The 125,049-nt window shown below is 47.4% G+C and overlaps 4 protein-coding genes and 1 long non-coding RNA gene across 5 annotated transcripts; 4 read left to right on the plus strand and 1 right to left on the minus strand.

The window, feature by feature from the left end:
- Positions 1–7,051: 7,051 nt before the first annotated feature.
- On the plus strand, positions 7,052–33,136 carry LOC131210810 (uncharacterized). Its single transcript, XM_058204102.1, has 7 exons — positions 7,052–7,191; positions 23,573–23,746; positions 31,268–31,377; positions 31,459–31,605; positions 31,688–32,236; positions 32,312–32,409; positions 32,533–33,136. Exons 2-7 carry the CDS (start codon positions 23,573–23,575, stop codon positions 32,961–32,963), a joined length of 1,509 nt encoding a protein of 502 aa, XP_058060085.1. The 5' UTR covers positions 7,052–7,191; the 3' UTR covers positions 32,964–33,136.
- Positions 33,137–36,006: 2,870 nt separating this feature from the next.
- Positions 36,007–39,431, plus strand: LOC131207675 (uncharacterized). Its single transcript, XM_058200299.1, has 3 exons — positions 36,007–36,183; positions 38,058–38,897; positions 38,965–39,431. The coding sequence occupies exons 1-3, from the start codon at positions 36,007–36,009 to the stop codon at positions 39,220–39,222; spliced, it is 1,275 nt and encodes a 424-aa protein (XP_058056282.1). The 3' UTR covers positions 39,223–39,431.
- A 22,579-nt stretch (positions 39,432–62,010) lies between these two features.
- On the plus strand, positions 62,011–76,689 carry LOC131207676 (trissin receptor). The gene is made up of 8 exons (XM_058200300.1): positions 62,011–62,455; positions 66,250–66,394; positions 69,283–69,442; positions 72,339–72,536; positions 72,662–72,823; positions 73,062–73,273; positions 76,137–76,338; positions 76,546–76,689. Exons 1-8 carry the CDS (start codon positions 62,011–62,013, stop codon positions 76,687–76,689), a joined length of 1,668 nt encoding a protein of 555 aa, XP_058056283.1.
- Positions 76,690–81,720: 5,031 nt separating this feature from the next.
- Positions 81,721–86,690, minus strand: LOC131208623 (uncharacterized). Its single transcript, XM_058201423.1, has 5 exons — positions 86,394–86,690; positions 85,845–86,331; positions 84,465–85,775; positions 83,581–83,753; positions 81,721–82,821 (listed from the first exon to the last, which is right to left on the minus strand). Exons 1-5 carry the CDS (start codon positions 86,688–86,690, stop codon positions 82,288–82,290), a joined length of 2,802 nt encoding a protein of 933 aa, XP_058057406.1. The 3' UTR covers positions 81,721–82,287.
- Positions 86,691–104,614: 17,924 nt separating this feature from the next.
- LOC131211465 (uncharacterized) lies at positions 104,615–105,011 on the plus strand. Its single transcript, XR_009156897.1, has 3 exons — positions 104,615–104,706; positions 104,767–104,791; positions 104,866–105,011. It is a non-coding gene; the product is annotated as an uncharacterized LOC131211465 (long non-coding RNA).
- Positions 105,012–125,049: the final 20,038 nt, after the last annotated feature.

Here is a 125,049-nt window from a genome sequence, read left to right on the forward strand (position 1 = left end):
AGGATGTTTGTCTTCTTCAAACCGGGTCCTTTTTCCACGAATTATCTCTTCCAGCTGGTCTAAAATGTTGCAACAATAATCAAAATGTATTATTTTATCAATTTGCAAGTAATCCGCTAAAAACTCCATTCGCATCCCAAAAACTGAAGCTAACATCTTTCACCAGTCTTTAGCCACTTGCTTCATCCAAGTCTCATCCACAGTGATGATTCAATGCACATAATCCACTTTATCCTTTCGAAAAAGCTCAAAATGTTAAATCCCTCTTCGTGATTCGACGATTTCCCAATACAATATTGTGTATTTTTTTCTACGATTTCAGGTGCTGTATCTGTTTTTTGGTGTTTTTGACGTGGATCGTGTTGAAGGCTACGCACGACCACGTTTAAACTCAAAAACTCCCCTTTAAACCCCCCAAATTAAAGGTAAAGAGTCCTTATATACTTTCCACATTCGTTCATAAATCTCCTTTGCTTTTAAACCTTCCAAAAATAAAAATTAACTCACTGCACGATGCTTGCACATCGATACGAAATGGCTTGGAAAAAACATTAAGTGACCGATTGAACCAATTGGACCAAAGTGACCAATATAACAAAAAAAATGGACTCGTAGCAGCTATCTCTCTGCTATCGAACCGCACAGCTTTATGAACAACCCAATCTACGAAGAAAATTCGACCGTCTTCGTCTCCAAATCGCCTCGGCCGATCGAAACTCCAAAATTGATGACCAACCGAAAGGCGTATAAATTTGAAAATTGGCGACAACGAACCGCCGCCACTGAAGACAACATAATTACATCCATCATGGTGCAATGCTCCGGCGGAGGGGGGCCGCCTGCCAAGACGCCGACGCGTCGCCCTCAAAACCCGCCTTCGCAAACCGTGACATTGCACCCGGCATGTGGCGTCACGGAAAAAAGTGCCGCAAATGCACAGTCGCCGCCGAAAATGGTTTCCCACATCAGCACATCATGCCCCACACACACACGCCCACACACACCCACGAATAAGCCCCGTTGCGACGGATTCGATTTAATGTCAACAAAACTTTTTGCCAGAAAAGCATAGAACACTAAGCCTGGGACGAACGAAGTTGGGGACGGCCGGCTGACAAGCGCAGCATATTTGACACATATCGAATCCGGCTCCAAATCCGACCCGGTCCCGGCGGAGGTGGTTGCACCGATCGCCACTGCGAGTGGGTGTGTGCTGCGCTTCCCCCGTTCGCCCCGATTAGCATAACAGATGGGCTTCATAAGAAGTCCATTAGTCGCTAGTCTCCTGACGCTGGTGGCGTTCATCTCCCATTTTTTTTCACCGCGGCCAGCCTTACAACTTTATGGTGGGCTCTCCTGTCACACGTTCGACTTCGGGTGGTTCGAGATGAGCTTTTGGTGTCTGCCTGACACCTACGAGCACCCCCCAAGGAAGCACGGGCCGAATAATAAATCGCCTCCCATCCTTGGCCTTGGGATGGGATGGTTCCGTGATGAACTAAACGCTGACGATTATGAGATATTCGAAGTAGATTAAATTCGAATCGAGGTACCCCGACGAAAGGGGTGGACTTTGGGGACATTTTTTGGGCCACCTTCGGGGATATTTATCACCTGGCTGGTCGTGGGAGGAGCTCATCGGAAGCGACTCCATAACGTAGGTGATTTACCGGCTTCAATATATTATCACTAATACCGTTTCCAATAGACCGGAGGAATGTTCTGTCTGCCCGTTTTGGTTTCTTTTATCTTCCAGCTCTAATGGTTTAGTTTTCGAATGAAATCATCAAGAAATTTATCTACCCACTTTTATTACATCGTGGAATTGCGTGCTCCATTCTGGAGTTTTGGCCAATCGGTACCGGAGACAACCGAATACTTGAAATTACACGATCATCTCTTTAGTGTTAAATGGAACTGAACACAAATTTATGGAACAATTTCGTCGTCAGAAGACTGCTTCAAAACTAAAGTATTCATTGCCTACAAGAAGAAATTAGGGTTAAATTATACTGGCATTCAATCCATTAAATAGTGGACTAAGTTAAGACAAGGATTTGTTTTCACCGGGTTTATGTTAATAGTTTATTCTAATCTAAAAATTATTCCCCGACGAGCATATTTGAAGGAGTATATTCCTTTCGTAAACTACAGGATGTTCCATCACGACCCATACTATGTAAATGGTTAACAACTCCGCTATTTGTCAGTCGATTTTAGCAATTGAATAAGATTTATTTGTGGTATAGAATGCCGTTTATTAACACTTCACCCAAAATACAATATCGATCAAATAACGATTTTCATTAGACACACTAAAGCGGCCTGTTTTGGGCCGTTTTCATCGTATTTGACAACATTTCGGTAATAGACGAAGTAATAGCAGCAATTTTCAATGTGATTTTCTCTTTCAGTTCTTCAATGGTCTTCGGTTGGATGGCATAAACCTTACTCTCCGAAAAGTCCCACAGAAAGAAGTCAGAAAAAATTCGGCTTTAATAAGCACGCACAATTTTCAATTGCTACAATTTCTACCCGTTCTTTTGGTGCATATTGATCCATGACTAAAACGGAATAGATTAGCGTTTCGAAGTATGGCTGACTTGTTGAACAGAAAAATGACAGAGTTATTTAACATTTCAATAGTATGGGTTGTGATGGAACATCTTGTACATTTCGTGTATTCAAACAGTCATTGTTTGGCGGATAATTGTTGCGATCAACACGAAAAATGATTTGCGATTCTGAACCTGTCTAGGAAAAGGAGGAACTAGGAAGCATTCCATGATAGAAATTTCCTTTTCAGGATGCGACGAAACTATGAGCGACGAGGGAGAATCATCAAATGTTTGTACTTTAAACTAACGATTACTTGACTTATAAAATTCCGGAAGCGACAGGCAAAATCAATATTTTGAGCCCATCTCCCCAGACGGAATGCTAAATGGACAACCACAAGAAACACGACAACCTTTGGCATGTTTTGGAAGCAACATGAACATGGTATACCCTAAACGTCCCAAAAGTATCGTAATTATTACTCAACGGCGAACCCGGCCCGGAGAAACTTATACCCGTAGCGACCACGTGTCTTGCTCCGCCGTCATCAGTGTATCCTTCCGAACCCGCGAAGACGTAAACGGTGTTTAAAGATCCTGCGCGTTGAACCTCCAGCCGGAACAACGCCGGAACGCAATGCTTTCGCCAGTGGAGAACCCTCGTTCGTCCTTTAAGAGCTTACTCCCTTGGAGCACACGACGCACACATTTTGGGGCCGATCGACGAGTTTCTCAATCCTAGCACGAATGGACAAACAGACAGAGAAGCTTGTCCGCTGGGAGAAGAGTTGAGATCGGCTAGAACCGGTGGACACGAGATTTGGATAGGCGAACTTTTGCGTGGGCTTAATTACTTCATCCGCCAAACAGAAGGAGAGACTTTGGTGGTCGGTGCTTAAGAGACCGTTACGATGTTTGCGTTTTGTTGCTCCTAACCGCAGCTCCTGATTCAAACCCCGCACTCTAATGCATATTTCTGTTTGCAACGAAAAAAAAACCAACGTCATCCAACGGCGCTGGTGGAAGAAACAATAACATCGGCCTAATCGACGCCGGGACCTAACCGCAAGGTGCCCCCGATGGCACGTGAAGCGTGAAATTCGACGTGGGGCCGCGCCTCGTGTTTTGAATTTCGATCCCGAATCTCGAATTCCCGAAAATGGCCTACCGATTTCGGGACCGGCTGTGAAAGGGCCCCATCACCACAACGCGCCTTGCGGCCGGTATCGCTCCACCGAGCAGAGTCAACAAAATTAACAAAAGAACAACAACCGAGCGGGATGCCTGGGCCGGGGGCCGGTTATGTAAACAGTCCGCTCCCGGGTGGATCAGGAGCGTTTAAGGGCGGGATGAAATGTACTTAATTTTATTAATTGCATCACTAGACCAGGGCGAGGCCACCACGAAACCAACCCCGCCACAAACATGTCGTCTTCGCGACGAACGGTGTGGTGTTTTTGGTCGAAAGCAGATTAGAAAGAGTTTTCGGTAGATAAATCCCAATTTATTGTGCGTCCGCCCGCCATTGTGGGTGGTTTCGGAATAATTTTGTAACCGCGTTGTCGTGCAGATAATCCGACTTTGATTGTTATTGGACACCTTCGGGTGAGAAGGTTCCCAGTTTTTTGGTGGTTTTTGTTTTGAATGGTCCGGCACCGCCGATGGTTTTGATAAATAAACTCAAAACAAAACAAACTCGTTTCTAGAAGCACATTCGATCGTGGGGCCGTCTTCAGTCCATCCTCCGTTCGCATCTGTACGACATTCCCGTAACATTGACATAATATTTAAGCAATGGGTTTACACAGATAAGATTCTGTCCGTAGGTTTCATAACCGCCAACATTCACGCTCGACTTCAACTATCAAAACTCAGACAAATTTGTCCATGTCCAAGCCCAGCATAAAGTGGGACGCTCCTCATTCGTCAGTCCGTCTCGTCAAGCGCATCCGGGCGTCAAAGGCGAAGCTGCAAAACAAAAATTGGGCTACGATCTGGCGGAGAGTGGAATTATTTGCGGTTGTCGTGCACCATTAATCCCGCGGCAATCCAAAATTGGAGCATTATGTCAAGAGCGAGGAACATGATTTGTTGTTGTTTCTCGTCACCACCACCGGAAGCTGCGACTCGGCTGGCCATCCCGACTAGCGCCCGGTCTGCCTTTTTTAGACCAAAAGCGTGGAACAATGTGGAGTATCGGGCAAAACAATGGCTGGAACTATTTCGTATGATTTCTTAGCTGGTTTTGCGCAGTTCTATTTTAGATTCCGATGATCAAGAAATTTGGCTAAGAGATAAAGAAAGGCAAATTTTAATGAATCTTAATTCAATTTTAATGGCTTACACTTTTGCTAATATCAAATTTATTTCAAAGTTAGTCAGTACCCCGTTTTCACTCCGTTGTTTTGAAGCATTTTTGAAGAACCAAAGAAAATTATATAGATTCAGTCGCTCCATAAAATATTATGCCAATTATTCGTAACTTTCAGTACCTTCCCAGGACTGATATTGAGCAGCAAACTGTTTCTTTATTCGCAATTTTTTTTATTAATAGTTACAGTTTTGTAGCAATGGTCAGATTCTTCAACACCTTTCTTTCCTCAGGGTTGCAAAGAGTTTCTGCCCATCCTGGTTGTTCCACTAGGAAACAACGATTTTTTTAGATTCACATTTGAACATTAATTGCAGCAAGATCAAATGAACCAATTCCTTTCAAGAAGCCGGGTGAAATTGAAGCGTATACAACGAATTGCCTATTATTTTGGCCATGCCAAATCAAACTGCTGTCAAAATAGACGGTAACCCACCGATCACTTTTATGTAAAATATCACCAACATAGCTAAAAAATTACGTAAACTAGTGTATCTAAGTACAGTATAAGTATGGTGATCACTGGCTAATTAGTGGCTTAAGCACAGTTCAAATTGTACCAGTTTTACACAATTACAGTGTAGTTAAGCTTAATCCAGAAAATGAAAAGAATTAAAACGGAGGAGAAAATGGATCAAAAGCTGTTAAGTTATAAAAAAAGGAATATTATGCACACAAATATCAAAGTTAGTTGGAACCCTGGACATTATTTGGACACTTTCACACTGTTTTCTTCATCTTATTTAAGCTTTTAAGGCCTTTTCCTAATAATTTGTGATAACCTTACCTTAGTTCAGCTTCTGAAGAATAATAATTTAATGTTAATAATAATAATTATTATAATTTCAATAATAGGGTTTTCGACTAAAAAAGAAGCGTGCTCCGGTAGCTGGAATCGACGAACGAAACGGAAGAGCGCAGAGAAAATCGATCAAGAGAGCCAGAGGCTCAAAGAGCGCGAGCAAAAGAGCGCGACTCAACCCGCTAAGCCGCTGCTATCTCGCTCTAGCGTTGCATGCTCCTCATACGAGTGAAAGAGAGTGGAAACGCAGAAAAACAGAGAGAGTGCAGCAAAACAGAGAGAAGTGAGAAACTTGTCTCTCTCTCTGCGTTCCCAGTCTCTGTTGGCAAAACTGGTAGAAACGTGAAAAGAAATTTCCTGCCAAACCAACCAAACCAAGCGTGCGGACGGATGTGTAGATCGTGATCGCGTGATCGTGTTTGCGAAAGGATGTTTAGGAGGTGATCACTGCCATAAGATCGAAGTAATTTCGAAGTACGTACCGTCGAAGTTAATTTTGAAGTTCCCGAAAAGTGTTAAGTGGAAGTGCTTTAAGCCGTAGCCGCGCAACTTCGAAAGACCCAACAATGCAGGTCTCTGGCTGCCATTTCTTATCAGTGGCGCCGGTTTAGGTGTGTTGGCAAAGTGCACTCGCTGGAGCGGAAACTGCTGCATCGGCGCATTTGTGTTCTATAATTGGAAAAGCAACCTTCTGGTTAGTGCGACGATGCTCGCCTGTTATGCTGTGTAACAAAGTGCTTCGATCGCGTTATCAGTTGGCCGGGGTGCTGGGGTCTGCGCATAACTCTGAGTGTCCCTCGGTGCGTAAGTGATCGAATTCCGGTGATAACCTCCGCTGCCGCTCGTTGTTAAATTCCACTCCACCGTGAAGAAGAACGAAAGAGTACGGAAATCAGTGCAGGAAATCGGTACAGCGAATATTATCAAAACCAAAAAGCAAAAGAAAAGTCGAAGAGGTCAAACGAAGTGGATGCAAAACTAAAACCCACAACGCATCGATACCGGTGAAAAGCCTCCCAAATCTTGTGTATGTGAGTGTGTGCATTTTCGGTTCAGTTTGTGAAGAAAAACCCGGGAAACGAAAGGTTTGTGTTGCTGCAAAAACGTAAACAAGTGAGCAAAACGAAGTGAGAAGTGAGCTCGAAAAAAAGCATAATCCAAATTGCACACTTTCAATCGAGCATAGCAAACAACAAATAATCACCGTTTCGGGTGAAAAGTTGCGAAAGTGACCAAAACAACCGTGACGAGTGGAAGTGCCCAAAAAAAAAACGTACGGAAAATGAAGTGGATGGAAGCCAGCATCTAGCTTAAGCGGCGATCGACAGAGAGAGTGTCCAAATATTGTGACTTCTGATAAGAGCGTAATCATTGCGGACGGCTGAAGGTCTCACTCAGAAGTTTTCGCAGCGAGCAGAGATTTGAGGCATTACGAGTCACCACGAGTCACCAAGCAAAAGGTGAGTCACAGTCCCTGGCGAACGGAAGCTGCTAGCTCTGAATCATGCGGTGCTAGTTGCCTTCGGCGCCGATCACTACAATGGAACGTGCCAGGGGCACCTGATCATCGTCCGAGGCGGGTTATGACATCGCGCGCCGTTGCGGAATGTTAATGTTCCTGGTTAATGGGCTGCCGCGGTTTTTTTTTTACAACCCTCTTCCGATGGGTTGGAGTGGCGAACCCCGATTTTGGGGAACACGCGCGCTCTGGTTGGCTGGTCGGGCGTCCGGTGAAACAATGGCGCACCACCGGATCTTGAAAGAAGCCCCGTGGATCTAAGGAAAAAACTGCCCCCAAGACTCCGGAATGCAGGCACTGGGTAATTTATGGGTAATTTATGCGGGTCTCCATCGCTCACGGCCCGGTCCGGAGGGAATTCCGTCGCTCCGTGTAGAATGTGTTGCCACGGACACGGTCCACCTGACAGGGCGCGCGTCGGTGTCGGGGAAATCTGACGTAAAGGGGTTCTGTAACTCCGTGCCCCACCATATCCCACCGGATGTAACGCTCTCTCTAGCTCATCAACGACGAAACAACGACGTCGGCGGTTCCGATGTTTCTAGTCGGGCATATCGCACTCGGCGCTGTGTTATTTTTATGTCTTGTGGAGTCCGATAAAAGCCTGAATAAATTATCATTCTTTTTTTGCTACCTTCGTCGCTCGTAACGCTAGAACTTTTGAGGAATTTCCCATTTGGAAAATCGAACCATAGAGAATGATCCAGAATCTATTTTCGCGCCCCATTCATGCTCTGGGATCATCATGTGTGTGTTCTTCATGCCCTCAATCAGCCACAGTCGTTGATCTTTCACGGTTGAGCATCATTGCCGGGCCCATCAACTGGGCCCATCCATCACGCCAGCCCAGAAGATCTGTAGCGTGGAAGATGGCCGTCTCTCGGGCTCGTCTGGGAGCGCAACAAGAAGGAGTCTTGTGGCTGTCGCGCCACCGGGTCTTTAATCACATGCTACGCACGGTTTCGGGGGTAAATAAAGCCATGGTCCGCTCTAATTGATACACCCGGCCTGGCTGGGTGCTGAGTGGCGTGTAGCTTCTGGGATTCTCGGGAAAGTGCGTTCCCAAGACGGTCGGCGACGCACGCTTTGAAGAGCCCCTTTGATCGGCTCCACCAGGTGTTCCACATCTGGGGCTCTGCCAAAGAGCATCCACATCGTCCCTGGGAAAGACGCAATTTTGGGTACTTCGCCCGCTTACGCAACCTGCACGCGGTCCGACCTTCGACCTTCGGTCTCGAGCAGCTCCTCCGTCGAGTGCTTCACTTCAGTGGTGCAGCAAGCAGCCCAATCAAAACCGACCACCGCCGGAGATGCGCGCACAACACCCTTAGATGCAAATTGACCTCCGCCGAATCGGCCCCCAGAAGGTCGAGAGAGATTCGACGCAATTTGGAGCCCCCCTCAAATGGTGCTGCTGCTGCGGAATGTCGAAATTACTGCACACCCATCTCGCGAACACTACCGTAATTACGGCGCAGATGCCCACTCCGCGGCTCTTCCGCGTCTGCTAGCGAGTGATTTCTAATTTACATCCCTCAGCCTCACGTTTCGGGGGTCTCTGATCGCAAATGATCGTCCGAAGCCGAGTGGCGCCTCTGTGGCCGCACCAGCACCCCATTTGGGACTCTGCTTTCCGGTCATTTGTTTCAACTGCTGCTTTTGACCCCTGAGCCTTCGGACGACGGCGAAGCGGAGGCTGATGGGTCGAGAAGCTGCCAGAAGAAACGGCCGCCGCCATATTGGTTTCCTAGCCGCACACGCAGCTTCTCCGAATGCGCCCAGCATTTCGGGCGTTCTTTCCGGGGCCGCCACTCTTGGTGTTCAATTATCCATTCCGCATTCCGGGCCTTCGCGCCGGGGCCGCTTTTGGGAGAAAATCGAAGGTAATTATTAACAAATTCCTTTCCCTCCCGCTGAGCTGAGTGTGCCCCGTGACTTTTCTTCCGCCTGGGATGCGGAGCGATCCGACCAGAGGAGGATCGATTCGGCTCCGGCGGTGTTCTTGGTTTCTAGACATTTTCACTGGGCGCGCTCTTGGGCTGTCAAATCATCGTAAACGGAGCCTCGATTAGCCTCTAATGACAGACATATCTCGGCAAATCTCTCCAACGAAAGTTCTTGAATGAAATGGCCCTCCGTAATGGCTCTATTTTGGTGGCGTCGGTTCTCTCCGGCGTTTGCGCCGTCCGACGCCGATGTGTGTGATCTATGGGAACCGCCCAGGATTAGAAGACTCGACGCCAAGAATCTCCAGGAACTTGCACTGTAGTTCACCCGTTCTCCATTGGAGAGTTTAATCTGCACGTCCACGTCTAATCTGTCAACAAAAGTAAGAACTGGTTCCTGGAGACTTTCGCCCGATAATCGAGCCCCCTGGGTCACGGTAGTCTCGTCCGGTGTCCACTTCACCGGATGGTTCAATCACGGGACCACCGGCGAAGACACGAGTTTGGGAATTCCAAAAGAAAAAGTGCCACCGAGGGAACCCGTGGTGAGCCCGCGAGAAGAGTGTAGAAATGTAAATTATAAATTGGAACTTCCGCTCCCGGACCTTATTGTGATCGGCCCCCGGGACATGTCGTCCCAGCAGTGGTGCCAGAATTTCCATACGGGGTCTGGGACACTGGGTCTAGGGAGGAATTTCTCCCAATCGCATCCCTGCGAGTGGTGTGTCCGCGGACCGGAATCGAACCGTAAATTTATTGATTCCTGCGCGCCTCGCCTCGCATCGCTTTCGTTTCCAATTCGGATTGTGGAAGTCGGAGCATATTCCCGGTTCGGAATCCCTTCAACAACAGCGGTGGCCTCCTTGGGGGTGGACTGAGGTCCAATTTGATCCCAAGAACGGGCGGCACCAGCACCAGAGAGGTGGAAGGAAGAATTTTTATATTAAACATTTTTATGATGATACTTTTCTTTTCGGTTTCGTCGGTTGGTGTGTTCCTCTTTCGCTCTTCGGTGCGTTGGCCGGAAATCACCAACACACGCGGACACACCGCACACATGTAGGCGCTTCAAAGTAAACACGCGCCCGGAATGTCGAAGAGAGGTCGGAGACCGGAGGGACTGCGATGTTGGTCCAGCTGCGTGGCCTCGCTGCGAAGAGAGGAAGCGGACAATTCGGGTTGATTACGAAGATCGCGCCGGCGAGAGAAGCTGGTGGAAACAGATGTAGATGACGATAATAATGATTGCCCTCGATTGCCGTGGCCAACAATGAGCCGTCTTGCTCTGCGCGATCCTAGCTCTCGTCTCGGTCGGCCACTGGATGGATTTCACCGAGAATTATTGGAGCACCAGCGTTTTCGGGAGTGGCCTCAGCCTCAGCAGCAGTAGAAGGGCCCAACTATTCTAATGAACCCCACCACAGGGAGTTCGTACGTCGTCGCAGGTGAAGTCCCGTTTTTGGCAGCCGCCACATAACGCCAAATCCAGGTCCGATGGTCCAGTGGTCCACAATAATGGTCCAACTTGACCACGCTGCGAACTGCCGAGATTTACGCTTTGAATCCTTCACTTCCGTTCCGGCGAGTTCCGGTTTTGGGATTTCGCACTGGGGGACATTGGAAACCCAGCAAAAACGGTGTCTCATTAATGATTGCCATTTATCACGAGGTGGCCACTGGCTGGCCGCGATCTCCTTTCACTGACGCCACTGATGACTCCAGGTCCGACGTCCGACCACGTCGCCAATTCTTGTGCTGCGCGGGTGGTGCACTATTGTGAGGGTTGAGGTAGGCAGGCTTTTGTATGCTCTCCTGCTACCAATGCTGTATTATGCTGCTGCGGATAGAGTGAATGTGGCCAGAGCGCTCATTCCCTTTTTTCGGAGCACCGACACCGATTCTTCACATGCATTGTGGTGCCGGTGAAAAATAATAAACGATAATCAGCCACCATAAAAAGAATGGGAACATGGGACACATACACGCGGGCACACGCGGATGATGAGATTGGAAGAAGCCGAGCATAAAAACGAGACTCGGGAAAAGAAAAACGGAACCAGCTTCACATATTTGTGCCCGGGGAAGGGGAGTAATGCGCGCCGGAAATGGAGGAAAACTTGGGACTTGGAACAGACAGAAGGTATTTGAGCGAAACCTTGGAAAAAAAAGAAACAAATGGATGCCCGGGCCGAGCCGGAAGCTTAATGGTCTAAAGCCCGGACACATTTGTTTGCGACGCGACCGTGTGGCCTAGTCTCTCGGAGCTCCCGGAGCTCCTGGAACTCACATCCTGTCGGTGGTGTACCCCACCACACCGGGCAGGTGTTGGTAATGATCTTCAACCAACCATCATCCTCTGTCACGTGAGCTGCGAGCAAAAGGATATTCGGACGCGGGCGAAGAATTGGTAAGGAAGCGACCCGCAGCGTAGCGTAGGCCGATGGAGTATTACTTTCCGAACTACACTCCCTCTCTATCTCGATCTCTTCCCCAATTCTTCCCGTCGGTGTTGGAAAGGTTTTCCAGAACTCTCTAAACCCCCTTCGCGCGCCCGTATCATCGCCGCCCCGGATGTTGGTTTCTCGGAGGTGGTCTCCGGAAGTACGCCAATTTTTTTTTTGGGTGCAAGTGTTTGGTTTCACCTCAGCAGGCGGGAAGTGCGCTGCTCTCCTCGCTGGGAAGTAATCCTTGCCTTACCGTCCCCCCGGTGATTGACAGCTGACGACGATAAGAGGTGGAGTCGTCTCCAATGGAGCGTCTCCCCGGGTGACCACCGGGTGTCCTGGGATCGGCCCCGATAAGAGGCGCTAAACGGTGGTGGGTTTGCTGCCTGTCAGCCCAGGGACCAGATATTCCCGGGAGGTGCGAAACGTAATCCCAGCACCATTAACGGCCGCACTGGACCGGAAATGGAACGGTTTTCGGAAGTCGGCCTGTGGTCGGCCTTGAACTCTGTCTCTCTCTCTCCGATGACAGATCTTCGACAGACGCTAAAAGAAACTCGAAAAAACAAATGCTTTTGTTGGCGAGTCAACCGCGCACAATAGACACAATGATGTGCACGCAACGCAGAAGAAAGGCAGAGAAGCGAGCGGGACAGCAAGAGAGAGAGAGAGAGAGAGAGAGAGAGAGAGAGAGAGACCCCGGGGGGGTACGATGTTCGAGCTTTAACGAGCTGTTGATGTTGATCGATGTCATTTTCCGCACATTTTCCGCCCGAAATGGGAACGGAAAAAGGCATCACAGACAAAGCTCATTGGAAGGGAATTTGTAACGGTGAACTTTCGACAACATATTCGTCCAGAGGGGGGCTCTCGCGGGATGTTGCTGTTTGGTTGCCGGTCGAAAGTGAAAATGCGAAAATGTGGAACCAGACTGGGCTGCTGTTCCGTGTGTTTGATTAGAGAAACGGGTGGCCATCGTTCGTTCGTTTTTTTCTTCCATTTTTTGTCGCGTGCTAGAGCTTTATGTTAATCGAACTCACACGGGGCCGAGGAGAGCAGCGACTACTTTCACTACCGTCCGCTGGGTGCATTATGGGACCGTTTTCCATCGCGGCGAGCTATTGTTTCCGGACGAACCCAAGTTCTCACGGAACGCCACAAATCAGGCGCTTTCTACCAATCATTATCGTCCGCAACGACGGCCGGAAACGAGTTGGTAGTTGACGCACCGCACATGTCAAAACTCGCACTCTTCATTCGCCGCTTGGGAGTGGACCGGAGAGCAACCTGAGATGCCTCCCAACCAAGTGCTTTGATTGTATCTTGAACCAGTTTTGCGTTCTGCCCAGGTGATTTTCTGTCAAAGCATGGTTTAAATTGATCATTTGCTGTCGGTTAACCAGGCTTTTTGAGCTTTTGATAGACCACACCTTTCTGGTCCCATCAAACAAACAGCTTTGTGTTTTTGCCGAATCGATGTGAATTTTGCTGTTGAAGTTGATAGTTTTCACGGACCGACCCTTAATTTGTTTTTTTGATTCTCAAAATGAATCCACTTTCCAGAATTTCGAATCCACTGGCAAAATGAATCCAATGGCGAGCAGAATTTCACATTTGGTTTTTCGGTTTTCGAACTCTCTTTTTCCAATCTCCAAAAGTCGGCGTCCTCGAACTTGTTTTGAGTTCTCCAACACTCTTTGCTTGTCAAGTCAAAATCATCATATTTATAATTTTCAAACCAGTTAAAGTACTGCGATCTTCCAAAAGCATGATAACCGTGAGCTTCGACAATCATTTGATGGGATTCTCTAAAGGTAGCAGAAGAGCAATGATCACCGCAAAACGTTACTTTCAAGCACAAAAGTCGACATGATCTAATCTGTTCTAAGATAAGTAGCAACTCAAATTTCTTTTATTTTCGACCTAGAATCATTTTCACTTTCATAGGGTTTGACCAGAAATTTTAACGAACCTGTGCCAAGCTTGCCGGGTCTTGGTTTAACCTCTATTAGAATCATCTTTAAACAATTCGTACACCACCGCGATCGGCTCACTCGGAGGACTTACTCCATACTCCAACTTTGTGTTCGGCGTTTCGCGTTCTATTCCTGATCCATCTCTGTGTTCGTGCATCGAATGTTCAAGCATGCGTTATGCTAAGCCGGCCTAAGGGGGTGCGTATGTGTGCAAGTCGCATGTTGCACCAGCATGACCCCCCATCCATCCCCTGCCCAGGCCGACGAAGAACCGACGAACGCAACGAAGCGTTGAAATTACTTAAGCAACAATTCAATCGCGTATGAAGTCGAAGCGGAACACGCTACGAATGGCCACGGGAGAGAGAGAGAGAGACAAACGTCTGCGAGACGTGTGCATATGTTTAGCATGAATTTGCATAGACTCCACACGACATAACCCCACCAACGGGCGGCTGTGACATGCTGGAGAGGTCGTCGGTAGCAAAGTAAAACGTTTCTACCGCCACGCCGCGGCAGAAACTCCTGGAGGAGTCAGGTCCACAACAACTTCCGTGGAGCAGCATACCACACCGGCGGGCCGACCATAAATCAAATCAATCGCAACCGGAGCCCCACCGTGCATATGTTGCCGGCCATCGGTATGAGGCCAATAAAAAGGTATATTTGCACAATAGATCCACAACATCTGACCGCCAGTAGACAGAGAGAGAGCGAGAGAGAGCCACCGGGAGCGAAGGAGTAACTGTCTGGAGTTGGCCCGGAGGCGACGGTTTCTGCGGGCTCTTGAAGATTGCGTTGCGGTTTTACGATGTTTGCATTCGGAAATAGCCGCACGTTCTTGGCGCTGGTCCGCCGTTCTGGTCAGCAGCGCCCCGGGGTCTATGTTTGGGTTGGTCTTGTGCGACTTTGTGCTTGTTTATGCTCGGCGCTCGGCTTCTGGGGTTGCACCCGATTCTGGGAAGAAGGCAACACTTGGCCACAGCAAAAAAGGGTCCCCGCTTCGTTTCATTTTTTTTCTTCCGCTGGGCGGCATTCGCTTCCTGTCGCGCTTCAAAAACTGCCGACCGATTGAAGTTGATGGTAAAATATCAGTTTTCATCGTTGCGTCAAACTGTAACACCCGAAGCCTGTGCTCTGGACCTCTGGAACCCGGCCATTCGTGGTGTGTAAGTTGACTCCGAGGCGGGCCGCTACTGGGAAATCGAAGGCTGCGAGACCTAAGAAGTTGCGGAATCGGTGAGAACCGACCGAAATCGATGAATATTGGTTTCGTTCGCCCTACCAGGAACTACTAGCCCGTCTTTCGATTCGTTCGCCCAAACAACTCGAATCGAATTCTGGAGCGTATCGTGGGACGGTTCAAACCATTTACTCTAGTCTATTGAACTGTCGGACACTCACTTGGAGTACCTTTCGAGAGCTTGGTCCGGGTCCACCGGAATCCCAACTCTGGGGATCGTTGCCAGCAGAGAACAACTGGTGCACTTCTTGTGCAGGGCTCCGAGTGTTCCAAAACTGACTGCTGTCCAGACCCAGCGGGAGGGACGCTTCACTTTTCATTACTCCCGTTGACCACACCTGGAGGGCGCGAGCAAGGCAACACTTGCAATTGATGCAATTTGCACCTTCTGTTGCACCGACCGGAAAGCCGGTAAAACAGGGAACCGAATAAAAGCCTCCCCAAAAAGTGGGGTCCACCGACAGAACAACTGAAATAACAACCTTTTCGCACACATGTTTCCACCACATCCGGGTCCACGGCCGATGGGAATTGGCGAACATTCATTTTCGTCGTGTTCGTCTCCACCTTGCACTCCGCGGCCGGGCGTCGTATGCAGCTGGTGCAAGGACGACCAACGGCGGCGGCTGCTGACCCCATTCGCTTCGTGTGCATTTTCCCCTTCTTCGGTTTCGGTCCGGTCCGAATCCTGAATATTCAATATCTTTCCCCAGCGGTGAAGGGCCCGAAGACCAAGAGGCCTAGTTCGCCCCACAAAAAACCAAAACAATGATTCGTTGGGCTGCGCTCACCGAGGCCAGAGTTGGAATGTAATTTGAAATAGCTTTTCGGTTTGCCATCCACACGGCCCCCGGCTGGGGAGCTCTCGAGTCACTGACAGGACGGACAAATCCTTCCTGCAAACCAGACGACGACGTCGTGAACCCCGGCTCTCGTAGTGGAGTTTACGCGATTGGATATCGATTGCATTTTAATGTCATCATCCCCAATCCCACGTCCGTTCCGGAACTAGGAGTTGGCCCGGAATACCGAGACTTATTGGTTGGTGAGATGAGCGAGCGAGCCTCGGGTGGTCCGCGCCCGCTGTTCCCTCAAGCGTAAATCCTACGAATCCGTCCAACCGGAACACCCGAACCGCCCGAATCGTGCCCGTTACTTGCTTTCGGGCGACTTCCGCACTGCGCAACGCGTAATGCTCTCGGCCGCATATCGGATTCTCCGGCCGGGGCGGACGTAGAACATTATGGTTACGAGAGGGTGTGTACCTGAAACGGGCGTGTAAACATAAACAATGGGGGCCTCATCAAACGTGGCGTAGTGAGCGCCATTTTCGGACATCGGCTTCCGGGAGACTCCGGGCCGATACCGACTTCCCCCGGTCGAGTCGCCATGCGTTCCATTCTTGGGTGTGTTTGTTATTTTTGGGGTTTTGTTTTGTCCCGTAAATTTCATACAGGAATCTGTGGGGCCCCCGGAACACTGGGTCTGGGTGTTGCAGTATGCACGATGCGCGAGTGCACGGGAGCCCTGATGCTTCCGGTAGCGGAACATTACATTTTTATGTTAATTTAATTGTAAACAATCACGTTCCGTCGGTTGCGGCGTAAAAAGGGGTCCCAGAACTCCGGAAGTTCTGAAGCGCGAGCTCCTCCGACAGACACACCCTCGGCGGCATCGGAATTATGGTAGGGAAATTCATAATTTTCAGTACCGCATCCAGCAGCGGCGACAAGAAGAAGCGGGGTTCGCTGAACCGCTCAGTTCCGGTGTTTTATTCTCGGCGAACTGATGAGAAGGGGTCCGCCGCCGTTCCCCGGCCCTCGGAAGCGGAAACGCGTGAGCCGCACGCACTCAGCACTCACTCAGCTGTCACACGAGCCCCGCAGCCGGATGCGGCTCATTTCAATCGACGCCCATTCCCGGCTCTCGGCCGATCTCCCGAGAGCCATAAACTTCCCATCATAATCCGAATCATGTGAAGAGTGGGACCAGAATCTCGGCTGTGGTTTAATTGGGAAAGGAGCAGCAACTCGCCGGCCCAAAATCGGTGCACACATTCCTTTGTCGGGCTTCGTGGTGGAGAACCTCCAGAACCCGGGACACTGGGGACCTGTCAGACAACACTCCCCGGGAGCGGTTCTTGTGGTTGTCATTTTTATTGACGGCATGCTTCCGGTGGTGCGGTCGGTTGTGGTCAACGTTCCTGCGGGGCAGGATGTGCTGATTGCGAATGGGACCCAGCCCAGCGACCCAGTGGAATGTCTCCGCTTTTGGGGCTTTTTCTGACGATTTCGACGACTTGCGACACTCTGCGGTCGCCGCCGCAAGGTGTAGAGGAACGGCAGAGGCAGAGCGGATGCGGCAGATCGTTTGCATCCGTTCGCAATCTTCACGGCCCGGCGGCAGCGACGACCCTCTGGCTGGTCAGGTGCTTCTGGGAAGACGCTGCAGAGGGCGCTCGTTAGCGCAGGAATTCTATCGCCGATCAATCTCTCCGCCGCGGTGCGTCGGGGAACAGGTTTGCGTGGCAGTGACTCCCGCCACACCCGTGTTAGGTCGTCTGACATCTCGGTGGGTTCTGCGGCGGGACCCAAGAACGCATAATCGCAACCGAGTCGAGGGCGAAGCTCGGCGCAAGGGCCAAAGCCCCCCCGGGGGGGGCGAAAAGTGGGTTAAACTGCTTCCTGAGCACACGCACCAGAAGGGGCCCGCCGGCCGAGATTAGGCCTTCCGATGAGTTATGTATCCTCCTGGAGGCGTGCGCGACACTGCGCGAGGTGACGTTCATTAGAGGCGATCGCCGAGATTCATCCGACGCGGGTTCAAACTGTTTCTTGTTCCCATTTCTGAACCGGCACCACAAAACGTGAAGGTGCCAATGCATCTGCCAATTGTTCCCGGCGGGTCACATTTCCGGCGGGTTCCAAAGCCCAAAGGTTCCCGGTTGTCCCGAAAGAAAAGCGATCCGATCCAATTTGTCTCCGGACCAACCCGTAGCCTTTGGTAATTATTTTCGAACGACAAATTCTGTCAAATTCAATGACAATTATTCTTCCCAGCCTGGGGTGCTGCTGGTGGTGTCCTCTTTGTCCTCGGGGCTCGGAAGGAATGGAAAAAAACGGGACGAAAAAAAAGGTGGTTCCTTTCAATTGTCCCGCGCTTTGAGAGCGGGCTTTCGGCCGCCAGCGTTCACGCTTCCAATTACGGAACGGTAAACGGTCTGCGGACTGTCTGCCAGCAGCTGCTGGGCAGGAAGTAGAAGGTTATGAATCCTGCACCGGATGTGTTCTATGGGGTTCGATTGCTCGCTGACCTGACGCTGAACTTACGATTGGCCAAGCTGTGCAAACAACCGCTCGGACGAGAGCTGGACCGAGATTGGACTCGAGGAAGCTAATTTTTATTCTGGGCCATGGTCTCCGTCGCTGGTCTATATTTCGCCAATCTTTGTTGACCGCCCCGAAATTGATAGCAAATATTAAACCGTGGATGAAGTAAGGTGAAGAGAAACGCCTGGGCCGTGTGCAATCCGCATTGCACCGAAAGTGCTGCTCGCTCCATTCCATTTTTACGGTGATGGTTCCCTGTGAGATTTTACGAACGGGAAGGGGAAGGTGATGGGACGAAGGCCGAAGGGCGGCTACTGCATTATACAGCGCCACCGTGCAATGTCTTGCTTAATGGGCCCCCGGCTGCATTCGGAGCTGAGGAAGATGATGCACCATCATTAGCATCGAATGGATTCGAGAATCCGGGATCCACACACAATGGACAATGGTGGCCCCGACGGTCTGTATTTCGGGAGGGTGCTGCACATACTTTTGTTTTCTTCAGCGAGGTTGGCCCATCGATCGGGCCCCCAAGGTGCATTGTTTAATTAGCCGTTCATGAGTGATGTTGCCCCGCGGCGGCCGATCGACACAAAAGCTTGGCTCCCGTCTCTCGTCCATTTTTCTCACGAGAAAGCACACGCACAGGTCTCTGCTGCGGCGGTTTTCGTAACCCTCCGAAGGCAAAACCGTTGTCTGTGCAATTGCGCGGCAACCCAACTCCGGAGGCGCACTGCTTTAGCACATGGGCTGAAAAGTCCCAAGTCCCTAAGAAAGGAAACGAGATTTGTTTGATGAATTGAATAAAGCCAGCCATCAGCTTCAGCTAACATTTCAACACCACTTTTGTAGAACGATTTATTTTTTGCCACAAAATTGGTATCAGTTTCAGTGATAACCTCTTCATTCGAGTGAAATTTGTTATCGATGAGCCAGTGGGTCGCTTGTCTTGATGAAACACATTTGTTTCTTTGTCATTAAAATTGTCATTGTTTCTTTGGCGTTAAAAAATACTCATTTTTGATAATAGTACCCTTTTCAAGGCAGTTGAAGAATGTTACACAACGTACATCCCAAAATACTCAGGCCATATCCTTTCCTGCCGACTGTTGAGCTATCCGGCGCTTTGGACGAGGTTCACCAGTTGCGCCCTCCAATCAGATGACGATCGTTTGGAGTCCGAATTGAAGTGATGGATCCATGTTTGATCAATTGAAAAAATCAACAATTCGTTCTTTTTTTTTATTGACAGTGAGCAATCCCGTGGCAGCCACTTTGAACAGAATTTTCTCTTAGTCAAATCGTTCTTTGGATAGAATTCAATCATTCAAAACGATTTTGTGGATTTTTTAAATGTCTTCCGGTGATACCAACTCCTTGAAGTCAGCAAACCAACGTTTTATGATTGGAAGTAATGTTACATAAAAACACGAAATTGTATCTGATCCATTGTTTTGAAGATAACAATAGTAGTGTCACTCTTAGCAGTAGCCCTATTTTGACAGCTTTCTTTTGAAGGCTAGTCCTAACGGAAAAAGCGATGATTGCAATAAAGACCAGCGCTATTTCTGTGCTAGGCTCGAAACTTTAAAGCCCATGTGTTACGAAAACCAGCACTGGCTCTACCCACAATCGGTTCGATTGCCGTTTTCTAGGCGCCAACGCCAGGCGAGACAGCGTTCGGCGTTCGGATAAGGCGATGCATCTTCGGTGTTGCGTAAAGAAACTCATTCCCAGCCGGGAGAAACCGTCACCGAAAAGTGCGCGTTTTTTTTGCTAGCGATGATGATTCCGTTTTCACTTTCCCCTTTGGCCACCGGAAGTAGCAGCAGAGAGAGCGAGGGTGGGTGATAGAGCACGGAAATTGGACACTAATTCCACTTCATCATCGCAACGAGCCGAGGATGAAGTTATCCGAATGGGGAATGTTGTGCGCGGGCCACGCGAAGGGAAAAGATTGCTCACCTCAGAACCTCACCTCGAAACCTTACCTCTAGGGTGGTCAGGGGGGTGTGGGGGGTCAGGGTGGTTGACAGCGCGGGTGGAAACAATTGTGACCGTCCCGGGCCGCCCCCCGCCCTCGTGGAAAGAATAAAGCACACGAGGCAGCTCCGGGGTGCCGACGCCATTTTGCTGCCATCCGGCACGAGCTCTGCGAGTTCTCACGGAGGCAGCAATCAGACGGTAGTGCAGAGAGGCAACCGTCTCTCGGTCGTGAAACAATAGCGAACGTCGTCCGTTCGCTGACCTCGCGTCACTTGTGCTCCCGTGCGACTTCCCGGTGACGTTTGATGTGGTGGGACCATTGGCCAATGGACTGGAGGGGACCTCGAGTGACACTTCGGTATCTTCGCGTGGGGCCAACAACATCGAAGCTTACGATTGTTCGCCCACGGGGCAAGGTTAGGTTAGCTACCTTCGCGTCGGTACATTATCCGGCCATTGGTTGGATTTACCTCATCCATTTCTGGCCGTTCCCAGGGTGTTCGCTATTGTGTGTGCGCGCTTGGGAGCCAGCACGACGGACAACTCCATACTCCACGCGACCGCTGGGAACCGCCTTCGGCGCCCAACAAAGAGCTACCCCACGGAATGTGTGTGAGGCCACCCCGAGAACAACCCCTAGTCAAGAGTCCGTCATGGCTTTTATTAATAAACGAAAATAAATATGGCGCTTAAAGCGAAACCGTAATTCCCAGCGCGCAAGTTGCCCAAATAATGGTGGTCCACACACGGAGCGCAGTTTAACAAATAAACGCAATAATCACAATAAACACACACGGGTCGTTTCGAGTGAAGGTTTGTCGTTCTGGAGCCGGAGCTCCCAGAACACATCCAGAGCGCGATTTCCCTCTATATGGCGACAGTGTCACAAGCCAGTGTTCCATTGACCAACCATTTCGATGTGGATTCGCCAGAAAGAGCGAGAAAAAAAAGGAAGTTACAATTTAATGTACACGCGAAGTGCTAAGCTTCCAATGTCGTAGCCTCCAAAACACGCGCTGGCGCTTCCTTCTCCGTCATTCCGATTCCGGTGGGCTCCTTGGGCTCCGAGAGAGAGGGTTCGATGGGAACACGACAAGTGCGCTTCTCGGCGTGGCTCTCCAGCACCAGCGAACGAGAAGAAGAATGCCGGACCCGTGGCGCGGCGGGGACTTCACGTTCCCAAGAGGCCGCTCCACTCTAGCCGTGGAGTGGAGCCTCTAGAATGAATAATTATTACCTCTTTAACAAGTTCTCTTGAACACGGGCCAAAACTTGAAACTAAATGGCCGCCGCCCCCCGTTCTAAGTCCGTGCCGCCACACGAAACGGAATGCGTCAACAGAACACACAAAGAGAGAGAGAGAGATGGTGGATGGTGGCAAAGGTCCGGCAATGACCGTAAATTAATTTAATTAAGAGAGATGAGATGCGCGTCGAGCTCTGGTGCCGGGAGATCCGCCGGTCGGACCGTTTCTCTAGGTCCCGGTCCCGACGAGAATTGTTTTTTTCAACGCGACCCCAGCTCTCTTCTGCTGGAATTTCTACGAAAATCGATTCCTTTCCGCCGGGGGACCACGGGCCGTTTTCCCATGAACCGCCGACGACGACGACGTCTTCGTTCCGGATTCCATCTCCAGGCGCTGTTAATCAAGCGATAACGCATCCGGTGTTCTGTTGGAAAGGTTCACTCGTTTCCGCTCTCCTGGTTCCGGAACCAATCCCGAAAAACCGCACGGTGTTGTGGTCTCCGGATATCGAGGGTACATCGAGGTCGCATATTTACATATCCTGCAGCGGATGATTTGGGAAGGAAGTGGTGGTGGTGGTCAGCCTGATAAACGGGGCGACAGCAACTTGGGCAGGAACAGGAACACACACCCAGAGGTCAGGGAGGGACCACCACATTAAAGTAATTGAAACTTGTAACTTCCCCCGGGGATTCGATACTATACACACCTGCCACACGGGAATCTGGGCCAAACCCGTCGGTAGCAGCACGAATCGAATGATAAACAAATTGCTTCGATTCATGGGCACAAGATGGCGGCCATCCGTTCGCAAACTTTGTTGGGAAACTTTTCCTGCCCTGACGAGCGATACCCGATCGCCGGATGCGGCTCCTGCCCCACCAACAACACACCGGTCTGGTCCGGTCTCCTAATGTCCGGGCACGGTGGAAACCGAAAATCAAGCCACAAAACAGAAACACGAAGCAGCGGGGAATGCGTAGAAAACTGAAGCCGAATCAGATCGGGCAGATCGGGGTCGGCAAGAATGTCGTAATCGTGTGTAGCGTCAGAGACCTGAACGGACTTATTTTCCCGTGTCTCTCTCGCTAGGCTTTCCGAGATCTCTCGCGGGGAGCTGTGTTCTCCGTAGCGTTCTGGGCTTAATGGCGCATTCCAGGGACCGGGCGGCGGCATTCCTGCTAAGGTCGTTTGGGAACGTCGCATCCGGGGCGCTAAGGGGGGACGGCGGAAGTGTAGATCTCTCGAGGATCGAGATCTCGTCCGCCGTCGTGAATCTTCAAAGTTCATGTTATGCCCCGTCTTTTTTTTTCTCTGTCCCATCCCATCCGGTGGGCCAAATGGCGTCTTGTCGACACACTGGCGCTGGTGTCTCCCTTTTTGTGGCCTCTCGAGCCTTGTCTAATGTGGATGCCGATTTTCGGCCATCAACTACTGGCGACAATGCCCGAGAGAAGCATTTTAATTAACGTCAATCGTGGCGTAACAGGGCCGATAAAGAGTTGCGCAACAGAGAGAGAGAGAGAGCTCATAAAACGTAGACAGGAAGCGCCGACGAAGATCTGCGCATTTCGGCAATCTTGATCTTCTCGGCATCAGCATCGCTGGTGGAAGACCTACCACGTCGAGGCGAGGTGGTCGAGGAGGTGCCGCTTGGAGTGAGATTCCCGATCAACAAGATCTTCGGGTTCCAAGAGTTCGGATCAAGCGCTTCTTCGTCTGGCGTAACCCTCGATGTATTTGTTGAAGATACGTTCTCTCTAACGGCCCGGAATGCGGTACGCAACGGGATACCCGGCGTGGTATCGCCGTGTCTTGATCGCGGTTCTTGTGCACTCGCCGATCGCTTCATTCTTCGTTCGAATCTGGGCCACGCGGTTGCGTGCGTGAGGTGCTCACCACCACCAGGTCTACCAGTGACGTCCCATAATTGATCAATTAGCTCTCTGACCGCCGCGCTGTCAAACGGTGGTTGTGGTCGCGGCAGCCGGCAGCTGTGTCCGGTTTCATTCCACCGGTCCCCAGACCACCAAATGTCAGAAGCACCACGTCATCCGTCAGAAATTACCCATCATTACCCTGGCCGGTGGCCGCTTCTCGGTTGATGCTGTCTAGGTCTAATACACCTATCCACTCTCTCTCTCTCTCTCAGATGCTGAAACACGTGCAGATATCGCCGATGCGCAGCCGGTCGGATTCGCTGTCGATGCGCTCGTCCACATCGTGTGCCTCGTCGCTGTGCGGAAGCCCGGAACCACCGAGCGACCAGCTGCGGAGCCACTCGAGAGCCTCCAGCTACTCCAGCCTCAACGAAACCATTCCCCAGGTAAGTGTCGCCGACCAACCGTTCATGCAAATGAGCAGCGAAATTTTGCAATTACATTAATCACCTCCCCGGGCACGTGGTTAACGAATTTTGGGGTTCGCTTTCGGTAATCTGGTCCAATTTCCAACCGTTGCACAATTCGCCGACAACAATAGGCGCACTTGATTTGTCTGGCCACACCTGGGGAAGATCACGCGCGGCGGTCCGATCACTTCACAGTAGCGTTTGGTCCGCGGGTTGGCTAACTTTGGGTCTTTAATTTAATTTGTTGCGTGTTTTTCCTTCTTCGTTTGCCGAGCTGCTCATTAAATCCCCGAGTGGTTCGGAGGTTCAATTTTTGCCCGGCACTCGCGACAAGCGGCACACTAATTATTGTCATTACGCGCCTAGCAATTTAGGGGGAACGGACCTGCGCCAGCAAAAAGTTTGGGATTTTTCACGCCAATTCAATTTGGCGAAGCAAACGGTGACGGGACGGGGTTGGGAAATGTGGCCTGGCGCCTGGGGGGTGGTTAGCAAATCATCTTCATTTTAATGAAGTATTGTTTAGAGAGCGAGGGACCCACAGCTTTCGCCTGCCGCGTGAGCCTCCTCGAAGAGGGAGCGAGAGATAATGTGGGAAATTCCTCGACTCGGAACGTGTTTTGGAGCAAAGTTTCCACGGACAAAAAGGTTGCCACAGAGCTAGGGTTGAAGTGATGGCACTTTCGGCGAGAATCATAACCATAACTGCGGCCAAGTTTCAACACCCAACAGGACGAAGATATGAGTTCAGGGAGGTCCTCCGACTCACAGCCCAATTAAACGCTTAGGTCCACATGGGGGAAGACTATCCACCGAAACCACCGAAGAATTCGTCGAAAGTCACTCAACAAATCCGCTGACACATTGCGGCGCAGTTCCAGAGCGCTCCACTGGCAACTGTCAGAAAAGACCTCTGAGGTGGACCGTTCATGTGTGAGCGATTTTATCAACAAAACGCACGCTTCGGCAACGGGGCGGCCACTCGCTCTCGGCGGCTCTCTCTGTTCCAGATTCCCAGGGGTCCGGTGGAATTTTTCGCCGGAAAATGAAAGTCCGAGGTGGTATCCACCATTCCGCGCGCACCGACCGAAGATGGCCCCCAGATGCACGGGGTGCCGAGACAGCGGAAACCGCCCGAAGATTAGTTTTCGTTTAGAGAGAGAGAGAGTTTTTCCACAGGAAATTGGTTTCAGTGTATGCCGCCTCGCGGACCACAAATCTGTTTCAGCCGACTCAGCACTGGAATCTGGAGCACGCCGTCCGTTCGATCGCCCATCAACTGGATGATGCGAATCCCTGGCCTAGCGGTAAAAAATCGATCAATTGCTGGCAAAAAACCTACCGACCCAATCAAAAGGACCTCTCGCTCGGCGATCGGCGAATTCCGGAGGGCTGTTTTTGATGCTGGTCCCGCTGGTCGCGGTGATGAAAATCACCCTAATTCCCATTTATGGGAGTCCACGTTGGGTTTGCGCAGAACTTTGCCTTGCGCCGTCGTGTGTCCGTAATTGTTTGAAACGATTCCGTCGATGGTTTCGTGGTTTGCAAAAGTTGTCCCCTACTTTTGTGATGGTAATCTTGCCAAATGTGACTTTCCAACTACAACAAGTTGCATCCTAAATCAGCCTTTGCCTTTGGTCCGGTCCGGAAAGAGTATCGCAATGTTCTGGCGAACACGAAACTTTGTCCTTTCGCTGAGGATGCTTCACCACCGGAATGCTGTGCCAGGCTACGGTCGGTCGGGAGGTGCTTCTAGAGGGTCCTATATTTAGGTTAACCCTCGCTAGATACACGGGGCATGGCAGAGAAGAAAGAGAATACATTATTTGTGGTTCATCAATGTTTGGTCAGGCGTGCCGTGTGCTCCTCGCACGTGAAGGGTCTCCTAGTCTCGTACTTGCCAGTGTACATTGCGGCGAAACCGTGGAGCCCACGTCAGGGGCCGGGACCTAAGCAAATTAGGACCTCGGTTTGGGTCCTTGGTAGGATGTCGGACAGTGAGGGCTCTTTAATTGGTAGCCTCGATCCACACCTCACAAAACCGCATCCAGTCGAATGTCTGAAGATAAAAGTCCACGATTCGGCGGGAAGCTAGTTTTTAAAGCTCACGCCTTGGGCCATTGGCAACCAAACCGAGCAGAGGGTATCATCGCGAAGAGCTCTCGCACCTAATGAGCCCGCGTGGCCCGAGGCGGCACACACCGACCAGATGTGTTTAAATTTGGTCCCAAAAGGCACGCTTTTCCCAGCCCCGGCCGGAAGTGATCGTTCGGCTGGCTACGCACAGGGCGCGCGCTGCGTAAAATATGCCACCATCGCGCGCCCCGTCACCGGAAATCAAACTATTTTCTCTTCGCATTCGACCAAACGCAACACACTCTCACTATCATCCGGCACCGATGTGGTGGCCTTTCCCGAGATGTGGTGGCCTTTCACGTCGCTCGCGATGGGCGAAACAAAAAGCTGCTGCTTAAATTATTTTCATTTCCCGTTGCCGTGGTCGTTTGCGCGGACGCGCCATTTCCCCAGAGCCCCGTGTGCCTTGGCAAATAAATGTGTCAAAGTTTTGGGGGCCCAAACGTGCCCATTGTCGCGTTCGATTCCCCACCCAGCCAGCCAGCCAGCCAGACCCCCAGCGGTGGAAGAAAATTTGACAAAAGATTATGATTTCAGCTCATTGCGTTGCGCGCGAAGACGCGACACCGCGAACGAAACGAAAACATGTGAAAACCGAAAAAAATAAAATTGCAAACCTTAGCACTTTCGTGTCCGGGCTCGAAAGCATAAACTGCTGGCGGTGGACTGTTTTATAACCGCCGCCACCCGATGCCGTAACGCGTGGCTCGGCACTTTCGGCGCCACCACCAAAAGCTGTGAGAAAATGTACGCAACAAGAAACACTACGCAACGCGCCGGATGGGAGCGCCGGACTCGGATCGTTAAGGTTCGCTCGGGGTTCTGATTAGAAGAAAAATCCCAAGTCGGTGTTGGGTAAAATCAATAACAAGTAATAATGGCACACGCGAGAGAGGCAGTCCCGGTCGTCAGGTCTGGTTCGGATTTTTAAACGCCACCGAAATGGCTGTGATTGAATTGGGCTGATGCGGATGCGATTACGATAGGTTTGTGTTGTTGGTATTATTGCATTTTATGGTTCACCGCGTGTCGCAACCACCACCGAAGTTAGGATTTACGGGGTCTCCCCGGGAGGGAATAAAAATGCTAGGTTTTAAAGGATACGGCCGGTGAACGGGTCACCACCATCGGCAAACCCCGTAATATCGATTCTGCCTTCGAAGTTTAACGATTCATCGCGATTCATACACTGCTGGTCAATAAAATAGGTAACAGTATTTCAGCTGTATTATTTGCACATTTTTCAAAACTTGTTGCATTCACTGGTATTACGGTGATAGCACTAGATAGTAGGACTAAAAATAAGATAAAGATAATCTAAGAGAGGTGTAAACTTCTAGAAATTTGCTTACTACAATAGAAAGTAGTGAGAAGTACCTGGCTAGTGAAATAGGTAAATCTGCGTATACACGGTTTACACTTTTGCTAATATCAAAAGTCAATATTATATTTCAAAATTGGTCAGTATCCCGTGTATCCGCCATCGTTTTTAAGCACTTTTTAAGAACCAAATAAATTTATTGTGGTTTCGTCGCTCCATAAAATATTATGCCATTTTTTCGTAACCTTCAGTAGCTTCCCAGGACCGATGTTGAGCTCCGATAATCGGATCTGCTTTGTCCAAAAGTGATATGCGATGGCCTGTCGTTTGCTAGGTTTTTCTTGACTTACCTCGCGTTTCCTTTCTTGTTTCCCACAACAAAGCATTTCTCACAAAATTTGCTAATCTTCCTAGTACTCGTGTATCTAAGTACAGTATCAGTATGGTGATCACCAAATTTACCAGCTTTAAAACATTACCTACTTTATTGGCCACCAGTGTATTTCACTGTCTGGCCACAGCCTCCATTGGCGCACTCTAGGCGTAGGCGCTTCATGAGGGCACATCCTGTACGTGGGTTCGCATTTGTTGACGAAGCAGTCAAATGTAACAACATAAAAATGGATACCAAATTTGGCGCCTAAAATTGGTCCAAAAAGGCTAACAAAAAGTTTCACGGACCGGCAAAGGACATATTGGACTCGATTTGACGACGACCACCAGAGCAACTGGACTTCAATTTTGAAGCGTTACCCACAGATGGGCGTCTGGTACGCGGACACTCTCGGGGTGGTACACACGAGTTTCCCATTACGACTTTCAATCTCGACCCCAGACCCGGTGCACTGCGGCATCTCCGGAAGGGTGAAACATATTGGACCCTCCGTCTTGGTCCTCTAGAGCAAAGAAGCGGGCCACTCGATGGCCAGCAAGTGGCACACTGGCGCGCGCACTGGCCCGGAAAATGGAAATCATATCGAAAAGGATAAGACAGCCAGCTCTGCTTCGGCCGGCCGGTGGGGCCAATGTTTCCCGTTGATTTACACAAGTAACTGCACGCACGCCGAACGCCGTTGCGTGCGTGTTAACCACACCATCGTTCGCGTGTGTTGGCGCGCTTTGTTGTGGTTCGGGGCCTATCTTGGGCTGTGGTAAACAAACGGCGCCTTAAGCTAGCGAAAGACCCCCGTGGCAACGGCCGCCGTCAGGCGGATAATATGTTATCTCCACGACGACCGCGCGACGATGAGACTCTTGTTGTTGTGTTGTGGTTGGTGCAGACTCTGGCGGCGCCAGGTACGATTGGTGGTCGTCCTCCAAATGGGATTTCCAGCGTCTATCGCGCCGTCGACATCAAACAGCCATGTCGTCGACTTTATGGGATTGTAAATTGCAGCGCTCCGTGGGGGGGCGAAGGAACATATTCGGGGAGGATGCGATTTTTTCGATCACCTCCTTGCGCGTGACGTAGACCGGAAGTCTACGCGAACTTATCGGCGGACTACGTGTGTTTATTGATCCCAGTAAAATGGGCTGTTCAATAAGTTCTTTGCCTCGATATGAAAAACACATTTTTATGGTTTGAAATACATTTTACTATTCAGTGTAGGACTTCCTGAACATCAATGCACTTGTTCCAAGGAGAATCCAATTTAGGAATTCCGTCCCCGAAGTGAAAAACAGGAAAGGCTACAAAATACGTTTCCGCAGATCTCGTGACGTCATCATTTGATAAAAAAAACGCTTTTCACGAAAACAGATGGAAGTCGTTAGGGGCCAAATCTGCTAAATACGGTGGATGTTCCAATAATTCGATGGATTTTTGCCCTTTTCAAAATGCTTTTGTGACGTCTTGCATTGTCCTCAGGAAAAAGAATTTTCTTCTTCTGCAAACGGCGTGTTTTTTTCATGAATTTTCTTCTTAAGTTGGTCTAAAAGGTTACAAGAATATTCAGAATTGATTGTTTTATCAGTTTGTAAGCAGTCAACAAGCAGCATTCCTTTTCCAGTCCAAAAAACTGAACACTTGGACTATTTCTGAACTCCTTTCGGAGCCGAAGAATCAGGTTCACACCACTCTTTAGCCACTTGTTTTGATTGAAGATCATGGTGATAAAACCAAATCTCACCCACAGTGATGATTCATTGCACAACATCCATTTTATCCTTCTCAAAATGTTAAATCTCTCTTCGTGTTTCGACAGTTTCTCAATACGAAATTCTGTATTTTTTCTACGATTGGTGTTGTGTCTGTTTTTTGACTTTTTAGACGTGGATCGTCTTGAGGGCTAGTACGACCGAATTTAAACTCAGAAAACCCGAAGAGTCCTTATACACTTTCAACATTCGTTCACACTATTCCTTTGCTTTTAAACATTGTAAAAAAATTAAATCACTGCACGATGCTTGCACGTCGATACTAAATGGTTTGTAAAAAAGAATTGAAATGAATGAAACTTCACACCAATTGAAATGAAACTTCACATACGTTCATTTGAAGAGTTTATCAATATCACAAAAAATATTATACTCGCAGCAGCGCCCTCTGGTATCGAACCGCAAAACTCAGTATAGACCGTAGTATTTTGGGCCATTAAAGTGAGGCGCGTGCTGGAATGCTTGGCCTGTGGAAGAATATCTGCCCTCCACCTCCCCTTTCCTGGCCGGCCGCGTCCGGATTCTTGGAGTCCGGGGTTCTCATGACTTTCACATAACCCCCCCATTTGAGTGTTTTTGTTTATTGTTTACTATCTGGTGGCGTGGCGAAATTGAATGGAGGGACTCGCTGAGTGAGGCATTCAACACGCTGTGGCTTCTCACACGCCCGGCTGCGATTTCCCCGCAACCTGCCAAAGGGTGAAAGTTGTGGAGGTCGTTATCAGCACGGGGTCGATGTCGCCAAAGGGCGGGCACCCGCCGCCACCCCACAGAGTCAGTCAATCAACCACGCAACGCGCGCGCGCACAGCAACTGCGCGATTGACGCGCGATTATCTTCACGCTCGGCTCCCACCACCACCACCGGGCTGATGGCCGATTTTCCCGGCCCCGGTGAAATTTGTCTAATTAAAATAGTTTTCCCTCGGCGCGCGCGCGCGGGCTGCAGTAGCGCACCCTCCATTGTTTCGCCGGTCGGTCCCGGCCTAATCGCGGAATCTGGTTCCCAAAGGCGCTGTTGTTGCGACAATAAATTTCCGAATCGCCCGTCGAGTTACGCCTTCAAGCGAATTCTTAGTGCCCACGGCAGAGTAGTGGGAAACTTCGAGAGGTCCCGAGAAGAAGTCTCGCGCGAAGAGCGCACAATGCGCGCGCGGCGCACACGGAAACCGAACTCAAAACAAAACAACAATGCGCGGCGGCGGCGGCGGACGGGTGTGTTTGGCGCATTAAAATCACATTTGGAGTCACGCACCACACACCCCGGAGTTGGCCGTCGGCCGATTTTCCCATCGCTTTCTCTCGCGCAAAGGGGCGCACACCGCGTAAAGTGTTGAGATTTATGGTAACAACCATCTCGGCTCTAATCATTGAACCTTTTTTGCCGACCGCCGAGCCCATGGCCATTTTTTGCTTCTGCAAATCCTTTGGCTACCCCTGACAACACGACGGAGGCTTAACGTGCTTAACGGAGGTGTTCCGAACCCGAGTTATCCCCGGCCCCGGCCAGTTTGGGCTTTGATCTCGACGGTCGAAAACCCGTCCGATTGACCACACAGAGGCCCTGAACCCTGGGCCTCCGGTTGGCCCAGTTTCCTGAGCCGGCAGGTATTAAATTTGGCTTCCCCACAAATCCAGCGCTTAAATCCTCTCCTTAAAGACCTTTCGCTCCTTTGAAGGAAGAAGGGACCCATTCAAGCGTTCCAATATTGCTCCGGCCGGCTCCATCGGGGGGTTTGCTTGTTTTGTGGAATTATCGATCCGATGGGAGGCCACTACCACCCCGGTCGGGTTGGGATTATTTGCTCGGATTCCCTTAACCATGTCCGCTGTCATGAATTTATTGCTAACCGCGCTCTGTCCGCTTGTTCTCTCGTCCTACAGACCACAATTAAAATCTACACCGCGTGCCTGCGCCAGGACATCGAGTACAAGACGCTGGGCATCTCGTACGACGCGACGAGCAAGAGTGTGGTGCAGCAGGTTCTGCGAAGGTAAGCTCTCCGCGGTTTCGAGGCCTGTAAATGCCTTTTAACGTCTAACACTTTCCGTTCCCGGCTTCTCGCGATTTTTAGATGTAAAATGCGCCATCGGGATCCCCGGCTGTTCTACCTGACGATGGAGGTCACCGTTCGGCGGCCGGGCGTGAAATCGCTGCTCGAACTGGACGACGAAGCCCGCCCCGCCCTGCTCCAGGCCTGCCACCCGAAGGGGGACTCCAGGTAAGCGGCCCGGTTCAATCGAACTTAAATCGAAGCCCCCAAAGAGCCCTACTAATGAAGGCCGTCCTCTATCTGCCGACAGATTTTGCCTCCAACAAAAACCGGGCGGGTTGATCCGGGTCCACACGTCCGCCCTGCAGCCCAACTCGCAGTACAAGTCGCTGCTCATTTCCGAGGACACCACCTCAGACGAGCTGCTGTCGCTGCTGCTGTCCTGCTACAACTCGCTCGAGCCGGTCGAGCAGTTCTCGCTGTACGAGGTCTGCCCCGGCCAGGAGTACCAGCGGAAGCTGCACCCGGACGATCTGCCCCTCAAGACGCAGCTGCAGCGTCAGCAAAAGGGCGAAATCATGCACTTCCTGGTGCGCCGCAATCCCAACTATCCGCGGCGCCGTCAGCTGCTGGCCACCATCACCGAGTCGAAGCACTTCATCCTGAACGCCGCCGGACTCGTCGAGCCAACGCCGGCAGTGACCCACCACCACCACCGACTCTCGCTGCACGGCGGGAGCTTCTCGCTAGGGCCCACCACCACCGGAACCACCTCCTTCATCTCGGACATCGTGGACGGCCTGTCGTCGCTGAACGATCTGCCGGCGGAGACGAAAAGTTTGCGTCTCAAGGAAGCCTTCTATCGGCCGTCGCTGGACGACTCGATCGCATCAACCGGTTCGACCGATTCGGGCGATTCGGTCGATTCCACCGAATCGTCCTCCTCGTCCTCGTCATCGTCCTGTTCCTCGTTTTCGTCCCTCTCGTCCGATTCGTCCACCTCCTCGACGGCGTCCTCCTCGGCGTCCGACGATGGCAGAACTAATGAGCACCCGCCAGACGAGACTTGCGCTACGCTTCGCCGGCACCACCCGAACGGCGGAACCCTTACCCGGAGCACTGGCACCTTCAAACGCGACCAGCTGAACAACAACAACAACAACAACGAGGACTCCAGCCCCTGCCACCAGTGCCCGGCGTCGGTGTCGACTTCCGGCGTAGCGTGGCGCCATTCGGAACCGCCAGCAGCCAGTGCGGAACCGCCCGAAATCAAGTGTAAAAACAGCGCCCAAAGCCTGCTGCCACCACCGCGCCCGGCCAAGTCGTCCAGCATGCTGGCGGCCCTCAGCAAACCCTCGCTGCCCCTCTCGGTGCTGGCCGCCCCGTCGTACAGTCCGGTGTACAACATTCGCGAAATCCGAACCGTGAGCCAATCGTTCTCCTCGCTCGGCATCGACAAGAAGCTGGCGGACATCCGAGGTGCGCGTGGCGAGCAGCCCGCTGCCCCTCCGCTTCGCAGCCCGCTCGTGAAGGAAATGGTCAACACCGATCCGGCGAAAGGCGTTGGTAACTTCGTGTACATCTAAGCATGCGTGTTTTTTGGAGTACATTTTTATCGTCCTAGTCTTGGTAGAGTAATGAGGCGCAGGGGGGATGCCTTGAAGAAACGGCTATCTAAACCTATCGTAAAAACCTAAGAGACCTGAAAAGCCAGCTAAAGCTTTTCGAAGGACAACACGGCGTCTTTGGGCCGATAAGAGGCGGCCAGCAACACGCCGCCGCCGGGGACAGGGCTGGCTTTGGAAAGAGTTAGTCGACCAAGACCAAGGGGGATTGTACAGATTACCAGTTAGCGGAAAGCGTGGCGTTGTAAACAACCGCCACGGTGGACCGCCACGCGGTCCACCAATGCAAACAAACGGAGGCTTAGCGGACACAGAATGTTTGGTCGCAAAGAAGGATGAAAAATTGGATCCCAATGGCGGAGTGGCGGAGAGTTTTCAACGTGGGAACCAATCTGAGCGCGCGCCCGCGCGCTGTATGCCAAAGAGACATTTTTTTTATATTAAATAGCCGCTAGAGATTATCGTAAGAGCTGCCAGATCGGGGAGAGGAAGCGAGATAGGAGACCATTACGCCAAAGCCCACACAACAGCCCAGCCCCCCCGTTAGCCCAAAATATCCGGGACCATCCCGTGTCCCGTAAAGGAGCCGGACAGAGGGCGGTCCGGTGTACGCAGCAGAAATACCAAATGAACATTGAATTTTAACCAGAACCCCCAGAATGCGCTTCACGACTTTTTCCATACGCGTCTTTATGTTATTCTCACTATTGCTGCAATATTGTTCTTTTCCAAATATTCAATTTATCTTTGTTGTGTCAGTCACTCTCAGCGTAAATAATTATTCTCTCTTTCTAGATGTTTATGACACTTTTATTACATTTTAAGTAAGTTATGAAACAAATATAACGTCAAACTATGGAACATTTTTAACCCCTCGGTGTGTTTATTACATGATGTTACCCTCGATGACCCTGTCCGTCACTGCGAAACATCGAATTTTCTTCGAGAAAAATCACAAACCACTTGTCGAATGCCAACGCACGGGGCATCTCAAGAGTGTGGAGTGGACGAAAAACAGTTACAACACGCGTCCCGCGGTCCCAATTAGCCTCTAAACTGACAGCTTTGCGTTGCGTTTTATCATGCGATAAAATCCAGACGTAGGGCAAAAGGGTTCGCTCATTGATGAACCTTCAACAGATGAAGCGCATCCGTTTCCACTTGAACCAGGGTCGAAGCTCGAAGACGACGAATTTACACCATCGCGCTAAGATGGAACAAACATTATCCGGAGTGCAGTGTTTGAAGAGGATCGTGCGGTGCAGTTTATCGTTTGGTGATTAACAAACGCTGCACTGGCTCCGGACGAGGACACGCAAGAAAAGTCCTGGCTGCGGCGCGATTCTAGCTTGCCGTTCGTTCATTGTCTCGTGGTTACGTGTTGTGGTTACGGCTGCTGGGTGAATGTTTGGTGTGACTTCGGTCAGTCCGCCAGCATCCTTCCAGATGCTTATCCTTTTACGGGGCGAAGGATTTGGGGCACTGAGCAACTTTCTCCGGCTTACGACGCTGGCGGGGATGCCATTGCATTTGCATTAGCACCAAGCAGATGCTAAGAAATTCATCAAAGTTTCGAAGAATGCTCAACCAAGGAACTTCGCCTCCGCCAAACATAATTTACCCGTGCTCCGGGGCGGCACCGCGAGTTTCTCGACGCATTAAGCAAGATAGTGTGCACCGAAACTATGCTTCAAACTTTTCCTATTTTCCCAGATTTCGGAGGCCTCGAACGCTGCCAGTCGTTCGTGGTCGATTGCGCACGAATAGAGCCGTAATTTCAGTCCCCCAGCGCTGCGACAGAGAATCCCAAAGTTTGCGCCGTGTTTTGGTATTTTCTTCTTCGTCACTTCCAAATGTGTTTGTTCGTCCCGGCCCAAGATTTCTAATGCAGCGCGTCTGTTGCATTTCCATCCTGAAGGATGACTTTACGCCCACACAGGAGAAGGATCTTGAAATGAGGTTCTTGTTCCCTCGACGGGGTTTCCGGTGTTTGCGGGAGTTCGTAATGAAGGTAAATATTTATGAAAACATTCTACGAACGCACACAGCAACAGTTTTAAATAAACGGCGGTGTTTGAGTTTGGAGAAGGACAGCAAGAGCGATTAAGGGACCAAAATTATCTTTCGGATATCCCTTCACTTGGTGTCAAATGTGTCCAGTTTCTTACAGAACTTTGAGAAAGGGTATTTGAATGTCAGGATTTCGAAAGATTTTGAAATGAAGTTGAATTCCAACAAGCAGATGGTACTGACACAATACTCAGTCTTTTTTTACTCATAATTTTCATAACATTGTGAAATTTATTCATCCAGATGAGAGTTTATCATATGCTCAATATTGGGCGATATCGTCCAACGCATATGCGAAAGGAGCGGATATGCACGGAGAGGGAGCAGGCCAAGGAGGCATTTGTCGGACCCTGGTCGAGACGGAAACCTGAGCCGATCACTACTTCGTTCGATCTTGAAACCAGTACCGAAAAAATGAGCAATTTCTTAAAACATCTGAAACCCAAAAACTCTAAAACATATAAAAATATCAAAATCACCAGCTAGTAATGAATAAATTAAGACAGGATGTGTTTGTTGAGATTAATGTCTCGTCTCGTCCCTTGACATTGATGGATAGAATTAAGGGGTTGCGGAGCCCTTAACCCTGCACTTCAAGCAAACCAAGCCAATGTAACGCAACAAAAGCATATTACATAAGGACGAAGAGCTTTCGACGGTATCTAAAAACTAAAAGTCAGATAATCCAGCAGACATTTTTGTTTAATTGATTCTTCATAATTAATAAAATGCATTTGTGAAAAGGCATCGGCGAGATGGTAGCTGAGCTCGTAAAAAATGATTCTCAAATGCAGCGCACCGATGAATGCACCGATCCGTCAGCAGCGACTCAACCGCGCTGCTGGGCGTCCCGAAGGTCGGCGGTGCTGGCAGGACCCGCAGGACCTTCTAGCTCACTGGCGCGATCGCTCGCGACCTCTTCAAGGTGGACAAAATGAGGGGTCCAAATTTGCCATCATCGGCGACCTTTCCGTCGACTGCGTCCGCCAAGGCCAAGGATGTGATCGAGAACGAGCTCGTCGCGCGGAGCTTCGAAAAGGAGATCACTCCAGACCTTTATGGGCCGCTGCCTGATGGGGGTCGGCTGTTCATTGTGGTGCTTCTTCAAACGGCCTGTATTTGTTTCGAAAGAAATGGTGAAAGAAAGTAAGGTAAGACTCGTAGCAAAGAAACGAAACAAAATCAGTTTCCTTCGGAAGGTTCAGGGAAATCATTTGGGAAAACGCCTATCTCGCTTCTCTTCTCGACCTGACGCAGAGGTTTTCGCAAGCTGCGCCACCTCTTAGTCCATCCACTGTCTTGGGCGGTTCCGTTCCTTCTTCCGGTTTCCGTGGCATGCGAAAACCACAGCGCGAGTGGCGTTTTCCCAAATGTTTTCCCTGCTGCTTCCGACGGAAACTGATTTTCTTTCGTTTTCATTGTATTTATAGAAAATTGTGTACGATACAGCTTCAAAGGCATAATTAAACGATCCAACAACGATCCAATGTTGTTGTTGTTACAGTAGTTGCTCATGTTTAATTTATTTCTTTGATTGCTTGGAGCTTGACTAAATAAACTGCATTCTTTGTAGGTTATTTATATCCGAAATTTACATTTGCTTGATTTATCATGGATGCTATTCGAAATATACGACCAATGATACTATTAATACCATCGACCTCAACAATGCCACCCATTCTTTTTGTGTGCCTTTGCTAGTTTCAAACTTTTCGCTTTCCGCCTTGCAATTGATAGTTTGTACGTTTTGTCTAGTAATTGTTTTTGTCGAAATTCCGCTCACAAATTTATTCCCCTGAATAATCACGGAATGCATTTTATATAAGCAACGATGCCATCTTCGACTTCCATTTAAATTCATCACCACCGAATGACTCTTGTTTAAACATCGCTAAAATAAGCACCACGAACCGAAAACCGGCGCAGGAACTGCGACGGCGGTAAACAAACGGGGAACGGGGATAGGATATTTACTGCACTTCCGGCGTCGACGCCGCGAGTCGCCGTCGCCGGGGATGGGCCGCCGCCGGGCACTCTTTTAATAAACACGATTTATTCTAATAACAAAACCTTTTATTCCGCTCCAGTATCCGCGCCGAGTTGCAGCAATAAAACCAAGAGATGCAACATGGCGCGATGGGGCAATGAGGATTAAAAATGCATCCCTTTTTCCTGCGCCAGCGAACCGAGGCACCGGGGTCACTTCCCGTGCACCGTGTTTACAAACAAATGAAGAATTATGTAAATCGGGCCATAAAAATGAATATTTTTTACACTTCCCTGCCCTTGCCCAACGGTGTAGATTAGTTTTGTTCGAGTTCAGATTTGTCTGGCTCCAGGACCACCCCGGACGGTAAGTCGACGAAAGACGGGTTCCGGTCGATATCCGGTGCCGTCTTTGAGACCTTATGCTATGAAGCGACGGGGATAGCATAATTATAATTTCACAACATTATCGAATCGACCCCCGGGGGGGTCAATACGGAACTTGTTGGCGTGCCTCCAATTTCACAACATTGCCCATCACACCCGATAGATGCCCGAATATGGTAGCAATGACCTGGATACTTCCAAAATTTGGGTTGTCTCGAAGCGTCTCCGAGAAACGAAACAGTTTCTCATCGTATTCCGGTCGATAAGTAGGTCCTCTGCTTGTATTGAAGCGTGTTGCAATATTCCTTTCATTTTCGTACATTTTGACTCTATTTATTTACAGTTGTTTGTTTAAAGAACACTACAAAACGGACAGTATCAATAACCCAAACAATTTCTCGACCAACCCAACCGCCGGGGGAATTTCACAAAAACGCGTATTCGCGATTAGATAGGCCCCAACTTTATACGCATCTCGCGCAGTGTTTGTGCGCCACCAAAGCGCCACGCATACCAACCTCTCGATCGGCGATTTTGCGAGGGCAGAACAAATACTGTGACGAGTGGCCGGCGTATTTAAGGCCCCGTTCGACACCGCAACGTCGAAAACAGTCTGAAGTTGGTCAAGCAACAAGTTCACATCATTCGGTCACGATGCGGAAGATAACGCCCATGTTCAACGAGTATGTGTATGGAGCGATCCGCCGGATCGCGGAAGAGCACGGGTTCACGCCGGATCTGTTCTCGGTGGACTTTGACGAAGAGACGCGCCTGGAGTGTGACGGGTTCGTAAGCTTCGTGTTCAAGGCCATCATCAACGGGGACGACCGGGAGCTGACGTTGTGGTGTAAGGTGCCGCCGACGGAAGATGATCGCTCGCTGGAGCTGTTCAAACGGGAGTGCTTCTTCTACCGCGAGATTCTGCCGGCCTTCAACGACTTCCAGTGCGGGAAGGGTGTGCGGGAGGGCGGTTCGGCCGGCGGGTTCTTCGCCACACCCCGCTGCTACCTGGCGCACTGCGAAACCGACGGAACGGAGAAGCAGGCCCTCATCGTGCTGGAGTACAACGAGGCGTACGAGAAGTGGGACTGGGACAAGCTGGAACCGATCAATCTGGAACACACGAAGTTGGTCATGGAACAGTTGGGTTTCCTTCACGCGCTATCGTTCGCCATGAAGGAGCAACAGCCGGCGGCGTTCGAGCAGTACAAACGCGAAAGCGGAGTTCTGATCGAAGGGAACGAGCTGTTCACGCTGATGAAGGAGTCGTTCGATCGGGCCATCGTCACGATGAAGACTCGGTTCGAGTCGGAACAGGAGCGGATCCAGGCCGTGAAGGACGCGGTCTACGAGGGGCTGAAGAATAGCTGCCACCCGGTGACGGCGGACCCGTTCTGTGTCGTCACGCACGGGGACTGCTGGATCAATAATCTAATCTACTCGCACGATCAGGTAAGGAAAGGGCCTGAAGCATGGCCAGCACCATGACTGACGGGACTTATCGGTTTTATTCCTTCAGAACAACGTCGCCACCAGCGTCATTCTCACCGATTGGCAATCGTCGCGTTACGCTTCGCCCGTGCTGGACCTGTGCTATTTCTTCTTCATCTCCACCAGCGAGCAGTTCCGGCGGGAGCACATGGACGAATGTCTCCAGTACTACCACAGCGCTTTGGCCGGGCTCCTGGAGAAGCTGGGCGGGGATGCGTCGAAGCAGTTTCCTCTCACCACCTTGCTGCGGTTAATGAAACCCTTCCGCGAGCTGCTGGGGAGTTAGCGGCTGCAACAGTCCCTCGATCGGAGGAGCCATCAATCTTGAATCGCCGGAATCCTGTGCTGTAACGCCACTGCGCGTGAATTGATATGCCATCCATCCGATCGTGGGAAAATCGTTAAACACCGTTGGCGTCAACCCGGGACGTGTCAGCCCATCTCCCCAGAGGAGAATGAAACTGGGACCGTAGCCTTTCGATAGGCCATAAATACAAGCACAGATAAGATATGGGAAATGAAAGCACTGTGTTCAGACCAACCACACGTTCATGATGACTAGGCGAAGCCAATCGATTGAGGCAGCTCCTGAAGATGTGCAGTCCGTTCGTTCGTTTTGAATGCTTTATGCATGGCTTTTTATGAAACGATGCTCACCTAAGAAGTCGTTCTGAGGCCATCGTTCTGAGGGTTTCGTAGAAGATATGAATCTATGCAGACTACTAGCCTCTCAGTTGACGCTTCACCGAGTGCCTACAATGTTTTGTGAAATTCCTATTCAAATTAGCAATTTCCTGGTGCACGGACCGTTCGCCCTGTACGTTCCGTTCTTCCGAAGTTTAATTGATTCACTTCCACGCTCACATGAGTGCATCCTTGCACTGTGCGAAGGAAACGTGTGGAATGTGAGAATTCAGTAAGCACCATAAATAATGCCTACAACACGGCCCCTGAAAATATCCTTTTTTATGAAGGCGTAAATAGAAGCCGGCTTGCATTAACCGACATTCGATCCGTTGATCCTTACCCATTACAGCCAGATAGTGTCGAATGTGCAAAACGGACGATTAGGCAGCAAATTGTTGGCAACCGTTGGCAGCCGATATTTTACACCGACCCCAACATGTTCCTTCCGCTTTTTTATGCAATGCTCTTTTTTCAATAGTTGATGGAACTATTGAATGAATGTTGATGAAAGTTGATGGATTTTAAAAACAAATTAAAAACATCTCAGCATAATAAAAACTAAAAGAATTTAAAATACAAATTTTTCAAATATTATTGGCAGTATGTCATTTATGATATTATTTTTAAACTTTTTTCACTCTTATTGTCAATTCGAAGCTGTTTAATATCAATATTGCACCATTCCAGATACGTATCGGTGTTTGTTCGACAAGTGATCAATTCTTCAATAACTGCTATAATCAGCTTTAAGCTTTTATTATCCCTTTCAATGTGGGTCACAGTTTGCCGTGAAACCTGCACGGCTTTTTGTCATAGTTTTACTCCATTCAAGCAAATACGCTCCTCAGCTACCCATCGAAGGCTCACCATCTGGCAGAACTTTGGAACGGTTACATGTAAACGTCTTCGGTTGCGGCTATCTCTCTTTCTCTCTCTGACCTATGTAGGCTTGCCTGTACAACACTCCTGAACACGGCAGGGGACGCTGCCTTCCCCGAACCCGCCGGCGGGGATTGTGAAGCACAAATATGCAGATTAACTTTAGCTTTTTTCACTCCACACTTTCCATAATCGTCGATTAAGTGTCCTACCCGGATTGGAGACTTTTTCTGCTTTCTATCCAACAACCGAAAAAAAAGGTTATCCCAAGTCACTTCCAAGGATTCCGAGAACCTGGGCTCCGCGTGACGATGCAGTTCGGTTTGGTTGAGGTTTGGCTTCCATCCTGCATCCTTGTGTTCTGTTTCGCTCTATGTCTGCGGCACCTTCGGGTGCGACTCCAAGCAGCACGTGCACAACATAAGCCGGCACTTACGTACTTCCTGTGCAACGTTGTCATGTGTTTAATACAAAGATTCCGCTTTTTTCTTCAACGCTTCCGTTATTCAATCTTTAAAGTTCACTCGGCGGCAGAGAGTCCTCGGTTGTGCCAGTTTCTGGAAGATCTTTTTCTTTATTCAATTTCAGTCGCCCCGAACAGGATGATTGTTTACATCATGTGGTAGGGTTTCTTTGGCGACACGATGCACGGGACAAATCAAAATTTCCATACGGCTCCTCCTGACCGAAGGGTCAAACGAGAGCCCCTCAATGTAATTTGATTTGAAGCGTCACGGTGAAGGTAGCGAGAGGGTTTAGCTCTTATAACACAGCACATTCCGACCGGAAGCCACAAAACCAATAAAACCTATCTCGAAAACGTGTGATGAAATTTTGTAGTAAGTCGTCCTCAGGCGTTGGTTCTACTTCAGCTTCAACAAAATCCGAGCAGCGTGCTGCTAAAGTTTAAAATCTGTTTACTGGTTCGACTGTTTGGTTTTTAAAGAGCCATCGTTTGATGATTCTCTTCTAGAAATCCTTTCACTTCCGAATTTAAACGGCAGACCGTGTTAATTCAGAACAAAAGCTAAATTTCAAGATCATTGAATTCCGTGCCACTTGAAATTAATTTGTCTAACAAACCGGAGATTGAATTGTTCCGTCGATTCCCGGTTCGTTCATCGATTTGCTGTTGGTGTCAGACGGTTTGCCTACCGCCAGGCGCCTTCGGACGCTTTGGATCAAAAGCTGTCGAGAACGTGCGCTAAAAGCTCAAAGCATATCAATCATAGCGAGACGGGCGACGGACTATGGGCAAAAGGCGATTGTAAACCAACTTTGAAAACTAAGGGGTTTTAATTATATTAGCCCAAAATAGACAAGTTAGAATGTTTAACCTTGTTTTGTAGATTCCGAGAATTCATCTGTCAAAGTCGAAAGAGTGATGAAAAAAAATTCCCACAAACGCAATGGGATCCTTGATCATTTCATATCCTTTTTACACTCATAAGATATTCGATTTGCAGCAAAAATCAATATTTGCTTTTACGATTGTGCATTTAAACATTTTGGTGTAATGCAGATTGCATAGCTCAAGCGTTTCAAAACCTGAAAATAACGAAAAAAGCATATTTATCATACTTGAACGGTGTATTACACATAAAAAATTGAATTAAAAAAAGAATGAAAAAAGTTCATAGATTCTTCCTAAGAACAAATACGTTCGCCTTTCCCATACAAATTCCCCACTGTGGGCCCGTTTCTCCGGTGCGTTGATCAAATGGCAAGCAAATCACGTCTCCCGTCCATCGAAAAAACTAAATCTTCTGTTCCGGTTCGGCGCACCTTTTGCTGACAGTGGAAAAATAATCCAAAGGCGCGTCACAGGAGGCTGCGAATAATCATAGAAAAGCAAAACATCAGCCATGCTACTCACATGTTGCGAAAGCATGAATGGGGCTCATGCTGCGCGTATTATGCCAATTTGGTGTAGTATGGCGGTGTGCCAAAATACGTGCCGCATTACCGACCGGAGCAGTCAGGCGAATGATGGCCATTTCACCGTCGGCTAGGACAGCGAGGCGGGCCGGGACTAAATCGAGCAGAAGTTTGATTATTTTTAGAATGACAACGTACGCAAAAAGTGAACAATTTCATCTCACCGCGCCTTCGAAAGAAATTGGGCGCGAAGTGTTCGGAGGAGTTACGAAAACCCAAAACTGGGCGCGAGTCAGGGGTGCGTTCCAACTTTGATGAAAATCTCCCTGCGCCTTACAGGGGTTTCCCAGAGAGTCGCAATCGATCCCGAAAACAGAGCAGTGAGTTGGCGCGTTGGAGATCCGTGAAGCACGAAGAAAAGGTTCCAACGCAAAGGTGAGCTTTCGATGGCGGAAATTCGATAAATTATGGAAAAGTTGCTCCATGAAAGCCACAGAGGCACAGCGTAGCGAAACCCCCGGCAAATGTGGCATAACAAAGTTTGGAGCTTATTTTTGATTTCGAACTGGATCAAATTGTCGAGTCCCGATTTAATGCAATAAAAGTAAAGTGGTTACAGTGATTTGTATCTGGTTTTTACAAGAGGCGAAGCGCAACAAGCGACTCACTCAATGTTAGGAGTTGATGCAATCAACCAATAGAACTAGTTTTAGTCGTTGAAAAGCATTTATAACACTCTACACTCTTTGCCGTAAACTGCGGAAATCTGCAGTGTAGAAAATTTGAAAAGATTTCCGTAATCGTTGAATAGCCCATATCGAAACACGCCTTCAAATCAGATGGCAAAAGTCCAGACAGACCTGAAAATGGTGGCATTTTGAAAGCTCTTAAATCTCAACGAAGAGGGGAAAGTCTTCATAGAACATCGTAAATTCTCGCACGAGAGCTCTTTCCCTGCGTGAGATAAATGGCTAACCCAAAATAAGCAACTGAAGCATTCAGAGAAAAACATGAAACATACTAAAGAATAACGAACCGCCACAACGGAACGGAACGGAACGATGATAAAATATGTACGCTCAACACAGATAAAATTAACGTCCTAGATCTACGCAAACCGATGGATTAATCATTTATTATACCTAAGCCGTTTGCTGGGAACGGACATGTTCTGTTTCCGGAGAATAACCGACCAAAGCGATGCCATTCTAGTTTTAATCAGTTCCGAAACGGGCGTACGGTTTTTGCGGATGTGCAAGAAAGTAAGTTTTGATAGATTAGACCGCAAGCCGATGTGACGCGGGTGTGCCTCTTCAACATGCCTGCCGTAGTATCGGCATGATGGCAAGTGAGCATGAGATCCTTCGGCGTGATTTCCACACGGATGTTCGAACATTCGGATGCCTGTAACGTCCTTCTAAGAATCGAATAAACATTATGGGCAGAGAATAAACACCTTCCCGTATAAAATGAAAAAAATCTATTTCAAAACCAGCTTAAATAGGCCATCTCAACAATAAAGACAATTGTGCGTTTAAAGGTTTTGTTTCCTTTTCAAATTTGTAGCGATCTTGAAAGTATATGTCACAAAAGTGAATTGTTACTTAACCCGCCCAATTTGTGACTCCATCAGACAGTTATTTAGACTGTTCGATTTCATGCAAACGTGAAATGGATAAGGTTTCATTGCATCGAATAGCCGCCACCGAGACGTGTTTGGTAGCCTAAGCGATGGAGGACGGAAACGACCCAAGAACTTTATCGACATGGTTTCGTTTTATTTCTATCCAATTGGACCGGAAAACTGCCTCGGTAAGCCATTTCATGGATCATATCGATGCAAATTCCTTACCGGTGCCTCCCACAAAATGGGATGGCCACAGCTAAGCAGTTGCAACACAGTTACGGCCAAGTGCTTGGCTCGTTGAATGCTCACTTCTCCGATTTACGAGTCGTACGAGGTGCAAGCACACAAAAATAGAGACTCGCCAAGACCTCGTGCTCCGCGCGGAAGATCAAATACTTCACATAAGTTCACTTTTCAATAAAATCGGTACCGAGCGCATTCCATTTGCATGTGACTTCGTTATCTAGGACCCCAAAGGAGGGCTTGTGCAATACTTTACGACGACGACGATGGCGAGTAAGGGGTGAGGAGTTTGAAGTTGTGCCGTTTAGCACTCGGTTTGAAAATGGCGAAAGTTTGTAGCCGAGCGAGATCCATCCTGGGGCCTGATAAGATTTTTGTCATTTTTTTCTGCAGCACCACCGAGTGGGCCCATCGGGAGGGAGATCCGGAAACATTATTGCGATCACAGGCTCCCGGCTGCAAGTGCCGAGTGAAAAGGGAAATGAATGTTAACTGTTTTCCCCACGGCTCTCGAGCCTCTTGTTCTCGAGCATCGCGCAAGAGCAGAGTTTCAAAGAGTTCCACATATGAAAGAGGAAATAGTTGTGGGAGTTCATAATCTTTCAGGCGCTTACACATTCCACGTCATTCCATGGCTTTCATTTTTTCAATGCTGCAAGTATTTGCTAAACGCGCCGAGGTTCCAGATGGCGAACGGCGAGGCGTTGCGGCGAGCAATGCGGAAGGTCCTTTTTTGACACGGGACTGGAGGGCGGCTGAAACTAAAAGTATGAACCGTTACGTACAACAATTTATATGATAATTTCGACCATCCACAACGCGCCCCTCACTGGAACACGGGGCAGGCACTCGCGGGAAGAGAAAGCATTATTCAAGGTTAAGTATCCCTACCTTTTTATTTGATGAAAACCGGAAAATCCGCGCCGTACGATAGCCACCCGGCGCGCCCACCGTGGGCGTATTTCGAGGGTGAAACGAGATTTTAACAGTCACCCCACTCGGGATTCCGGACATGGGACGACGCCAAAATTTGCACATTTTTGACAATCATTCAACGAGTTATTATATTATAATATTCGAACGCAGAAGAAGTGAAAAAGTGAAAAAGACCTTGCCGACGCTGCACTCCACGCCAGTGAGACGGTAAATGAGCCGTTTTTCATTAGGAACCGTCGAAAAGGCATGGGTAGTGGTAAAAATAGATTCCGGTCACACAAGTTGATGGAGCAATAATGGGGATCCTTTTTTTTAATTTAAAAAAGAAGGGGTGTTGAAAAGCACAAAGTTATGCAGTTGTTCATCGAGATAGTCAGACAGATAGCAAACAGTAGCTTATCAGAAATTTATTTAAAAAACGGCCTCAAACAAAAAGTGTTATTTATTTTATTTTATTGTAAACGGTTAAGGTAATTGCATTCATTCAATAACATTTTTTGTAGTTTTTTCACTCCGATGAAGCATATTATTAAGACGGCAACCCCCTTTCTTTTCACCAACTTATGTTCAAATGTATACTTAACCGTGCTATTATTTTAATACGGACAAATTTAAGTACGGTGTAGTTAATAGGATAACAAATTATAGCTTTTTTTCTCCGAGAGCATCTCTGGATTCATAGCTGGTTTTAATGTACTACCTTTCAAATAAACATCTTTGGTTTTATGCTCCCCAACAAGAAACATGAAGGATAACCGCGTAAAAGTTTTATGCTAATGTAACATCGATTTTCAGGCCCTTCGTCGTATAAGTACGCTTTCGCAAAGCAGTAATTTAAGTAATATTCTTCGCTAGAAGCCACTTACCCAAATGAATAGCGCTTCAAGCACTTCCGAAACATCAACCTTCATCAGACAATAAGGAATCAATAACAGGCAGCATTGGACAAGCTTTCACTTACAGCAGCACAGACAAAGCTGAAGGTCGTTTCGTTACAACTAGAAGACTAATCGATATAAATTCTCCTGATATTCTTTATGTTTTAAGAAATGACCGTGAAGAAAGCTTCTTCGGCTCGTTCGTCGTTCGCTAGTCGTTCCCATCAATCGGTGTGGCATAGCAAAGCTCTACCGAGGTGGGCACATATAGTTGTGCATAAGAAAAAACTGGGAACGTAGTAAACGAACGAAACGCAAAACGAACACGAAAACGGAGTAATCTGATCCAATTGTCTGTCAGAATCTTATCTGTACGACAAGTATTGGCGGCTCCGTGAATCTGTCTCGTAGCGTTGGCGACATTTTTTCTCAGAAATCAGTCGCCATCGGCATCACCAGCGCACTGAGCGAGTTACTCTCCTAGGCCCTAGACTAGGTTTTGTGAACCCTTCATCCGCTTCAGCATTATCTCTATCCGACGTATGTTGTGGCTATCTCAAGTAAAACAAACAAAAACCAGGACAACGATACGGTAAATGCAATCAATCTCTATCGGCTCCGTTGGTTCTTGTCGTATCATCATCAATCGATGATGACCGCCGATTCTAGTCGTCGTGGCCAACGGCCAATCGAACAGAGAATAGGCAACCGAGGCCGAGTGAACCTGTTTCTAAGATGCTGCCTGCGCGTGAACCTGACCGCCACAACAAACTGCCATCAGCTGTTGGAAGCGCACGTTTCGACTTTCCGTTTCCGTTTCCGATTTGACACATGCAGCCCCCCTTCATTAGCATGCCCCAGCATTTGGCCGGCAAACAACAACCGAAACACGTTCCGATACGACTCTTTGCACGCTGGCTTAATACATCATGTTTGGTTAATTATTTGCTAATTGATTATTGTTTGGGTTATTTTTATGTTAGTAAGGTTTCTAACGATTTTGATTCTTTCTTAGAAACAAGCCTAAGCTTCTAAGGAACAAGGCCTCTGAATATTGGTAAATTGACAAGGTTGTCGATGAAAATTTCCATTTAATTTTTACATTGAATGTGAAGCGCGAAAATTTAAATTTCAATAGAAGGAAAATATATTTATTGAATGAAGCACTGCGACCATTCGAGTGTTTCATGAATGGCTTCATGCAACATGTTCATTCATTTGTGTTGCGCGTGCTCGCTACCGCACGATGGGTAAAATGATGGTCATAAGCCAACTTAGAAAGTGAGGATTTTACCTACATTTTCCCTAATCAGATAAATTAGCTTCTAGTGATCCCAATCTTTAACCTTTCATAGATCCCAAGAATTTTCCTGGGAGAAGAACCTTTGGAAGCGCGGCATAAACGTTTAAGACAAGATAGGGCAACACGGGCAAGAAAATCTTCCAGAGAGAACAGGTTAGAAGACACTTTCATTCGGTCAATACATAGCAGTGAACCAAAAATTAATATAGAATTGGGTCATTGGGTTATAGGCAGCGAAAAACCCATAAACCTATTTTTCCTTTTATAACTAAAGTTTTTTTTTGTTATGGAGGAAAACATTTATCATGTATTTAATAAGTAGATAATATCGATTTAAGATTGGATGAAGAAATATATTAATAAGTATTCTATCAACATAAGGCATTAGATTTTTATCAGAAATTTGATATTTGCAAACGATTATGCATTAAAACATGTTAGTGTCATGCGGATTGCATAGCTCAGGCGTTTAAGTACTAGAAAATATGGAGAAAAGGTTTATTTGTTAATCTTGAACCCACCCTAAAATCAAATATGTCCATCTGCCCGAATCAGATTCCCCATAGTGCGCCGGTTTGCGCCACGCGCGTTGGTTGGTTCGTTGGCGACTCGCGTTCGAAGTTTAGTTTCCGTTTGGCGCTCGGTTTCGGAGGGTCACAGATCCGCCGTGTTTTCCAAGTTTTTCCACCCAGGAAACCCTTGGATGCCAGAGTGAAGCCTCGCCGCCGAGTGCGACGAAATAGTGCCGTTAGTGGAAAGTGGAACGTGATTGAATGGTGGGTCCGTCCCTCCATTGAAGATTCGCCGCCCGTGAGGACGAGCCCAACGAGGCATCTCCTAAAAGGGGTTTCCAATTTCTTCGCCCTTGAAACGACGGTGGCTCCGGTGGTGAGAGCTTATCGGCCTGGAGTGCAGCGAATGCAAATAGTGTGAAGCAATTGGCACCCCGAGTGTTACAGTGTATCTTGAGTGAGCGTGAGAAAATGGGAAAAGCTAAATGAAGAGCTCTCGAGGGATCCACTCCGAAGACCGATGATGCATCGGTGTTTGCCAAAGTGCCAATTACATTAAATCAATTGGCCGGTGCAGCGGTGGCCCCCACAAACCCGGTGCACTTCCGGTGGTCCGTGAAACTGACGATTGAGTGCCGGAGTGGTAAGCAGATTGGCCGTCGGGCATCGCCGACGATCGTGGCGTAGAGTCGGGCCGTTTTCGCGTGTCAGTTGGTGATTTATTTGAAGAGCAAATTGATCCGTTCCCCAAAAAGTAAGTTCCGCGTGTGACGTGCGTTTCATAAATCAACAGTGTTCGAAACGTATCGGCCAACGGCAAGTGGCCGGTTTGGCCAAAAGACGGCGTTTCAATTGGGCCTCCGGAGCGGAGCCGTGGTTCAGCATTGATTGGATTAAACCGGTGTCTTCAGAGGCAGCAGCAGCAATGAGGCCGGATCGGCACTTTCGGGACTGTTGAGCGAAATCAATTTGTCCTGCGGAGAGGTAGGCCGTTAAGCTGCTGCATCGGATTGATGGATTAAGGCCCGGCTGCGGGTGACAGCAATTTGGAAGCGCGCCGCCCCAAAATACATTATCATTATCGTCGTCGTCGTCGTCAGCTCAGCATCCTCATCAGCGCGGCCAGGGACTCTTCGCGCGCGTTTGATCCGCCCTTCGGTGAGTGGTCAATTTGAAAAGACGTTCTTCAAAGCGGATTTGACGAGGGTACACCTTGAGGGAGGGACCTTGAAAAAAGGCAACACTGTTACGGCGGACCTTCGCTCGACGCTTCTCGACGCATTATCCTTGTTTCATTGACCACCACAAATGAAGAGAGGTCCATCGGTGCGCAACACCGTCGTTGTCTTTTGGGGGGGCTACTTTTGGCTTACCCTTACAGCTGATCAGGCCAATTCCGGCTGAGCACTGGACATCGACATAATTAAGACACGCTTCCAACGGTGGTGGCCCAGAACAATTGAGTGATCCTAATGATGTTCCTTGGACCCCATACACACACAAACGCACCTGTTCAATCTGTTTCTTCATTCGTGCCGAGATCCTTTCGGACTCGGCCCTTTGCTCCGTTTGGGAAGTAGTATCTACTGGTATTAAATGACTGTAATTTGTCTGGCATAATGTTGCCCAATTTGGTATTGGCCAAATCTATCAAGAACTAGTTTTGCTTTTTCCACTCAAAATTATTCATCGGTTGTAGTAGTTGACTATTGGAAAGAAATTTTCCTATCAAGACTTTTTGCTTTATATAGAGTTTCAACTTGGGGCACCGTTTAAACTTATAGTTCAGAACGGCATTGAGAATTTTCTATTCTGAAACGCGCCATTATCACTAATTCCCAATAATTAACTACAACACTTTAAATTTTTATGATTTTTATTTCTGTTTCAAACAAACAGCATTCATCAAAAAGCATTTGTTAAGTAATTAGGCTTTTTGTTTGATTTTGTTCTTGCAACAGATTATGTATTCTTTGGGGACACAGACTATGCTGGCTACTACACGGTTATTTTTAGCCTATTTTTGCAACTTGTTTGCTAAGCCCCTTCCAAATCCCACTTTTTAGGCCCATTTATGGGACCTGAAATGCCTTGCAAGACAAACTTTGCCCGAAGATCCTCGAGCCGTATGCATTATTTGCTGTTAGCAAATACTCTTTTTTGTTGACCTTTCCCGAATGTACCGCCCAAAACTAAGTAAAAAAGGCCGATTAAAAAGAGGTTTCATGGCACTGCGAAGGATAGGAAGGTACTAACAACGTTTAGCTACACGAGATGATCCCTAATCCCATTTTGACGCTGTACATTAAAACGGTTTAAAGGCATAAACATTTCGGATGTATCAAGAAAGTTCGCGAACAATATGGGATACTTTTAATTAGAGCAATTTATTAACAAACAATATTTATGCGATTGACAACTGATCTTAGCGAAACCTTTTCATAAGTTATTTAAAATTCAAAACATTGAGAAATTATGCATTATTTGCTTGTTTGGTTATATTGAGAGTCCGTTGCCAAGCCCATGCCGGCTTTTTGTTGCGAAATGTCAGATCTTTTCCGATATCTTCTAATACGTGTTCATCTTGTTTGTATTGTCCAATATGCCAAACTCTCATCAAACGGTGTTGATGATGCTGCGGATAAAATGGCAAATTTGCTTTTAATAATTTGACCAAACAAACGAAAAGATCATTGCGCCAGATTGTGCCACGCCGGATAAACTTCCGCCTCGCTCGCAATGACCGAAAAACACACCTGATGATCATCGGTAAGCTTCCAACGGGCGCCCTTTCGCGGCAAATGAACGGACAACTCGAATTGGTTCCTGACAGAGAAAAACTGTGCTGCCCCTGACTGACGGAAGCTATAAATTTCAACTTATATATTTCAGCCATAAATTTCCACCCTGCCGTCCCCATCCCAGGCAAGAAGTTGAGCAGTTTGCTCGGTAGATAAACATCCTAAAATCACAAAAGTTGCTTCCCGCCATGTGCCTGTAGAATATGTGCAAGATAAACAGAAAACGATGAACACGGCAGCGAAGGACGAGGCAGGGCGCTACGATCATATCCAATATTTCTCGCCCATAAACATCCACAACCTTTTTTCCGATAACAAACCTCGTTGAATTGTCGGGACATTGGTCCTCGGAAAGTTCATCAATGAGCCATATTCGTTCCGAACGAGATTTGCATCGAAGATGGAATTCTGTGCTTTCGGGAATTGTTACATCGGTCTGCCAAACGGTTTTGGAGTCGGATCGAAAGAAAGTCGAAAGAAAATCACAATAGTATCACTTTAGGGACACATCATAATTTCAATAGTTTAAATAGAACCATAATAAAACAAGCTTTAGTGTACCATAATCACAGTTCTAGTTCGAATAAACTACGACTACAACTCGGGACAACTTGACTAATAAACTAGCCAATATTTCCAACCTGCCCTTCATAAATTACAGTTTGATTGGCATGAACAACCCGGCAAACATGTTGCCCATTATGCCTGGTCCTTCTCAATCCGATACATCGGAGTGTGCGTGAAGTCCGGAACGCGTGTCCGGCCACCTCGTTTGTGGCATGTTTGCACAACATAATACAAAATCACCACACACGCAGAAACCGTAGGCAAAACTGAACAGCACATTGCTTGGCGTTACACGCTGTCAATTGTTGGCAAAATGCGAAACTACGCCGATAAATGTTTCCCGAGCGCAACTAAACTTTTTTCGCTAGCTTGCCATACGCCATACGTTCAACTGTATCCATCAACTTGGTCGGTCGGTGTTCCGGTTGGGAAAAAGGTTTAGATTGAAAAGAGTGTTTTACCGCATTGTCGGTAAGGAAACTTTGACTAGCGTAAGCCCAAGACAGACAGCTAGGTCCCCATTAGCATAGGCCGAAAGGATTCGAATCGGGCGAATGGCATGCTCGCGTGCCTCGCCTGTTCCCTAAAAAGTTATGCTGACAGGATGGCAAATTTTCAAAGCTAAGTCAGACAAATCGAAAACATGGGTAACAATTGTTTGCCCTTTGGGCATTCCTTTCATGATGTCATTATGTGCATGTCAGAAGACTCGAGATTTACACCATTTGTTCGCCGTTGTATCTTATTAAGTATAAATAAATTAAAAATAATTTAAACGGGATTGTGCTTGAGACTTGTTGGATTGACATGAGATATGTTGTTTATTCGTGTTTAATTTTTAGAAGTGTTTAGGAAAGTCAATTTTCACTAAAATATTTAATTTGCCATAAGCAACTGTTATTGCATAAGAATTCCTTTTAAAATCCTAATTATTACACTTCATTATGTTTGTTATGCTCTTATTTTACCAGGCGAACAGATTGCAACGCATTATCTATTTATCTTTTTTCCCTTGTTAAACCCTAAATATTTAACGACATTTCGTGTAACTCTGCGCTGACGAAAGTTGCAAACGGAAAGTTGTTCCCAATGACCGTCGTACTTTCTCCTTGAACCGTACATCTCGACATTCTCTATATTCTCGTAAATGCATTCTACCAGACATAAATCTTTTGGGAATTCTCTTGTAACAAAACTTTCAGTTTGTCGCAGAGATCTTTCCTCGGAGATATTTTTGGTCTCCTGAAGGATGTTGCTACTTTATTTTTTAATTTTCTTAGCAATGACGCAATCTTCGTAGAACGTCGGTTACTAAAATAACGAAATTCAAACAATGTGGCCAAATGATCAATGAATCAATGATAAGTTTTGTGAGCTACTTCTTGCAGTTTTACTGTAAAAACAGCATCGCTGATGCAGTGTACTGATTGACCATAGCAGCACTTCCTACGTAAGGTATCATATGTCCATACAGAACCTTACCCAGCTTGCCTGTCACACTGTCAGTAGGTTTCTAAATTGAGGCGATTTACATTTCATCTACTAGGCCAGTCCGCAACCGGGTGACGTGATTTATTGTCCATTAGTTTGTAAACGATCTCGGGCGCACTGACTACCGGCTGACACAGTCTATCATGCGATGGAATTGTTTTTCACGTGACAACACTTTACGTCGCATGTGCCACTGATAGCACCGCAAGGAAGCGGTGCTTTCCCCGGTGGTCGCAGGCGCTCCTATTTTTCTGTACAGAACAAACAAAACGACGTGTTCGATTGACGATGAATATCAATTCTAATCAAGCATTACGCTTCACCAGCGAAGAGCGAAGCAACGAACGGACAATTGATTTCAAACGAAAACGATTGGTACGTGCCTAATTGCCCAGGCGAATGATGTGTTTAACGAAACACTACACGGTTGCCAATGGTTAAGAGAAAAAAAACCCATCAAAATTGTAAAGTCATCGATTGCACACTGGGTGGTTAATAACCGCCCTGGGGACACTCGGCCGCGTTTCCACTCAGCTCGGATACAAAGTCATGATGCAAAAGATGAGTTCTCGCCGATGCCCTCCGATCCGATCCGGGGTTCCATTTTGCTGGGATCGGCTAATCACGAGAAGCGGATCGCGAGATGCAAATGACACCGGTCTTATCGCCGATGGGACGACGGATCGCCAAGATCATCGATTAGACGCACCGCTCCAAGATCACCCGATGGCCGACGTCAAAATGGGGCTCTACGTAGCGGTGTCGCAGTCAATCATCTGTGGAGCCAGCTCCAAGTACGTCTCTGTCAATTACTGTAATTTGCCAGTCTATAACGACAAGCAATCCGTTCGGCCTGCATGACGAAGGTTGGCACGTTCCGAGAAATAGCCCCCGTCTATAATGAATGATTAATTTCACACACTTTATGCCGCTCAAGTGCACGGGGCAAAGTTTTGGTTTCAATCTAATTATCTCATCAACAGCATTACACTCGGGCCGAGCGCCGCCATCTGCTTCCGGATCGCACAGCTGTGCGAGCTGAAGGTGGAATCGGGTGAAAATTATTCATTTCGCTGCTCACCAAAACACACCGAACGTCTGGTGTCTTCAGGGAACGGGCCGGCCCGCTGCCGGCAGGTTTCTCGTTTGGCGGAATTAATTAAATAAGCGATCGCAGGATCGTGCAGGATGGTGTAGCGAGGAAAATTAAAATTGTTCAATTTGCTAAACTCACCACGGGAGCATCACAATACACACTCTGCGAGCATGATTTCGCGGAAGCTCTATGATGCATCCTGCGGCGTATCCCGCAAACATAACACTTCTTAATTACTCTACACGGATAGAACACACGTGGAGGTCACCTTTTCATAACTCTCCAATATTGAGCACGTGTTATCGCGCTTTAACATAAACGGTTTACAAGGAGTTTGAAAAAGCACTCCAATTCACTGCGGCTACAGTATTTCTCGCTAAACAATCTCGATACTGAATCATGCATGTAACACCGAAACAATCACCGTAAATCCTTCGGCCAGTCGTGTGTTTCGGTCAGTCTTCACAAAACATCTCGCTCATTTCAACACCCATCCATAAGAAAATACCATAAATACCGGCTCGTACTATATACAATCGGACCTGGAACACCGATCCACACGCCGATGTGTTTATTGCGCTGTAAATTGACGGCAAGAGAACGATGGTCATAAAAATTCGGCATGTTGCAATGCAAGGCTACGTGTTTGATGTAACGGTTTGTTTTACATTTTTCACTGCTTAAATAAACGGATCACCCCATTCATAAACCCACATCCTTTAGCGCCAACGGTAGATGCCTTCGCTCTGCGATGTCTCCCCAGCACTCTTCATCAATTCGAAAGGCTGAGCTATCGCTTCGATATTCGTGTATCGACATTATTCATCATTCCATTGGATGAGTAATATTGTCGAACGTTGCGTGCACTCCAACCCTCCAAGGACATGGCGCATTGCCGAATCATGATCATGGCTGGACGTGATGATTGATTGCATTATCTCGGACGGAAAGGTCTGCCGGGGAAGTTTATCATTACCGATTGTGGACCATTCGTTAATAAAACTGAAATCTGTATTGTTCGTGTTACAAGTGGTTGCATTAGACTTAATGGTTCGAATAATGGAAGAAAATGCCCCCGTTGGAACCGCTGCAGCGAAACGAGTTCCTTCAATATTTCGTGTTTATCTTGCTACTTACAAACTAATTATAAGTATCAATACCCCGGCCATTAGAACAAAGTTAAACTTGAGTGGAGTGGATTAGAGGTGGATATTTCCCTGCCCTGACTCACTGCGTTCGAGCGGCCATTACACACGAAATGAATCTGTCCCCGGGGAGGAGATCAAAAGTTTGTGCCTTTCAAAGTTCCGAAAAGTAATTTTATTTTATGTAAATGTTCACGCCCGTACAAAACCATCCCAGCGAGAAGGGATCCGGCCAGTCAAATGCCAGTCATCGAGTTTTCCCGTTTTCCACACCTTCTCGGTGACGAGAGCGTCCTGCTCCTTGGGGTGAAATCAAATTTGCCGACCGGCGGTTTGCAAACGTCACACAATCCGTCAATCAACGGGGCCCCGTGAAGGTGTTTTTCGTTCCGTTTTTCGTTTTTGGGGTGCCGCCACCCAGCTCCTCAAATCTACAAACAGTCGAAACCCATTTTCGGGAACAGAAATATCTCATTTTCTCCGTTTTCACGCGCTCCCTTATTGCGGCCGCGGCAACCTCTCGGCAACAATGTAAGAGCGCTTCGCGGTGCTCTGTGTTTCTTGTCCTGTGGAAAAAATTAACGAAAACGTATTTTGTAACGGCAGCCGGCATTCCGAATGAAGGTTAGCTGCGTGATATATGATGATGGCCCGAGCCATTCGTTCTTTCGCGGCTCAGAAATCAATTTGTTAGCTCGCAGACTGGGGTGTGCAATTGGCCATAGTTCCTTACCGTGGCTCATGTGACTGATACTTGAGGATCGCGGAGGCCACAGCAATACGCAATTGAACAGAAAGCGAAAAACAGCCCTACTGCATCGGAGTTTGTGTTGGAACGTGATATGTGATATACCGACGACTTTGTCCTTAAACCATACAGCTTCACATTAAAACAGGGAGCCCTGGGGACTAAGGGGCTAGGACGACGTGCCCGGTCCACTATGCACCGTTGTCAAGGGTGGTGCACCGTGAAAGATTTTAATGTTAGTTTTGCAGTGTAAGTGGCTTGACCGGTCAAGTGCGGCGCTCCATGACGACATACGGGCGCGTAACTCGATCGGATGAAAGATATCTATTTTTACATTTTCAATTAGCCACCGAGGGATACGGTTACCATTATCAGGGCGATGCTGTTGGCGGGTGTTCTTGCCGAAGGCCCCCTGCTGGTCGCCCCGACTAATCCAACGCGAAGATGCAATTTATAAGATTGCACTCGAGCGGCATGATTAATGCAAACGGTGCCTGCAACGGTTTCTGATCAATCTAATTGAAAGTGTGCGTGACCCGGGTTGCAACCGGGGCCATACTTTGGATTAATGAAATTACTATACTTACGACTTGTTGGATCCGGATTCTGACGTTAGGGAGCACTAGCAATCGTCACTACAGATTCCAGAGCTATTGGACGTTATATAAACTATCTTAAGACACAATAACACACAAAATAAATAACAATTCTAAGTACAGAAAAGAACGAAATAAGCATTTACGTAAGCCATAAGCTCAAACCCTGCCAGTGAACCAGCTTCAAGGTGCTGCTTATACGAACGTTCCCGCTACGATGTAATAATAATACCAACTTATAATCAATATCCTCTCAATGCTAAGTGCCTGCCTTTCGAAAGCAGCAGGAAACGGAAATACGTAAAGCTTTAAGTGGGAATTCGGAGCACCTAATCTGAGGCAAAAAATAGCAAAGCGGTGGCACAGATGATAAGCATCATTTGTGCCAGCTATTCGGTCCCGAAGTATGGTCCTTGAACGAAAGAAATCATTTTAGGACGACGTTTGTGAACTCGATTCATCTATTTATTATTAATTCTTTTGTTGTTTTTTTTTAATATGAACAATATGCAATCAATATTGTTGTCTGCCAGTTATTTTTAAATATTATTATTCGAAAAATATAATACTATATTTAGTTATGCTAGTTATGTTTTGTACAATTTGTTCGTGAACATAACTTTATCGGATGGGCCAAACACTATGTGGCAATTGTGACGTTTCACTTCCTAACGAATTAGCCCGCCATTGGCCATTGGCTCAGTGTAGACGTTTTTCCTTCGGCAACCATCTATCAGTTGATTGGATTGGCATGCCGCCGGTAAACAGTCACCTACGGGCATATGGCCAAATGCGGCGTCAGCCTTTTCTCATCACCAACACCAAACGTGAAGTGCAAGCTGGCTTGTGTATATATTTAGACCCAGGAACCAGTTTTCCATGAGGCCAGACGGTCGCCGATTCTATCGGGAAGCATTTCATTCATCGATCGTGCAAAAATTCTCCATTCAGCGGCCAAAGCAGTAAACAGATCGCGGTGAACACATGTCAAATCCTGGCAGATGCCAGACTGCTCATGGCTATGTGGGGAGTATGTACACTTTCGTTTCATGGCCTAATGGTCGATGCTTAAATTTGGGCCACTTTTCGTGAAGAATATCTCTCGCCTGAGCCGTGCCGCGGGAGTTTGTTCGGCTACACCAATTTATGCGCTATTTCTTATTCACATTGCAGATGCTCTGGGAACGAAGAAACATGTCTTTCTCTGCAAAGCGACCCACGCTTCTCATTCAGCCATAAAATGTTAATGTTTTTGGCGTCTTCAATATTCACACTGACTCCCAACCGTTGGCACATGCAGTTCTTCCCATTGCTCTATGGCACTCTTACATTAGTTAGTCCTGCTTCGTTTTATTGTAACAAAACAATGCTGAAAATATGTTTCGATATACGAATTCAACAAAACTTTAAAAAAACTTTAATGTGTTGTTTTCGAATGCTGATGATAACCCATGTAGCTTAATTTACTTAAACTTAGGAAGATAACTTATATCTGTAGATAATTTATGAAGAAATTAATGAAGCAATTGTAAGAGAAGTCAATTGCTTGCAATTGGGGTAACCACACCAAAAGACCGTTCTTTTGGAATCAAATCTAACGAACAAGGTCAATCCTAAATGCACCAATTTTCTTATCCTATATATGAAAGTCAAGTCGCAATCAGTCACACGTATGCGAGCAGTAATTGGAGAACCCATCAACATATGACACATGAAACATGAACAGAACTGAATTTCGACAAAGATCTGCTCATCATACATCGTACATCAAGGCCACAATAATGGTTCTGACAACATTGTTAAACTAAGTAAATAAGTGATAGTTTGTTCAATAAAAGATAGTTTGATCTAGTTTTATTGTATAATCACACGAAACTGTGCGACGCGAACGCTATTATATTTCAATTACTTAATCGTCGATCAATCGCCTGTTTAATGTCTCAACGTTTTCGATTCCCAAAGTTCTCTTGTTCCACCTGATAGCTTACGCAACTTTTTCTACCTCTTAGGATTCGAACCTTTGCTTCTTCACATTTGTAATGAGAACTCAATAAAATCAATCGCTGTCTAAAAATAACGTACGTAGGACTTCCTTCCAATCAGGTTCATGGTCTTCCGCCGGGTTCATGGTCTTCGCTAAGCTAACACTCTCTCGCATCGAAACCGATACAGCACGTTACGTTTAACGCTTGCGCCAAGTTTAACGATCAATTTCCCAAACTTTTTCGCTTCGTTACGATGAGCTCCGGTCGGCGATAGCGGAATGCTCTTAAATGAAGGATGCAACGCCAGAGTCTCGGTGAACCACAGTACTCGAACAGATACTAAGCCCTAATTTGAAGCCGAAACGCGAGGATTGTTTACGTGCTGTCAGTTACTGCGCGGAAAATGGATGGCACTGTCAGTCAGCCCGGTTTCGGGATAGTTTTCCATCTCAAAGGAATCGGTTAGCCTGAATGTTATGTCGAAACGGACACTTATCAGCCAAGGTGCGGTGCCCGAGGACCAAAATGAAGCCAACACCTTGCCGAGCGTGATCCAAACGCAGCACGTGTCCTTATCGAAGCGTCCCTTAACATGAATAAAAGATAGAGCTTCTCGCTCGATAATGGCTGTTTGGAGTCCTGTCGCGTCCTGGCACCTTCAATGGTACTTTGATGAGCGCCGGAAGTGTTTTTTGGATGGCAAGCGAGCTTTCTAACAGACATTCAGTGTAGGAGCTTACCCTGAATGGAGACAAAACTCACGGATTGCGAAAGTTCCGTCATTTCATTCGCCGTACAAGCGCCTGGCCTTAGCCGATTATTTCATACGCAGCGACGCAAATTGAAATCAAGTGCCGGATGTCCTTTCCAAATGAGAGCGCTCTCCCGCAAGGACTCTTCGCTAAATTATGGCTCGTAATATTCATAACCCTCAAGAACACACATTAATTAATTGTCAGGCCCCTGGAAGTGGAAGACAGCTTCCCCGTGCCCCGTACTATCGTTCGTCGGCGAGTCATCCACAGCGACTGGGAAGTGGGATCAAACTAATTTCTTTCCACTTCCAAATCCCATGCGGAAGGCGCCAGTACGAAAGTGTTTCGAGTAAATAAGCCATCTAGGAACAATGCTAGGCAGCGCCATTACGAAAACCTCCGCCCAGTTCCGGGGCCTTCCGAAATCTGTCAGAAATCGTTATTCCAGCGTGGCAGGACGCCCTGTGGCTGGCGCTCTTCTGACAGTGCCGAAGGTCGCCTGGAAGGTTACGTTATGAAAGATAGATCCATACTTGCCACCGTCAGAAGACTCTTGGCGACTGTCACTGCTACTGAAACGTTCACCCGGCGCAGTCGGTGCTGGGGCTGGTTGCTTCTCTCGTATCCGCTTCCAAGATGGCCAAAAATAAATCATTCTCCTGTTTCCTGTTCCGGTCCGTGGTACGCATCTCTTGCGCTGACGTCGGGGTTCGGTGGCAGGAAACCGCTGTCGTAAGAGAGTAGCGACATGAGTAAGTTATTACACCATGGCCACCAACACGCACGCCACCGCATGTGGCACATTATTCGGTACTGTGCCTCCCCCCCCACAAAAGTATGTTGTTGTTCGCCATCGACCAACCCACAATGGCCAACCATTACCCACCCAGAACGCTGATGAGCGTGGTTCATGCCACCACCAACCGACCGCTCCGCTCAACAGGTTCCTCGCTGTAGGTATTTGCTTTCTGGTGACAACATTGGCGTTTTAATGATAAAGTTCAGTGAATGATAATAAATACTGCCATTTAGTCGGTATGGTGGCCCCCTTCTTTATACATCGTTAAGGAAAATAATTGATCAACTGTTGGCTAGACTACGTTTCCACGGGACTACGATCTTTTATGTTTCTAACCGGTGCGGCTTGATTTGACCAATGGCGTAGACAGTGGCCTTGAATGTCTATTTAACTGTTAAGCTCGATCTCTGCCTTTTTGTGAAAAAATTGCTTCATTGAAAATAAAACATTTCTTTAAGTTCAAATTTTCGATAACTTATTACTCAATATTTGGGTCAAAATATTGGTTTATTAATTATTAATATTGCTAATGTTATGAAATATTGGTCACTCGTCAATTCCTGTCCAATTCAAGTCCAATACGATATCCTGAACTTTCTCTACGATTTTAGGTACCGCTGCTGTTTTAGGAAGTCTTTGGCGTGGATCGTCTTCAAGGCTTTTACGAGCACGTTTAAATGTAGCAATCCATTTTTTCACTACACTAATTAAAGACGAGGAGTCCTTATATACTCTCAACATTCGTTCATAAGTTTCGGTTGCCAACCAAAACGTCCCAAATATAAAAATATTGTGACAAAAAAAATCGATACTAAATGGCTTGTAAAAAAAATTAAGTGACCGATTGAAGTGAAACTTCACATACGTTCATATGAAGAGTATATCAATGTAACCAAAAAAAAATTAGGCCAGTAGCAGTCCCCTCTGTTATTGAACCGCAAAACATATTGAACAACCCAGAGCCCATACTTAAGATCCCTTTTAGTTCTGACGCCTACCAATCACTCGTGATGAAGTATGTAGCATTCCCTGTCCAATATTTGAGACCGCGGAGAGTTATGGGTTTGCCAGTAACATTTTTATTATCTTTTCTCGTTCATCCCACGGGAATGCTGTGGGTGAAGTTATTTTGATTGCCTTTTTCCACCACAATTTATGCATACCTTTCGCCCAGTAAATACCTTGTGGTATGTTGAGGCAACACTTCCGTTTCGCTGAAAACCCGGCACAACTGTCGCAACTGCCCGGAGGCCCACAGCAGGAGCTACGCACAGCAGGAGCCGACGACCCCGGGGGCAGAAAATTCTGCCACCACCCCGAGGGTGGCAGTTTTCAGGCGCTGAAGTTTACGGCGGGCGTTTTCGTTTATATTCGTCGAATGATTTATTTCCAACCCAGACCGGGCTTCTTCGTCTGGCGTTCATGTTCAAAGTTCAAATGCACATTAAAAATACCAATCATTCCCAGACATTGCGTACGCTCTAGGCTGACGTTCGGTTTTTATGCGGTTCGAAAACAAAACCCGAGTGGTGGAATAATGAAATTAAATGTTCATTACCAGCCCCGGTGCCGTTATCACCGTCGCCGTTGCGTGCGCCACCCGTGGGGTACCATGCGCCTCCATCGCACCACGAGGGCCACCAGGCGCCTCCATCGATGATGGATTGATGCCGGGGGGCGGCGGTGTTCCTGTTTCTATGCCACTTGCAGGTAGTTGATAATTTTTACACCATTCTCTTCCCCCCCAACGCACCAGGTAATCGACTCACTTAACGGGCACGGCGAGAACGACGGCGACGACAGGGATCGTGGTGGTGAGGTGGCGTAATGACAGCCGTCTGCCGGAGGAACAACCGCTTCCCGCTCAATTACGGTGGCTGCCGGTGGACGGGTTGCAACGGGCCGCCAACTCACATCCGTTGGCGCTGCACATCGGGCACTCACCGATAGGAGCCCTCTACATTTACGGCCACATGCCAACGGTCGGCTGTAGGCTGAAGCTATTGTAAACACAGCCGAAGCATCTTGCCGAACCGCGCCACTCCGGATGACGTGAGTGAAAGTGGAAACACTCTGCGTACCAAGGAGCCGGGCGAGATTGCGTCGCCGACGACGACGACGACGCCGGAAGTGCTTGTCGCCGACGCAATGATAGACTTCCCGAACGGCACCTACACCCCGAACGGCACCGGTTCGCTCAATGTGATGAGTTTCTTCACCTCCAGTGGCTTCCTGAGTCAGCTCGGTACCGTCGGCGGACTGCTGGCGCTGCCCGTGGGAAACGGGACCGGGACTGCCAACATCTCCACGGCGCTGGCGCTCCCATCCTTCACCGACCCGGTAGCCACCGTTTCCTACGGGTTCGGGGTGGCCAACTACAGCGGCGCCACCAACAGCTCGGCGATTCCGCCACTAACGACCGCGCTGCTCAACGTCAACGGAACGCTCGAGTATGGGGCGGCCGGAAATGGGGCGCTCAATCTGACGCACCCATTTCCCAACTTCGTCCACAAGGAGTTCATCTTCGATCGGACCGACGTACGAGTGATATTCATCACCCTGTATTCGCTCGTATTTTGTTGCTGCTTCTTTGGTGAGTAATGGTTTTGGGACGAGCTTTCCACTGTTCCTTGAGACCCGCTTCACATTGTCGGCCTCTGGCCGAATGGCAAGCCACTGCCAGTCGTGTGTGGTGTACTTTTTTTCTATTTTCCTGTACTTTGGGACGTTTCTTTTCTATTCGGACCTCTATTTATTAAACCTTTTTTTTGAGTTATCTTGAAATGATCCTAAATTCTCATCATCATCATCAATTACGCGAAAGTATCATAAACGATGTCAGGTTCCTTTTTTGTTCAAGGCTTAGGTACTTCAATATTCACGTACACGTAAGTTGAAACATTACGTAACTGAGCTGAGAGCTAATCCAATGTACTGCACGTTGAAAATAAAAACACTGAAGCATCGTTATTGTACAGGACCCATACTATTTAAATGGTAAATATCTAGGGTATAGAATTCCGTTAATGGTTCGATTCTCTCAGAATACAATATCGATCAAATTACCGGATCTATTGGACAAACAAAAAAAGTGGTAATTTTTAGGGCATTTTTTATTGTATTTGACAGTTCTTCGGACGTAATAGCAGCAACTTTCGTTGTGATATTAGCCTTCAGTTCTTCAAAGGTCTGCGGTTGGCTGGCATACAATTTGTTCAAACTTTTTTAGATTTTTTGGGATACACTACTTTTTTTATTATCATGTGCAAAAAACAAACAACGCAGATTGTCTTCCGACCCGTGAACATGCCACATATAATTTTTTTTTGTCTTCGAAGAACGGGCCAGACCACGTATAATTGACCACGGGAAAACATTGATTTTCCAAATTCAGACCACAAACTTTCAAGGATTGGGCTTGTGATTTGTTAATGGTCATAGCGAAAGCCAGACGGATCGGAAATTGAAGTCTTTTAAACTCAAATAATTTGTGCAGTGGTAAGCCAGACACATCGAAAGAGTTTAGAAATTCAATTGGATAGCTGGTGGCTCAATTTTCATTAGTTACACAGTCAATAGATTTGAATGAATACATTGTTCAATGATCTTTTTCGGAATTATGTAGCTCAGGACATCTACATCTTTATCAGCCGAAAATATTGCTCACTCACTCAACCATTTACTATATTTGTAATTGGAAATGATTTATGAAGATAGTGTGTTGAGTTCGTCTTTCGATAAGACAATGTTACGGATATTCTGAGGAAACGAAATCAATCCGCTTAATTCGTCGACACTCGACCATTGCCGATGGTCAGCAATCGCTCAGAAAAATCTTCAGCAGATGTATTAAGCAATGCAACTAAAATTATTGTTGTAAGCTGAAGTTTCTTCCCATAGCGCCGCAGATTCGATGGTTTGAGGAAAGCGTTTATTTAGCCGTTGATCTTGGAATTACTGGCATTGTTTGGCGGAAATCACCAAACAGTAAAACCATTGCCCCTCCAAAACAAAACCCGTGAACATGCCACATATAATTCTTTTTTGGTCTTCGAAGAACGGGGTGGACCACAAATAATGCAACAAACATCTCCATTGAATGCGTCATTCATTTCTCGATTTGGTGCTGGCATCAACACTTCTAAGATAGAGTAAGATCAAGATTTCTGGAATTGACACGAATTTAACCCATCATAATGTATCCCAAACATTCGAACCCATCCCAACAGAAACACGGTACGGTACAATTTCACTATTCATAAGTAAATACTTACGGATAAATGTTTCTCTACGATTAAAATCACTTACCGAAATAAGCAAGTGCCTTAAATTAAGTATTCAATATTCTTTCCGCGCACTTTCTGGATATTGGTTTATTCATAAATATCTTTTTTGTCCCCTTCAAAATAATCCGAAGCACTTCAAAAACTATTTTTTGTGGTCTTATTCGATACTTTTTGGTCTTCCTTCGAAGCCGTCTGTATCTCCGAAATAGTAGCGTAGCGTCGTTCTTTCATGGCCCTCTGCAGTTTCCGGAACAAGGAAAAAAATCACCGTATTCAAATCTGTTAAATACGGTGGTTTTGGCATCATTAGTGTGTTGTTTCGGATAAAAATTCATATAGAACCAACGATGTGTGAGAAGAAGCGCAAGAGCCTATTTTTGTTTTCCCACAAATCCGCCCGTTTGTGGTGGATTGCTTCAGGCAAATGGCGAATAATTTGCACTAATATGCCTAACTGACCGCTCTACCTCTTGGCAAGAACTCATGATGTCCCACGACCCGAACTTTTTGCAATCGAAGAAAACTGTAAACAAAACCTTCACATTGGAACGAAAGTGGCCCTTCGTCATTCCTTTTTAACCCTCGGAGAACATTTTTCAAGATTTGATACAGATTCTTTGCCATTCTTTTTTTTTGTTGGAGTAGACCAAAATCGAAGATGAACCAAACCAATTCGCATTGGAACGAGGGTGCTGATTTGATCCGTTTGTCTAACTTTTGCCTCCCGTTTGATGACGTTGTGCTTCGACCAACTGCCATGCGCCTTTATCGCTATGTTTACTGAGAACGACTCACCCGCAACAGTTGGACGCAATCTGGCACACCGAAGAGCGCACTGTTTCCTCGGTTTGCTCTTGGATTTGGGGTCCTGGTGCGGTTCGACTCTCATCAGACACGGCCCACAGGGAGCCGTCCATTTTCTGTCCAATCACCCTCCGCATATCCGGTGTCCGGGGTCCGGGAAAAGTGATATCTTGATTTATGGCGAACCCGCGATTGTGGGTGTCATTAGAGCCGTCCCGGTCCAATTACTATGTGGTCATTCTCATTTCGGTTGCACGACTCCGATATCATCAGTCGGTTCATGAACACCGATTCGGTAAGCCAGTGGTTTGACGACGCGCTGGCCACATATGCTGCGGATACAGATTTATGACGGCTTGTGCCATAAAACTGGCACCGAAAAAAATGAACCGACGCGATGCCGATGCCGATGCCGTTTATCCACCCAAGCTGGATGCGAGGCTTACGTGATTGAATTAAAATCCGAATTGAAGCCAAATTAAATCACTTGTTGTTGTCATGTTCCCCGGTCGGATTAAATATGCCGCAGACCGGCAAGCCACGTAATTCGAGTCAAATCGTGCGGACGAGTTGTGACAGTGTGTCAAAATTAAGCGGCATGAAACGCGCAAGGGTAAGGGCGTGTACCGAACCCGGATCAAGGTGCGCCGAAGCCTCCGCCGCTTAATCACATCCTGTCGTCGGCAGAGTCGACTGGGATGACAAGATAACCGAAAGGGCATCTCACAATTAGTGAAACAGAACAGTCGCACGCATTAGTGACCGGAGCCGACGTTGATCACGGTCTCGTGTGATGTTTCGCCGTACAGCTTCCCGGTTCCCGGACCCCATCCGTTGCCCCTTTTTTTTGTTTTAACATGGCAGCCACGATTATCGACGTCAGCGAACCGGAACGACCCACGACAGTCGTTCGGTTCCACCATTCCGCAAATTACTTCAAGATGCGTTTTCATCTAAGAAATCAACGGGGAAAAAAGCTCTCACATCGTCGTTCCGACCCGTCTACGTCTTTCGCGTGCTTCAATTATCCTTTCGGGAAGATTATCGGGTTCTGGCAAGTCCCCTGGCCCCGGGCCATGAAATGTGTCCCATTGGACGGGCGAATGTGAACCCTTCTCAGATGGTGTTTCTTGATGGCTGGGCAACCCACTCGGGACGAGGATGTCGGATCAACCGACAGCTCCCGTCAGCTACGGCGTGTCATCCATCGATCGACGCCCGTCGGCCGTTCCGATCCTTTTCAAAGTCACTTTTCCACCTAATTCGTCGGCTCTCGGTTTGTTTTTGCATTTCGCAGGAAACCTTCTCGTGATCCTGGTCGTGACGCTCTCCAGACGGCTGCGCTCGATAACCAACTTCTTCCTCGCCAACCTGGCCGTGGCGGACCTCTGCGTGGGGGTGTTTTGTGTGATGCAAAACTTGACCATCTATTTGATCGAAAGGTAAGTTTCCACTGTGCCGGTGGCGAGAGGCGAACTATTTATTTCACCCCATCACCGAATGACCGGACCTGCCGTGGAAATGTCGTGTTTTCGGTGCTGCTGCTTTGCCCAAGGAATCGGACCATCGACGAACTCGTGGATTTCGGTTCGGAAATAATTGATTTCACAAAATCAGCTTCAACAGAGACAGAGAGAGAGAGAGCGAGAGAAAGTGTAAGGGAGTTGTTTCGCGTCTAAGTCGCTACTTCGCATCGAAATCTAATCGATAAAAATTAATGGAGCACACAAGGCTGCCCCAAATCCCGGTGTGTACTTTTCGCGCTCCTTTACGAGCCTTTTTACGACGACGCTATGGCGACGACGACGACGCTGGGCCACAATAATTACGTTTTCGCGACCAATGAATCTTTGCGCCCAGGGAACGACTTTTAATTATAAATAGAAGTCAAATCATCGATCGGAACGGCTGGAGACTCGATTTCAGGAAACCCGCTCGTTGATGTTTGGGGATTGCCTTCGTATTACTGTCACGGTTCGGTGCTGTCAAAGCTGTTGCGTCGTAGTTTGCGTTCGCAAATGCTTTATGTTACGTGCAGGGGGAGGGGGTTGGAAAGCATAAATATTTATCAAACAAGTTCCAAGGCTGCGGCTGCCAAGGACAAGACTATGCCAAGGTCAAGACATCGATGGTTTCCAGAAGAAACGACCAACCGAGCGACCGTTTTAAATTTGTTTAATTGCCTTGCATGTTGTTTGGTCAAACTCAACGTTTTATTTCTAATACACGCGTTCAGGAATACTACTGTTTTTTTTCAATATTTGAAGCTATTTTAACGCCCGAAGTTATGCAATCGGCATGACAACTGCTCAAACTTCAATCATATTTTTGCCTTTTTGATGGGACAATCTGATAACAATCTCATAACTTATGCAATTACTAACAAGTTAACGTGGCAAGTGCCTTAACAAGTTAGGCCTGCCTTCTTTTCACGCCACTTTCCTTGCCAATTCAATCACTTCTTCCAAACACCGAGAAAGCTCTTCCAAGGACATCCTTGCTCTTCTCGAACCCGGATCAAGGTTTTCAACCTTAGAACTGTCCTCATTCTCTTTGTTGCAAACACGTATGTTCAAGTCACAGTTCATGCATTCAGCTGTTTCTAGGCTCCTTCCTATATTTGTCAAGCATCCTGGGTCAATGTCCACTCGTATCGTACAGCTTCTTCCAAGGAGGGCCGACGCAAAAATACTTATGCGGTATCTCAACCTTTGCCTTTAATTTCCGTTCATCAAAGAAGGTTACATTCTCAGTCAACAGTTTAATCCTTTAGACCTCCTATTGAAAGTGGCCGCCCCTTTCGCCCTCGAAACTAATTCTAACTAATGAGTCCGGGGGTGGGTATGCTCCGATTTAGCCCCACCGCCAGCTGCCAAGGGACATGGGCGCCTTCTGGGAAGCGGATTCCCAAACGCATAGTTTGGAGAGCTGGAACCGAAAGCACTACTTCCGAGTGCGCTGGTAAGAAGGTACTTTAGAAAGAAAACTTCGGGGACCCCGCCGACCCCGTGTGAGTTTGCGAAAACATAATCCTCGTGCCTAATTAGCGAGCATAATTGAAGTGAGCGTAGCGAGCTCCTTAAGAAGCAGTGTATCAATCCGGGGGGCGCACAGATTGATGGTATCCAATTTTCTGCCCAACTGTCGCGCCGTCGTGTCCGTCTTCTTCAAACTTCAGCGTAATACGATCACCGCGCAACTCGATGCTCTTGACTTTCGGTGCTTTGCGGTCCTCGGCGGCGTTCGTATTTCGTCTTTCCCGCATCCTGAAGTTGCCCCTTGGGAGTGTCCTGAAAGCCCGGATCCGGACGACGGGGAATTGTTCACGCTCGCGGGTTGTTGGCGGAAACCAAACCAACAGAGGGAAAGTAAGGCTTCCCTGTTGGGAGACCAGGAACGGCAAGATAAAGTATGATGCCACTCGGTGCGGAAGGCGGAAAAAGAAAACGGATCCTCCGAAGACTTGCAGGTGGGGGAAATGGTGGTAAAGATAACATTTCGCGACCGGCGAACTCCGTCGATGGAACCGACACGCGCACCGGCCCGTGGGGTGAATTAAAGCGATTCGCGAACAATGATGTGGTTGTTTTTATTAGTTTCATAAATAATACGTTCCCTCTGGTCGGGGCGCGAGATACGTTCTGTTCGTTCATTAAAGTTCCCGGCGGCTCCCGTGGAAACGCGAAGTTGTTGTTGCGCCGCCACGCGTAATCAAAACATAAACATAGCGCCAGAGCATAGAGCCGAGCCTTGTGTGCGGTTTTTGAACGTTTGCCGGGAGCGTCAATTGTGGTCGTTATCAATGAAAACCCATTGAATAATTGTGTGCTTATTAGTATACAGAGGGGAAAAAACTAAGGTTTTTCACATCCAAAGCTAGCAAGGCAACGAGTAAACATACGGAGCCAAACGCAATGCCCGGGCCATTGCCCGGAGGCCTCCTTCCGAAACGACGATAAACAAACTCGAGAAAGCGGCGCCCGAAGTCGCTGAACACGCTGAAAGTTAAACAAATAAACCACACGCCGGGCGGTTGCTTATTATCGAGTGGGAAACGCAATGCAGAGACAGACCGGGACCCTTAGCATACCTTCTGGGTGTTCCTCACAATTTCGGATTCCGGCCGCCCCATCCCAAAAACGTGATGCACTTCCAACGTTCCGATCAATATGCGGATGTCCCGGGCAAGATGAGCTCCTCTTTGGCCCCGACATTGACACGCCATGTCAGGAACATAGCTGTTCCATTCCATTGGACTACGTACCGTCTTTCGCCGAACCGTTCCGCTCGTTGCGATCTGACTCTCTCCGTTTCCTTCGTTCCATTGCAGCTGGGTGTTTGGTGACTTTCTCTGTAAGATGTATCAGTTCGTGCACTCGCTCAGCTACACGGCATCGATATTCATCCTGGTCGTCATCTGCATGGAGCGCTACTTTGCCATCATCCATCCGATCACGTGCAAACAGATTCTCACATCCCGCCGGCTGAGGGTAGGTACAGTGTTCCTTCCCCGGTAAAACACGGTTTGTTACATGTCAAATATAGAAACATTCGTTCGTTCTCCTACGTTCTCTGTGCTATGAAATGTCCAGAGGGTGGTACAGCGACGTGTGCGCATATAAATATGCATCCGACACAAAAGTGCTCTTCAGTTTGATGCTCGCAACGATACGTTCATTATTCAATTCACTTCATCCGTCGATGTCTCGGAGCAATCAAGTGACAGCGGTGGGATTTCGAACAAACTGTACAATAAGATAGCCAAGGCTCAGGGTTATATGTTTTCAACCACATTGTAGGAAAATTAGTTTGACACACATTCCGAAGTATTTTTAGTTCACCTTGCGCCAGCACCAGCTAGCTATTTGCCGTTTGTTTGAACAAACAAGGGGCCCATCGACACAATGGGTTCCATTTTTATACCCTAAAAGCTACTTGTACGGCTTTTGGGGCCGCCACTCAACCCTCTTGGTGCCCGGCAAGAGAACAGACACCCACCGGTTCCATTGTTATCCCTCATGAGGCTGCGAAGAAAGGACATCGTCTTATTTTCAATTTGCTCCGCATTCACCATCCGCGCCGGCCGATCGATCGATAAGGAGCAGAGCAAACAGAATTACTCGTGGCCAACCCGAGGCCAACCCGAGGCCGATGCTGACAGGATGCCCCCCCCGGCTGCGCCCTAATCCTGGCGACAAACAGGGCGCTTTTCATGTTTTCGTCGAATGCGGCGCCTGCCAACTGCGGCGGGTAACTGCAATAATCAGCTTAGATGCACCGGCCAAAGGAGCAGCCTTTTCCGTTGATCGTGACGAGCGCGTGGCATGTTGGCTACGTGAAAGTTTCACCACGGCGCTCGGCGTCTGGGGCTCGTTAGCGCACACACGCCGCTTCGTAGCTCCTCCACAGGTCAGATAACAAAGATAAACGGTCATCGTGGAAACCCCCCATTTTCGCCGGCAGCTGGCGCTGGTAACTGGGTATCTGCTAAGCTGTTCCATAAACGCATGCCCCATCAGAAGATAATGGGGCAAATTTTCCGTAAACTCAATGGAAGCGTTTGGACGTTTCCATCCAGCCGTTTCGTAACTAGACCAATTGGGGGTGGACTTTTCAAATTAGTGTGTATCAGGATTTCGGCATCAACTTTTTATTATACGAAAACTCCGTTTTTTGCCAAATTGTTTTTTTCGTTGAACTATAAATACTAGGGTGTATACTAAGTTTTGACGTTCGATGACGTTTTGACACATTTTTATGGTTTGAAATTCACTGTATTATTTAGTATGGCCTTCCAGAACATCAATACACTTATTCCTAGGAGACTCGAATTTATAAATTCCATCCCAGAAGTGGAAAACAAGAAGGGCTTCAAAATACGCTTCCACGGCTGTTATGACGTAATTATTTGAGGAAAAGTGATTTCCGCACAGGGTTTTTAAGGACTTACAACAGATGGAAGTCGTTAGGGGCCAAATCAGATGAATACGGTGGATACTCCAACAATTCCAACTTAAATTCATGGATTTTTGCCATTTTCAAAATGCTCCCGAAAAAATCCATTCGAAATGCTCAAAAGAAATCCCGCAGGGATCCCAAAAACGGATGTTATCATCTTTTTGGGTGATTTCTGGACACGACCTCTTTTCGGAGCGGAAGAACCAGATCCACACCATAGTTTGTTTTGATCTTGTTTTTTTTAAGGATCATGGTGATAGACTCAACCCTCATCCATAGTGATAATTGAATGCGCAAAACCCACTTTATGCATTCGAAAAAGTTCAAAATGAGTACTTGAACTCAAAATGCGATTTGTAAAAAATGAACTTGCATTCGAATGCGTTTTGTTCCCTTTTTAACAAATTTGTATTTTGCAAACAGCTTTCTAGAACCAAATACTTTAGTCAAAATATTGGTTTTACTGCTCAATGAGATGGCTGGGCTTTATGCTAAATCCCTTTCAGTGATTTGACGATTTTCCAATACGACATCCTGTATTTTTTCTATGATTTTGGGTTTTCTATTTTTTGCCGTTTTTGACATGGATCGTCTTCAAGGATAGTACGAACACGTTTAAACTCAGAAACACCTCTTTTAACCCCCTAATTGAAAATGAAGAGTCCTTCAACACTTTCAAAATTCGTTCATAATTTTCCTTTGCTTGTAAACCTTTTAAAAATAAAAATTAAACCACTACACGATACTTGATTTTTTCAGTTGTAAAAAATACTGTGACATGTCGATACTAAAAGGTTTAAAAAAAAATTAAATGACCGATTGAAATGAAACTTCACATACGTTACATTCATACATGAAGAGTGTACCAACATAACAAAAACAAAATTAGGCTCGTAGCAGCGCCCTCTGGTATCGAACGTCAAAACGTAGCATACACCATAGTATTGTTTGTCAATTAAGGATGGATCTGAGTAGGCTGGAGCTTTACTCCATCACTAGCCAAACGCGTGATTTATTCGACAGTGATGGTTGATAGTATCAGGTGTAACATGCAACCCTTGAGGTAATTTATCAAAAATAAGTACTTTGCTGGCAAATATAAAACTATATGCAAAGTATTTAATAGTATTAAGACTAGTTCGAATCATATGAAACGAGCCTCATGAGTCTGGCTTTCCTTCAATGTTTCCGCAGGTTAGGATAGCAAATACCATTACTTATCAAAGGTCCGTTCGCTCTTGAAAAAATCAACCAAAAACCGCACGCTAATTGCCGAGATAATGGGCCGCTGTTAGGGAAAAACGGCGCGTGTGAAAAACTGTTATTACGCGATAAATGCTAACCCAAAAGCTGCGCCGATCCCGTAACGATTTGGCACGCCGTGTTTGCCGCGGCTTCTAATCCTGCTCGGGTTTTGCTCTTCCGCAGCTGGTGATAGTGGCCGTTTGGATCACTTCCGCCGTCTACTCCATACCGAAGTTCATCTTTGTGCGAACCATCACCAACAACCTGGGCGATGACCAGCTGGAGACGATTTGCATCGTCAACCGGAAGATGTTCAACTCGGAGCTGTTTGACATTATCAACTTTGCGCTGCTGTACGTGCTGCCGCTGCTGGTCATGACGGTAAGTGCTCATTACGATGGCCACCATTCGATTTTATCGAGCCCTGCAAAGTGTTCCGCGATTGTGAAAATAAAAAAAAACCGTATGTCCTTCGCCTAATCCTTTCCGTCTAAACCCGGGTGCAGGTGCTGTACAGCCGAATAGCGATCGCGCTGTGGAAGAGCTCCCGGGGACTCGAGCGGCACATTGCACTCCAGAACACGACCTCCTCGAGCTACTCGGGCAACTTCCACCGGAAACCGAGCAGCAAGTACGATAAGCGAACCGCCGGTGTCACCGAGAGCCAGGTACGGGTGCCGAGCAGAGAGGAGCAGAGTGCTTATCGCGCTAATGGCCGCACGCGCTTCCGGTAGTGCGAGCCGGAAGTGGCGCCTTTTTCCCGGAGTCATTTCTTTTGCATATCTCTCAACCGCAGGGTGCAGGGCTGAAGTGTGTTGATCAAGTGATATTTTGTCTAATTTTCCATTGCCCCCGCTGCTTGTCGTAAACTGATGTACTTCATGTCTCTTTCGTCCCGGCCGGCAGGTTTCGGTCGAATCAGATAAGGTGGTGGTGACGACGTGGCCGGCCCAGAATAGCTTCCACCAGCGGCATGGCACCCAGCTGACCCAGGTGTCCCACTCGTCAAACAACGTGCTGCGAGCCCGACGGGGCGTCATCCGGATGCTCATGGTCGTGGTGCTTACCTTCGCCCTCTGCAACCTACCCTTTCACGCGCGCAAAATGTGGCAGTACTGGTAAGTAGCTCCGGAGTTCCCATCACAGCTGGGGATATTTTGCGGGGGGAGGTGCGAAGCGAACGCATAATTCATATTTTATCATCATCGATGACGGTGGCGTCCTCGTCGTCCTGTGGATCCTTTTTTTGCACTGTAAATCCATCCTAATCGAGGCCAGTACCCAGCTGCGCGAGGCCAATCAGCATAATTCAGGCAAAGTTTTCGTACCCCACGAAAAGCTCCCGGAGGATGCATACAATTAGGTAGCCCATCGATCGATCGATGTCCGGGGTCCGAAAAACCCAATCTGTCGATTAGCATAACCGCTAGGTAGACGGGGCAGACGGGTCTACCAGGCAGACCGAGGCAGTGGCCAACAAAAAACAATTGCAAGCGACTTTGGGCAAGTTTATGACTCTCAATGCTAGATGTGTTCTTCGTACATACTTCTATTACTGATTACGAGTTTGATACGGATACACATCTCAGTTACAACCAAAGCATCCAACGAACCGTGTAAGTCAAATGCCATTTGACTACGTTCCGACAATATGGTGAAAATCAAAGCTCCGGAAGAAACGAGTCTAACTTCTAAGTGTAGCAAACAAAGGATCATTAACTGCTCGGATAGCTACAATGAAGTCTAATTTCATTACCATGACAACGTCTCACACGTCTTCCGAAAGCTCATCTCAAGCCCATCTGTACGTCAACTCGAGACGGCTCTAGCTCAGGGTATCATATCGATCCAATTTATGTGTTCAGTTGTTCGTGTTAATTTCTTCGGAATGGCCTCAATTTGTTCGGTCCAGTAGGCTAGGGGACCATTATGATACGCTTCCGGTACACGAGATGAAGAATAGACGGACGAGAGTTGCAGTTAGAGTTAGAGATTCATACTCAGGGACTAGATACATCATTAAACACAGCACAGGAAAGGGTTTCACTAAAACCCCTAATATTTCTCACCAAGTGAGCGACTTGGAGTCAACAGTAATCAACAGCAGTAATGACGAGCGGCTTCTTGGGCCAATTCGTTAATCCGACCGTTGTTGTACCCCTATCGAGATGCGAGATGCGCTGTTCTCTAGCAGCTCCTCCATTATCCCGCCACACATACGAGGATGAAGTTCAGTCTGAGCGTCTTCCTCTCGGCCGCGGCCTATGAATTCTATGCTTCAAGTGAGAATCTGGAAGGGCTGCAAAATACGCTTCCTTAGCTGTTATGAACTCATCACGCTTTCGTCGCATGATTCTTTTACGTTCTGGAAACAGATGGGAATCCCTAGAGGCCACCCTATCTGATAAATACGGTGAATGCTCCAATAATTTGAAATCAATTCATGGATTTTAGCCATTGACAAATTGCTCTTCTGATAGGGTGTATTGTCCTGAAGAAAAAGGAGTGATGAGCCAATGCATGAAATCCATTTTATCCATTCAAAAACGCTCCAAATGTTTCCGAGAAAGTTGCATTTGAATGTGTTTTTGTTCCATTTGTAGTGATTGTGGCATCCGTTTTGCACACAGCTTTGTGACGTCAAAATATTGGATACCCATGGCCCAAGGCTTCTACTAATACTCTATCAATCATTCAACGATTTTCCAATACGCCTTTATTTTTTGTACAATTTGAGATGTTGTTGCTGTTTTGCACGTCCTTGACGTGGATCGTCTTCAAGGCTTTAACGACCACGTTTAAATTTAGCGATCCATCGTAATCCACCATCCTAACATAAATATTTAATTGTAAAAATATACTGTGACACGTCGATACTAATTGGCTGGTAAGCAAAGAATTAAGTGACCGAATGAAATGAAGCTTCGAATACGTTCATATGAACCTGTACTCTGTAGTTGAACCGGAAAACTTATTTACCATCCCGACAATCATTGTCCGCGACTACCAGATAGCTTTTGCATCCACTCTTGTTTCGGGAAGTCCTTAGTGAAATGAATCTTCGAAAGCATTTGCCCAACAAGCGTAAGCGTGCACAGCCTTACGGCTCTTCTCAGAGTACTTACGTTCCACGAACGTTACGACTCGTTTAGTACGTTTTATAGTCGTAGTCCTGTTATTAAATTCCTTCACATTTCCATATCGAGAGCGTTGTTAACCCCGCGTTATGGCCATTGTGACGGTAATAAATAAAATCCCCACTTGTTTTAGGATTGACCCTTGTAAGGACACGTTACCGAGACTCCCAGATCTCGAGCCCTCCATACTTAACCCTATTAACCATCCGTTCAACGGGTTTCTATTCCGTTACAGGAACAGGATATGTGCACACAGCTTCAGACTTACACGTAGAACACACTCCTTTCGTACGTTCCCTCTTCGATCCACATTTGTCAATTTGTTAGAGGGGTTTGTCAAAAGTCTTGAAGTGTCGCTTTGATGTGTTTTTTCGACTGTTTTAACCTCCACGAAGGCCCGGGAAGAAATGTCCTTTGGCGACACTAGGGGCAGCAGGACCAGGCAATTTTATCGCAAAGCAAAGGTCATTCAACAAGCACGGAAATTTTGGACACGCATTTACCAAGAAACCGCACCTCTTTAAAGAACGCTCCCGTTTATTTTTTTTATACATAATTGTTCATACTTCTGTGGACCCGTGCACTGTGTATACGAGGGTCTATAGGACAGGGCTATCACCTAAGCATCTTGCCTGATTAGGACACCATTTGGCACACGCTTTGGCCGCTCAAGTAAACACTCAGAAAAATGAAGATCGCAGATTGCTGCCGGGACGCTATCCGGGACGAGCTCTACTAGACACTTCAGTTTAGTTTAGCATTTTTGGCAAAGCCGGACCTTGGACCGTTCAAAGCCCAACCCGCTCTAAGGATCACCTCCGTAATCTCTAATCACTCTCCGCAGGTCCACGGACTACAAGGGTGATTCAAACTTCAACGCACTCTTCACGCCGCTCACGTTCCTAGTGACGTACTTCAACTCGGGCGTCAACCCGCTGCTGTACGCCTTCCTCAGCCGCAACTTCCGCAAGGGGATGCGCGAGCTGCTGCTGTGCTCCTTCAAGAAGAACAAAAACAAGTCGCTCAACCAGCGGATCCCGCTGCACGTAAGTACCCAGGCGGCCCGCGCGACCCTTTGGCGTTTCCGGTTTGCGTTGCGCTAGACAGAGAGAATGAGCGAGAGAGAGGGAGAGGGAGGGAGAGAGAGAGAGGGACAGAGTGCCGGTTTTGCATTTTTTTAGCATTTTGCGCATCCCTGTTTTCTGCATGTCGCTTTCCTTTCCGACCGATTCTCTCGCTTCGACGACGCTTAGCGGCCGCGCTCGATCGTCGTCCTGCTGAGGCACGCCCTGCTGTGCTGGGCCACGGACAAGCCGACCGTCTCGCTGGCCACCACCACGCAGTGTCCGTCTCCGACGACCCGTTCCCTGGACGGGATCGACGAGCGGATGCTGTGATTCGCGTGCGGCACCCGCATCGTTTCGGGCCGAGATCGCCCGCTAGGGCCTCTAGTAGTGCCTCTCGTTGCTTGAACGCTTGACGACACCGCCGCTCCCCCGCCGCTGGTCAGTGCTCTCTCTGAAAGGGGTGGACGGGTGAACCGGGTAAATTTAGATGTCACATTTTTCTAACTACTACTACATGCATGCGTTTTCCGCTGGCCTGAAAGCTTCGCCCTTCCCGACACTAATTGCTTGACTCTTTGTGGTAGCATTGCCAGTTGCAGATCCAACCGTTTACTGTTCCCAGCATCATTACACCCTATCACACGTAGTTACATACGGTACATTGTGTCAGATAAGTAACGGGATTTAACTTTATATTGCTACACATGTCAATCACTCATGTTTAAAAGTTCGGCCATTTTTAATGCTCAGTTAATGTTTGACAGCTGTTTTGCTTGAACGTGCTTTAGGTCGTAGTAGATTTTTCTTTGCTCCAAAAAATTGATCTTTGATTGAAAAATTGATTTGGCAAAGAATCTTTGTCAAATTTTGTGTGAAAAACAAAATTAGAAGCTCGAACGCAATCGAAATGATGACTTCTTGCCAGAGGTTAGCAGTCACCAAAAGTCGCAAAAATGTTGTCCAAAACCTACAAACTAATGATGCCATAGCCACCGTATTGCCCAGATCTGGCCCCTTGGGACATTTTCCTGTTTGCAAAATTACCGAACAATTAATTAAACTTAAATTTCGCTGTCAAATAATTTTGGAGAAGACAGAAATCGCCGATGAGCCAAATCACGTTCAAGCAAAATAGCTGTAAAAAATTAACTGAGCATTAAAAATAGCCGAAATTTTCAGCATAAGAGAGTGACATGTGTAACAACATAACGTCATAAAAAATTCGAAAATCGAATAAATAATTTTCTTTAAAATCACAAAATCCGTATTACGTATTTGACAGAAGATACAATCTAGCGTCTTCAGATGAATCGAACGGTGCAAAGATATCCGAGTATTATTGGCCTATAAATTGAACTGATTAATAACGTAGTTAAAGTTGATTAATGAACATCAAAACAATCAGTTACAGTTACAATAAACAGTTATTAAATTAAAACGAAAAAACAATCAAAACAAAGCATCCGTTTTCGCGAAGTAGCTAATTAGAACTCACACACCACACGTTCAATGCATCTTGGCACGGTTTTTGCACGGATTGATTGGCGGCTAAACGGACACGTGGCATAACCACGTGGTTGTGTTGCAAACTCGGCTGAGTGACAAAATTGAACCATTGTTGCAATGATTGTTGCGTTCTTTTTCCCTTCTTTCTTTGTTCTCCTTTCTTTTGGCTCGCTGTTTTACGATTGTGGCTGTTGCTCGGGATGTGTTATGCGCGTTGTGTGTTATCCGACGTCCGCGTGTTGCGGCCATCACGATGTTCACCACCACCACCTCCACCTGCTTGCCAACACCACCCCGCGATTTGCGACCAAATCGCGCGCCCCGTGCCCCGCCTCGTTCTCCGACGGCTCAGAACCATTCCTTACCGACCGATTCGACTCACGTAGGATTTCCCCAATGATGCCACGACCTGATCCAGTGCGGGTGCTGCGGTGGGAGCCGGCGCGCCGGGAGAGGGCCACCACGCTAGTAGTGCGCTCGGCTGCACCCCGGCGGCGGTCCGCTTCCGGGTGCCCCCCACGCGGCACCCGCTGTTCCGGCGGAACGATCTCTTCCGCATGAACCGGGCCCTCGCCCGGCACCCCGACAGCGACCTCGACGACGACACCGAGGACGACCCCAACGAGCCGGCGACCACCCTCTCCACGGCCACGATGGCCCCCGTCACGGTCAGCATCATCGAAACCGAATCCCGGCCGGACACGGCGCCCATTCCGAAGGCCTAGGGAAGTGCGAATGGTTCGAATAAACCGATCCCTCGCCACTGAACAGTATTTTTATGTTAAGTCATGTTGGGCGGCTGGACACGGAGCAACGCAAACAGCAACGGACCATTAGACACGGCTCGAGCTCGGGAGAAGTGCGTGAAGCAGAACCGCTCCGCCGATAGGAAATGCATAAATTGGTTCCACGATATTGATTTACGTCAATTGCTGCAGCGTCAAATGTTGCAAATGAACGAACACAACGAACTCGGTCTGTGTGATCTTTTCATCTGAAAGAGAACTAACACAAACAACTGTACACACGGAAACGGCCGGCACACCGATGATAGTTTCCTGCTTTTTCCGTTCCTGTTTTCAGCCGTTTAATCCGTGCCGCGTATGCACTTCTATATTCCGATTCCTCCCCGATTTTTGCTGATGGCCGCAAGCTCAAAACGCCCGTAATTGAATCGGACTTCAGGCACAGTGAGCAATGGATGGTTCGTACGTTTACGACCAATTGTTCTCGCGTTTAGTGCGCACATCCTTAGGCGGTCACTCCAGGCTGAATTGGGGCACTCAAATTAGGGGTTGGAAGCAGAAGATTAGCGGCTTACTTGGAACGGGCGGTATATTTGGTAGGAACCGTTTTATGCACAATATTGGTTGATACTTTGAATAGAATCGATTCCCGAAAAGCACAATTTGGGATCTCGCCCATTTTTATTCGCCTGAATTCGTTTAGTAATCATCGTTGTATTGAATTCTTTTTTGTTTAACTCGTGAAATCGAAGAATGGAACCTCAATGATAAGTATTCCCATCAAACAGCAAGTGCCAAAGATACACTTTTCTTCAAACAAATTATGTGAGCTTTTTTAATAATTTTCCTCAATCCACATTTTTGTTGGGACTTTATCAGATATTGAATAAATTGCTGATGCGAAACAGTTTTCCCCAGTACCGAATGGTTCGAATTGACAATTTGTTAACCGTTTTAAGAAGAACATTTCCTTCCATTGTTATGTTAAACTAATCCGCGATGACCAAAAGGTTTACCAAATCGTAGTTTCTGACAGCATGTGAATTGTAAAATTTCGTAAATAGTCATGTATAACGATTCTGTGATAATGAGAATAAATTTGATCGCTGGAATCGATCGATGGAAAATGATCAAAAGGACATGCTTCAAAATCAAGAGTTTAAACGACGAAACAAATTGAATCGCAGTTTTACCAACGTTTAAGGGTTCGCCCATAGATCACTAGTGTTAAAAGTTACAACTCAACCGGAAGAGCCAGGGCCAAGATGCAGTTTTGTATAATAATTGAAGTGTAGGCAAAAGTAGCCGAGCGTTCCAAGTATGGATTCGAGCGATTCCTTTTAGCCTAAACACGTATACACGGAAACAAAAGAGTAATACGTACTTATTTGTAAAAATCAAGGAAGGGAAGTAAAAACTGCAGTTACTAGGTTGAACACGATGTTACGGATTAACTACGCGGGTGGTAGGCAGAAGTGTAGAAAAATATATTTTTCCAGCTACACAAAATGATTTATTAATGAGGTTGCACGCCATAGGGTGGCACATAGATACTACTATCAACGATTTTGTCAAATTGTCTCATTGGAATGTTGGCCAGTAGCATCACAGGGAAGGATTTTTATGCATTGATAGCTGATAGGCGAGCATAGCGGCTGGGTTGGGCAAGATTAATGATTTTTTGATGTTTTAAATAAAACGTTTATTGAAAGTATTTACGAAAGAGTGAGACAAAGGAAAAGGGCGAAGAAGGAAATTCGAGACGCCAGGTCAATCCCATGCCATCTGAAAGCGAATAAATTATGTAACGGCAATAAAAAACCAATCATCTTTGTTGTTATTTCGAGAAAGAAAAATGTTCACACGGAACCATTACCGGAACGGAACCATGAGCCGCAAGTCCAAGTAAGTCTTTTTGAAGCAAATGAAAAATGTCTGCATGCTCTCCTACGTACACTGTCCCGACTGCTGTAAAAGCAATCTTAACTTTATGCCATATTTCAATTAATTTAATTTCTGAGACGTTTCACCAAAGTTTTCACCGATCTTGGAACGGGGAATTCGACCAGCACCTGAACGGAATGTCGAAGGTGCCGGTGTGTCTTTAATCGCTCAATTACGTAACCTTACGTAATAGCTAATCGCTTTGGCCGTAGTCAAGAAGTGGCCCGGATGCTGGCGACAAACGCAAACTCGAAAAGTTCGGCTTTGGTAGGAAACTTTTCTCGTGTTTTTTGCTCGTTGCACACCTAGTGGCTGGCATAAGAGAACAGAGCCTGGAATAAGTGGCCCCAGCTCAAGTGAGAAAAACAATATTGTGAACTGGGGTTGTGATACCCCTGTAACGCCAGTTGCAGGCTACGGGTTTTCATTTTGAAGCCATCTCATTGTTTTTAAGGCCAAACTATTGCTGTTTCCGTTTAAGATTAACATCTGTTTCGTTGCAATTACCCTTCCAAATATCTTATTACATCGATCTCCGCGAGGATGACGTTATTCGTTTGTGTCCTTTCTCATATCCTTTCATGTGCTTTTTCGGCCCCTTCGTAATAATATTGAAGTATCAGTTGAGGTTGAAGTTTTCCATCGGTTTTCCGAAGGGTTTTTATCAAGCAATGTTGTAGCACGAGTAAACATCTTAATACAAGAGCATCGCGCTGAAGTACACAGGTTTTATACTGGCTTATGATGCTTTCACTTTGCCTTGTATCAACCAAAAACAAACGATTCCATTTTTTCGAATATCGCTGAAAACGGCAAATGAAAAACTTGCATGAGTTACGATTGCATACATTTAGGCGATTTTACTGTTTGAATCGGTTCGATTCATACCGGTCTAGAAAACCATAACCGGTTTTGATGGCATTCCATTTGTTGCGAGTTTTTCCGAAAAATTTGAAGCTTCGCGAAACAAATCATAAGAACATAAGAACTGTGCGTTATGCTTAATTTAATTGGTGAAAATACAGCTCTGCTTATTATAAAGATTTGTTTATCATCATAACAATACTAACCTTGGCTGTGTTGTTTAACGTTCATTAGTAAAGTATTTCGTTTTATTGGAAAATTAAAAAAACCGTATCGATCATTTCCGTATTACAATAGAAACTCCAGCCACGTACTGTTTATTCTTCACGGGCATTCCGTTGTGTAACTTTCTACGGCCTCTCAAATAAATTACAACCGCAAACGCACAAATATATGCAACCATTTGGCGTCACTCACGTTCATACGCGCACGTCTCTGCGTGCCAGCCATTCATTCAATTGTCCTTTGGTTACGGCACGGATATCCGGTCCTGCCACACAGCACAGCACTGCTTCCCACTATGTTACCCTACCCTATCCCGGTTTCCTACTCGCTGAGACACTTGAAACCGAGCAGAGAAATATTTTCTCATAGCTTCGTTCGTTCGTTCGTTTCGCTCCACTGATCGGGACTTATGGCACAAGGATCCCAGAATAGTTTCACTGTCATTCTGCGCCTCTAGAATGCGTAAGCTCTTTTTGTGATGCTACGCAGCACGTAACTTGTTCATTTGGGTATCTGAGTTGAGCAATAATTCAATCGACAACCAGCACCCCTCTGACCGGCAACGCTTCGACCCGACGGGGTGGCCTGATCTGGTAACAAGGTTAGCATTACCTACCAATCGAGTTATCACCCCACATCAGCTTTAGACGTAGCTTTCCTGTCGGTTCTTATCCAGCGTAATGACCGCGGCACCGTTCGAGTCCCTCTGGATGGTGAGCCGGGTGATGTGGGGAGAAGGAACCTCAGCGGCCGCCGCCGCCGCTGCCGTCGTGGAATTCTTCGCTCCATCAACCGGAGGCGACGAGCTGGAGGTGATGGGCGGGCGTGAAGATAGACTTTCATTGAACCGCCGGCTGATGTACGAGATGTCACGGTAGTGCTCACTGGCACCGTCCAGCGTGCGCTCGATGCGCGCAAACACGGGCACGATGGTGGACTCGATGAGCTCGCAGGACGAGCTGGCGGACAGCGAACCGCCGCCCATCAGCCGCGACAGAACGTGCAGGATGTGTTTGATGACTTTGCGCTGTGCCTCGCACTCCGTTCGGTTCGGAAGCTTTTCGAAGAACTTCTGGTTGAACACCGACACTAGGAAGCCGACCAGAGCCCGGCTCGCCAGATGATGGTGGCACTTCCAGTTGGCGGACATGTTGTACAGGGTCGCCGTAAACTGCTCCTGTGTGTGACGAGAAGAGAAAACCGACCAGCGGCTGTTAGTGATGCTTCCTTCGAATGCAGTGCATTTTTTCCCCCCACGGCCTATTTGGTGCACGAACTTAGTTCGGATTTTTGGTCCACCAACCATCAGATTGATGCCATTCGATCAAACGCGAATCAATTCACGCCAACATATCATTCGCTGTCACGCTGGTGATGGTGATTTGCACACCGAAAAACGGAGAACCCCCCACGACCGAGATCCCGAGAGGAAGAAGCTGGTACGGCTGCAAACACGGATGCATATGGACACGCCGCGAATGGGTAATCCATCAATTGGTGTCCTCCCTTCTTCGCTACGCAATGGTGCACGTCGGATCATTTTTCACGGAACATTACAATGGCCCAATAATGGTAGGATGCTGATTCGATGTTTTTTGCTTTTTCTTCGCTCACAAATTGATTGCATCAATCAGCGGGAGATGCGCACCATGCTCTAAACGTTAATTTAATTTTCCAATGCAGCGCAGTGCATCGTCGAAAGATCGTTCCATACATCACGTCCGACGGCTAATCGAATGTCCTTTGCAGGGCGATCCGACCCCGGGTGATTAAATGGCAATTGATATCGCCACAGGACAGTGCGATAATTTACTTTCCGATGTACAAACACACGACACGGCCCACGTCTTGTGGTGCCAGAGCCTAACGATGATTACAGTGAGCGCCTCGGACTTTTCACGCTCGTTTGTCTTTTTCCGATTTTCCACACACTTACGTAGAGAAAGATGGACGTGCCCGGACCACGGCGCTCGGTGGCGGTTTGCAATTTGCTGACCGTGTCCTGGGACATCAGCGAGTAGACGGCCGTCGGTTCGATGCGCGTCATGTTGTTCAGGCAGGCGGCACAGAGCAGCAGCGTCTGACAGCAGGTCGTCCTCTCGATTATCTCTGCGCTCCCCCCGGTGCAGGTTGCATCGGTGCAGCAGTTTGCAGTTTTTCATGTTTTTCAATCGAATCATTATTATTGCAATTTCCGTAGCACACCGAACGTAAGCCACCGGAGGGAATGTAGTCGGTAGTCAGCACACGGGAGGCACGGATGATAGCATGGCGTGAAATGTGAAGAGAAGAAAAGGCACACAATGAGATCACAATGAAATTAATATCGTCGCAGAAAGCAATTTATAGCCGACCAAGGCCGGCGAGTACTCGGTGGCCCCAGCTGCCCACCACCACACGGTTCTTGTTACTACCTCCGGCTAGCAGCTTAGAAAAATTAATGTTCGCAATTATGAATACACACATCTTCGCCCTGGTGGTTCGCATGCTGCGAAAGAACTTATCCGGCGGATGGCCGTGGTCATCAATTTTATGTTTCAAAGCGCTAATGATGCCGTAACGGATCTCTGCAATAAACCACCGACCAATCAAATTGATCGTAAAGTTGAAGGCTACCAATAAGTAATGGTAACTGAGAGGAGCTGAGCCATTAAAATGTTCGTTCATGCTGCTCAGAAATAAATCTTTCCAAATCTTTTCTCAAGTATACACTAATCGGGCAATTGGAATATAAACTTATGCGCTAAAGCTAAGAATTCTACGTTTCTCGTTTCTGATGCTTCAGTTCACAAATTCTTCATCGACCGTTACGCTGCTTACCGGTGATGGCTTCGACGATCGAATGGACATGCTGCTTTAACGCCTCCAACCGATGCTCTTCACCATGCCAGGGTGCAGTGATCTGGGTCAGCACGGAAACCGCTTCCCGCAGTTCGGGTTCACTCCGCTCGTTGTTGGTGCGGCCCTGCCGTTGGTCCGTTACCAGAATGTCCTTCAGTACCTCCAACCCATCGGCCCGCTCCAGTTGGCGAATCGTTTCCGTCGTCGAACAGACGGTGGCTAGCGCTCGCAACGACAGTGCCCGGATGGAGGAGAACTTTGACTCAACGCACACCAGCAGCAACGCCCGGACCGTGTAGTTGGAGATGAACGCGTCGTTCAGCGAGGCCAACCCACTGTAGTCGACGTTCGAGAGCGTGGCCACGTAGCTGAGGTTCGAGCGCAGGATCAGATCACACTTGGTACTCTCAATCGTGTCCACGATCACCTTGACCAAGTGTTTGAATATCAGCCGCACGGTGATGAGGAAATACCGCTTCACGATCTGCACCTCCTCCTCGACCGAGCGATAGTCAAAGTCGTCCGCGTTAGCGGCCGCTATCCGCAGATCGGTCGTCATGTCCACCAGCGACTGACTGTTTTCCACGAACTTCCTCCGATCGTCCTTGTCGGCCGGCTCGCGGCCAATGTAGTCGTTTGACTTCTGCTTCGCGACAAACTCGTATATATCACTGGCCAGACCGTGCACGAATGGGGCCACTTTTTGGTAGATTTCCTTCTCGTCGTCGTCGTCCTCGTAATCGGCTTTCCCATCACCAGCGGAGGCTTCCTGCTGCGATTGGTACCTCTGGATGGCCGCAAACAGCTTCTCCACCCGTTCGAACGCACCCTGCAGGGTGGTAACTTTCGCTTGCAGATGCCGAATGATCTTCACCGCCACGCCCGAAGTCATCCGCATCGTACGGCCCGCTTCCACGGCGATCGACTTGGTTTGCAGGATCGACATAACTTCACTTTGGCACCCGAACCGGAGTGCATCGAGCCAGCCCTGAACGGCCGGCATGTGTCCATTCAGCAGCGGGTTATCGTAGATGGTGTAGCTGAGGGCATGCTCGCTGCTAGCACCGGAGTGGTCCGGCTCTTCATAGTAGCTTTCTATCGCACTGCCGGCCGGAGCGCCTACTCGAACGGGCTGCCCACGGACGACGGGTGATCGGTGCGTCGGAGAAATGGGCAGCGATCGGTACAGCTTCGACTGATGCTTGATCGGTGTCGACGTTCCCGCCGGATACAGCTGCGAATAGGTCGGTAGCTCCCGGCCTTCTCGCCGGAAGTTGTTGTTCGCATCGCCTGCAGATCTCGTTCGTTCGTCCAACGTTCGTGTGGTGTCCAGTATCTTCTTTGATCCGCCGGACCCACTCTCGAGGGATTCCGGTTCCGCCACCGTTTCGCCGAGAATGTTCGACAGTTCGCTACTATCGAGAGATATCATCTCCTCGCTCGAGCTGCTGAGCTGATCGTTGAGGTTACGCTTTACCCGACTGTTTCGCGTGATCACTCGACCACGCTTCAGCGAGATGCTGCCACCACTGCGGGGACTTTCGGAGCCGGTCTGACTAGGTCCTGCCGCGATGGTATCGGTCGTTACCGCATCGTACGACAGCCGACGCCCTCCAGGAGCGGAGTCGGGTTTGTCGTCCCTGCGGATCGGAGCCGGTCGCCGGATGACCGTCGGTGGTGTCGGTGCTTCACTGTTCAGCGATGCCGGTGAACGCTGGAATAGCTCGTCGTTGATGCTTCTCTTTGGTGTAAGCTTGTCGGGGGATGCCTGTGACTCGTTGGCACTACTGACACTCGCGGGACCACCACCGGGCGGTGACGTTTCCGTATCGGAGAATCCTGAGTCCTGTGGAGAAAATGCACAATGGTTAGCCGATGGTCTGCAACGAAGTGCCGTTGATGTCGTACCTGACTTTTGTGACTCGCTGGACTTCCCTGGCGGTTAGCTTCGGCCCAAACATTGGAGCCACTGCCCGGGTCCGCTCGCTGCTGCTGCTCTTCGATCAGCTCGTCTTCCTCCTCCAGATCGTGAAACGCGGGATAGTGAGAGCGGGCCGTGATCCCTGCGAGGTGTGAGTACGCCATCGCCGGAGGACCGTACGTTCGAAAGCGATCCCCGCTCGTCATCATTCCACCGATCGCACCGGACGGCTCATTACCGAACCAAACTTTACTCTGGGAACGCTGAAAGTTGGATCGTGACATCTGCGAAGAAACAAGAGTTTGGAAGAGTGATTTATTTAAGTAGCAATGAGTTCGCGGAGTTTTACTGTATGAAGATTGAACATTCCAAGAGTTTCACCGTTTCCATTAGCAGGGTCACAAACCTAACGCTTCCAGGCTAAAGGCACCAATCAGCTGTCCACCGCAGTGTGAACAGTGTTTGATGATCAACTTAAAATGCACAACGTCTCCTGCTAAATAACTGCTCCAGAGTGGCCCCCTTGCTACGCCGCTGCTGCTTGTTATATTGAGTTAAATTAATTCTAATTTCACTCCTGTTCCACTCCTGCTGTGGCTGGCTGGCTGGCTGGGTGTGCAAACATTAGCTTCAACCCCCACAGGCCCCCCCATTGAACACAACACAGTCCTCGGAGCCCACCCAGCACAATCCGCGGCGCGTCGGAAGCAAGGAAAACAAGCACTTTTTCCGAACACTGCGTGCGCGCCATGTTTGCGTTACACTTTGTGAGAAATCTACACTCAGCCAGCGGCGGTTCTGGAGGCTGGCCGCGGGACGAAGCGATGAACGGTGTGCTTTAGTGTAATGTAAATTCGCGTCCGCCTCCGCCGAGCAGTTCCCGAGGCCCGTCTGCGATTATGGAAAGCACTCGAGCCGATTTTAGCGCAGAAAAGCGCTGTAGTAGCGGTAATAGCAATAATTTATCCATCCCACCAGACACGTACCACCCAGTGGCGGCGATTGCGGCCAGCGATGTCGCACAACTCCCGAAACTTTCGGGCACGAATTTTCCCTCAACGAACGGTCAACCCGTGGCTGGGACCACTAAATCAACGGCGGATGCCCCCCAAGTGCTCCATCAGCAGCTTTTGGTGCTATTTTTATCCTTCCTTCGAATGCCCTGGGCCCGGGAGCCATTTTTGCTACTTTTGTCGCTGGCGTGGCGGCGTGGACGCACAATTTGTTTTATGCTCGTTTTATGCAAACGGTGACAACGTGTGGCAAATAAAACACTCTCTACACACTTACGCCGTTCCGGGACCGTCGTCGGTTCATATTAGCTTTTATGTGGCCACCGCTTCACCTTCCAGTCTCGAACTGCTTCCACCACGCAGACCTATCGCGATTTGAGGCAAAAACGTAAGTGAAGCTGCCACCGAATGGTGTAACTTCCTTCCGCACACACCGGGAGTTTTTGAAAAAATCCTGTCCAGGCCAACGGTCACACCGAGAGCGCGCGTCAGCATAATGCTCGGCCGTCTCGATCGGCCGGCGCATAAGGAGCAGATGTTCCGATTCGCTGTTCCCTCCCCTGGTTGATGCAGCATGCAATCGGGAGAACCGTTCGCTTCCCTGTCCTTACTTGCACACAGGACAATGTGGTGCGCATGTGAGCGTAGCGATCATAGGACGCGATTGTAGGGTGCCTCATTCACGCGTAGGGTCTCTGTACGGCCGCGATTTAATTACGGAACCAACGACCCTCCGGCGGCCAAGTACGAGCGGCGGTTGCGTACGGGGACCCTCCTCCTGTGGCAGCATTTGGATGGATGTATTAGTGGGAAGTCGCTTCTCAGGGTCCTGGGCAACACCGGCGCGGCGGACCGGCGTTGTGTTGGCAGATTTGGCCCACAGTCCTTTTTTTCTGCCGCCTGAAATCGAAAACCAGGGGAGGTGCTCTAGCCAACGACTTTCAATCCCATCGCCAGGTGGGCCGCTGCTTAACCTGGGAGCGCCGGAGAGCACCGGAAACGAAGCCAGCAAGTCAGTCAGGACGGGATTTTTCTTACTCTTTCCATCTTCTCTTGTGGCATAAACTGGAATTTTAAAGCCCTCTATGTCATTGCAATTTGATGCATTAATTTGATGCATTGCGATGTTTATAATTCAATGTCATCCCGTAGGAGCAAAAATTTTTGTTATTTTCGTCGGTTTCGTCGATAACCCGGCTAACTTTCTATTCTAATTCGCAATTAATTAGACTTCAATGAATTATTAGATTTATTAGATTTATTAGAATTCACAGTCAAAAATCGAAGTTGGTACTTGATTAGCCTCTGTTCGTTGTACATCATGAATGAAATACAGAGTGGTCCATTAAATCAAAAACGGCTTAATATTTTTCGATGATTGAACATTCATTCGAAAGGTTCATTCATTACATTTATGTATAAAATACAATTTTGGTTGCAGAAAATGTGGAAATATGAAAAACTTATTTCCAAAGAGGTAGGTCATCAACTTAAACGATACGACATTTAAAAAGCACATTTCGTTTAAGTTTAATTCAATAAGCATAATTGTCGTTTTTGGGGTCAGAAAACCAATACGACGTGCAAGAGAAGCCAATACACCCAAAACGAGTGACTGTTGTGGATATTGCTTGATTGGATTTTTCGGGGAAACTTGAAGCTGAGGACTTGGACGGCATTTGGTTGAACCAGCAACTATTGAAGACCTACAAACAGAAATTCAAATTTCCATTACCGAGATAAGACCACAGTCTTCCAATTCCTTGTGATGTATTTTAACAAATTTTAATTAAATTTTAGCAACACGGAAATTCAACCAACATCGTTCTACAACGTGACTTAGCGTCGTGTATCTTCTGGCTATTAGCTAAACTAAACTATTTCCAAAAAGACCTTTCGAGCCGTTTCGAAAATAGGAGCAAATTTAGACATAGATGTAGGGATTATTTTAGTTGCGCTGACATAGATGTACAAGAAAAACCCACAGAATTGTTGAGTTATAAGGGAATTTCCGACATTGTTTGGCCACAATAGTAAAGTATTTATCAAGTGGTCCGCTTCGTTTGAAACATATACCCTTCGATAGATGCTGCTACGAACACTGATTTCCGAACACACCGCGGCGAATAATTAATATAATTTGTTGTTGCCCTTCTACGGCCATGATTAGCAACTCCACGCAACTCATTTCATAGTACAAATTGACCGAATATGCCACTCACTTTCACAGTGGCATTCACGTTACATCCTCTCAACCGTGGCCGAACTTTCTCGTCTTGAACGGACGTAGTTTATCCGCTCAGCGATCACTAGAACTATCTCGGTATTAACTTCCATCACAAAGGTTCCATCGGACAGGGTAAAGCACGGATCGTGGACAACAGAGTACGATGCCAGCCAGGAAGCTGTGGAATTCTTCGGAATTAGATGCACTTATGTCGCGTAACGATCGAGCAACAATTTAGCAACAGCGCTCAAGGCGACATTCCCCCACATGAGTCATGAGTCAGCGTGAGTCGCGCATGACACACTCTGAAGGGCTACCCCGTGGGGCTGCTACCGTTGTCTATTGGTTCTCGTTAAACAGCCGAGAGAGGATTGCATTCGCGCACCCGGACCCGACTGCCCGTTGGGGCTTTTGCTGTATCTCGAACGTTCTGATGTTGGTTTGAAGGCGCCACGGTAGCCAGCACCGGGTACGGAAGTCGTTCGAATGTTTCTACAATGAATCGATTAATGGCAGCCTCGGCTGACCGTTTCCAGTATGGAGTGCAGTGTCAGGGAGGCAAACGACGGAGTCCTCTCCATTGGACCAACGGACTTCCAACGGAGCGCCTGCTGGCCTTATCAGGAACATACTGTGAAGTGCTGCACAATAAAACCACCACTGGCTTGGCCAGCGGACAAAGACTTAACAGCGACCCAGTCCCAGGTCCCGGTGGCGAGCTGCTGCTGAAGCAAAACTGAACCCTTCCGCCCAAAAATCGCCGGTTGTTCCCCACCCGGGAGAGTTCTACGATTCGACCACTGGTCCGAAAAGTTTCTTTCGGAACTGTCGGAACAATCACACCGTGTGCCCAATATGAGGCCACTGCAAACGCATCCGACAGAAACTCGTTAACTTTCGCCCTTCAGTGGAGAGCATCTGTGGACCAGGAAAAAAGCACCTTCCACCAAAGTCCGAACCGCCAAACCAATAAACCGATTCCGGATGAAGCGTGAACCGTCGTATGCGAGCCAAGGTTTGGAAGTCTAAGGAGCCAGAATATGGTGCGTGCTTTCTTTCGGAACACTTGCCCCTGCAATTCCGACATGAGCCCTGAAGTCAACCATACTCCAAGAATTCCGTGTTCCGGTGCTGTAATGTGATCCATATTTTGCCATACGACGACGACGAGCGAATGGCGTTCTGTGGCATCATTATCGCGCTACACATCGCGGTTTGTTTGCCCCACAGAGTATTGCCAATCAGCCCACGTCCTGACAGCAGCCCCCGTAATTATGTTTGAGAATCGAGTTCGCGCTTCGAACGCGCATCATTATGGCACTCATTAGTGTAATAGAGCGAAAAGTGAATCAAATTTTCGGAGGCTCAATCTCGGAACTTGTGCCGATTCGCGGTACATGCGCTGCGCTCATCAGGCATTAGGACGTAACTAAAACTTTTTCCCCCGAGGGCCCAAGGGCCGCAGCCACAGCCAGACTTTCCGGAAGCGGGTACGGTACCGGTTCCACGACCAAACCGAGCTGGCGGGATTTCGGGAACAAATTTCGTGTTCAGTCGAGTGCGCCTTGAAACTCGACGGCTTTATCCCGGCACTGGCATCGGCCCTGTCGGCCTTGATAATTAGAAATTCGGTTATCACGATTACCGAACCTTTGGGCACTGTCTTTCGGGCGATAACGCAGTTCCAACGCCCCGCGTAAGGCGCCCAATTAACAGCTTCAAGAATCGAAACCGCTGCTTTAAACGATGGCGGTCCCAGGTCCCCCCCAAAAAGCACAGCAGAAACTCCGACAAGTATAGAATTTGCAATCTGCAGTACGTGCCAGGCATCGGAAATGTGCCCCCCAAACACACACAATAAATCCGTACTCGACTTGCCGGACGCCCATTTCGGGACTTCTCGGCCACCGTCGTCGAATATGAATTATCGACCATTTATGAGGTACAAATCCTCGGGTTCCCGGGTTCGCTACAACGTGCTGGACGTGGTGCATCGCGCGCTACTTCGCAATTGCGCGCTGTTACGAATCGAAACGGAATAAAATAAATATTAATTCCCTGCGGGCCACCTCGCCGATCGGGACGGGACCGGCGATTCTGAGAATCGCGAAGGTGAAATATGAATAATGATGATGACGGCCCCCGTGGCTAATGCGCCCGATGACGTCCCGAGAAGCCGTTACGTCACCCGGTGCCGGCCCGGTGCCAAAACCGGCAATCGGTGTTCCGCGATTCCGGTATGTCCGGAGCATTGGGCCGCTGGATCTCGATTGAGTGGCCGTCGAAGGGCGCGCACCGAACCGGGGCTTAATTGCTGCACCGCGGACCTGTGGAAGTCGCCTCGCACCAGCTGATGCGGTCAGGTGGCAACTATTCCGGTTTCAGTCCCGGTGGCCCTGGCCCCTTGGTGAAAGTGTTGGAGCCGGTATCTGGAGCGCCAGGCATTGCAGCGTTGATGTTCCTTTTGCGCTACGTACGCGGCGGGCTCTACACGCTGGTCTCTGCAGCAACCACCAATCATTTTCATCGCGCGTGGCGGGTTATGAATATTTATCGCCCCGGCCCGGACGGGAAGTGCTGGTCCACGGTCCGGTATCGCAGGAGCACAACCAGGACCACCGTGGACCACATACTTTTGCCCGGCCACAAACTGGCCACTGGAGTGGACTGGAGGCTGTAATCGGTGAAAGTAACGAATGGCGTGCGAGCGCGGACCTCGAAAGTGAATTAGAACATTCCGGTCGGTCCGGTAGTTCCTGGCGTTGGGTTTGCGTGGCCCCCCAAAAACCAATTCGCTGACCGGTCCCGTCCGTGCATTGCTGGAACAAGCGGTGTTTGGTACACTGCATCATCATAATGATCTCATGTCTTTTAATGAATTAAGTGGTGGCTGATCTGATTTTATTACGAACACCATGGCGGCTGTTCCTCGAGAGCTCAGCGAATGATTAATGCACCGAACCTGTCGTCGCTTCAATGAAGTCAAATATGCACATGTCAAATGGTAGCATTAATCCCGCAGGTTAGTGAGCCTTTGATCAGGTCCGACCGGGCTGGGGGGTCAATCTAGCGTCGATCCAATGGACGTGAAGTTAAGGACCGAACTCAATTACCGAAAACACCAAACAAACTCTCGCCCCGTCGAGTGATTTCGTAAACATTGGCATCGCATGAATGTTGAATGGCGGCTTCCGGAGAAGAACGCCACACGAACGCAGGTGACTTTGATCTTCTGGCCATTAATTACAGACAGACATTGGTCACATGGGTTCTACTGGGCTTGAGGCTGGTGTTGGTCCCAATTGAAGATAGCGTCCTGGGGCGATTCCAAAAAAATCGGGCGCGTTTTATCTGCCACGAACTTTAAAGACCTCGTCACCTCTCGATGACGCACACAGAACAAGATTCCCGCGCACTTCGATACCGGCGTCTTTGGCACTACAGGGTGAGATGAAAAAACTGCAACCAACTTCAGACTGCTGTCATTTCAAAACCTCTCGTCCGACAGCTGACAGATTGATTCCAGTGACAGCTCATTATATTGTTTACAAGCGCATTTTGGTGGGAATTTTCCGAAAAAAAGTTATTCGTGATGGAATTCAAGCGTAACAGTGTGATTGAATTATATTTGGCTGGAAAACCACAAGGGGCTATCACTAGAGTCCTGCAGTATTTGTTAATGTTAATAAATCGTTAGCGTAGCCTGACGTCAAAGAAGTGGACGGAAAAAACAGCAACATCACCAGGAATCCGTGTCGCAGTGGCCGAAAAATGCCTCGTGAGCTGAACGCAACGTGCCATTCGGCAAATAGTGAAAAATGAGCTCGGACTAAAGCCATTGAAATTCCCAGAAAAGTGCAAGATCTTAACGATGCACAAAAAAGTTAGACTCAAAAGAGCCAAAGACTTGCTTGTCCGAAAGTGGTGAACTGCCGAATTTGGTTTTCTCCGATGAGAAACCATTCGTTATCCAGCAGTTTGTAAACAAACAAAATGATCGTGTTTTACTTGCCAGAGAGGTCAGCTAAAAATTTACACCTTCGGTTGGCCACCGGAACTCAAGCGCCGGCCATGGTCGCTGGTCGCGCTCCGTGGCGATCGTGGTCTCTAAAATGCGTGGTCTAATAAATGCCGAATATTATCGCGAAAACATTCTGGAGGGTGTATTGAAGCCTTGGGCACCGAAACATTTCGGTCGCAGACTTTGACCATTCCAACAGGACTCAGAACTCAATGGTTAAAAAATGGGGTTTCTCGCTTCATTTCAAAATCTCCGGATGCCGATCCGTTGGACCATTGTGCCTGGGGTATTTTGGAAAGCAATGTTGGCACTGAAAAATAACAAACTGTCGATCACCTCAAGCAAACGCTTCGCCGAGAATGGAACAAAATACCGTAGAGCCACTTTCGGGCAGCGTGTGACGGTTTCATTGGCCGTTTGAAGGGCATAATTCGTGCCATTCGTTTTAAAATTTTATGTTATTTCTTACATTTTTAGCTTTCATTCAATAGAATTTAAACAAAAATGAAACTTGACACCCTGTAGAGACTCATCCCCATTTTAGAACTCCGGAAGACCTGGGCGGCGAAGCACGCCCTCTGGCGGTGGTTTTCTTGGATGTTCACGGCCCCGGCGTGCCTGGGGATCGTGCTCCAGCTTTCACTCGCTGAAGCTCTACGACACGCCGATGGTCCCGTCTTCGATCCCCTGTACCAGGAAAGCGGAGCGGTACACGCGCGGTGTTATATCATTAGGCACTATCACTCATCCAGAACCGTGGGGTCCCGCGGGAAGGGGGGCCAAGCTTACCCGCCGAGCCATCGAAAACCATTATCGCGGAACGGTACCACCACGAGGCGGCGGCGGACGATGCTAAACTACTTTTAATTCTCTCACTCAACCTCAAGACTTAAGACTGGAGGGACTTAAAGAGAGGGCGGCCGCGGCCGCAAAGCGCAAGTGCCGTTAGGGAATTTTGCGCACTAAACATGCCACTTCATCTTGACGAACGGCGGCCGCCCCGCTTCCCGTGCCCAACTTCCTGCTCTCTCTCGACCCGGAGAGACTCTCGGTTCTCGGCCGCTGGGCGCGCAGGAACTTGTACCGCTGGCGGGCGGCACTTCAGTCATTCAGCCAATGGAGCAGCCCCAACCAATGGAGTCCAATTTCCCCTCCCGCCCTCTCCCCGCACTGGCATCTCCACAATCCCAGCAAATGCCGGGACTCCGATCGATTTGGGGCTCCGCACACATTTCGCATCCACCGCCATAGGCCACGGTTTCACAGTCGACCGGCGTTGGTCGTGTCGTGTTTTGGTTTGACGAAAGCGGCCCAGAGTCCCCCCCAACCCCACGGTTTAAGATCGCCCGGGTGGTGTTTGTTGTTCGACGGAACAGTGCCGGGTCCTCGCCGAATTCGGCTCCACGATTGGCAGCGCTTCGACCACCGGTTCGAAACAGTTATCCATCATCGGGTCGGGCACCGTGTGGCTGGTGTCGGATTCTGAACGGTTCCGCGGCTCCGTTTGCCTGGGCCACAACAACAACATCGGGGCCCCCCAGGAGGAGAATGCTGGCAACGCGAGGCAACAGAACCCGGGTTTGGAAGGCAACCATAACCTCACTGGCGACTGGCTGCTGTGGGAGGAAAAATGCGATCAGGATAAGAACCGAGGGCTTCGCATAATCGTTTCGACGTTCCAAGCCAATTGCAACATCACACTCGGGAAGAGTGGCTGTAATGCCGCTGCCACCACATTATATGCTGCAGCGCATCATCGAGAGCCGGGAGATTCTGTTCCTCCTTCCGGTCGAATGCATATCCGGCGGGGGGCCAAGGCGCCAGCAAGAACGAAGCCATCAGAGTGTCGGCCATTCCGTATCCGTATTGCCAGGGGCTGAGCTCAGAGCTCCGCCACATTCATAACGTGCACCGAATATCGCGTTGGAAGCTGAGGTCCCTAAACTAGAAGGTCCTCGAAGGAACGCTCTACACAACCACAATCAGAGCACCAAATGTTCCGCAAGAACAATTTGATTTGTGTGAATTTTGGGGGGCAAAAATCCATTGTTTTCTTGGTAGATCGATATTTCGTAAAGTATCGATCAAACCGTTTCAAGTTTATGGTTGTCGTCGAGCAAACGAACGACCATAAAACAATTTTAAAACATGATGGATCAAATTTCCAAAAGAAAAACGGAGGCAAACGGAATGAAATCGACGGAATGTGTATTTGGTGAGACTTGAAAAGCGTTATTTATTATGAGTTGCTTCCAAACACTATATTCTGATCCCTATCCCTACTGATTGACCAGAAACGTCCAGAGTTGGCCTACTGAAGGAGTCTTGGGCTCCATAAGGTCAACGCAAGACCACACGCGCCCGTAGTGACTCGCCAGAAATATGATCATATAAATTCAATATTTGTTTTAATGGCCGTTATGTATACTGCTGTTGGTGATATTTTACTTAAAAGTGACCAGTGTATTACCGCCTTTTTTGACAGCAGTTTCATTTGGCATGGCCAAATTAATAGGTACTCCGTTGTATACGCTGCAATTTTACCCGACTTCTTGAAAAGAATTGGTTTATTTGATCTTGCTGCAATCAATTTTCAATTGTGAATCTAAAAAATCGTTTCCTAATAGAACATCGAAAATGAACAGAAGCACTCTTTGCAACCCTGGAAAACTTTTGAAGAATCTGAGAATTGCTAGAAAAGTGTAACTATTAATAAAAAAAAAACTGCAAATAAAGAAACAGTTTGCTGCTCAATATTGGTCCTGGGAAGGTACTGAAAGTTACGAAAAATTGGCATAATATTTGATGGAGCGACAAAATCTTCATAAATTTGTTTGGTTTTTTAAAAGTGCTTCAAAACAACGGAGTGTATACGGGGTACTGATTAATTTTGAAATAAAATATTGACTTTTGTTATTAGCAAAAGTGTAAACCATCAAAATTAAATTAAAATTCATTAAAATTTGCCTTATTCACAGGTTTACCTTATTTTTGGTCAAGTATATTTAACTGCCTTCTATGGTAATAAGCGAATTCCTAGAATGTTTCACCTTTTTAAGATTATCTTTATCTTATTTTTAGGTCTACTATCTAGTGCTATCATTGTTGATAGCGTTTGAAAATTGATCAAATAATGCCGCTTAAACACTGTTAGCTATTTTGGCTGTAAACGCTTGAGCAAAACGTTTCTAGGTTCTGGATGTTTCCATCGACCAATAAAAATAAACCACGACGGAGCGTAATAAAGATTGAATTGAAATTTAACTGAAGCTAACAATGAGCTCTCATATTGAATAAAAGTACCTTTACGACTTAGCTGGGGCTTAGTGGGGCAGAAGTTTCCTTCGCGTGCCTTACCCAACCCAAAGCATAGCCCCGGTCCGCCCGGTTGGCTCGCTAACAAAAAGGATTGGAAGGCTTCTGTCTGCCGTCTGCTGCAGCGTGTGCGTTACAGTTAGCTCACCTCGGCGCGCTCTCGGCCCTAATGGGGGAGGGCCACAGAACATAACAACAAAATAGCGACACGTTAATTGCGGGCCATCGTGCGGGACCTCTGGAGCCGCCCGGACTGAGGCTAGAAGAAGGCCAGGCCCCACAGGCCCCAATATCGCCCACACCGCCCCAGACCACGGCAAGGATTATTAACGCTACGTCGTGCACGCCATCGGTAGGGGTATTTAAAATTCTAAACATAGTTATAGTTGTTGAAATTGCCTCCACGGCGTGCCCAAGTATGGTGTACGTGATCGGATTTCTAGAGTACACCCTGTAGAGTGCCGGGAGTCTGCCGTTCGATTGACAGACTGCGATGGAGCTGAGCTGGATGGTGTGGCAGGACCGCTGAGCTCCTCGTTCCGCGGTCCCCCCAAAACCTCTCCATTGAACGCACGCAGCGTGGGGTGTGTCGCGGAATGTGGCCCGCCGAGCGGATCGGGCACCAACGGGAACGATCAACTAATTTCAATTCTTCACCGACAGATTATTCAAATTTCAAATCACACAACCCCGTGGCCGGTACTCGGGAGGGGGGTCACCGCTCTCTTCACCCGGGGAACGTCACGTCACGAAACTCGAACATGGAATAGGTACCCAGAGTTCAACAGTTTCTTAGCCGCAGGGCCAAAGTCAAGGTGCTGTCGTGGGTCTTCGCTCTTGTGGGTCCGTAATCGGTCTCGTAACTACGGTCACGGACGTAAGGAAGATAACAATGAACTGAGGGTAATTCACGGTAAGAAAACAACAAGGTTCTTGATGGAGCTGTCCGTTGAAAGCTCCCGACACACGGGGGGAGACACTTCTGATAGGCACGGCACTAGCGCGTCTCGAGCGCTCTCTAAAGAGAATATTAAAAAATTAAAATTTTACAGTTAACAACCACCAATCAAATCGTAAAAACCTTGACATCGTCCCCAACAAACAGTCGTTAAAAAGTGTCGCTTCCAAGACTCCAGTCAATGACCAACCTGCCCGTGTGTCTGGAGCCGGACGACATTCCCTCTGACGGACTGGTTTTTATGCGCTCTATGCGGGATATCGGGGGTATCGGTCGCGTCCCATCATATAATGGGTAGCCACCGGTAATGGGGAACCTCGTCACGTTGTGCATGGCGTTTCGCGGTTTGCCTTCCCGAACCTTTTCCGTTCCACATCACATGGGGTCCACTTGAGGTTTCGTTCCACAGAGACCAAGACCCGAGCGGACTCACAGTTGATCGGCGTCTTAACGAGCGTCCTCGCTGACCACCTACGGGAACGCTGTATCGGAAATTAAGAATTATGCAACCCAGCCACAGGCTTCGATTAAGAGCGAAGAGTGCATTTGGAGCTTCGAAGCGCTTCCATGCTTACGCCGGGCGCACGCAGGTGATAGCGATCGAATGGGCCACAGACCCGGCCCATATCAGCACTCTGGATAGTCGTCGAAATGCAGAGTATAAGATAACGAACGAAGCAAACTCGAACCACGGGCACCATTTACATACGAATGGCTCCTAATGAATTACGGGCTGTACACAAAAACTGTACAAAAAGGAACAAAAAGGTCCCGGTATACACCGAAAGCACCGCTAATCGGAAGTTTGGTCGAGAAGCTCGAGATCACGGCACACGGAGAGAAAGGGCTCTTGACTTTTGATTGCCCGCCCTGTCAGCCTTTCGCTCGGCTCCTTCACATTAGAGGCCGAGCAGATACATTTTACAAATTTTATCACGCCATTATTGCGGTGCCTGTCATCGAGGGGAAGAGAAAAAACGCTTGCCCAATTCATTAATGTGCTGTGAGGCTGTGATGCTAATTTTAAGACCCCAGAAGGAACACAGTTTCAACCGCCTTTAAGACCGGGTCTCCACTGGTTTCACTGTGAATAGATATTTTTCAGTCAACCAACTCTGCCAAAAGCACGCACGCTCTGCAAGCTTTCGTATCGGTTCGCATCAATCGGAATTGTCACTGAACGCATCTCGTTGGTAAACATAAAACGTAACCGAGGATACTGAGGGAAACTTTGCCTTTTTTCTTGTGTGAACGCTGGGGACCGAAAGGAAGCTAGCGATTGCATTATGCATAACTAATTAGGAACGAATGTCTACCAATTTGACAAAATTGATTGCATAATCAAGCGAACCAAGTACGGCACACGGTCGCAGAGCGCAAACGTGAAATGTAAATTTCGCAGCGAAGCTAATCATCGGATCGATTGGAGTCAGCGAATGAGCAGTCATTTTTCAACGGACCCGCCGCCGAAAGCGTTCAATATTTTACCTTTATTTATTGGCCGGGGAGGGCCATCGATAAAGAAATGAACGTCTTCCACCTTGACACCGTTTTGCGCCGTTGCGCGAGACCCGCAGAAAATATGACATCCGCGCGTTGCATTCCGACGTTCCGTACGGCCGCGGGGCCCGCGCTGCCAACTGCTATGATTTCTTATCGCCATCCCTCCAATAAACGCGATGTTCGTGCGATGTGCGCTCCTTGAAGCGTTTGAAACGACATTTTTAACGCACCGCCAACATCAGACAGTCGAGCACGACGCCGAAAGCCCGACCCGACGACAGCTGCAAACCCAAACCGGAGACCTCAGAGACTGGAGAAGGATGCACCGCGAACACAATGAGCGACGCGCGCCGGCCGCATTTGTAACTGTCGAAAAGGGACCCTCATTCCCGGGAAAACCCCATTTTCTCGCATAAGCACCCACATGCATGTGTACACAGTGCGTTCTAATTTTATCCACACGCCACACACCATAAACCACCGAACCGCCGCCGCCGCCGAGTCCCCTACCGAAAAAGGACGCATATGGCGTGCGATACAGTTCCATGTTCCAACCGACCGGAAGCAGATAGCGCGTATGGCACGCGCGCAGACGCGCATCCCTCAACGAACCGCCCTGAAGAGCCTGAAGGACCCTCGCACGCTTTTATGGCCGCAGTTCCCCTCGCTCACGCGACAGTTGTTACAACCCAACCCACCTTCGTGGCATGCCTCGGGGGGCTCCTGCGTTCAACCGTAAGGGGGCGCAGGACACAGATGCGTCCTTCGTAAGTCCTTTGCACACGGTTTAATCGTTAGCAGCATGCCCGGCAACGGTCTTGGCGATAGTATCAGCTTCCTTACAATCATCACTGTCCTGTCATAAAATTTAATTTCGTTACATAAACCCCGATATATGCTCTGGGCGTGATAAGAAGTTCTTATAGTGAACTATGCTGCAGTCCAAAATTGTTTTGAACTCTAGGAGTTCCACCTTACTTTGAACTTTGGGGAAAATCCTTATCCATATTTTTAATTTAGACTGGAGAACCTTGCTAAACCTTGCTGGCGTGCAAAGACTGTCGAGTTCGAAGTTAACAAAATAAAACAAATCCTAATCAAAAGATACAATAATTCTATCCTCCGAACAATTCGAGAGCTAATTAGCTGAAGATTTTAATATTAACTAGTTGTAAGATGTTGTTAAATATAGACATTTTTGTTTAAATCATTTTGATACGTAAACTTATTAAATAGCTGCAATCCCAATGTGGAATATCTCTTTACTGATCAAGCATTTATGCCTAATAAAGTTCCGATTAAAAATATCTAAGCGCTTGCAATATTTATGTGATGTCGATCAGACAGTGATCTCCAAACTAGTTTTCTGACAATTGATATATTTTTCTCACTCATTTTTCCCAACAGAATTGCCAAGAAACATTTTTGCTAAACATGAGCAAAAAACTTAACGGGATCTTGAGTGCCTAGCAAGTGAACAAGTAAAAGTAACCCCAAAAGTAGTGACCTTCACGATGATGGGAAGAGGAACTGTTGAATAGCTTTCCTGCCATCGATTACCAATCGCGCACAACTTGGGCAGGAGAAAGTCATTTTTCGCCCGCCGGACTGTAATGTGTATTCAGCAGTTACAAAACACGAAACGAAACCTCGAGAACTGCTTCTTATGCCGCTGAGTTATGTATCACCGCGGACGAAGACAACGCGTCCTCGACCTCGCTCCCTCTCGACGGTGGTGATTACTGTTTTCGGTAGGTATGCTCTGAACCCGCGCGAGACCGCGAGACCTTGACGTCGCGTTGCGGTGAGGCGAGTGCCCTTTTTATGGAAACTAACATTGCCATCGCCGGCCAGCCGCCCGTCTGGTTTCCGATCCGATCTCCGGTGTGTCGAGGATAATTGTTATTATCATCACTCGAGGTACCCCCGTCGTCAGCGGCGTATGGAATGCGAAGGATGCCATCGACGGCTGCCAACCGCGGTACGCAATCTGTTCAGTTTTTTTTTTTGCTTTTCGTGTAACCAACGTGCCCAAAAAGGCCATCGGTGGTACGGTGGAGACCAGGGCTTCCGTGGCTTCTTCGGTTCACCCTGACATGGTTTTCCATACGCACTATCTTATCATCAAACACCGTCGTTTCACCTTACGACAAGCCGCTGGTTGTGAAGTTAGACGCGGTCTATTGGGCACGCCCCGGGTTCTCGAGGTGCTCGTTTTTGATAAGCCCATAGCAGCGCCTCAATGCCGCCTCAGCCTATACTGTCAATCCCACCCGACGACGATCCGTGCGAGTGCGCGAGCAATGCACCAGCGGTCCGGGGGAGAAATCAGCAATCAGCTGAAATTATTCAACTCAATATATGCACAATTATTGTTGACCGCGTAATGCTGATGTCGACGCGTTTAACTTTGCCACCGACAACCCGATTGACAGGCCGCGGAAGGCTTTGAAGGCTTGGCCGCTGAATCCGGAACCACAGCCCACAATGCGAGCTACCAACTGTGGACGGAAATGGCGATTTGATTTGCGCTGACTTGTGGTTTGCTGGCACCTGTTGGGGCTGTTGAGGAACTACTTGCCACCTATGGTGCGATCGGTTCGTATTTTGCCACAGGTCGCCAACGAAGCGGTAGCCCCACCAACTCTAACCAACTAAAGCGACCATTAAATTGAGGTTACTGGAGGGCACAGTAGGCTTTGAAACGCACAAAACTTGGTTGGTAAACTCAGAGAGCAGTTTCGTGAAAAATATCATAAATGAATTTCGTGCGTTGCTTTGGTGCGCTATTTAGCTTTAGCACAAGAAGATCGCAAGAATTGTAAAGTGCGTGTTGCTGTTTGTTGTTTGCAGGGTTTAAATATTGTTTGAATGACACAAACATGAAATATAGGCCAGGTGCGTAAATAGACAACATTTAGGAAATAATTTTTTTGTTACTACTCATTCGTACCGGCTTCAGTCACTCCGTCGGTTGGAGGATTGTGCGTGATTCTTGTTGCACCCAATTTTGTCAATTGAAACGTTTTTAGAGCCTCTACGTGCTAAATCGCCCGACAAACAGTGACTCAGTGCATAATCGCTCGAACAACACAATGCTGGCTGCCGATGATTCACGCGCAGCGAACGTTTAGCAGGGCGTTTTTATGATCCGCAAACCACCTTCTTAGCTTGAGACAGGAGGCGCTATCGGAAGACACCCATTAACGCGCCCAACAGCCTGTGGCGAAGGGCCTATCTCTCAACCATGCGTGTGTTTGAGGTTCCCCAAACTTCCCGGTGACGCGTGAATCACCAAAACACTTTGCAAACAACGCACCTTACCTTACTCGAAGTATCTCTGCGCAAGGTGGGTCGTCACACAAAAAAAAACCGAGACCTTCACTGTGCATACCAGTAACTTTTAATAGGCAACTTAAATATGTGCCGCCCAGGTTAACTCCACCGCGTACAGCGTATATTGTTCCGCCACGGCACGGCACGGTCAAGGACACTGGTGGCACTGGGGTTTCCCAAACAGGTTTCTGGTTCGGTGTGTTTAGATATCGAGCTACCGACGACAGGGTAGCCAATTAGCCCGACATATGCAGCTTCATTTGCCACACAAATCACGCTCGCGCGACGAAGGATATACGAGCTGCGGCTAGATGGTCCCGGAAGATATGGTAGCGAAACGGCCCATCGTTCATCCCGGCGAATGACAGTTACAATTAGAATGCGAATCTTCTGGACACCACGGAGCGCGCTTCCTGTCCGATAAGTGATCAAACATATCGCAGACGCCTCCGGACGCCCTATCCGCCAGCGATCTGCGACGGAAGCAGCGGTCAACACGTTGTGCCTTCTTGTAATCCGTGTCTAGTCCTTCTTCCCGCGTTCGCGGTGACCCTTACCTTGTAGAGTTCGTGCGTTGAAGATTATGCTTCTTCTCGGATTTACTGAGAGGTAGCAAAAGGTAGGTCCCAAGAAGTAACGTTATGTCGCCCGAGCACGATGGATAGCTTCCTTCCTCGGTACCGTTCGATTCGCGGGGTCGCAGAATCCTTCTTCTGCCCGCAGCTCCGGTTCTGGGGCTTCCTTTTACACTGTATCACCACTGGGTTATATCATAAATCCGGGACACACCGGGGCAAAGCCGAAAACACATGCGAAAGTAGCACACACAACCGATCGATCGATAGGCCCATAAAAATGTTGGGCATGACCTGCGCGAAAATTCGCTAATAGCTGTCAAAGTGGAACGCCGAACTTTTTGGACGTTGCTTCTTTTCGCCACTTTAATGGACTCCTAATTCGCTGCTCGGTCACTGCTCATTAACGGGACACCAGATTCGATACCGACAAAGCACACTCCACTTGCTGGCCACTTGGCGACGATCGCCCCGTGAGGCGGTCCTTTTCACTTAACACTTAACTTCAACGTCAACCGGCGACACTACTTCGAAATTGCCTAGCAACGATCTTACGGCACGCTGAGTTACACCGCGACCGCGACACCTCAGTTCGCTGATTCAGCGCTGATTCCGCGAAATAACCTTCCCGGAAGCCCGAAGGTGATTGGGTTGCAATACGATCCAGTGATGATCACATTATCGCCCGCGGTTGTCTCGTGGATCGCCTCGTCAGGAATTCTTGGCCAAACATCGTATCGCACTTCCTCAAACACGCGCTTCGCTCGTTGCTATGGACACATCCGCACTCGGCGGGGCTTCGGAAACGAAAGAGCAAAAAGGTAAACAGAAAACGGAATGAGCTGTTGGCCGATGGCTACGGCACGCACACCACCGCCAACCAATCGTGTGTACGCGAACCTCGCACCAATACCAACGGCGCGCGGGTTCAGCTGGTTCCCAGTGAACAATTTTGAGAGCCCGAAGCTGCCCCTCTGCCTGCGACGCGGCGGAGGAAGGCTGAGACGAGTGAGATCGAACGCCCCTCTGCCTGCGACGAGGCCGAGGAAGGGCGATCTCGCAGCGCACGAAGTGAGAATGAGACGCGTTCGTTGGTTGCCGGGGAAAGAACGGAAGGAATCCCCGTGAGTTTGAAATCGCCGTGAGTTTGCTGGTGGAAGACGAACGTTGGAGAGAAAGAAAAAGGAATAGAAATAACAGAGACAGCGAGATCGTGGCAAACTCCCGAAGTACCGAGGGTCCGACAGTCTTGTCTTTGTTGTGGACTTGAGCGAATCGGGACGAAACCTGTGCCTCTGTTTTTCTAAGTGCCAAGTGTAAGGTATCAAGTGCCAAGTGTAAAGTCTGTCCAGGTAAGTTTATTGGACAGTATTCAGTGACAACCACATAATTTTTCGCTTTGCTCGTTTCAGACGACTCGTCACATTTGTGGAAAAGGTAAGTTAAAGTGACAGGATTGCAATGCTACAAATGTAACACTAACATTGTTCCTTTCCTTTATTTCATTGAAGATTACGGACCAAATGACGCATGGAAAATAAACCCGGCTCGAGCCCATGTACGCGACCGAAACAAAACATATTTTTTGGCGACGCCACCCTCGAAAACGCATCGCCGCACGAATGCACGAATAGGTAGGGAAGAGTGAAAAGGCGAATCAAAAAAAGAGAGCGAAAATATACCGAAATGTACCGCCCAAATACGAACTGTTTCATTTTGGTTAGGGGGAATATGGGAGAAAGAAAACGAAAAAAGCGAGAGAACACACAGGTGAGAGACAGGGGCCCGCTCGGTGAGAGAATTCAATCCACTGCCCACTTCATACATCAATCCACGGATCACTGCGATTTCACTATGGAAGCTCTTCGGGACAAAATATATGAGGCAGCCGTCCAGTAGTGGATGAGTAGTGGATGAGTAGTGGAAGCCTCCATACTGAGAAATCGAAAATTGTTCACTGGGTTGAGACGGCGCACCCGTTCGACAGCTGCTCCTGCTGGAGGCTTTTTTGTTGATCCCTTTGGATGACGTCACGTATTTGCAGTATGCATTTCTCAGGCAGGGATCGGATTTATGCTAAGGTACGTAATTACCAGAAGTTCATTAAAGTTAACTATTTGTAAGATGTTATAGGTAGAATAATATGGCTCAATGCCATAACATCTAGTTTAATTTAAGTTTAATTTAACATATAGTTTAATTAGATTTAAATAGAAACATTTTCATTTCAATCGTTTTGATACCTTAGACTTGTTAAATAGCTGCAATCCCAATTTGGAATATCTCCGTAGTGTTATCTAATCAAGCATTTATGTCGAATAAAAAAAAGCCAAGGTGCGCGTATTTCACGAGGTAATGGAGAATTGCTGTTTGACTCCACCGGTAATGCCCAGAAATAATACAGAGCTCACAGAAAAAACGGACAAAGTAAATGTGGCTCATTTGCATCAAACGAGGAGCAGCCTGTGGTCTGGAGGATATATACACATTTTACGGGCCTACACACTTTCGCCAGCCCAACCCAGCCCAGCTGAATGATGACTAATAACAACATATAGGCGCATTGTGTTCAGGCCCGCCAGGCCAGCGCGGCATCGAACTCTCCGGCGGTGTAAGTACTCATCATCGCCTCGGTCGGCGAGCCCGAAAGCAACAATTTTCGTGTGGAATGTTGAGTATGCTGGAGTAGCCTCGGCAGTTCTTCAACCCCGTCGCCGGGGGCCGATCGAACTATTTGAATATCGTGCAGCCGTGCCGATCCGTACCGATGACGTGATCAAAAGCATAGTCGTCGGACCGTAAAAAGTTCTACACCCAAACTATGGGGGCCCCGCACTGGGAACTGGATTAAGCATAGTTTAAAGTCCGATCAAATTTCGTGAGTCAGTGCGTTTATGCCAGGGAACTGGAGGAGCCGCCGGGGAGGAGTGGAGAAGCGAAATGAAAGAAGGAGAACCTACCTACTGTGGGCTAATGTTTGCCGACTATTCGGGCATAAATCATGTGCCGTGTTGCTTATGGATTATAATATTATATTACAAAATTTATTGATATTAATAACGACGGAAAAACACAACCATTAATGCTTATCATCACACTGTGTTAAAAGAAATTTCATATTTCTGTCCACACAATATGGCACACTGGAGCCCACCGTACCATCGGCCGCCAGGTGCCGCCGCTGTCCAGTCGCTGTCCATGGTCGTAGCCGCTGTCGTGCGTAATCCAATTAGCGTTTTCGGAAGTGGCATTCCGGAATTTGGAGCCGATCCGAGCCAATCGTCTGTCACGCTGCGGAACGGAGAGGCCATGCGCTGGAGGAAGTGTCCGATTGAAAGGGCCAACCGATCTGCTGTTCAATTCCAAACCTCAAACCAATGCTTTCGACACAAAGGCCACCACTACAGTGAGTTAATAGGCATCGCCGAAGCCGTCACCACTAATCGGCATCGATTGGAAAGCCGATAAATAAGTCAATCCGCCAAACAATAACGTTGCATAAATAAGTTGGTCCGGTGTTTGCTCGCTCCATCGAACACGTTTTATTGCCGTTGATTTTGGATTGTTGTTTTAGTGTTGCAGTATGGTTCGGGTGTTACATAATGCGACATTAATTAAATAAATCAAACACTAATCAATAGACCCACATTGAGCACGCGGTTCCGGCGAGGGCCAGAGCTGTTGAAGTGTTTCTACTTTCGCCGAATCGAAATCACGAATCCATCAGAAGTAGTTTTTTGTATGCTAACAGGAGCGAAAGTTGGAATGCAGATTGCGATCAAATGACTCCTGAAATTGACACTCCAACTCTCATGTCACCTTCTCCTCTTTGCAAAGCCGCGTACTGATCCTATTACACAGTCTCACTTGTAACCGCGTCGGATTATGTTTTGCGTTCGACAGAAACCAGAAATCGGATCGTGTCCTCGGATGATAGGGCCGAACAGAAACAACAAAACAAAGCTAAAGAGCCAACGATACGGGACCTGATAGACGCGAACTGCCAGAAACATAATCGAAGCAAAAGTTCCAGAGAAACAAGTAAATGAGCAAAGCAAACCCAACATCATCGGTGGCGTTCCTGAAATGCATCACTACCTCGGCCGCAAATCATCGCCCAATATCTTTTGCTGGAGATCTATCTGCTCCGAAAAGGCCGTACAGTCCACACACAGTCCAAGGATGGATACTTCTTGGAAAACGGATCCCCAGCCGCTCGGTTCCAAGTATCTTGTTTATTTATTCATTTTTTTTTCTGCGCTAGTCCGCGACTCCGAGAGGTGTTTTTGTTTGATTGACAACGGTTTCGGCGATCTCGCTCATTGATGGTGACATCATCATTGAGAAATTTCGCTCAATCGGAAGTTTCCGGACTCCAATCGAGGTCGGGAATGAGACAGAGCAGAGTGTTGCTGCCTCTGGCTGCTTGGCGTAGAGAAGAAATCGAAGTGGATTCTCGATCGGTCCTTAAATGAATCGATAGACTACAGATTAGTAGGAAGCACAAGACGAACGATTTCTTAAATTAAATTACGATGCTGCTCTCTCTCCCTGGAATTCGAACACGGTTCTGCAAGCTACCGATGGTTTCGAACGAGAAAAATAAAGAAGTAAACGAAAGCACTTGGTATGATTGAGAAAGTTATGCTAAACACATACCGTGGGTGTTTCGATAGGCTATTAGATTTCTCATAAACATTTGCAACATAAAAAAACACGAAACCATCAGACGATAGGCAACAGGCAATCGTTTCTAAAGGAATGATTTTTAAGAACAGATTTAAGATTGTTCTAGAGCTTCAATCTACTATCCATTTTATTAGGTCACATATTGTTTAAAAATTGTCTGAAGTATTTAGTATTTGTCGATCTGAATGGTCCCCCAATACTCGCAACTCATCCAGGATCTGTTCGATTGCCTATTTCCCAACATATAGAATTTTAGGATTTGATAAATTATGCGACCCAATACAATATTGAAACTATCATATAAAATAGTATATTAATTAGAAAGTAATCAATTGATTGTAGTAATTATTGAATGCTTAGTTTAAGTTGATCACTATCGTTTGTTTAGTTTTCCTCGTTTGAGTCGATAAAATTAACCAAATTCGACGAAACTTCCCAACTTAGTCAGTCTGTTCAAAAAGCCTGAAAAGGATTATTGATTTTTCTGGACTCGTGCAAATCAAGCATTCTGCAAACAAAGTTCAAACCATTCTACATAAAACTACAATAAATCCACCACCGCTGTCACATTTTGCTCAATTCATTGCACATTCACGGCCCATTAGAGGCACAATTGCGGATGGAGCATAATTCGGAGTTCTCGCGAATCCATTATCTTCGGATCTGCGCTCGGGATTCTTTGCCGGCGACTTGAACCAATTAAAATTCAAATTGCCAACCGCGTGCAGCGTGATGCTGACGGGTGCTGCTGCGCCGTTTCTTGGCCAGCCAGTGGCCAGTAAGGAAAGGGGTCCCTTTCCGTCAGAGTCGGTCGGTCTACTTCTCTAGGCTCAAACCATAAACTGAAAGCACCGGTGGTTGCGGTTTGCTGGGCTTTCGCTTTTCGCTTCGGAAAATGTGCCACCGCTGCACACTGGCAACGGTAAACCCACAATCAACCAGCCGGCAGATTGCGATGCGATACGGCGGATTTAATTATTACGATGCAAATAATGGCGGGTGTTTAACCGCTAAATTACACGCAAACCGACCGCAACATTGACCGCTCCGAACCGCTCGGGCCTGCCAACGAAGAAAATCCGTCGCATGGCCGGGCATATCCTCCTGTCAACATCGTCAAGCGTCATTAGCCGCCGGGGTCGACCGGGATGCTGCTGGAGCGCATTCGCGGTGTCATTTTTCACGGAAGCGTCATGTTTTTACTTTCGGTTTGCTTTTTTTCCTGCTTGGTGTCACTCTCTCGATGTCGCCCCGGTCCGAACTAGCCCGGAGGTATGGGATATATAACAAAATTGCATTCCGCAAAAGTGTCGAGACGGGAAAACTGGGGAGCAAAAAGTGTCTACAAATCGGTTCTGATGGCAGCGAAACATTTGATTACGCTGCGTAAAGTTTGCGCGTTAGCAAATATTTTACGCGTTTTTTTTGTTGTGAATATAAGCATATTTTACATTTCATAAATCTAGGTATGGCCGCATACCTGCATCGTATAAACTTTAAACGTTGGGGAATGTTACAGGAGAAGTTCAACCATCGGACTGGGACTCGATAGTCTCGGAGTTTAGAGCTTTAAAAAAAAATGATGACTTTAGTGGTTCCGTAAAATAATCCGATTTGAGTTGAAATTCTTTTCAAAATAGCAACGAACCAATCTTTTTGTTTAGTTTTGTAAAACAAAACTGAAACTACTGCACCACGATGTTGATGTTTATTCTATGGGTAACAAAATTTGGAAATTACCGATACCGTAACCGAAGTAATGGATACCATTCGATCCTGCGCTGCTTTCGGTAGATTTAAACTTATTTCCCAAAGCGCCGTAGAAAAGCGTGGAACAAGAGAATCGTGCCTCGTCCATAGACCAGACACTTACTTTTAGTACAAACAGTAAATTCATAGTTAATGTCCGTGGAGCGCTCGGTGCAATGGAACTATCGATGCATTCGCCCATCGCCACGACGATAGCCGCTCGTGTATGTAGTTCAGGGTTTAATAATAACGCCTGATTGCATTCGTTGCGTCGTTGTTGACGGCAGTCGTTTACAATCCACTTGGATTGGCACGCACGCGGAGCAATGGGCACGGCGCACGAGCTAATCGCCTTCCGTGTTTATGTGACCCACATCCGTCGACCCCAGAGACGGCCGCAAAGCGATCCGTTTGATGACTCGTCCGCTGGATGTTACGGCCCCGTACGGATGCTCCAGCCACCACCCATCCCAGCTACTGGATGGTGTGAACAAACAAACGTTGTTTGAACGGTGAACGAATGGCTTTGTTGTCTAATTCGATCAACACCGCGCTCGGGGCCATCCATCTTGTCCGGGAATGGAAGGGATCGCTTCCACACCCTGGAACCGTTGCAACCTCGAAATCTCGCGCGAGCCCAACTCTTCTGGCCCATAAAACCACGGCCCGCGATTGATCGCTCATAAAACCTCCTGTCGGTGGCCGGCAGATTCAAATTTGAAACGAAGGCAAACTGAAACACGTGGCGAATGTAAACAGGAGAAAAAGGCAACCGGCATTCTATTCACGGTCCGGCATTCTATTTTCCTAATCACTCCAAGCCGCGGACCGAGTTCTGACCACACACCGAGTTGTCAGGCGAGATGAGTAAGCTTTTCTGCGTGAAGCCACTTCTTGGAGCAATTTCACGCGCATTCGTTGATGCGGCACTTTTCTCTCCCTTGAGCCCTTCTTCAACGGGTGGGCAAGGTTCCTGGTTTGTAGAGGCAAAAACGGCAGAACCAGGCTCGACTAGCGGGTTCAACGTCAATGGTGGCCATTCTTAAGGAGCCGTCTTCGGAATCCGTTGGACGGCCAATATTTGTGTTGTGTTTGAAAATCAAACACCATGTGACAAACAATGTCCCCAGCGCGTTCTGTTCATAGCGAGAAGAAGCATTTAGCTGCTGAATATTTGAACAATATGTGAAAATATGAGATATATTTTTTGCAAAATGTTATTTTTATGTTCTAGGAGCAACATTGTGACGAATAAATGTCATTTAGGCCATTTCTTCATTTGAGTATTTCTGGCCGAAAGTGAATTTGACCATCGCCGAAACAAATTTAGCTGAAGTTGGAAGCTTGAACTTTTCAGTTTTTCACACCAATTTCTTTTTAACTAGAGTAGGTTTTTTAGAGTACTAAATTAACTAATAAGTAATAAACTTGATTTGTTTACATATGTGCATACTCAAATTGCAAAATTAAGGATGAGAAAGGCACGGTGAAGGACGGTGGAACGGTGCTGTTTCTAAGACATATTGTGTGTTAACTGATGTAGAACGTTGAACGGTTATTAATATGAGTTGTAGTGCTGAAACAACCAATGATATTCAAAAATTATTCGACCAAATTAAGGCAGTAATCGGTAATAATGAATCAATCAATAATGCAGGTGTATGAAAATAAAGGTCGCATTCATTATATTAAAGCTCATGGGCGCAAGAAATAAAGACCTAAACGAGTTGTAAAGCGTATGGCTAAAGCTTGACGAAAAAAGGAATCATTCAAAAAGGAACAATTTTTAGGCTATTAACATCGGCAACTATTGAGAACATGTGGCCATTCATGAACCTTGGAGTATGTGAAAAGAGTACCATTAATTTAAAAGAATTAGCTAAATTATCTGTCCAAATCTAAACTAATCTGAACCAAAATAATACTTGAGGACTACAGAAAGGTACCGCATGGCAAAACTACGCTTTTTGGCAACATTGCCAGGTCGCAATTTTTTTCTTCAAATTTTGCTTAATATCGGCATCATAATATCAGCTTAATAATCAGCAAAACTATCATTTATGCGACCTATAAATGTTTTTGGGACTGAAGTAAATTTTTCATCCTCGTATTCGTAAAATCTTATGTAATGTAATAATGTGAACTAAACTGCTTTTCGCTTTTCGCTATCCACTTCAATGTTCAATCGAACATTTGACCCCGTACATCCTGGAGATTTTGTAAGCTGTTAACAGCAAAGCGATTTAATGTAATTTTGCAACATTTATTGTCACATTTTTTCTTTTGTACGCTTAAGTTGAGATACAATGCGGTGTCCTGTCTTTTGGGGAACTTCCGTTTAGCACCTTTAGGAAGTAGAACTCAAACTGTTGAACTGGTAAACTGTCACATCCACGAAAGATAATCTGAATATTTTACCATCGTCACGCAAGGAATTTGTATCGAAATGCTTTTATTTGTTATAAAGCCCTATAATGTATTGGGAATGTGAAAATTGCACTCAGAATGAACATGGAATGCTGATGAGAACAGAATTTACATTGTATAATTTACAACTGCATCAGTTACCGGTGTGGCGCTGTTTGCGCCCCGCAAAATTGTCCATTGAGCCCGGAAGAGCGTTTCAAAGCGTGACAAAATGAACTTTGTTCCACAAAGGCAGACCCCGGGCCGGGTTTGTCATTCCGCACGGAGCGCGATTCGCATTATTTTGATAAAGTGAATTAAATAAAACAAAGCCGCACATAGCACGGAACGGGAACGAACCGGGGGGAGGTCCCTCATTCTTAAACGGTTCTTCTCGTGAGCCAACTGAGCCGCCTAACTGCAGTGTAATGTAATGCCCATGCCTTACCTAAAAATCACACCACGCACCACGTGACGGGGGACTCCCTTGAAAGACATTCTTCCGCCACCGGGTGCCAAACAGGATTACGATACTTTGCTATGGAGAAAGCAGGAGCAACAAAAAACTATACAATAAACGGGTTGCTGGTCGGTGCTGTGTCCAGCAAAAGGCCCCCCACGTTCCGTGGTTGACCCACCAGCATAAAGCTCGCGGTGTGCATCGGTGCTACCGTTTGGCGCAAATCCTCCGACCGCGCAGTGTCATTGCCGCCACGTGCGCACCTTGGTATGCTAATTAAAATACCTTTTCCTACGCCGACGGTTCCCGGTTTTTTTTTTGTCACGTCCTTTCCGCCTTCCGAAACACGTGAGCAATACTCGTGGCCACACCAGCAGGCAGTTAATACTAGTATTTCCTGTCGGTGCCCGATGTTGGAGCAAACTATACCACAACTTACGCTCTAGGAAAGTAAAAAAGGAACACGTTAAAGCTGGTTACTTCCAGTTCCAGTGTTTCAGTGCCCACAATCAATGAACGAGTTGGTTTCGCTCGAATACCTCAACCGTGGCCCAGTGTGGAAGATCTACCATTACAACTCACGTGGCACCGTACCCTTGACCGTCGAACGTCCGTTCTCGGTCACTTCTCCTCGGTGTGACACATACACATACGCGCTGCTCGGACATTCACGAACGGAATTAGTGCGGTAATTATTTGCACGATCCAGGAGGTTATGGGGGCTAAACGGCTCCGATTTATCTGCCACTCGGCGACACCGGCTTAGTGTCGGGTTTCGCTCATATGTAGCTACAAATAGAGTAATCCGCCCGCTGATGCTGGACCCTAGCCTCTGTCGAAGCGCGTTAAGGCTGGGCTCGTTGAAGCATCTGGCATCCCGTTCCGAAGCTTACCATTCCGCAAGTGAGTAACGTGAGTGGAGCCTGTCAGCGTTTTGTCCATTGGCGATCTATTACAGTTACTTCACCACTAACCTGGCACTCGGGATAACCGGAGCCAGCGATCGGTTACTTTAAGCAATCATATTTATGACGATGCACATTAAACTGGACACGTACCTTAAGTAAGAGTCCTTCCAATCAGTGAGCAGCAGAACTCGGCGGATGGCAGTTAAAAATAGCACAACAAAAACCCGAACTCCGAAGCACGCGCAACTTTTTATGAATCAATGGAACACGTGCCCGCTTCGCAATCTCTATCGATCGGGCTGCTGCAGATCGGATTAGTGCTCTCTCTCTCTCTCTCTCTCTCTCTCGTGGGGTCTCGTGGTCCTTACACCGTTCACCCGAATGGCAACAGATTTTAATTAATCCTTCGTCGTCGTTACGAAAGTTGCGTACGGACCGGAGTGGTGGAATCGCCTGCCACGGTGACCAAACTTCTAGTGAGAAGGCCAAGGACACGGCTGCTCCCTGGTGTCCGCGCGGGCTAACTTTCCTCACAAGTAGTGCCGGTGTCGTGGCGACGGTGGCGGCGAAACTAATTAGCTTGGCTACACTTGGCCGCTATATCTGATGTCTGTGACCATCCCAAGGGATAGGCGGCGTGTTCTTCACCTCGTAAATGGCAACGGCGTTCGGGGCTATCTGCAGCATTAAGTGATTAGCCCTGTAGGTTGTTTATCCCTTTTTTGTGTTGGCGATTTTAAACCTCATTCTGGAAATCATGCGACAGACGAAGCATAAGTTAAAAAATGAATCTTAAAGACCTTCGACGACAGTGTGCAGTGCTGCTTCAGGATGCGTCTTTGCAAACCTAAGGCTGGTATGCAAATAAGGTCCGACCAACAGCACACCCCATGTTGCCCTTATTGCTGCAACCTTTCTTCACGCAGATTTGCCTCGCCACCGATCGCTTTACCCGTGGACCGTGTGCTTTCTACCTGAATTCCTACGTCTCAGGGCGGAATTTATGTCAGAAGGCCGGTGGTGAATGCTAGAAAACCTCATAAATAAGCCGCAAACGTTGACGGCTGCGAGAGACCGGCGACTCCTCGCGAGCCACTTCGACAACAATATACACCGGAATGTCCCCGTTTTGGCCTCCTATGTGCGCCACTTACTGTAGACTGTGAGCCACCCACCCAACCCAACAGCACTCCCTGCCGTCCAGCCGCAACTTAATTAATCTCCGCTTAATTATCTATTTCCACGGTTTCCTTGGCTGGTGGGCCTGGTAAACTCCGGACTGGCTTGCCAGTCAGGGGGTTGCTGTGTCACGCAGCAATGGAGAAAAAAACAACAATAACACGAGTCCTCTCGGGACTTGCAAATCATTCCTTCCGGTAGAGCCGGCAGCAAGTGATAATGATTTCATCGAGTAAAGTGTAAGATCCAACTGAAAGGCAACTCGTTCCTTCTCCGCCGACGATCGCGGAATTGGCAAACGCAACGCCCCGGAGCGCCACGTTTCTCGCGGACTCACGTTTTCCACCCACCGATGATTCATTATGCATTCAGCGCGGTGTCGGCGGTGAGACGTGCGAACAGCATCGCCATTTGCACGGCTTCTTGGAAGCTCGGCTTGGTGTGTGGAACCCGCTCGGCCGCAGCCACCCAACAATTTGTTGTGTCTACTCGTCCCGCCGCCAAAGGGGGCAGGGACACCACGTACCTGCGGCGGACGCAAGCAACCGGAAGCACCCGATGAGGACGCTGGCTGTGTGCTGGTAGTGGCCACCTAAAATCAAAACAACTCTCAGAGCGTGTTGTATTGTTAGATAAATTGTTCAAATTATAGAAATTAGGTTGGCGAAGACTAAATGGTGATTCATTTGCGGACGTGGTCACTTTCGGCTTAGATGAGCGACAGACATTTGAATCCTTGTAGTTAAAGGACACGGAACAATAAAAAAATGTTTTAAATTAAATAAATAAATTAAATAAATATTGTTAGCAAAGGATCGAAAAGGATGTGCTACTAGTCGCAATGTAAGTTTCTATCACATACAACAGTAAAACTTTTTAAATTAAAAATTCGTTGTTATTGAACTAACTATTTCAATGACAACGATTTTTTAATTTAAAAAGTACGTAAGATTGAGTAAGATTGAGTACTCCTATATCTAAGTATAATCTACCTTAAATTCTATTTATTTTAAAATAAACTAACTTATTAAGGTAAATTTGAGTGAAATTAAGTTTAAATCGAATCAGCATTTGTGTAATAAATTCAAAATTTCTGCTGAATAGTATTTTACCATAAATTAAAATTCTTTCTAATTTAATCCAATTCGATTTGACTTGACTCCATTTATTTATTTCTAATTTAGTTAATTTATTTTAATTATTTTAATAAAAATTATAATATAGTGATAATAGTCAGAAAACTAATAATGTAGTTTGTTTAAATCTTAGAAGAACGGACCGGGCCGTATTTATAATAAAGTAGTTAATAATGGTACAAATGATAATACTAATATTATTAATCATACTAATAAAAGTATAAATAATTATAGGAATGATACTAGGAATTGTAAAGATGATATTTTCTATCATAATTTAATGCTGTATCATATGAAACACAATAACTTGATATGTTTAGGTCGAAAAATAATCCATTCCAACTCAGCTCAGCTCGAAATTTCCTTTATCCTATTTAACTTCTTGCGACTTTTCTGCACGGTCGTTCTTCGGTAGATTTCGGGGCGATCCGGCGATTTGATCGATTAATTAAAGTTGAATTTTCTATTTTTGACCACCATCGTCACAGTACAAGATACAGCGTGCGGCATGCGACTGGGACGACCGCCAAACATGCGGCATGTTCATCCGACTGGCCCCCAGAGTCGGTTGCGGTTGTGTTTCATTGATTCGATGACCGCCTCTAATTAAAGGTGCAACCACCATATCCAATGGCCAGTATCGAACCGATCGAATCTTCGTAATCAACGCCTCATTGCGCGAAAGAGCCAGAGAGCTTTACCAGCCCGTTCGGGCTACCTTGCGGCCAACTCCCGCGGCACCTTCGACACACCGTCTTACCGATGTTTTGAATCTCATTACATAAACAGCCCGCCTTCGGTTCGGGTTGGAACTCGCTGGAACGACAGCGGACTCGCTGGAGTTCTCCTGCGGTATCGGTAGCACCGTGATAAGACGCCCAAAACGTGCCCCTCGGGCGCGCCCCGGCGCTAGCAAGGCAATCGCAGCATATCCGTCAACTTACCGGGCCTCAAAGGTGTTGTGCACAGCGTTCGTCTCGTCCTAATGTACTGCGCCAATATTTGCTCACGACCGGAAAGGTACCTCAGCTACGCGCGCCCTGGCGAGGGCTGTGTCTGGCTGTGACTGCCGCTGACAAGCGTTCCGGGATGTCGTTGAGGTTGACAAATTTCTTCACACGGCACCAGAAATCAATATTTGCCAAAAGGTGCACCTTTTCGAGGTCTTGCAAAAATATATGTATTTGAACAGCTCACGCTCGACACTGGACGGCCGACAGATGGGCATATCTTTCCTATCTGCATCGCCATTCCGTTGTTGAATTTTTGCTATCAAAAGTTGATTAATCAACGTCGGAATGAGCTGCTACAGCTGTTGTTCGCCCTAAATTAAGCACAGTGATGATAAATTGGACAATTCTAGCTGGCACCTGATGGGCGGACTCAGAGAGAGAGAGATCTAAAGCTTTTGGTACCGCATCTTAACAGTTTGCTAAATTCTCTTGCATTCCACGAACTCACTGGTCACCGGTTGAAAACTGATGCCGCTCGCAATTCAGTATTTTTAATCAATTGGATGAAACGTTTCATTTGTAAACATTTATTCACAGGCAATTGTTTTCCCGAGCACCGTAGTCCGTAGATGTTGAAAATGCAAAAAGAGCTCCATTTCCAGAAAATTTATAATCCATTTAACGATAGAACGAAATCCTTCCAATGAAACGGTTGGCCCAATTTGCATTTGCCGCTGGCTCTCGTTGCTCTCCTGGTGCACATTCGCTGGATAATCCAAATGTCAAGCCGACAATATTTAGCGTTTGATCCCCGAAAGTATCGATTAGCGAAAACACTTTAACTTAACGCTCCGTAGCTGCGGTGAACTTTCGACGACGACTTCGGCTCGGGCTGCCTCTTGAATTCTCGATTATGGTTCGGATGACCAATCTCGCCCGAAACTAACTTCATTATTTTTGCGCGACGCGTGCCTTGCTTCGGCGAAACGTTCAAAGATTACATCTAAGATTTGGGTTGGCACGAAATGGGAAAATAGATTTGGAAATGAAAAATATTGCTACGAAGCGATGGCAATCCGGATTCTACGGTTGGCTGACGATTGTAATTAAAAATAGAACGCGAAAATTGAATTTTCATTTATTTATGCTGCTTTACGTTTCATTTACGCAAACGGCACTATCAAATCGCGCCCGAGACACTGAACACCGATTGTTTCGGAGCGCGCGTCTCAAGAGTAACCACTCGGTTAGTCGAAAGTGCTCGAGAGAGCATCCCTGGAGAATCCCGGTTTACAACGGCATGAAAACTTTATTCCTTTTCGCCGACCGTGCCTCTTCGCTGCGCACCGTCTCCCTTGCTGGTGATCTTCGAAGATTCGCCCGCAAATAAGCGCACCGACTGCCGAACCCTGTGGAATGCTAAATTATTTTTCTCTGATTTTTCTTTCCGCCGATGCTGCCTTACCCGCTTAGCATTGTTCCGTATTCAGCATCATCTCTGGAGGATTATTTTTACCACCTTACCACCGGCCACCGCAAACTTGCGTGTGCCCCTTGGGCCGAGGACGCCAAAGCGGCACGGCAACGAAAAAGGATTAATGGAATTATGGAGGACTCACTCGCAACGAGGAAGGCTCGTGGAAAGGACTCAAAAATCAACCGAACCTGGTACCTGGCACCAGACGCGATCAGCAGTGGACAGTGTCGCTTTGATCAACAAACCGCCCGTCGTCGTTCGGTTTGCTTTAAGATTATCTCTCTTCGGCGGTGAAGATTTGAATAATTTCAATTTATATGTATCATCAGAATCGGTCAAGCGTTTTGGGGTCTGTTTGAAGCGAAACTAGAACCCGGATTAATGGACAACATATCGTTCGATGGATTTTGGTCCTTTTCGGCCTCGGTCCACATTCTTAACGGGCTTCGAAAAGTTCGGTATGGACGTGCGTTTCGGATTGGTGTTTCTGTTTCGACCAATTTGGCACGCATGTATGAGTCAAAAGATTAAGTTTTGTTGTAATTTTGACATGCAATTTTAAAGTTGTTATCAAGCAGTACGCGTGGTTGAATTATGGGAACCGCTCTGATACAATGAGCGATACGATTCGAAGCCTCATGACAAGAAGAATCACTACAATTCAGGAGAATGTCGGTATCTGCTCAACTCAGTAGCTTTAAGTAGGACCACAAAAGCATTGCAAATGGAACAATTCATTGTATGTTTAATTGATTGAAAATTATGATGAGATAATCTGATCTCAAAGCGACACCCGGCAGCAGCAGCAGCTGCTCCCGTGAACACAACATGATGTTGCCCCGTAACATAACGTAACATAATCCGATTGGAATGTACCCAGGCAGCATAATTCGATTGATGAATCACGTTCACTTCAAACGAGCCAACAGAATGCTACATCTCGCCACGGTTCATTGCGATGCAGTCAAACGCGCACCACCTGCAAACGGTTGGTTTAATGTTACTTTTAAATGTGTAACAAACATTCAAATGCAATAAAAAGAAGCAATATAAAGTTGGTCACACCAGAAACTCCCGCGGGACTGTAATAAAAGTTGTGAGTTGTTCTGTCGGCCTCGGCCGATCCGAAATCCGACGATCGTGGGGCGCGGCGCATTGTAAGAAACTTTGGAGGCGCACATGTGTGCCAGCAGGACACCATCACGTGCAGTAAAGTTAAATTCCCCACCAATAGCGCACAATCATCGATGTTGTGGTGGTTTTTGCTCAATTGAACCCACTCCGCAAGGGACCACCAAACAAACCGTCTAGAGTAATGATGGTTCGACTCTGCCGAGAGTTTTAATTACAGTATACAGTATTCTTCGGTACAACATATTTATGTTCCCATTTTTTCTGTGCCATTTCATCGATACACTCGCTCCGTAACAGTTCGATGTAAAAGTTTGATGGACAGTTTCCATTTCTCGACCGTTGCCATTGTTCTGGCTCGGGGAGGATATAACGAACAAGGGACAACATTAGTTGTCGTTTAACTTGGGCGAGAGTAAACTCTGGCTCCGGTGAAGTACATTTTATTTGGCGAACGTTGTGGGTGGCTTTTATTGAATACTAGGCGATCCGGAGAACTTCCTTTCGTTCGAAGTTGTGTTTCGAAAATAAAAGCAAACGTTTATTGTATTACAACAGCTCTTCTTTAGTCGAACAATTGGGTGTTTTCTTTTGGTTCCGTCGAACGTGGCAGTTTATTACGAAAATCATACCGTCAACTTCTATTGCATTTATTGAACTGCTGTCGTTCAAACAATGTTTCTAGTTTTCCCCCCAGAATATGGAAATTGGTAAATAGTGGGAAATATGGAAATTCGGCGTAATAGTACATCTTTCCCATTTATATTTGCCGCTTAAAATGTTGGCTCCGCTTTGCTGCTGTTGTTCGTTAACTTTTTCATGATTATCCAAATACCATTCCATTTTCGGTATGTTTCGGTGGATTGATATTTCTCCGTGGAAAAAAAGAATAGCTCTCAACTTTAACTTCAACTGTCTGGTAAATCAAGCGAGGATGTAGGATTATTGCTTTATCCTAATTTTCAACATATTTTTTTAAATTAATTAATAAAAAGTTCGTACCCTCTAAATACCCTCTTCTCCTTTCTGTTAATCTTTTCTACTTTTTTATCTTAGAAGAACAGACCGGTCTGTATTTATAATGTTTTTTTTCCTATTTGTGAGAAATTTACACTATTTATTTATCAGTACAAAAAATGTATAATGATACGACATGATGGTGTTGCTTAATTTATTACTCATTCATTTTTCACATTTAGCTTCTACTTTTCACATTACTTCGCCGCTCCGATGCACAATATGGCACGCCTCATTGTTGGCATTCATCCGCTTAATAGTTGCGCCTTTGATTTATGCCGCCCAATAATGCGTCTCGTTTGCCATTGATGATTTACATGCAATCCGATGATTTACCGATTTCAACACTTTGCCGGCCGGGCGTGGCGCAAGAATTTATTTCGGAATTCGCGTCACCCAAAGTCGACCAGAATGGACAGCGACCAAAAAACGCCACCCCAAACCAACTTCTCGGACTCGGAGGTGATGAAACCGCGTGTTGGCAATGCATAAAAGCTCGGGACACCGAAATTTGGGCAAAACATTGCCCGAATAGCAATGAGTTCCGGAGACCGGAACCAAGAACAGCAGCGGAGAGAAAAGAAAAACGGGAATGATAATTAATTATGAGCCAAAGGGCCAGGAAAAAACCCCAGAAAGGCCCGTGAGGATCGGAGCCGATTTTTCTTGTGACGACAGCGAAAAAAAAAATTCCACTACTTTTTCAGTCACCCTGTTTCTTGGCGGGCCACAACCGGATCAGCCGGCGGATTGAGGGATCACCTCTAGGCGCGGTTTTGGTCGCAGGTTGTCACTTCGCGCCCTCGCGCTCCGACTGGCCCCGTCAGCGTGTTTGATGAGTTGTTTTTCTATTCCTCGGCGGCGGATGCCTTTTCTTCCCAAAAGGGGTGGGACACGCCTGAACGGCAAGCCGTTTTTCATTCTTTTGAAGAAAAAGTAGTTTAGCATCATGTTTCGGCGGATTTGATGGAATTAATTCGACCGCAAGTGCCGAAAAGACGCGAGTACCGGCGCACCGTAAGTACCCGCTGCGGGGGGCGTGAGGATTTCACAGGGGGCCACGAAGGCCAATCTCCGCTTTTTCCAGCCGGCGGCACTTTTGACCTTTTCTTCTAAAAAATGCGAGACAGATTTATTCTATCCATGTATCCTATTTTACCTCTTCTCTCTCATTCTCGCGCATTAAACAGCGCCCTGTTTTTTCTTTTCTGGTTTTTATCCCTATCGCGTTCGCGGGTGTTGGCGGGTCATTGTCGGTTAAAGCAATTTCACGGGTTTATGTAAATAAAGTTTGGTTTTTATGCTTATTTCCACCCATCCGTTATGACCGGATGGTGGCGGTACTGGTACGTCTTCGTCACCTTCGCAGCCAGCAGACAGAAACAATTACAAAATTTTTGAAAGGAAAATAAAACGATTGCGTTGTATCATCGTACTCATGGTCATAGTCGTAGATTAGTCGGCTTACAACAACAAAAAATAGGCGCAATAACAATAAACATTGTTCTCAGCTGGCGTACCGTTAGAAAACAGATTAGTTTCTGCTCTTCGCCGCCGCGAAAACTCATTTGAAACACTTTTGGCTTCTCATTGAGCATTAATGCGATGCACCGTTTTAATCTGAATAATTAATTACGGACACCGTTAACAAATCCGTAAAAATAATTCAATTAGCTTGTACAATAAATCAAACTAATATGCTTGTTGAAACGTAAGGTTTAAAATCATGAGTTGTTTATTAATATTGTATGCGATCGTCTTAAAAACAATACATTTCTAGCGTTTAAAAAGAAAACAAATTAAAACGACGAGCTCACAAATTTTATATTCTTTTGTGATCTTAAAGCATCCGAACAGAGAAATTCCTATCGTTCACAGCGCAACAAAAATGAGCAAGTGCAACAGATGCTCATCAAAGTTTATGATTGATCACACTTTTACGCATGCCAGCATTTCCAGCACTTGACGCCGGTGCTTTGTCCGTGCGTTGCAGCGAAGTCTCACGGAATCTGCATACTGATTCCAGCCCGTAAACGCTTCACCAAATAGGTGCAATTGCAATCATGGACATGCCTCGTTCGTCCAATTCGCCGCCAGTTCAGCACCGCAGAGCCATCCCATTTTTTCCGTTCCTCGTAGTGGTCCTTGCGACGGACTAACACCCGAAGCCCTAGCATCATTTTTTTAGCCAGGCAATAAATCCAAAGTTCAACTTCACTCCTCCGCGCCTTACTTTTGTCACAACGGGCTTGCGAACGTTATAAAATGCCACTCAAAGCCTTTTGCTTCCGTCACGTTTCGCTCGGCTTTTCAGTGCAGTTTGCTCATCTGCAAATGGAATTTAAACGAGCAAAATTGCTAACGCTTGAAGAGCTTGCAACTAACCGTTCGCAAACCCTCGTGATGACATTGTGTTGCCCAAAAGTGCCACCAACTGAAAAGTGGTGGAAAATTAAACATTACAATTAGATTACCGATTGTTTATTCAATTTACTCAGAGTGGATTACGTGGGGGTTTATAAAGGGTAAGCGACGTAAGCTTAAGCTTTTTTTCGAGCTTAATTTTTTTCGATGATTGAATTTTTTATTTGAAAGGTTGATTATTAAACTTTTTTTATGTAAAACATTTTTGGTAAAATATTCACCACGATTGGCTTGTCAGTAGCTCATTCGGTCAACCGATTTTTGAGTACATTTTCGATTGTATCTAGACCTATTTCGGCCTAGATTGTATCTAGTCCTATTTCGGCAATAGAACCTGAATTTGGTACCTCAATAGTTCACTTCAATAAAAAGTGCTTATGACGAATAAGTTGACGATCTACGACTTTGGAAATAAATTTTTCATATTTCCCTATTTCCTGCTACCAAAATTGTATTTTATACATAAATTTTAAGAACCTACTTTTCAAATAAATATTTAAGCAAATATCCCCCCCTTTTTTGTAGCCAAATAAAATAATGCAGCTTACGTGGCTCACCCTATAATAAAGGATTCGAATGAATGAAAACGTAAAATGTTTTTCGTATTCTATGATATTGTATTTTTGAAACACCAAACTAAGTAATTCGCAGTTTATTGGCAATAATTAATAATAATAAAAACTGCTTAGCTGTTTTAGGCTCTTATTAGGTAATTTTTACTCATTGGATATTTCGTACTGCAAGTGTTAGTTTTGAATGCTAAATAAAATTGTCCGAAATTAGAGAGTGGTGGCCTTTGGTTTTATGCATTAATTTCTTAAACTTTTTTTAACTTCGTTCTACAGCTTCACATTTTAGTATCATATTGTTACAGTTGCAACCTTGCCTATTTTCGCTTTTCAAATTATGGGTTTTCTTCGACAACAATGCAGAGACACACGTCGTCGCCTCGTTCTTAAAGGAAAAAGCTCCGCCAACAGCATATCAAGATGTTCGAGTCGACGGAAGCGGCGGTACTGGCACGCGTCCGAAACCAAACAGAGAGATAGAGAGAGAGAGAGAGAGAGAGAGAGAGAGCGAGAGAGAAAGAGAGAGAAATAAATTATAAAAAGGTGTCATATCATACCAGCAAGACCCCGGCTAGTTGGCTGAATTTGGAATAGGTGGCGCAAGGTAAGGGTTCCTCGAGCACAGAACACAGCCAAGTAGTCGGCCATCTGGAAAGGAAATTATGGCCCGCATTCATCAAACCCAAGCCCTTCGCAAGCAGCAAGGGCGCAAAGGGAGGCCGAAAAGCGAAACGAAAGAAAACGTTTACGTCCTGATAGGAAAAGAGATAGTGGCGTTGCCAATAAGGCACCCGGGCCTGGCCATAAAGAATACCTGTACCCCTCGATTGGATCGCTTCCCTTCTCGTCTCGTCGTCCTTCGGTTGGTTGCCCCGGACGGGTGGTGGTCGTGTGTGGAAAAACATCAGAGAGCATTGTGCGCGACTGAAAGATGAGACCCAGCGCACCATAGAAGGTAAAGAACCGACGAAAGACATTGCCCGTTGGCCACAATCATCGGAACGATCCTTGCCAAGGAGCGAAGCTAGGTCGGGGCTGTATCGTCCTCGGCGTCCCGTTCTGTGTGTTGTAACGGAAAAGCGTTTGTTTCGGGCACATCCTTTCGTCAGCAGCCAGAAAGGACACACTCCGAAGGTGTTTGAACGAAGTACCATTATTTAGCAGATCATCTGACTCCGTATGACAACACTTTACTTTGGGATCCTATAATTTAACATGGGCTTGGGCGAAAATTTGATTAACTTTCTTGTAATTTCTGCAATTAATGCTGTTGTCAGCACCGCAGGCAGTTTGGGGATCGGTCAGCTCTTACTGAAAAAACGAGCAGCGGTTCGCTCTATCAGCAAAACTGTTTAGAGAAAAACCATTTAATTTAAAAAGATTACTTTACCATCTCGACGACGTTAAGACAAATTCAGCAATATTTATTTTAAAATAAGTTAAAACAAGTTGAGTTTAAGACGTCTTTGGAATATTGACGTATTTTTATGTGTTTATGTACTTTTCAGAGCTTTACTAAGTTAAGCATCGTATTGAAAAGTTGGCTCAAATGTTATTCTTAATATTCCTGTACGGTCAGCGATAAGGATTACACAGT

This window comes from Anopheles bellator, chromosome 2, assembly GCF_943735745.2.
Source record: "Anopheles bellator chromosome 2, idAnoBellAS_SP24_06.2, whole genome shotgun sequence".
NCBI lineage: Eukaryota > Metazoa > Arthropoda > Insecta > Diptera > Culicidae > Anopheles > Anopheles bellator.

Coding starts and splice junctions, on each gene's coding strand:
- LOC131207675 (XM_058200299.1), top strand. CDS start 36,007: ATGAGGGGTCCAAATTTGCCATCATCGGCGACCTTTCCGTCGACTGCG. Junction 36,184..38,057: donor TTGTGGTGCTTCTTCAAACG/GCCTGTATTTGT, acceptor CGTCGAAAACAG/TCTGAAGTTGGTCAAGCAAC. Junction 38,898..38,964: donor TAATCTACTCGCACGATCAG/GTAAGGAAAGGG, acceptor TTATTCCTTCAG/AACAACGTCGCCACCAGCGT.
- LOC131210810 (XM_058204102.1), top strand. CDS start 23,573: ATGCTGAAACACGTGCAGATATCGCCGATGCGCAGCCGGTCGGATTCG. Junction 31,378..31,458: donor GTGCAGCAGGTTCTGCGAAG/GTAAGCTCTCCG, acceptor CGCGATTTTTAG/ATGTAAAATGCGCCATCGGG. Junction 32,237..32,311: donor TTGCGTCTCAAGGAAGCCTT/CTATCGGCCGTC, acceptor CGATTCCACCGA/ATCGTCCTCCTCGTCCTCGT.
- LOC131208623 (XM_058201423.1), bottom strand. CDS start 86,690: ATGTCACGATCCAACTTTCAGCGTTCCCAGAGTAAAGTTTGGTTCGGT. Junction 86,332..86,393: donor CAGCGAGTCACAAAAGTCAG/GTACGACATCAA, acceptor TTTTCTCCACAG/GACTCAGGATTCTCCGATAC. Junction 83,754..84,464: donor GATCGTCGAAGCCATCACCG/GTAAGCAGCGTA, acceptor GGGGGAGCGCAG/AGATAATCGAGAGGACGACC.
- LOC131207676 (XM_058200300.1), top strand. CDS start 62,011: ATGATAGACTTCCCGAACGGCACCTACACCCCGAACGGCACCGGTTCG. Junction 62,456..66,249: donor ATTTTGTTGCTGCTTCTTTG/GTGAGTAATGGT, acceptor TGCATTTCGCAG/GAAACCTTCTCGTGATCCTG. Junction 73,274..76,136: donor CGCAAAATGTGGCAGTACTG/GTAAGTAGCTCC, acceptor CACTCTCCGCAG/GTCCACGGACTACAAGGGTG.